The 144179-nt window shown below is 36.5% G+C and overlaps 2 protein-coding genes and 1 pseudogene across 14 annotated transcripts; all 3 read left to right on the top strand.

Moving 5' to 3' along the window:
* Positions 1-12089: 12089 nt before the first annotated feature.
* On the top strand, positions 12090-71168 carry USP15 (ubiquitin specific peptidase 15). Of its 11 annotated transcripts, XM_063309280.1 has the most exons (22): positions 12105-12447; positions 17719-17846; positions 18536-18666; positions 20971-21097; positions 23260-23405; positions 24820-24881; positions 40151-40234; positions 45013-45157; positions 47531-47704; positions 48016-48174; positions 51521-51745; positions 53855-53938; positions 54027-54121; positions 54269-54460; positions 55657-55772; positions 56767-57039; positions 62727-62797; positions 63514-63629; positions 65548-65697; positions 67590-67693; positions 67781-67869; positions 69320-71168. In XM_063309280.1, exons 1-22 carry the CDS (start codon positions 12167-12169, stop codon positions 69503-69505), a joined length of 3138 nt encoding a protein of 1045 aa, XP_063165350.1. In that variant the 5' UTR covers positions 12105-12166; the 3' UTR covers positions 69506-71168. The 11 variants fall into 11 exon arrangements, 9 of the variants coding, with proteins under 9 accessions (XP_063165349.1, XP_063165348.1, XP_063165343.1 ...); XM_063309273.1 differs by having other exon boundaries at positions 12102-12447; positions 67781-71168; XM_063309281.1 differs by lacking the exon at positions 40151-40234 and having other exon boundaries at positions 12108-12447.
* A 10815-nt stretch (positions 71169-81983) lies between these two features.
* Positions 81984-142895, top strand: MON2 (MON2 homolog, regulator of endosome-to-Golgi trafficking). Of its 3 annotated transcripts, XM_063309268.1 has the most exons (35): positions 81998-82249; positions 88388-88451; positions 91508-91635; positions 92905-93036; positions 94377-94506; positions 94918-95015; positions 97031-97156; positions 97601-97795; positions 98221-98345; positions 98647-98786; positions 99220-99373; positions 101591-101826; positions 103070-103151; positions 104021-104202; positions 104681-104793; positions 107756-107860; positions 108270-108350; positions 108456-108529; positions 108735-108825; positions 109370-109471; positions 111266-111376; positions 112329-112504; positions 113141-113303; positions 114447-114740; positions 120036-120234; positions 121394-122022; positions 130180-130323; positions 130800-130817; positions 131104-131232; positions 132343-132533; positions 134913-134973; positions 135283-135406; positions 136720-136927; positions 138743-138825; positions 141601-142895. In XM_063309268.1, exons 1-35 carry the CDS (start codon positions 82139-82141, stop codon positions 141762-141764), a joined length of 5163 nt encoding a protein of 1720 aa, XP_063165338.1. In that variant the 5' UTR covers positions 81998-82138; the 3' UTR covers positions 141765-142895. The 3 variants fall into 3 exon arrangements, with proteins under 3 accessions (XP_063165340.1, XP_063165338.1, XP_063165339.1); XM_063309269.1 differs by lacking the exon at positions 130800-130817; XM_063309270.1 differs by lacking the exons at positions 130180-130323; positions 130800-130817; positions 131104-131232; ... (4 more) ...; positions 138743-138825; positions 141601-142895 and adding an exon at positions 122625-122860 and having other exon boundaries at positions 81984-82249.
* LOC134501678 (U2 spliceosomal RNA) lies at positions 90561-90663 on the top strand (annotated as a pseudogene).
* Positions 142896-144179: the final 1284 nt, after the last annotated feature.

Here is a 144179-nt window from a genome sequence, read left to right as displayed (position 1 = left end):
GCTGTACAGAGCCTACCTTGCAGAAGGAGATAGCCTTCCTGAGCACCTGCATTATATTCAGCAGCTGTTTGTTGAGTTGCAGGAGAGAGGAATGGAATTTACACCTCTCACAAAATCCTATATCCTCCTGTCCTCACTAAATGCAACATGGGACACGCTGATTTGTACCCTGGAGGCTATGCCTGAAGCAGACCTCACCCCATCGTATGTTACACAGCGCTTACTCACTGAATGGGAGAAGAGAGAGGAAAGATTCCGCCCCATCTCTTCTGGAAAGCTGCAGTACCAGAAAATGAGGGAAAAGAAGGGAAAGGAAGCTGAGGCCACAGCACTAGCCAGCCAGCGATGCTTCACTTGTGGTTCAGCTGGACATTTGCAAAGAGACTGTGCCTTGAGACCCAAGAGTAGAAAGACAGAGAAGAAGAACACAAGGGCAACACAGAAGAAGGCTCTTCAGACAACCCAGATTGCACAGGTTGCTGAGAAGGGTAATTCTGATGTATGGGTGTTAGATTCTGGGGCCAGTTGTCATTTATGTAATTGTAAAAGCTCTCTTGTGTCACTGTCTAAAACTGAAAGACAAAGTGTATCTTTGGCTGATGGGTCTGTGACCAAAATTATGGGACAAGGTGACTTGGATTTATCCTGCTTAGGAGAAACTGTAAAAGGTGTGTTGTATGTGCCAAATTTACAATCAAACCTTTTATCTGTGGCACAATTGGCTGCAACAGGGTATATCATAACATTTAAGAAAAATGGTTGTGAGATATGAAAAAATGGGAAATTGTGTGCTACTGGTATGTTAAAAGACTCCTTGTACATTGTGCAAAATGCAAGGAAGCCAAGCTGCAAGGCTGCAGTTGGCAACACTCCATATCATGACCAATGTGTACACCTGATGCACAGGAGATTTGGTCATGCTAATTTCAAGTATATAGCACAAATGCCACAGCTGTGTGCTGACCTAAAGATAAAACCCTGTGATAAATACTTAGACTGTGTAGTTTGCAAAGAATGCAAAACACTAAAAGCTCCTGTGAGTAAGCACAGTGACAGAGTTACAACTAGACCTTTGGAAATTGTACACTCTGACATTATTGGTCCTTTTGCTCCAAGTCTTGGACAAGCAAGGTATGCAATGACCATCATTGATGATTTCTCAAGATACACATTTATCTACATCTTAAAACATAAAGATGAGGCATTTGAGAAATTTAAAAGTTTTGTGACATGGGCAAATGGAAAATTCCCTAGGCCTGTATCTGCACTCCAATGTGATAGAGGAGGAGAATACCTTTCTCACAAATTCAGAAGGTTCCTAGTGGAAAAGGGGATAGAACAAATTCTTTCTAACCCTTACACCCCTCAGCAAAATGGTGTTGCTGAAAGAAAGGGCAGAACCTTGCAAAATGTGATGGAATGCATGATTAAAGATTCACAATTATCTTTTAAGTACTGGGGAGAAGCTTTATCGACTGCTTGTTATGTACAGAACAGGTTGTATAACTCTGTGATTCAGGACACTCCATTCCATTTGTTTTATGGTGTGAAACCAAAGGTAAACCATCTTAGAGTGTTTGGTAGCACTGCATGGGTTCATATTCCAAAACAGCAGAGAAGGAAAGGAGGCCCCACAACAAAGAAAGCCATCTTTGTTGGCTATGAACAAAGCCAGAGGAGCTACAGGTTCATAATGGGAGAGAAATTAATAATTAGCAAAAGTGCTTCTTTTGCTGAACAAAACTGGGGGAGATTAAATTCTAGCTCTCCAGTTGAACTGACCACCACAAGAGAACAGCAAGGACTTGCTGATGGTGATCTTTTGCCTGATGAGGACATTAAACCAGAAAAGCAAACTGAAGATCTGTCTGATGAGACAGATGCTTCTCAGGAAAGTGATAGGAGTCAAAATTTAAGCCCTGTATTACCTTGCAGATCTCAGAGGAGTAATAAAGGGGTTCCTCCATCACGTTTTCAGGCTGAAACAGTAAAGGCTTTTCACATATTCACAGAACCTGAGTCTTTAGAACAAGTGAATGCTTTACCACCTGAGATTGCACAAAATTGGCATTCTGCCATGCAACAGGAATTAGCATCCTTGAAAGAAAATAAAACATGGAAACTGGTAAATCTACCTCCCAATGAACGCTGTCTGGGTTGTAGGTGGGTTTTCAAACTGAAAAGGGATGCTGATGGCAAAATCCAAAAATATAAAGCAAGGTTGGTTGCAAAAGGGTTCACTCAAAGGAAAGATTTAGACTTTGACAAGACTTTTGCACCAGTTACTAAAGGTGAATCAATTAGATTACTGTTAAAAGTTGCTGCACTCAAGGGAATGTCAGTTAACCACTATGACATTCAAACTGCATTTCTCTGTGGTGATTTAGACCACAGATTATACATGCAGCAACCCCCTGGCTATGAAAAAGGGGAGAATCTAGTCTGTGAACTGCAGAAGTCAATCTATGGGTTAAAACAAGCTGCTAGATCCTGGAACCAAAAATTAGATGAAAAACTGCAGAGTTTTGGTTTTGAAAAAGGAAAAGCAGATCCCTGTGTATATATGGAGGAGGACAAACAAGGCTGTATGTATCTCTGCATTTATGTTGATGATTTGCTGCTGTTCACATCAACAGAAAAACAAAGACTTGATTTTGAAGCCTGCATGAAAAGCCATTTCACATTAAAAAGCCTTGGAATTATAACAACCTAGGTTTGGAAAAACACAGGAAGAAGGATGGTAGCTTTCTGTTAAACCAAAGGGGAGATAATGGTAAAGTAATGTGAATGGAAAGACATATAAAGTTGTCAGAGAAGATTGGTTTGCATCTTAATCTATAGTGTAAAAAGGGGAGTGTTGAGGTTTCCCTACTAACGATTAAGACTGCTATTGTACCTAATCATTTTGGCCAGGTGAAGAGGTTGTATTTGATTGTCTCCTCGCACGTGCTTCATGCAAATTGCCTGGGGGGAGGAAACCTGCCCGGACTTGTTTCTTACTTGCTCTTTTTTCTCTCTGCCGATATGTAGCAAGCCAGGCTTGCTCTCAATGAGAGCTAAGTCCTTTAAATATGTTTTGCTTTTTGTAAATAAATTATTTTTATAGAAATGCCTGGTGTGTGACTTTTCTGATCTCTCCTGGGCTAAAGGCTTTCCCAGCATTCTGCCAACAGTCACATTATGAATCAATGTCTTAATGTATTTTAAATTGTGCATAGCCCTATTATACAGTTCTATTCAGGTCTTTGCACTGAATGCACAATAATCTAGCGATCAACTAATAGGAAGCACTAAAATGGGGGTTGTATGTGGTCACTAATGCAGTTTATTCTATCCTTAATGCTTCAATCAAGAAAGATATGAAGAAATAGACCAACTTGAGCAATTGCAAGTTTCATGCTAGATTTAAAAACTAGTGTTAGTGTGTGCATGTGCACACTTATTTATTTGTTTATTTAAATGGTTTAGTAAGTAATGTATGCTCTGTATCAAGATCATCAATTATTTTTCCTTCTACTCACGAATTTCTTTTCTGCCATTTTGCAGGAATTCGTATCTGTGAGTCAGTTCCAAAAGATCTAAAGTAAAGCTTCACTGGGGAATATCTTGAATAAGGTTGGCTATTCAAAGCTACAATATGTCTGAATAGTATTCACAATACTTTTAATTAAACATTTGAAATGAGAGAGTATCAGTCTTTCAGAAAAATGGTTTTATCAATCAAGGCTTATAAATGGTATGGGATCACTGTGACGTATCTGTATTCAGAATCTGATCCACATTGAAGCTGGATAAATTGGGATATATGCCAGATTAGCAGTTTTAACTGAATGTTCCAATACACTAAGATCTGTTAGTGCGTTACATTTCAAAAAGCTGTTGAACAAACATTCCTAGCACAGCACAATCATTAAAGAATTTAAACTACTCAATTTTTATTTCCATATCAACAGAGATAAATATTCAGTTCATAGTACTTGAACTGGGGGTGCCTCCAACTGGCTAAGCAATACTATTGTTTCATTAGATAGTGTATTACATAGTCGACTTCGTCTATATTGTCATGCTGCTACTAGTTTATCACCAGTCAGTGACTCTATGTATTTTTGTAAGTTTGCATTGTAAACATCTAGGGATGGATAATTATAATTTGGAAGCTGGGCTGAAACACTTTAGCCGTGATAATGCAAAACACTTGTTTTACATTATCACGGCGTAACTTATGATGACATTCCAGATTCATCCTGGCCGAAATCTAATGCAAAAGCCAGAATTTTCCTTCATTGTGGTCCAGGTCTGCCATCTAAACAAGCCTTGCTTTCTCCCTTTTTTTTTCCCTCCATTCCAGAGTTTTGGAGTCTGGGATCAGGACCAGTGTGTTAAAGACCTGAAATCTAGCAAATGCAGTGGGACTTCATATACTGTGTGTGTGTGTGTGCGCGTGCATGCGCGTGTGCGTGCATATCAAAAAAAATCCTCTCACCTCTATGGGTGGTAAGTGTCTTCCTCAACTTCAGGTCCTCTGCCAAAGGCCTGGGAGTTTGAGGGTTCTGCGCAGTATCTTCGCTGTTCCCAGCACTGCACTCTTCTGGACAGAGAGCTCTGATGTTGTTCCTGGGATCTGTTGGAGCCCCTCTCCCAGCTTGGGAGTCACAGCCCCTACCACCACTGGGACCACTTTGGCCTTCACTTTCATGTACCTGTATGTATATGTGTATGTATGTGTATGTATATGAGATTTTTAAAAGATAAAAACAATACAATTTTTAGAAAAGCAATAAAGAAAATAAATAAAAATAGTGAATAGGTAAGAGAAAATCTAGGAAATGCAGTGAGACTTTCTTCTGAATGGCTGTGGAACATTATCATGTTAGTGTCTTCTGTATATGTCTACTCAGATTTAAGCCTCATTACATTCAAGGAGAGTCATTCCCAATTGTGTATTGAACTGCAGCTTACCTGACTTGGATTTGTGTTTGCTTTTAATGAGATTGTTTGTTTGTTTTTAATTTATTGGTAAACTATCTGGGGCTTTGTTCTTGTCATTCTTTGCAAAATGCAATATAAATTGAATCAGTATAAAATGTAGAGAGAGGGAAATAGAAGAAATGGTGGAAAGAAAATGCATAAAATACTGTGACATGACAATACCAGAAGTGATTTTATTAGTTTCTCATGGTCACTGCTTTAACAAAAAGATCATTCGTGTAATAAGTTCAAAATTACTTTTTATTTATGATGTTATGGTTTGCATGTATACCTTCAAATGCTTCATATCTATTTAATAAGCTGGTCTTCTCAGATAATGTCAGATATCCTGGGTTATTCTAAAAAAAAAAACAGGAAATGCTGGGAAGCATTGCTGGTATAGCTATTAATTTAACAACAAAAAGAAAGAAAAACTGGAAATGGATCATTGGGACAAGTTTATGAATTTGCTCAAATGAAAAACACAGTGGCAGTACATGCTGCTTTGGAAATGTCAGGTTTCTGGATGCTTAGCTCTATTATTCTTAAATGCCAATTTTATTCATGGGAAAGGACTTTTTTGTGCCTCATCATAAAATTATTGGGCACATGCTCTGTTCTCTAAAGCTTTGTTCCCACATACACAGGCCAGGGAATAAGCCTACTTTTAGACCAGGTTTTCTCAAACTGGATTGCAACCCCTACAGACAGTAGACAATTTTGAGAGGGATTCACTCACTCTTACTCTGCTTGGATACAGGTGGACTTTGCTGACTACTGGTGCCAGTCCTGGCCATGTATGGTGTCCAGGTGCTAGGGTTCACTTTCAATAGCCCTTGGTTAGGTCCACAGCAACAGCTCCTGCAACAGCCTCAATCTTCTCCAAGTGCTATCCAAGGCACTTTGTGTTTTAGGAAGTTATTCCTGGGCTGCTCTGTGTGCGTATGCAGAGCTTGCAATCTTGCCCTGTGAAGCTACCTAGGGACTATCCAGGGCCTGTGGGATGGTCAATGGGGATTGTAGTGTGTGTGGTTGATCCTCTCCTCTGGGTGAGAACCGGGGGAAGTTGGTGAAGTGGCTCCCTGCCGGGTGGGTGAGAGTGACCAGGCAGTGAGGCGCTAGTGGTTGTTGGGGATATCAGTGGAGGTGGGTAATGACCTACTGGTGCTGAGAATTAGTGCTTTAGCACCTGTTGGGTTTTTACTTTGCCCCTTGGTTGTGTGTATTCTGTATGTATATTGTTTGGAGGGGGATTCCCTTTAGATTGAAAGGGGAGGTTTGAGGATGGGGGATGGAGAGACTTGTGGGGTGGATAGGATGGGGGAGCAGATCTTGGTGGTGTCAGGTATGGGGAAATATGGTGGGAGATGGGGGGATTATAACTGAGGATCTGTTGCATAGTCCTGCTGAGACCTTGGTCGCTGCCTGGAATAGGAGGCTGACTGAAGCTTTAGACAGGATTGTGCCCATGCAACCTCTCCTGGCCCCATGGACCTTGTCAGGCCCCATGGTATATGGAGGAACTGAGGAATGAAACAGATCAAGAGACATCTAGAGCATCGCTGAGGAAGACAAAGAATGAATCCTCCTTACCCAGAAGGAGACGGGTCACCTTAAAAAGAGCCTCTGGGCAATTATCTGCAGGTGCAATTCGTGCAGAAAAGTATTGCCTCTTCGTCACATGAATCGCCATGAGGTAGGCTTTAATAGCAGCTCTTACCCCTGTTTGGTTGGATTCGTTTACCTTCTTCCTCCGCGGCCATTTCTAGTCAGTGTTGATTGGGGGCAAGGATTCGGGGGTGTACCTTCAGGGGCACGCTGAAGAATTTGCAGATTTTCTGACAGATAAAATCACTCAGATTCATTCCCAGTTGGATGCCAGCAGGATTGGGGGCAAGAGGTCCTGCCTTCGGCCCCTGTTTTATGGGATGCCGCAGGGGTCGGTGCTCTCTCCGTTCCTGTTTAACATCTACATGAAGCCGCTGGGTGAGATCATCCGTCACCATGGGGTGAGGTATCATCTGTATGCTGATGATACTCAGTTGTACATCTCTGCCCATGGTGAGTTAAGTGATGCTGCAACTGCCCTCTTCCAGTGCCTGGAAGCTGTTGAGGTCTGGATGGGGAGCAACAGGTTGAAGTTGAACCCTGGCAAGACGGACTGCCTGTGGGTTTGGGGCTCTTTGGTTTCCAGATAATTACCATCTTTGGTCTTGGATGGGGTTGCACTGCCCCAGACAGACCCTGTGCGTAACCTGGGGATTCTCCTGGACTCATGACTCCTGCTCAGAGTGCAGATGGCAGTCACGGCCAGAAGAGCCTTTGCACAACTACATGCAGGAGCTGCATTGGTTGCCGATTTGCTTCTGGGTCCAATTCAAGGTGCTGGTTATCACCTTTAAAGTCCTACATGGCTTGGGACAGGTTTTGCAGGACTGCCTTTCCCCAGTCACATCTACCCGGCCCACCAGAGCAGACAGGCAGGGCATGTTGTGGGTCCCTTCAGTTAGGGAGGTACATCTAGTGGGACCAAGGAAACGGGCCTTCTCCATAGTGGCTCTCTCCCTTTGGAACATCATTCCCCCAGATATAAGATTGGCTCCCTCCTTGCTCCAGTTCCAGAAGGCCCTGAAGACATGGTTCTGTTGACAGGCCTGGGGACCCCAAGCCTCCTCAGAGCCAATCAAGTGGCTGATATGAATATGTTTGCTGCCACCAGGGAAGGTGTCTATTGTGTTTTTTATGGTTTTTAATTGTGTAAGCCACCTGGAGTCACCATGTGTGAGTTGGGCAGCCTTATAAATCTGTTACATACATACATACATACATACATACATACATACATATTACAGCAGCGATTTACCATTGACTTTTTCCAGGATTTTTATCCATTTCCCAGTCTAGCACACATGAATCCCAGGTGGTCCTCTTTAGGCTGAATCCTCTTTAGTTTCCAAGATCCACCAGATTCAGCTAGCTGTTGCCATCTACTGAGGCTCACCTCAGGTCTTTTATCTCCTGGGTATCAGCATCTGTAACACATGAAAAAGATATCTGAATGAAGATTTTTAAGAAAACTCAAGAGGCAGTTCGCAAAGAAAAAAAAAGGAACTGGTTCTTAAAATAAGAGACAGCCTCCCTGTGAACCAAATGAGGCAATGGCAGGAGATCATAAGAGGTGTGAGAAAAGTACCAAACTGGTACTGGCCAAACCAAACTGGAAATTATAAAAGTGGATGGAAACTATAGTACTTTGAAGTCATCATCACATACAAGGTCCTGTGTACTGTGTCCATTCAGTTCTTCTGGAACTCTAACCTAGCCTGACCAGTCTGACTTTGAGTTGGGTAGGTAGGTATATGAAGGAGTGTATTCATATAAGCTTTTAGTTCAGAAAAGGAACAAAGGAAGTTGTAAATTTACATTTGTTTCTACATGTTCCAGGTTTCTGAAAAAATAAGAACAAGTTCTTATAAAGATCAGATTGGAGCAGTCTGGTTTAGGGTTAAGTTCATTTGTTGCTCTAGTACAACTATGAGGATAACATCAAAAGTGTTGACTTTTTCATTTAGCCATCAAAGTGAATTACATCCAAACGCTGTGGTTTAGGGTAGGATTGGCTATTTATACCATCCTAAATGTTTCTGAACTAAAGCTTTCATCACTACCAATCAATAACTAATCTGAATAGAATCAGACATAATCACAGATTTCCACCCTTATTCTAAAACCACACATAAGATTATACATAATTTGTCCAAATTAGGAAATAGCTTTGCTTTTCTTATCCATGCATCATTATCTTGGGCCACAAGATTAGCCATCCTTCTTGGTTGAACAGCTACATATGATGGAAGGTAGTAAACAATTAAAGTGGGAAAATAGTCATAGACAATTGTTACTTAAGAGACTTACCTGGCACCTACTTTGTAGTCTTTCCAACTTCTGATTTTCTTTTTAATTTCCATAAATCTTCTAAACTTTCAAAACCTGTTTAATGTATTTCTTGGTGATGGATATATTTTCTTGTTACACTGGCTTTATTTATTTTGCTGATCTTTATTACTGTTTTCCTATAATTTACAATATAAGATGCTCAGAAAAAAATTATTGTGCCACATATAAATACTAGTTATAACAAATCAGTAGGTTTCGTGTGCCTTGAACACCTAATGTGCCTAGCAAAAATAATCGGGACAGTTTTCCCACAAGGATACAGTATACTAAAGGAACAAAAGCCTTCATTTTCTAAATAAAACAAAAAATAATTAGCAAACCTTTCAAGAAAATACATTCAAATATTTAGCAATTGTCCTAGTCACCTCCCAATTGGACTTCTGTTATGCGGTCTACATGGCACTGCCCTTGAAGAGTATCTGGAAGCTTCAGCTGGTGAAAAATGCAGCGGTGTGGGCAGTTATGCGTGCTCCTAGGACAGCATATGTGAAACCTTTGCTCCGTGAGCTGCATTGGTTGCCGGTTTGCTTCCCTGTCCAATTCAAGATGGTTTTAATCTTTAAAGCCCTTCCTGGCAGAGGCCAGGCTATCTGAGGCTCCGCCTCTCCGATTGTATCTGCCCATCCCATCATATCTGGCTGAGAAGGCATACTGTGGATCCCATCTATTAGGGAACTACACTTGGTGGGTCCCAGGAGGCAGGCCTTCTCTGCCATGGCACCCGCCTTATGGAAACTTCTCCCCCTGGAAATGAGGTTAGCTCCATCCCTCTTAATGTTCTGTAAGTCCCTCAAGACCTGGCTATGCCATCAGGCCTGGGGGTCCCAGGGGACCAGGAAGATCATGCAATGGTACCCTTACTGTGGCTAACATCTCTTCTCTTGTTCTTGTGCTTTTTATAGTTCTTAAAATTAATGTTTTATATATTTATTGGTTTTTTAATTAAGGGTTGTATGCCGCCCAGAGTCACTTTTTTGTGAAATTGGCAGCCATACAAATTTGATAATAAATAACCTATTACCTTACCTGTCAGATTAATACATTTTTCAAGTATTGTTAGAATAGAATCAAACAATCAATAGTAATTCTCATCCAGATAATTCAGTAATCTATATGGTTAATGTTAATTGCTGAGTGTAGATAGTGGCAGGGTATGTTGGGAGAAACTAAAAGATGAATGCAATGGCAATAGGTTCTTCAATAAGTTATTGGTAAAACAAGAACAAATAAGGTGAAGAATATATTGGTGCTGGAGGAATGGCTGGTGAAGATGATGGAACTTGCTGAGATGGCTAAATTAACTTCTTTGATTAGAGAAGAAACACTATCTACATTTATGGCTGACTGGAATCCCTTATAGACTTTTTTCATGAAATGGGGGAAAATGCACTTATGATTTATGGTTTTGATGATTAGAAAAAAACCTGGATTTTTTTTAAAAAAAGAATACATTAGTGCTGTATGACATGAATTGAGCAGAAAAGTGAGTGACCAGTTCAAAAGTATGTTGAGATGATTTAGTTCTATAGAGAAAATGGACAAATGAGGACTGAACTGCAAAACAAAAATGTGAGTAATCTAAATAACAAAAGGTAAGTTAGGAAGCAATGTATGGACGCGGCAGAACCATGGATGGTTTGCAGTGACTCTAGATTCACGGTGGTACCTCGGAGGGCCTTTACACAGCTTCATCTATTTGTTGTGCCTAGTCCTGGATTGGAAGAACTTGCTCATGATTACTCACACTTTTGTGACCTTGCATGTGGATTACTGCAATGCACTCCACAAGGGCTGCTCTTGGTGACCACACAGAAGCTTTGGCTGGTCCAAAATGCAGCTGTGCGGGTAGTTAAGGGTGTCCGTGTATTACCATGTAAATCCTCTATTGCACAGCTGCACTGGCTGCCAGTGCGCTTCCAGGTGCTGGTTTTTACCTATAAAGCCCTTCATGGCATAGGGCAAGGTTACTTGCGGGACTCTCTCCAATTACATTTGCCTGTCCAGTAAGATCTGACATCTGGTAGGACCAAAGACATGTACCTTCTCTGTCGCTGCCCCTGCTCTTTGGAACAGCATCTCTCAACCCTGCTTGCCTTCTGGAAGGTATAAAAGAGCTATTATTTTTGCACAGGCTTTGAGCTGGGAGTGGTACGCCCAAGATGGATGAGGGTTTTTTCCCCCTAGCACCTATGAGTTAGTATATTGTTTTAATATTTAGTTTTTATTGATTTATTACTGTTATTGATGATGTATACTACCCTGAGTCACATGCTGAGTAGGGCAGCTATATAAATAATTATATTAAAAAATAATTAGGGAGGCTACTTCTTGCTTGCTTTCCATGCTTTGCACAACATGGCTTACTATATCATGTATATATATCCACATTGATCCACCTGTTTTACATCTTAGATGCCTCAGAATTTCCATCTTTATTTCAGCTTACTAGCATAGAAAACAGCCTGTAACATCTATTGGGGTTCACTGTATTCTCTAGTGTGTGTGTTTTAAAATTGCTTTCTAAGGAAAATAAAGAGCATATCTGTCAAGTACTCATTAAATACAGATACAGCTATAGATCAAAAAATAATTTCCCACGCATTCAAAAAGAGCATTTAATTCTGTTACAGGTGTGCAAAAAGTACGTTTAGGAAAACAGTCTAACCCAAATATTCTACGAAGAGTTGTAAATAAAACTCGTATCTTGATGTCATATTCATCCACATGAACGGTCTCCCGCAACCCGAATTTCACTATCCGGCTCATTAACAGTAAGTTGCTCTGAAGATGCCTTCAGCCAAGGCGAATCCCGGGAGCCGTAGTTCCAACGAACTGCCAGGACACCAGATTGGGGAAAGCTGCTCCTTGCAAATTGAGTATAATATGGGTTATACCACCAAAAACAGATATAAGGAACCTGCCAAATTGCTATAACCTGCCTTGGTTTGAACAACCTCACTTTGCAGAAGTCCTGCAAGCCTCTGAACCCAAACACAGGAAAAGCGAACACGCACCAGTAACCGCAGGTGCCGCACAGTGCCCAACCCACCTCTTAACTTCTACCCATTTCCCCGCACCTGTGCCCTGCCCTTCATTAGCCCCATAGTCCCAACAGCGCATGCGTAGCCCTCATTGGGCTGCCTAGTCCTCCCAGCAGCCTGGGGGTGCTCTCAGCCTGAACCGCCCGTCCTCTCGTTTCGAATTCTTACGCGCGCTCTTCGTCGCTTTCCCGATTCCATCCATGGGGTTGCCGAAGTGGGAGGGGGTCGTGGAGGGCGTTTCCCCGGTCGCCGCGCGGCGTCACTCCCAGCATGCAGCGCGGTCCGCCCCTGCCACTGTCGCCGCTCCTGTTCCTGCAGCCGCTGCCGCCGCCGCTCCGCCTGCTGCCGTCACTTTCGCAGCTGTTGCCGCCGGCGCCCCGGGGCTGGAAGACATGGCGGAGGGAGGCGCGGCGGATCTGGAGACCCAGCGCTCGGATATCGCGGCGCTCCTCAAAACGGCTCTCCGCAAGGGCGACACCTGGTGAGGGAAAAGGAAGGGATGGCGAACGGGAGGAGGTTTGAGGGCCCCTCTCGGTGACAGGTGCGGGCGGTGCCTGCCTGGTGCCTTTCGGCGAGGGAGGCGATACCCCGCCTCTGTCCTTCTCGCCCCCCTTTCATTCACGGGAGGCTCCTTCCCATCCGGGAGCGGGTTTTCAGGCGCCCTTTTTCCCCTCCGGTGCCCATGACGAGCCCTGTCTCAGCGCCTTGTCGGCACGGCGCTACCTCCTCACCTGCGGGGAGGCAAAGGTGGGCGCTGCCGGCAGGTATTTTCTCCCATTGTTTCAAACGGCCGCTAGAAACTCGTTCTAGGTGGAGGACCGGCACGTGTGTGCGTATTTCAAGCAAGGTTTCTCATTCGCAGAGCAGCTTCCCGGCGAGCTTCCATGGCAGGGCCTGTCTCTCTGGTCTGATTGTCAGCCAGAGGGCTGCGGGCGCTGCTTGGGTTTATATCTCACCCCGTTCTTTGCACAGCACTCGGCTCTTCCTCCCCTGCCACTCCCTTCAGAATTCTTAAACTGCTAACTTCTTGGTTTTAACAGTGACTGCGGAAAGGAAGGGGGTAAAATAGCGATGGAGGGTCAGATGGAGGTTTATGAAATTATGGAGGATGCTGAGAAAGTGGATAGGGAGTAATTCTTCCCTCCCCCAATACTAGCACCTAAAGCCGTATCATAATCCAGAATGCTGGGAGATCTGGGGCAGTCCAGAGAAGATACTTTAATGTAATACTTGGTTAAAAGAAGAGTTCATTGCTACAGGGTTTGATCATGGCTATTAGTTTAGAGGACTCTAAAAAGAAATTACACACTTTTATGAAGGCTAGGCTGTCAGTGACTATTAGTAGACATAGCTGGCTCCAGAATCAGGCAAGATGTCTCTGAGTAAGAGCTGCTTAGGGGAAGAGCAGGAAAGGGCTATTCACCCTCATACCTTTATTTTGGATTTTATATAGGTGCCTGCTTGAGTACTGTTAGATGCAAGAATACAGAAATACCAATCTTTTATTAAATAGCTGGAATTTGGATTGTATAACCCTCTGTATAATATGCCAACTGATTAATATTTTAGTATTTATGGAATAAGGTACAGCATCAGAACTTCGTCAGAAATATTTCCCCCCTCAGGGCTGGAGGAAAAAGAGTAGAGTGGAAGATTAAATGTGCCTCTGTACCAGGTGTGGAAAAAGTGCAGCCTGGAGACCATCTGAAGCTCACCAGCATCCCTTTTGTAACCCCCCAAGTGCACCCTCTTCTGAAAGGCTAGGCCCAGAAATTTGTACACTTCAGGTTTGGGAGAAAGTTAAACTTGTAAAATGAGCACCTTGAGCCTTAGAGGTACATGTTTTACTTCTTAAGATTCCTGAAGCCCTCTGTCAGAATGGGCCATGCCCCTGGCCACTTTTCAAAGTACAGCCCTCAGTATCCACAGAAACCTTGCTGCAGCCCGTAAGCCAGCAGAAGTTGTATAGTCCTGCACCACACAATAATTGATTTTGCAGTATTCAGGGAGGCCAAGTTTGGAGTTTGGCTTGGAGTTTAGCTTAAGGAGTACACATATTGTGGCAATAGGAAGTACAGCCCCAGTGGGGAAGCAGCAGTAAGTAAACATGCCATTATGAATTCCATGTGGGTTGTAAATCCCATGCAGATGAACAGATCAGATCCATCAGGTATATGGATCAGCTCAAGCTTTTGAACATTGCTTTGGTGTTACAGTCTAATCATATACACTTGGAAATGTGTTCTATGAATTTCACTTTCAGTAAAATCAGTATCTGATTTTGAAATTAATGTAAAGTATTATTAAATAATTTACATTAAATTAATGTAAAGTAAATATTTTTACCAATGCAAGGATCAGACAATTTGGCTTTCTGTCCTTACATGTTAGATTCAAAAGCATGCTATATACAGTTCATATCTAAAGTTGCTGATGTGAAAGGGAACAAGCTATAGCTTAAATTATGCCCATATACTAAGACTGTAAATCACAATTTAATCCAACTTTTGTAAACCTGAATTTCAGGCAGGGTTAACTGCACAGATCTATATTTGAGGGAGAGAAATGTGGCATTCTTTCTTTCATAGAGAAAAAAGGACTGGCTGAATAATTATGTTTATTTTTTTTAATTACATACATTATTTCCTTCCAAAAGTTTAGAACAACATACACCAAAATTCAGTTTTATTCCCTAATAATCAGGCAAGATTTTAGCCTAGGAGATTATTTGATTTTTTTACTACATACAAACTCAGTATCCTGCAATATTTTTGCTGTTGTATGTTCTGTAGTCTAATCATATATATATGATACAGTATTGTTTCTATATAAAGTTGGACCATGTTGCAATTTGAGTAGACTATACAGTAGTTATAATACTTTCCAAATCCTTTGCAAATGAGACCCAGGACTAAAAATCATCTGCAGTCTTGAAGGGTTGGAATGCAGCATAATTCTCAAAGCCTGAATGACACCAAATATACTTTAGATCTCTTATGGCATATGCTGTTATTTTCTCACAATTATATTCTTATATTACAAACATGCTAAGTCTGTATCTTAAATGTGTAAATCTGTTCTCTGCTAGTCTTAAGAATTAGTCAAGTGGTTGTTAGCTTTGTGGCATCATTGAACTTTAGTATTAATTAAAGTTCAATGATGCCACATTGTGTATATACACTGTTATAACTAGGACAGAAAATTAGTGTATTCAGTGTTATTCATCTGTGCTTTGTGGCAGGGCATTTGTAACAATACTTTTAAGCAAATGTGTCATTCTAATATTGTTTAGAACATAGACTTTTTTAAAAGGTTGGATGGCAATTGACAAATCAGTTGTCTAATATGATAACATTTCAGGTTTAACATTCTGAATGTAGTACTATAAATTATTTTGTGAAACATTTTTGTTAACACGTACACTACAGGTAATTAACCAGACCAGATTTATGACAGAATATCCTTGTATCTCTGATCATATGTATCTGTCTGGAGGAAAATTTTTAAAACTGATCTTCAGCTACTGGACTTTTCATTTATATTTCCATCAGATTTGGAAACGGATGGTTTGGGGCTGAACCTTTAATTGGCAATATTTAGAATTACCAAATATTAACAACCTTGATCGTTAGGACAATAGTAAGAGATATAATATGTGTCCCATCCCAGGTATGAGATTATAATTTCATAAGAGTTAGATTCTATGATTGTGTCACATGCTAACAAGTTTAACATGTATCTCTCTTTCTTTGTAAATAAAAAGCTTGCTGCTTGTAATATCTCATAATCAATGTACCTGTAATACACTGCCATTCGTATTTTTAAACATATCTTTTAAATCTTTTATTTCTTAAAGCCATTTAACTATAACCCTGATCCTTAATTTAAAGATAATTTATTTCATTAATTTATATCCCACTCTTAAATTATAGCAGAATGGTTATTAAGCTTGAATTAAAATAGCAAAGGTTTTAAAAGCAGAATAAATCCAGCTGAGTGTTCTAGATAACCCTGCACTGAAATTGTGATACTCTAGATCAACCTTTCTCAACCTTTTGACTCTGGAGGAACCCTTGAAATATTTTTCAGGCCTCAAGGAACCTCTTTACATTCAGGCTCAAATGTAGGCCAGAAGTTACAAAATTATTATATTTGTTTCATGTGTAGGCCTGTGTATATGCATTAACAGTGTTCTTAAACTAAAAATAAAGAATAAAACTTACCTCTTTAATGTGAAGTTGCCCGAATTTGAAATAATTTTTTAAATAAATTGTGATCTCCCAGGAACCCCTAGTGACCTCTCACAGAACCCTAGGGTTCCACGGAACCCTGGTTGAGAAACCCTGATCTAGATACCAGGAGAGCCAAGAGTAATAATACTGGGGAAATCGGGATGTGTTGTGCTTCAGATTCAGAGTCAAAAGGTGCTTGAGAGTGGGTGTGGGTGTGCACAACACATCTGTTGGTACCTCCTTAAAGAAGTTGCATCTTTTTCTGAGCTCATGAAGTGGCTGTCTAATCCCAGAAAAATATTTGTTTGCATTAAGGGGGGGCTGACAGCATGCCCTTCCCCTTTCCAGATGATCTTTTTGCCTCCTGTTGGTGTTCCTTAAAATGCATATTTTCCTGGGATCAACAGCTACCATGTGAAAAAGAAAAAATGCAGATTCTTTAAGGAGTCACCAGCAAGAGTGGTATATGCACCCAGGCCAACTCCAGAGCACTTTTTCAGGTTTGGATCCTAAGCACAGCTCACTGCCATAAGGAAATACTCCCAGTGGTCGTGCCTTTACTGAATTTAATAAGTGGAGCAGGATATGTGCTGGCATTGTGAGAAGTACCCACTCTAAGGAGAGCACAACTATGCAAGATAACTGCTGTATTAATATACTATTTGAATTCCCTTAACTCACTATAGCTAATTGATGTTTCTTTCAGCAGTAAAATACTCAGTTGTCCCTGTAGGGCTCACTAGGCTTGTTAATATTTTCCTTTTCTGCTTGACTTGAAATTTTTGTTTGAGTGTCAAGGAACTCCAATAAATAGACATTTACACACACACACACACTCATCCATGGCATAGCATAATTCATAAAGGAACAGTATAGCTGGCAGATCCATCTTCTCACAAACACTTTCATAAACAGATTTAAGAACAGAGTGATACATTCCATATGGGAATTCAGCATAAGTGCCAGAAGAGGAATAATCATCCTGTAAAACAGCCTTTCTCAACTTTTTGACCCTGGAGGAACCCTTGAAATATTTTTCAGGCCTTGGGGAACCCCTGCACATTCAGGCTCAAATGCAGGCCAGAAGTTACAAAATTATTATATTAGTTTCATTTGTAGGCCTGTGTATATGCATTAACAGTGTTCTTAAACTAAAAATAAAGAATGAAGCTTACCTCTTTAATGTGAAGTTGCCCAAATTTGAAATAATTTTTTTAAATAAACCTCTCATGGAATCCTAGGGTTCCATGGCACCCTGGTTGAGAAAACATGCTCTAAAACCCTTGTTGCTTTTGAAAACCAGAAAGGATGGAACATTTCATCAGAAATGTCCAAGTAGATGTGTATAAATATAACATCTGAATTATTTACTATAAAACATGCACAACTTTTGATATTAGAATCAGATGTCCTGATGTGTAGTGGCATCTATGTTTGGGAAATAAACTATGTGAACGATCATGCAGGTACTCCTTGTGAAATTGTCTCATAATATATGTATCTATCTTGTTCTTTTCAAGGTATTTAGTGGATAGTCGTTGGTTCAAACAGTGGAAAAAATACGTTGGATTTGACAGCTGGGACAAGTATCAGATGGGAGATCAAAATGTTTATCCTGGTCCTATTGATAATTGTGGACTTCTCAAAGGTAATTTATTTGTGTTTGCTATTTTAAAAAACCCTGAGATATCTTAGTACTGTATTATAAAAATAGTTTATTGTTGCAGTTTTCTCACTCTGTCAGTCAGGGACTCCACAGCCTCTATCCTAATTGATAGGATTCAAATATTTGATGAAAGCCTGTAAGAAGAGAATGTTTAATTGCACTTACATAATATTTCTAGGATTTTCAAACTATTCCAGGATTTTTAAAAAGTGAGTTTCTGCTGTCAAAGGGAGAAAAATACAGATTATCAAGATAAACTTCCTGGCTTTTTTTTTTCTGTATTGGAATTGTTTTCCCCTGGTTTGGAAAAGCATGATAAACTTTAAATCTTCTGAAATTTGTTTAAAATAGAAGATGAAAGAATATTAAAAGTATATTAAAAGTTTAAGATGGATTAAGAATTACACCACTGATTATAACTGAGATATCAGCAACTTGAATAGGTAGTCTTCCTTTGTGTACCAAATATTATGGATTCATGGAATAGTATATTTCTAAGAACCTCTTGTTATAAAAATACCTTTTCAGGGAAAGTGCGTAATTTAGAAATTGACTTACCTCCATTGTAGACTATGTTATATTCATTTTTAAAAAATCTTCAGTTGTAATTCAGTGATCTAGCATGTGTTCCATATTAGCTATAAGTAAATATGAACACTTTTTCCTCACAGACGGGGACTGCCAGTCTCTTAAAGAGCATCTTATTGATGAGCTGGACTACATTCTTTTACCAACTGAAGGATGGAACAAACTAGTTAGCTGGTATACTCTGCTGGAAGGTCAAGAACCTATTGCACGCAAGGTACCTCCTATATTAAAGCACTGAAATGTTAAAACAAAGTATTTGGAAATTCTCTGTTTGTAACAACTCCCCGCTCTCCTAAAAGAGCAAGAATATTTCTTCCCCAAACTACACTGAGTTTTATACAAGTTAACTAGTTCTGGTACTAACATTTAAATTTGTTCACTGTTCATAAGTTGATCATTTTTGTTAGCGTCAGAACAAAGCATTATGGTGCAAGTACTTCTTATATTAAAGTCTCAGTTATCTCAACTCCCAGCCTCATTGTTGCTTATTTCTTCTTGGATAATCTTAAAATATTTCTATTACCTGTTCATTGACCGTCTTCTGCAGGTAGGGTTTAAATTAGTCCTTGCTGTTGAATAGCAAAGCAAGTTATAATCTAAGTGTATAGGTGATACATGCTAATTGCATCTAATTTGCACTTTATTGTTTACATTTCTTACCTGGTCCTTCAAGTCTGTACTTAATTTTTGCATACCAGACTCTACAGAGCATCCTGTGTTATTAACACTTAAATTCTGCTTGTTGTACTGAGGTATATAACTGATGCATTTTATTAAGATAATTATTTGACTGTAGCTTTAGCTGTAACTTCCCCCTCTTTGTATATCTCTTCAGTCTTCTTCCATGTAGACATTTATGCTATGTTTTTTTTCCGGGAAATGTTTCTTGAGGTAGCTTCTCTTTGTCAGGATCCATACAAATTCACCGAAAGAAGATTCCTAACTTAATCCTAAACCATCCATAGTTCCTTAAGGAATACATGCTTTGAAGAAAAGTAATAGATACGGTCAAAATCGTAATTTCTTTATAGTGAACATTTAAATGGATAACGTTAACATTACAAAGTCTACTTCTTTAACCTATGAAAATACTGGCCCTCTTAATTTTCTGTAAAATTTTTGTCTGTGAATATTTTTTCTGTTGAAATAAACGAAGAAGCGTGAGATCATGTGCATATTTGAGTTCTTGGTTAAAATATAATATAAAACTTTAATATAAAATGTGGAAACTTAATTCGGTGCTAAAACTACAGAAATTACTTGATGGTAATTGAAATAATTTAGCTTGTCTGAGGACAATAATCAGCATCTAATCCTAGTATCTTTTATAATTTGTTGAACTGTGGCAAAAGAAGTTATGTTTTATAATATGTGATGCATAGATTATGTTCCGTAATGTATTCTATAATGCTAAATTTTAAAAACTGCATAATTGAGGAGAATGTTATAGTTTACTGTATTTCTGCTAAAGTTAAAGAGCTCTGCAGGCCATTTAAGTATTTTTTTTTGTCTGTATAATACTAACCTTACCTGACTCCTGTGGCTTCTGAGAATTCATAGATATTTTCCACCATAATATCACAATTTACAGTGACTGATTTCATCTGCTTTTTTAAATGTAAATTACTTTTTCTATAAGTTATCATGGCAACTTGTTGGGAATGGGGTGTAAATCTCTAAATGTCTAACTTTATTATACTTATTTATTTCTTAAAGAAAAGGACAGCCAAAATCATTAAGAAAATGACATCTGAGGCTATAGTTTTTTATGTTTCTTTGAAACTCTGGCATGCCACAGCTCTGTAACTTTAGCAATAACTGTAAGAAAATTTTATAATAATACAACTTTCTTATAGACCAGTATCAGTACACATAAATACTATTTTGTGTTCAATTTTTATGTCTAAGGACATAAAATATTTATTAATATACCCTTCCCCCCAGTGAGAATTCATTGATTCTGTTGCTGTAACATATGATTTGTAGCAGTTATTTGGTACTTCCTTTTTTGCCATATTTGATGTATCACATACCAAGCTGATGGCTATTTTCAGGACAGTCTACATGGCTGATTTATGCAGTAACAGCATAGAAGATCAGATGGAAGTATACAAGAGGTGATTGTGAACATTCTGCTTACTTTAGTTTCCAAGTTTTATTGGCTATTAGTAATTTATATTGAAGAATAAAGTTAAGATTATTTTCCTAAATAAAAAATGAAATTAATATATTCATTATCAAAAAAATTGCTGGTATCTAGTGCTTATATATATATAATGTATTGCTACTGTGAATGGTGATTTTTTAAAAGTGGGGGTGTTTGTTTCATTATAAACATATTTTTAAAGCTGGAAATTGTATTTTGATCTAATCTTCATACTCCTTAAACTTAAAAGATTTTTTTCTAGAGACTTATAAAACATCTAATTCTAAAATAAAGGTTGAACATCTGAAAATTGTGTGTTATATATTTAGGAATGTATATACTCCATTCAGTTCTGATCTTCTTGTCTTCCAGGTAGTTGAACAGGGTATGTTTGTCAAGCACTGCAAGGTAGAAGTTTATTTGACAGAACTGAAATTATGTGAAAATGGAAATATGAACAATGTAGTGACACGAAGATTTAGTAAAGCCGATACGATAGGTATGACCGCTGAAGTTTCTTACACCTAAATAGCTAAACTACTTTTTAAAACAAGTTTTTTGTCATGCATTGTTTCCGTAAAATAAATGTTATGGTATATCACTGAATTAATTATTGAATTTGGCATTTTAACATTATCCCAAACATTAGAATTTTAATTTTAGAAAGTATACTGCACATGCTATTTTTTGCAATATGCATTATTCTTATTTGACCATAAGTGGAGAAACTTTCTGTAATGTAAATGAAAGCACCTTAGGCTACAAAAATTAACTTTTCTGTCTGAAATGCATGCATCATTTCTTTGAGACATTGGCTGCATTCCTACATAACAATAAACCATGTTTTAGTAGTTCATGCCCTAGCTTTTGCAAGCCTGAATAAAGTCTAGAGCTCAAATAGCTTATTTTCACTGAAACAAATTACCGACCTTGTTACTTACAAAATAATGGTGTAAAAAGTTGTGGTCAACAATCAGAATCATTTTCAAGCTTCTCTAAAGTGTCTTTTAAACTCAAATTCATTTTTTGTTTGAAATGACAATATTCGAATCAGCAAATTTACTCTAAATTGCATAGAAGAGCATACTTGACTCCAAGGCATTGGACAGTCACAGAGGTTTGTTTACATTATTTATCTATCACATTTGTACCCTGCCACATTTCCAGAGGACTCCCAGTGGATTCACAGTATACAATGTTCAAAATCCCACCCCACAAAAAAAACAGTCTAGCAGAACAATCCAGACGACAAGCATCATGCCCCAGATGCCTCTAGAAAAGCTTTATCTTCAGCTGTTTCCAGAGGCAACTAAAGTCAGGGCTAATCTGACTTCCAATGGAGGCCATTCAAGAAGATCAGCATTGCTAGAGAAAAGTAGCACTTCCATGGCTTGGCCCCTCTCACAACCCAAAAGTGGGGAACTTTCAGCTGTTTTTCCTGGCAAGATCGAATAGGTTGGGCTAATTCAAGCAGGCGAACATGGTTCGAAAGGTAGTTCCAAGCCATATAGGTTAACACTAACACTTTAAATTGCACTGGAAGCTTATAGGAATGCAGTATAGGTCACATGTATAATGTGTTCCATCTGACAAATGCTAGATAATATAGAGCCACTGCATTTTGGACCAGGAAAACCTTCTGAGTGGTCTTTAAAGGCAGCCCTACATAAAGTGCCTTGCAGTAATCTGAGTGTGAAATAGGCAGGAGTCACTATGGCAAGCACTTCATGTCCCAGGTAGGGCTTCAAGCTGAAGCTGGGTGAAGGCCTCTGGCCACTCCATCTGTCGTTCAAGCAGCTGGTAGTGCTTCCCCATTAAGAGTCACCACTGGGACACCTGAGTCCCCCAATGAACAAACAGCAATTCTGTCTCGCTAGGATTCAATTTTAACTTATTTTCTCCCATTCAGAACCTTACAGCTTCAGACACTGGCAAGTGTCTATCTTGGGTTTTATCTTTGACTGCAGATCTGTTTTTAGTGTTAATTTTGATCTAAGTTTTTATATTATATTATTTTTATTTTATCTATCTATCTATCTATCTATCTATCTATCTATCTATCTATGTATCTATCTATCTATCTATCTATCTATCTATCTATCTATCATATTTTTATCACTGCCAATCTCCCCCACAAGGAGGGACCCTGGGCGGTTCACAATAAAAACAATTTAAAATTCAATAAAAATCATAAATAATACCCATAATAAATATATAAATTATAGTCCAATCCAAGTAACAGCAGATCTACTTCAGGCCATAAGCTGGTAAGGCCAGTCCCGGGCAGTACTAGGGAACCAGCCAGCCCCAAGAATGGCTGTTCCTCTCCCTGCGCCAAGCATGGTGGCAAAACCAGGTCTTCAATTTTTTTTCTGAAGTCCAGGATAGGGGACTAACCTCACTTCTGGGGGAAGGATGTTCCAAAGGGCGGGAGCTGCTGCAGAGAAGGCCCACCTCCTGGACCCCACCGTAACATGCCCTGTCTGCATGACCAGGTGGGATGGGTTGATGTAACGGGGATGAGACAGTTAAATTATGTATTTTTATTATGTATTTCTTTATTTGCTTTTTTGTTGTATGCCGCCTAGAATCCTTTGGGACTGGGGCAGGTGATAACTTCTTTAAAATAAATACAATACCAATGTATTTCTGTACATGTAGACACAATTGAAAAAGAGATAAGGAAAACCTTCAGTATTCCAGATGAAAAAGAAACAAGGTTGTGGAACAAATATATGAGTAACACCTTTGAACCTTTGAATAAACCAGACAGTACCATACAGGATGCTGGCTTGTACCAGGGACAGGTATGATATAATATATTTCTGGCCCTACATTTTTAAAATATAAGTATTACTCATTTTGATTATGTTAGCTGACAATAGCTTGCATGCTGCCATCTAGAATCTTCTGTTTCTTGTTCTCTATATACCTTCGCTTAAACAGCCTCATGAAATGATTTAAAACAAGTTACTAAAGTGACAACTACAGATAAGATTGGAAGGCAGCATGTCTGCCAGTAAAATGAAGCAAGAACAAGTGCTTTTATCCATATACATTGTACATCATAACAGTTTTTGAAAAGACAGAACAAATTAAATTCCTTTGGTTATAATTTAACCTGAATAGTGCTTGGGCTTCATGTGTTTAGTGATTCCTATACCAGTGTCAAACAAAAGTACAGGTAGTCCTCATTTAGCGACCACAGTTGGGACTGACAACTCGATCACGAAATGATGCAGTCATTGAGTAAAAATCACGTGACTGCAACTGTGCTTACAATTTTACTTCAGCTTTCCTTTGCTTTACAGTCTCAGAAGTATACAACCACAACCAGCTGAGTGAGTCCAAACAGCAGGGAAGGCTTCCAGAACTTGACTCACAAGGAAGCCGGGTAAAGGGGCAAATCTTATAGCCCTTTTTCCCGATTTCCCGCTCTTTGGAATGCTTACTCTGGCTCTGGGATAATTAGCAAGAAGAAAATTAATGTTTGTATTTACATTCTTTGGAAAGGAAGGGATTACAAGGGAGTAAGCAGGCACATAATGGGGAATGCACATTGAAAGGAATATGCTAGCGCCAGCTGTTTGCCTAGCGTGCTCATAGCTCCCAGCCTTGAGTCACTTAGGAGACAAACACAAACTGATTAAAGTCTTGTCAGTTACAGGCAGCTGCTGTGAGCGGGCTAGTTAAGGTCACAGAGCTGAGCTTGTTAATTTGCAATTAGCACTTTTTAGGGACATGCTGCCCTGTGGAGAAAAGCAGGGAGAGGAAGAGGAAGAGAGAGCTTGCTTAGGCAATCTCTCCATTCTGTGGGGATGGGGGGGGGGAGAAAAAAACCAGTCAGGCACAGGACAGTGCATACTGACTGCAATGGCAAGCATGTGACTGAAAGAGATGCTGCGAAGTTTGTAAATGTGGGCTTTGATCACACAGTTTTTCATCACTATCATAACTTTGAACAGTCACTACCCAAGGCAGTTGCTAAGTGAGGTCTACCTGTATACCAAAAATGATACTTTACCAACATTCTAGAGAGATTTAAATAAAAATAGTTTTTGATCTGAATTAAATGGGTAAGACAAAAATGTTAAGATGCATAATATTGGCATAATTGAAAATCCATAGTTTGTACATGCTTCAATGTATAGCTGATTATAAATTATGCTCCATTGTTCTAAACTGAATGAAAATAGTGTTTGTCCCGTTTGTTCCATATAGGTATTAGTGATAGAACAAAAAAATGAAGATGGAACATGGCCAAGAGGTCCTTCAGCTCCAAAGTAAGTGATTTAAAGAAATTAATGCTTTCCACTGCATGTCTTAATGGAGTTACACTCCTCTATGCCAATCTCTCTCTATTTTGGAAGCAACATTTTTGTAATTCAAAGCAATTGACTGAGTATGTTTTGATAAAATTATTTGGCTGAAAACTGGTCCGACTGAAAAACAGGTATTCTTCAGGATGGAAATTTAGTTGTGATTATAACTTGTAAGAAATTTGGACTAAATTTTGAAATAGTGTATTTTGAGATGTGTTACCACTACTTACGTTACTAGTTATGTTTGTTGCATTTTGATTATTGGTTGTCTTCTGACATGTATTGTAACATTAGGACTGAATAATTTGTTACCTTCACATTAGCCAAGGCAATAAATTTGATTCTCCATATATCCTTATTTTTCAGGAACTTGCTTACAGTAGAAGCTTATAGACATGACTCAACTAGATTAGTTGCATTATTGCAGATAAGAATGTAGCCATATGCACAGAGAAGATTTGCATACTGCAAAATAAAAGCCTATGTAAATGTCTGTATTCCAGAGTTTTTTTTTTCCCTGCCTTTTCAGGCCAATCAAAATTTGGTTATTCTCTTCACAGTCTTGAGATAGGGAGGCATCTGCTCAATACTGACATGATGATTATACCACCTCTTTTCTTATTTCTTCCTTTTTCTCCTCTACATCTGGAGGTGTCTTGTCAGACTCCACAAGATGACTAGAATTAAGCTTTATTGAGAGGCTATATTAATGGGATTTTGCAAGTCTGATTGTGTTTTTCCTCCCATCCCTCCTTTACACCAGTGAGTCAGGGAGTTGCCACCCTGAGTCACTTCCTAATACTATCATCTTTTCCAGGGTTCAAGAAATGTTTCTGCTGTTTTTGTTTTTGTAACTATTGTACATTTCCCTCAAAGCCATCTCCAAGGCTCTTTACAGGTACCATCTATCCTTCTGGTTGTGGGTGGGCTGGAAGATATTGTGCCTCTACTTCCAGTTCCATTTCTTTATCAGATGGAGCTGACAAGATTACCCCTCCCCCCCTTCAAACATCTCCACTGCTCCATCCTCGTGACTCATTATAATGGGAAGAGAGGCATTTCTATTTTTCCTTCAGTTAAGGCTGATAAAATCTCCCTTTCTGGCCTCTGTACTTCTTCCTCTTGACCCTGGACACGAAGGGGAAGGGAGGTATTTCCATTGCATCCAGTCCTTCTCTCTCAGCCCAACTCACCTCACAGGGTAGTTGTTGTGGGGAAAATAGGAGGAGGAAGGAATATTAGGTATGTTCCCCACCTTGAGTTACTTATAAAAAATAATAAAGGTGGGATTAAAAAAAAACTAATCAGCCACCCCCATTGACCCCCATCTTTGAGTGTTATGTATCTTGTTGCTCCTGCAGTTGTTTTCCTTCCCTTCCTTAATATCTCTCTCTCCTTCAGAATCAGTAATAATTGCACAACCTAATTATATGACTATCCAGACAGATTAGGCTTGTAAAAGTTTGGTCAAGGGAGGTATGGGAAGAAAATGGGATATCTCTGAAATATGGGAGGGCTACAAAATATTTGATAGTAGGTGCGGGTAATAGCTGTAAGAGGTGGCCTGAAATGTTTCTGAGTAGAGGCATAAGTGAACTTAGTCATAGGAAAAGATCAGACCGATTTTTTTGCTGGTAGTTTACATAGCAGTGTATTACTTCAATGTGGCATTTGTCCTCTCTTGTTTCACCATCTGACTGTGGATGATGAACATAGGACTGGTGAAGCTTAACATCCTATATATGAAATAGAAATTTTCAAAAACTGGCTGTGCTTTGTGGGCCTCAGTTAGAAATCATCTGATTGTGTAAATGGTAGTTCTAGAAAACTTGAACAGATGAGGTGTTCCATGGTTGTAGAGGAGGTCACAACAAAGAGTGAAATGGGCTACCTTAGAGAAGACATCAACTATCACCAGAATGGCATTCAGGTCTTTATCATCTAATACATTACTTATAAAGTCCAATGAACCTATGTCTCAAGGTTCATGAAGGAAAGGAAGGGATACAACAGTCTATATGGTTTGTTTATTAAAGGCTTGACATAATGACAAGTGTAGTAAGAAGAAATGTATGCCTTGACATCAGCTCTAACAACATGCTGCAAAAGTCATGTCAAAGGAGATAGATCTTTCTGTATACTCTAAAATGTTCAGCTGTTAGGTTGTCAAGTACAACATTTTCTCCTCAAGAAAAAAGGGACACATACCTGGAAGTAGTGGGACAATTCTCTCTATTCTCAATAAAAGGGTGAGGGAGCAGGCAAAATTGTACCTTGGAGTAGTTATCCAAACCCACACATGGGTCCTGCTCTTGCAGAATGAGGATTTTATCAATAAGGGAAGGCATCTGCTATTTTAATTAAATCCTGATTTTTTTTTTTTATTACTATTTACTTAGATTTTTTTTTCAAAATGCTTAATTTGAAGCATTTGGAGGAACTCTTTTCTCCAAAGACCTAATTATTACTATATTACAGCTGTATTTGAGAATTTCCTTTTTGTTAGTGATTAAACAAATTTGAACCTGGCTCTCATTTCTAAACCATTCTGCCTGCAGAAATTGTATTTTAAAGTAGGTTATTGATACAGAACTTAATGCTATTAAGATGCTTTGCTATTGAACATGCTGTCTGGGGCTGCTGGCAGTAGAGGGCACAAGTAACCCCTGAAGTACATTTTCAGAGAGGAAAATACAAAAGGCAATTCTAATGAATGGTTCAAGTCTGTACGTGTCATGGTTACTGTTCCAATGTTCCTGAAAAACATTGTAACGGGTTCCCATGCCATGGGGCTGACACGAGTTGCTGCACGGGAGGGGGCTTCTCATGTTCCTTGTACCAGGCTGCGATGCGAGGAGTGAAGAATGAGGAATGCATGTTTGGGTTATCTCGCCCTGTCAAGGACGTTTCCCGCAGACCGGCAGGAACCGTTAGGGGCACCTGTGGGTATGGAATTGTACTGACTTTGGGGGGAGGGACTGGGAGTTGCTTGGGGATTTATTGGGAGACATCCCGCGCTTTTACTATTCTCAGCTTTGCTTGTGATCCTGCATACTATTCATTATTAAATCAGATATCCATGAAAGCCCTGTGTGAGTCTGATGGTGATTTTGAATAGGCAATCATTACAGTATGGTACAGTATTTGCATAGGACAAAAGGAAGAAAACTGAGGGAAAAGATTGACCAGAGTATTAGGATAGGTTAAAAAAACTAAATGTCACATGCTCAAACTATGTAATTCTGCATACTCTATTATATAATTTTACAGAATATGGAATAATAAACCCTAAAACTTAAGAAAAGTGTTCAAATTCATACAGAACAGAACACCCACACTCAAAATGGCAAGCAGTCAGATTTGGTTTTAATTTTAATGTTTAGTTTGTAATATTAGACTAAGTAAAAAATAACAATTTAGCCAGAATTGAACACTCTTTTGTCATGGCGTAGAATAGTTTAAACACTTGGTATATTCAACTTTTAAAAATTCTGTCTAGATAAAATCTTTACACCAAGGAGGCAATCCAGTGTTATTTAGGATAGGACCATTAAATATGCATATTTTCTTTCTCTTGGTTTGGATGTTGGGGTCCAGATTTGGAGGAATTAGAAACCAGCTTCCTCTCCTACTTCTTTGACGGTGTCTGAAATAGTTCTTTCCAAAATTGGAATACTTGAAGCGTAGAAAGTCCCCAAAGCACCTTAAGCTTTTTCAGACCCTTTCTAGACTTTCAGATTGATGAGATTTATAGGCTACCCAACTCCATTGTGACAGATGTCATAGTAAAATAGACTAGTTGAAGTGATTATTTATGCTTATTCAAGGGGTGCAAGTTCAGACATGTGGATGCTGGAAACATTTGGTGTGATCCCAGAGCTTCTCTGAAAGTTACTGGCAAATTATTGTTTGTAATGGGACAGAAGGGGGAATTGTTTAACACATGTAAAATAATCATACTAACCCTTTAAATTGAATTAAATTAAATTGTAATTAAATTGACATTTAAATTAATTCAAATTTAGTTTTATATTGCCACCATCTACTTTTTGAGTTTCAGCATTGACAAACATCTCAAAGACTAAGTGCGGCCTTCAGACTGAGAAAAATTGCTGGTGATTCCCTCCTATTTCTTGCATATGGTATTATCCCCAGATGGATAGAACAACCCTATCTGCTGTAGTTTGAAGGAGCTTTGGGATTATCAGAGCATTCCAATGTCAAAGCAAACTGCTTCAGCTTTAAGATTGCTCTTTTGGTATTACAATTCGTTTGAAAGTTGAAGCATCTTATCAAAGTACTGTGTATTAAATTAGTCGTTCACGCACTGAGGTTTGGCTCCATCTTCAAAATAGCATTCATCTGTAAGTTACTGTAGGTGTTACTTAATTGTTTAATATATGTATTGTGAACTATGAGAAACTAAAACAGAGAACATACAGATTTTTGCATGGCTGATTGCATGGAATGTACAGCAGTTACTGTGTATTACCTAATATCTTAACCAAAAATTTATTGACAGTCCAAGACCAAACACAGTAAAAGACCAGCATACAATACAGTAACTATAAAAATAAATTTTAAAATTGCAAGAAAATCCTAAAGCACTTAGTAGCTAACAATTAACAGCATGAGGGAGGAACCAGAGTTTCTAATAGCTATAGCTACTAATACAAATTTTGCAACCTTCTTAGAAGTTTCTGAAGAGTGATCACCCAGGAGAAGGATAACAGCCTCCTGGTTACAATGGCAATTAGAGTTATTAACAATTGGAAGTATTAAATTTGATTGCCATTGGGTGTACAATGAACGTTTTAATAGCACATATGAGACAGATTCTACCTCCAAGTCTGAACAGAAACAAGTTCAGCTTTCATATGGGAGGTTTATATGTCTACCAGTTGTTGCCCTAATAGGTAGCACCCCAATTCGGGCCAAAGTAAATAGTTTCCTACGTGGAGCATAGAGCATCTAGTGAGAGACTAGGGAGGTGGAGCAGTTGTGCTCTAAAAGGGATGGGCTAATATCTTAAATCTTGCTTTCTATTCAATTTACTATTGGCAAACTTTAGAGATAATTTAGCTATTATTTTTAAATAAGGTTTTAGTCCTTTCATAGGTTTGGCAATACAAAATACAGGTAGTCTTCGGTTAATCACTGCCCTGTTTAGTGACCATTCAAAGTTACAACAGCACTGAAAAAGTAACTTCACAACTGGTCCTCGAACTTATGACTGTTGCAGCGTCCCGCACAGTCACGATTGCAATATGGGACTTTCACAACTGGCATGAGTTTTCAACCATTGCGGTGTCACATGATTGCCTTTGCGAGCTTCACAACCAGCTTCCAACAAGCAAAGTCAGTGGACAAGCCAGCAATAAAATTGCAAGTTGTAGTCACATGACATCTCACTTAACGACTATGGGTGATTTGCTTAATGGCTGCAGCAGAACTGACGTAAGTCCAGCAGGGTCACATAATATTTTGCTTAATGACTGCATTGCTTAGCAACAGAGTTGCCAGTCCCATTTGTGGTTGTTAAGTGAGGACTACCTGTATGTTGTTTGAGCATAACCACCCATTTGAATGGGAGAACAACTAATAAGTCTGTATAAACCTCCTTCAGTTCCATATTGGAAGATAGAATATATATGTAGTAAATTACTTAAAATGTCATTACATAGGAACTATACATGATTTCAGATATACAGTAGTTCCAACAGTTTATAACAGGTTAGAACAGGTACAGAGGAGTGTGAAAGATGATACAGGGATTTGGGGACATGTCCTCTTCAGTTCCATAATTCTGTGATTCTGTGAACTTAATGCACACCAGGCAATGGGACAAATTTTTCCTTTCATGGTTACTTTTAACTGAGTATCCCATAGTTTAGGATTGTGTTTCTTTTACATTTTACAATTATTTCAGCCTAGTATAGAATCAGAATTGGAAACTTACCTTGGATTCCACTGATGTCCTTCATTGCTTTTGATTCAAACATTTTTTAAAATTTACACTTAGGACTCCAAAGAACACTCACTCTTTCAGATTATTTTTAAGCAAAATTTATCCAGAGCTAAAGAACATGGAAACTGATGTTGATTTTTTTAAAATCTTATTGTTACAACTTGTCTGTATTTTGTCACATAAAGGTATAAGATTTCATTAAATATTTGTTCAGTTGAGTTGTGATAAAACAAGAAATGGGCTCCCATAGGTAATCATATAAATGATTACATGTCAGAACAAAAGGAGTGGCAGTTACAGTTGTGATTTATAATTATTCGATAAAGAGAAATGTTACTGTTAATTGTTGTGTTAAAAAGTAAGACTCTTTCAGTACCATTGATATGGGATTTAAACAAAATTTAATACTCTTTAGATTATTTGGTAATTTTTAAACAAAATTTTATGATCTCTGGATTATTTGGTAATCATTTTTTCCTTCTGATACTAGAGAATTGTTTGTGAAAAATGAAACAATTGTACCCAAAGAGTCTATTATATCTAAATACAGAATGGTGTCTAAGAAAACTTTTGGGACTCTCAATGCTTGTTTGTTTGTTTGTTTGTTTTTGGTAACATCTTTTGATACTGGACCATTAAATTAACTTGATAACAAAAGTGAGACTATACCTCAGGTGGCAGAGTGCATGTTTGCATGACAAAAGTTGCAGGCTATAAATACTCATATTAACCCCACATAATCTTGTCGCTCACTGGACTTTTGAAATCAACTGTTTTTGACTGATTCTTGTTCTACAGTGTCCCACCTGGAAATATACTGAAAATTATCTTATGATGGGGTTTCATATTAGGGACACATATGGCCACCAGGAAAGAAACTGAGTATTTCACCACCCCTGTGCAATGTAACCAGAAGTTGCCAGCAAGGATAACACTAAAGAAATCAACCTGAAGCTAGGTCCTGGAACCTCAGGTCACAATGAACAGTGCTTAGCATCAGATGAGAACCCTATACTCAAGCAGCGTTTGCTTAGAGCTCATACCAGAATAGCAATTTTTGAAAGACTATTAATGATAGCAAAGAAAGTAGAAGATCTTAAGGACGAATGCTAGTGACCAAACCTTTCTTCAGAAATTAAGTCTTGTTCAGAAGAAAAAATATTAGAGGCCTCATTATTACCCAGAGTTGCCAAAGACCTGAGATTTAACTCTGTGTCAGTCAGCTGGCTGTCCATTTGGACTTGTGAAAATTAAATGGCTATCTCACTGGGAACTGTCCTGCCAAATATACCTTTTGAGGATGATCCACTGTTGACTATTGCTGGCTTCCTGCAATATAGCTCATTCACTGCTCAGTGTAGAAATGAAGCCATAGTTGAGAATCTATGAAGCCACAGTTGACAATTTGCCATGTAAAATACCATCAAATTGGTGGCAACAAAAATTTTGAGAGCTATTCTTGTCACCCCAAGATGTATAGCCAACATCACTCTCATATTTGAGGCAGGAATGCCTAAAATAGAGGTTATGGCCTGTAGGCTAATGAGCCAATTCTTCCGTGCTGGCCTAATACCCTTGTGTTGGCAGAGGATCATTCTCCTAGCTGGAGAAGTGTTATGGAGGCCAAACTAGCATCTTATGGTCTCTCAGGCGGGGTAATTCTTACCCTGGGATATAAAAAGGCTAGACAATGCTCTTTGGCAGGATGGATGATAACAGAATACCACCTTGAGGTCAATAGGAAACTGAAATTTTTTACACAATTTCTTACTTTCATAAATAGATGATAACTAATGAATCAACAGTTTGGGATAACCTCTTTCTGAATGCTTTGTATGACCCTACTAAATCTAAAATTTATATTGTTTAACATTGGAAAAATAATTTAAAGGGAAATTTCTGGTTAAACTAAAGATTTTTTGAAAATTGATTTCCATTACTCTGTAAAATCATTTTCATTGTGGCCTGATTTGCTTTTAAAAGTAGGATTTAAAAGTAGTTTTTTGTACTATAATATATAGGTATGTTTTATATACCTATTCACATTTGCTGACTTCTTATAAAATAGGTATTGACATCACTGATTCTGGTACACATAATCATGCACATTTAATGGGCTTATATAGCTTGCAAAATATGCATGAGTAATTCAGTAGTAATATTTTGTTGGTTTATAGTTTATCAAATGGCATTTCATGAACCATGTTTACATATAATTTTAAAGCAACTGTCTCAAAATTTCTTACTATTTTATAAAAGTTATTTCAGTTTTGTAGCTTATAGTTTTTTTACTGTTTACAGACATCTCTGGGGTTTCTTTCTCCTTGTGATTATGACTTTGTTGAGGACCATAGCATTAGAAAGAATGCCACATACAATAAAATGTTTGTAATGTATTCTTGCTCCTCAGAATACTGTTGGGAGTTCAGTCTAATTCCCCACTGTTTCCTTTCCTATTTTCCTTCCAATTAATACTCAATATTCTGATTCTTAGTGGCCACTGAACATGTTTTAATTTAGACTGTGCTATTTATGTGGGGTTTTCTCCAAATTTCATTGAAAACGTGCATATGTCTACAAAACAGGGAGACCCAGTTATGTCTGCAAATCTGAAGAACAATTTCTAAGATTACAGACATTTCATTGTGTGAGTTTGATACTAGAAGGAATAAATGGGATCTGTAAAAAAATGTATCAGATTCACATCTCCTAGGAAGGAACTGTTCCTATTTAAGATTTCATCAAGCTTGAAAGAGTAGTTCTGTTTAAACTTGCAGGGGCAGTTTTTCAAAAGAATTTTTTCTATCCTAATGTGATCAGATCTGGGCAACTACAAGATGGAATGTAGTGATACAAAACACATGGATATATAGTGCTAAAGAATTAGCACATGCTGGGAAAGTAGACGTTGCTTTGAATGAAACTAGCAGAAGTATTACCGGATGTTTGAAACCTACCTATCTAGATAAGATCTACCACTTAGCCGGCATTGCTCCACCTGTTGTCCGTAGAGAAGCAGCAGCGTATAGAGAGAGGCTTAAATTATCAATAGCCAAACAATACCCTCTTTGTGGCCTACAACCAGCTCCTCAGAGGTTAAAATTCAGGAAAAGTTCCCTTAGGTCAACAGAAGATTTCGATGAATTTAAAAGTAGAGTGGACCTATGGAAAACTACAAAGAACCAACACTGGATGGAACCAGCGGAGGAGTTGGCACCTGGGTTTGGCAAAGTTGGGAAGTATGGAAATCATTGAACAGACTGCACACGGGCATAATAAGATCCAGAGATACTCTGAACAAATGGGGCTATCTGGTGGCCACTGCCCTTTGTGAATGTGGAGACATGCAGACAACAACACATATACACACTTGTCCTCTGTGCCCTGATCAATGCACATTTGAGGACCTTATGACAGCATGACAGAATGCAATTAATGTTGCCAGTTTCTGGGCAAGATCTGTTTAACTTTTATTTATTTTAACTTTTATATCTTATATTTTAAATTCTGTGTTTTGCAGTGTGCCTTATTTTAACTGTAATGCTTCTGACACAAATAAAAAAAATATTGCCAGCCTCAAGCCTGAATGCTTAATGTCAACATTAGAAGAATAGAGATGTACTTCTGGAAACTGAGCCACAAAGGGAAAATATTTTCAGCTCATGGCATTAATTCCTGCCAATAATACTGTCCCTCTTTTAAAGATAATTACTGTAAGGGGATATTATATTCCCTTTTCAGTATAAAATTGACATCTAACGAGATTTCGGACTTATAGCAGGGACATGGCGGACTGAGCAGCTGTGCCTGCAGGCTTAGTGGGCGGAACTGACAATGTGGCAATTTTTTTCGGGCTCGGGCAGGTTTTTCTGAAGCCCAGGAGTGTTCTCCAGATAAAGGAAAACACCCGGAATCACTCCATCTGTCCTCTGGACAGCTGCTTGCAGCCAGAAGATCACAAACAGAATTTTGCATTTACTGGTAAGAGCTAGCAGGGAGGCGGGGACATCATCACTTTCCAAGCCACACAGTAGCCTTAAAGGGACATTAAGACCCGCCACCCCATTTCTACATCACCCAATTTATATATATATATTTAAGTATGCATACCCTAAGGGAGGCTTTCTGCAGCAAGGAGAAGCTGGCTCTCTTGGTACTTATTAGTTTGGGGATTACTTTTTTTAAAAAAATCTTTTTTACGTTTTGGAATTCATTTTCCTTCCAAATATAAAGGAAGATTAAGAGTAAACATTGTCTTCCTGTTAATATTTTTGTATTAAATTTGAAGATATTAGCATTTTCCTACACATTGAATCAGCTGATTTGAACCTTCAGTTTTCTGTTTCTAGTTTCCCTTGGGAACTGTCTGCTTATCTCACTTTCGCTTGTGTAAATACACTCTGGAATCTTTCCATATCTTCGACTTTCGCTGGTTAAGCTCCTGGGGCGCCATAATCTACTACGTGAGACATGGAGGATTTTAAGCAGATTTTCTCTAACATCTACCAATATTTAAAACAGATTCTTTCTGATTCCTATCAAGTTTTTATGCAAGATATTCAGGACATCATGGAAAATATGAGGTCTAAAATGTGCCATCAGGTTGGGGATGTGGTGGATGAAACTGAAGAATTCAACAGTGATAGAAATGTTCCTTCTAAGAATGAGATAGGGATTTCTATTGAGTTGCTGGATGAAGATTGGATAGTCAAGTTGGAGAAATTCAACAGAGAGAGGGATCTGCAAGCAATAAGTGAAATTGACTTTCTGGTAAAAATGCCATGAAAAAGAAGGGGTCATTAGGTATGGGAGGTTTTCTGAAGAGAAGTTGGAATTTTTGAGGAGGGCATTTGGGCCGTTTAATTTTTTTCAAGAGAAGAGCTCTGTGGTCATTGTGGGGATATGTAAATGCTCTGGTTTATTTTGAAGTGGGATAAGTGTTAAAGAATATTTACCTGGCCTGCTTTTAGGGTTTGACTGATGTTATTTGTTTTTAAGGATTTGGATTAAGATTATTAGTGTATTAAAAAAATGTTTATGTGAATGGTTTTAAGGGTTAAAACCGCCCGTAGTCCCTCCTTAGGGGGGAGATGGGCAGTGATAAAACTTTGACAAATAAATAAATTTGATTTAAGGGTACTGTTTCGAATTGTTTTTGTTTTTTGGGTTTATTAAAATTAAGATTATTAAAACTGTTGTACTATTAAGTATAATGGCAGACAATTTAAGTGCTTTTTAATTTGATTTTTATTATAGTAGACAGAAATGTATAAAATAGGAAGGGAATAATTAAATAAGTGTTATCTTTTTGGGGTAAGTTGTTTAGGAAGTTTATGTGATTTTTTTTTCTTTATTTTAATATAAAGGGAGGGAGTAACTATACTTTGTGATTTTTATAATGTGCTAAAGTGGAATGATTTATAGAAATAAGGTGGTTTTGATTTAATATAGAGTAAGGGATTGATTATGGAAAATTTTTGTATATCCTTGCTGTAAAATGTCGGAAGTCACATGTTTTTGTTACGTTGAAAAACTTTTTTCTCTTGTGTTTTCACACCTTTTAGTTCTTTTTTTTTTGTAGTTTTTTGTTTTTTCACAGCTTTTATCTTTGGCTTGAAACTTAATAAAATTCTTTAAAAATAAAAAAGAGAGATCTAATGAGATTTCAACTTCCTGAGTTTGGTCTTAGAGCATGTGATAGTCCAGGGCAGTGGGGGCAGGATGCCTGTTGTCATCCAGGAATCTCTGTTGGCCTTCAGGGGCACTGCTCCACAAGTGGCTAGTTGTGAGACCCTGTTCCTGAAGTTGGGCTCCCGAAAACAGTTGGGACTGTTACTGTTGTACCAGCCTCCCTGCTGCGTAGCAGCCTCCCTGCCTGAGCTGCTGGAGGCCATCTCGGGGTTGGCAGTTGAGTTCACCAGACTTATGGTTCTGGGAGACTTCAACCTGCTGTCCCTGGGTGTGTTTCGGAGGTGGCTTGGGAGTTCATGGCTGCCATGGTGGCCATGGGCCTCTTCCAGATTATTCAGGACCCATCTTGAGACAGTGGCCTCACTCTGGACCCGCTTTTCTTGTCAGAGCAGTGACAGTGTGATCTGAGGGGAGAGTTACAGCTGTCCCCGTTGTCATGATCAGATCATGCTCTGGTGACCTTGAGATTCTCCTATGCCACCCCCTTCCACAGGGAGGCAGGACCCATTTGATTGGTCCACCCCCGGCGACTGATGGACCCAATGGGGTTCCAAAGGGAGCTGGGGGCTATACCTGAGGATCTGCTGCATGGTCCAGCAGAGGCTCTGGCTGCCACCTGGAACAGAGAGGTGGCCAGGACCTTGGACAAGATCATACCCATGCAACCTCTCTTCTCCCATCGAACCTATAGTTTACGAGGAGCTGTGGGTTCTGAAGAGGATTAAGAAACATCTAGAGCACTGCTGGAGGAAGACAAGGACTGAACCTGACCAAACACAAACTAGAGCTGCTATTAAGGCCTACTTTGTGGCAGTAAGAACGGCAAAACATCAAGATTTCTGCACTGTTATTGCATCCACAGAATGCCACCCAGCAGCCCTGTTCAAGATCACCCAATCCCTATTGGGGAAGGTGGGCCCAATGACCCATCTATAGGGACATGCAGAGGAATTTTCTGGAGGATTAAATCACTCGGATCCATGCCAGGTTGGATGCCAAGCGTGTGGCATGGCCTGGGAGATGCCTGGGGAACGTACTTACCCAGTTATCTGGGAACAGTTTGATCCCAGTTTGATATTAAGATACTGTTTCACTCAAAAGAAGCATAGTTTGGCACAGAATTCTTCTATATGTGATTAGATATCACATAATCATCATTTTTCACATGCCAAGACATCTAGAACAGTTTTCCACTAATAAGGATTAAAGAAAACTTATGCTGCCATTATGATTATGGACATCTGTCTTTGTTTACATCAGGTCACAGTCTGTCCTTCCTGAAAATACATAAGTGTGGCTCTTTTTCTGTGAGAAGAAGGCTCCGTTTGAAAAAGCTACCGTAAAACTTGATCAGAAGTTGAGTTTCCACATCGTAAAAGACTTGTCTTTAAGTATCCTAAAAGTTGCTTATCAAGTTGCTAAGCAAAAGAAGCCACACATGTTTGGAGAGACCTTGGTGAAGCCATGTACCCTGAAAATGATTGAGGTGGTTTGTGGCTTAGAACAGAGAAAGAAAATGGAAGCAGAGCTCTCTCAAATGATGTCATCCTGTCAAGAATCACTAAGACTTCTTATATTTTCAAGTATGTTATGGAGGAATTGGCAGCATTTCCATCAATATACAACTGGAAAAAACTACTGATTTCTTTCACTGCAGGCACCTTGTGGTTTTCATCTATTGTGTGCATGCTGATCCCACCAAAGAATTCCAATTTTGTGAGTCCCTTTTAGGAACTATGAATGCTTTTGACATTTCAAAATGATAGTTTCTTTGCCAAGCTTCTTCTTTTGACTGAAAGAAAAATCTTGGTACTCCATGCCCAGATGGAGCATCTGTGATTTTTGGGAACATGTCTGGTTTTGCTGCTTTCATGAAAGAAGCTCCTCATGTCATCATGATTCATTGCTTTCTGCATCAATATGCACTGGTGTCAAGGAATCTGCCAACAATCCTGAACAAAATCTTATCTGATCCCACAAAAGTCATTAATTCAGAGCCAAGGATTTGAATCATTATCTTTTCAAGAAGCTTTGTGAAGAAATAGAATATGAAATTCTTTAATACACAGAAGTTTGTTGGGTTCCACAAGACAAGTCTTGAAGCACTTCATTGAACTTCAGGCAGAAGTTTCACTTTTTTATGAGACAGAAGGAAAGTCCAATCTCAACAGTTTGATAGAGAGGAATTTGTTCATGACTTGGCTTGCTTGGCAGATATTTTTGGCCATATGAATGAGACAAATCTTACCGTTCAAGGCCCTGCAGACACCATTATAGATGCGGCTGAAAAACTATGAGCTTTTTTGAAAGAGAACATTGGAAGTGGACAACTATATAAACTTTCCATTGCTGGAGGAAGCACTTCTACAGGCTGCAGACAAAGTCTAGTCAGATTCTCCACAGGCATCTTCAGACATGTGGAAATTCTGGAGAACTCTTTTGAAGGTTATTTCTGCTCAGGCACTTTAGAACTGAAGCACTGATTTATAATTCTTTCCTTACTGATGTAGACAACATCAGTGAAGCAGATCCTGCCAAAGATGACCTCAGTAACTTGAGAACAGATGAAATGATGCAGATGAATTTAACTTGAAGAGTTTTGAAGAATTCTGATGTTCCTTGTCACAAGTCTACCCTCGTTCTAATAAAGCAAACAGTGGGAGCTCTGGTTCCATTTGTTACCATCTACTTTTGTGAATCAGGGTTTTCAGCACTTGTTGCCATCAAAACAAAAAATCAAAATCATTTAGATACTAAAGATGACATGTGCATTGCTATGTCAAATGCCACACCTCAGTATCAGTGTCTGATTCAAGCCAAATATCTCATTAAATTATTAAATTCACTTTTGAGCAAAATTAAACTTTTTGTTTTATTTACACAATGTGGATTTATTTATTTATTTAATTTATTTAGGAACTGGCTATTGATTTTTGCATGAAAAACAAAAACTGGAGAGATATAAATCTTCTAAAGTTTGTTTTCATATTCTTTCCTTCGTTGAGAAAATCAATTTCCAATGCAATAAAATAAATTGTATGCAAAATGTCTGTGCATGTGCATTTTTCCATGGAGAGGGTCTATGCTTTTTATCAGATTCTCAAAGGGTACTATGACCTAAACAGGTTAAGAACCACTGTTTTAAGGTACAACTGAACAAGTGCTTTAAGCTGCTTTTAAACCTATTTTCAGAGTATTTTAACACTATTGATGCACCTTTATTAATAATCTCCATTTCATTATAAAATAAAAAGCCTAATTTTTAGAAGTGATGCCTTTCATCAGTGTCCAAACTATAATTTTTGGTAAAGGTCATTTTTTGCTAAACCTTAATTTGGGATGTGGCTGATCACTTATGCCTATGATTTGGTTGAAGGTTTTAAAATTGAGATATTTTTAAATGCTTTTTGAAGTTGGGCAAATTATGGTACTTGGGTATTTGTTACTTTGATCATAAGAATCTTTTTTATTATTATTCACATACATTGCTTCATCTGTTAGTTTTTCCTTTTTCATTATTAATTTTGCAATCAGCATTTTTATCTAATTTAACATTTTCATATTTTTAAAGGTCCCCAGGTGCATCCAATTTTCCAACTTTACCAAAGATCTCTCCATCTCTATCAAATAATTATAACAACTTCAACAACAGAAAGTAAGCACCCTATCTTAAAGAACTTTTAATTTTAATCATCCAAGTAAAGTTTCAAAAGGAGATTGTTTGTAAGTCTAGAAAAATAACTTGGATGTAATTTATTACTATGGAAATGTAGGGGGCACCAAGACTTAAAGAACCAAAGGACCCTAATGTGTTGAGAGAAGTATTTCTGCTCTGCTTTTCAGAACCTTAGAACTGTAACATGCTTTGTAGCAACGCTTTCTGATTTGAGACCATTACATTAAGATTAAGAAAATACTTAGCAAGAAAGGACCACATACAACAATTCTCATGTAACTTACTGATTAGGTTCTCCTAGTTTTGGGATTTGGATATCAAGATCAGAGATTTTTGTGATTTCAGGAAATATTTGGGTCATATGTAATGACAAATAAAAGTTTAGTATATGCTTCATATTGTTATTATTATTATGGCATACTTCCAATTGTTTCCCTAACAAAACTGTAATACAATAAAACAGTTTTAAAAACATTGTCCATCAAATAGTTCAGTTAATTTGAAGATGTATATGACAGATGCATTGCATTGCATTTTCTGCAGTTCCTTACAAATATGAAAATATTTGTATGCTTTTTGCTAGGCATACTGGGAAAAAAAATGGAAGTTATAAATGCAATGTTGCTTTCCAAAATTTGTGGCTATGAATCAAATGTTAAAATGTTTTACTATTTCATAGTAATATCTCTAAATATTTTATACAATATCTTCCAGTTAAATACTGCATTTATGAGAAGGGAGTTTTCGTATGGGGTGAAGTGGCATTTGTGCTTCTACTAATTGTGAGTAGCCCCAACTCTCTGTTAGACAAATACATGTATTTAACTGTAGTCTATTGTACTGTATGTGTGTGTGTGTATAATACGCTCAAAAAATTTATTTCTTTGGTGTGTATAAACCAGGCCTCTATTGATGTTATCCTTTTATTAGAATAGTGATAGCCAGTGCTATATGAAAAAGCATAATGTCTGAAGTTACGGGACAGTTGTCACCTACTTAAATCTCATTTTAAAATGGAATATAATATTTTAGAAACAACAAAATTGTCCTGGCTTTGTTTTAAAAAGGGCAGCTACACTTCCATTTGATGAAATTGTCTGAAAAAAAATGCATTTTTAAGGAAAAGATTTAAGAGTAGCTTCTTAATTCAGCTAATACAAGGTTGTAGTTCTAAAACACAGAGGCTTCCTTGGTTTATCTACCCGTAGATTATGTAATACATTTTTCTATCTAAAGTTTAGCGAAAATAATAACTTGGAAATCATAGTTTATTTTCTTAAGTTCTATGCTTCCTACTGGTAGAATCCAGATGCAATCCTAGTAGTTGATTTCATAGACAAAACACTGATTTTACTTCAGCTCCTGTTACCTTCTGACTTTTAGAAGCAAGTGTTTGGACTTTCTTGGAAGAATGGTAGGCATTTTAGCAAGTTACAGTTTCTGTGCACACAGTCCTGTTAAATGATGGCCATAGTACAGTGAACAAGTTTATATTTTTCCTCCCCCTTCCTGATTTCTTTATTTTAAAAAAAGTAGTCTATATTCATTTCAGTGGGAAAGAACTCTACCAAACTCATCTGGGCTTACTTTTGAGTAGATATATAAGGGATTCCATTGGGGGTACATTGGGGGTACTTTTGTTTTTAAGCTATGGTCTTGAACATAGTTGGAACTGAATTGTACTGAACACATAGGAATTTAAATTGTGCTTTCTCCAATCATAAATATTGATAAATACTTACAAATCTATTTTAAAACGTCCTTTTTAGCTAAAGTTGCCTCCCAAATGTTTTTAATAGAACATTTTAAAAGATACAGTCATTGTATTTTACTATTTATGAGCCTAGAAAAAAAAACCCACTGTTTTTTTTTAAACACTGTTATTCTCTGCTGGTACTCTATTTATATAACATGCTTCATAACACATGACTTTTCTTGCTTAGTTGTAATATTTGATTCCTGGAGTTGAAGAACATAGGTTTTTTAAAAATATATTTTCCCTCTTACACTGTTCATCCCTGTATGATATCATGGCTCCCCCCACTGACCCCAAGTCAGTCATCAGAACACTTTACACAATGAATAAAATAGGTTGAAAGTGTCTAAATGTACATATTTTTCTTGCGCTCAAAGTATCCTATCACTTTCCTATGAATATTCCTTTGTATAAACTCAGAGAAAATGGAAAGAAAATTATGAAGCATTCAATACTTATAGAGTGTTTTTATATGTCTTACCACCTTTATTTTCAAAATACCTTCTGAATTTGTTGTACTTCCGTTTTGTTTCAGCAATACAGGTAGTGCAACCCTCTATACTTTCAGGATGCTCAATTTACAGCATTAATAGACTAAAATAATATTTTATGTTTTGCTAATTTCACCATTCATGGATAAGATTCCTGCTATAACTGTTCTTTTAACAAGAATGGTATCAATTGTGTGGCTATTATAAATTATATAAAGTTTTAATTTAAAAGAAACACAAAAATTTTGAGCAGTGGTGAACTGCAAGGAAAAAGGAACCTATGCCAAAATTTATTTTACTGTTCCCCTTGTTTGTTTTCTTCATATTATATGTAAAGTACTGGGAAAAATCAGGGGAGATCGTTAACATAAATATTAAGCATTATTTCTGCTTTGCTACTAAAATTGTTTCTTCTTCACAAATCTACAGAAATTCTATTTTTACAGATATTATATTGTATGTTCAGTACAGTTTCCACACTGAAAATGTTCAGTATCCACCTTCATTAATGTTCTCCGTCACCCACCGGAATATATCCACAATGGTTTTTGTCATGTCTGTTTCAAGTTTAAACTGGTGCATCTTTTCAGTATTACAGTTTATATATCCCTGATGACTTATCAGTGTTCTCTCTTGAATAAAAATTTAAGTCCTGTATAGAGTGTGGATCAGTAAAAAACAAACTGTATACATGACCATTTGAATTTCAGGTCACATAATCTATATTTAACTGATAGCTGAATAGGAAAGAACCATGCTGAGAGACAGTTTGGTCTAGTGGTTAAGGCTCCAGGTTAGAAACCAGGAGACTGAGATTTCTAGTCCCACCTTAGGCATGAAAGCCGGCTGGATGACCTTGGGCCAGTCATTCTCTGTCAGCCCAACTCACCTCACAGGGTGGTTGTTGTGGGGAAAATAGGAGGAAGAAGGAGTATTAGGTATGTTCCCTGCCTTGAGTTATTTGTAAAAATAATAAAGATGGAATAAAAAATAAAATAAAAAATACCTATGGGAATTGATAATTTATGTGATCTTCATTTAATCCTATATCAACTTTCTTTGTAACCTTTTATGGTGATTAACATGCTTTCCCAGGAGAAAAAAACAAATGGAAGTTGTGAAGGTATTGTTCCATAGCAATAACCTCCAGTTTGCTGAGTCATAGTCATGGTTCTAATCTAGAACTAGAAGATGGCTTTTATTTTTGTATTGTTTAAACAATATTAATTTTAATATATTCAGATTTAAATGGGAAAAATTATGTAGATGAAATTTATGACATTTTAGCACTGAATAGTTAAACTTGTATATTAGCACTAGTTTTTTCCTTTTAAAACTATTAAGCATTACATTTTAATAACTTCTCTGTGCACTCAAGTACACACATGCAGCTTCTACCTATGTAACCTACTGATTTCAGTTTCACAAGTTGTATCTCTATCTCCTTGGCTGGAATGTTGATACCAATTAATGTGCATATGTTACATAAACATCACTGGCACTTGCATATGTTAATATATCTATAAGTATGTATGCAAGCAAAAAAAAAGTTCAATTCTGAAAAATCTGGTGCTTTTTGATATTTTGTACTTCCGTTTTTCTTAAGTATTTTTATCTTTTAATATATTTATAACATACAGTAGACTCTAGTTAACCAGAACTCAAGCAACCGGCACTCTCAGGCAACTGGGGGAAAAAAAAACGGCACTCTCAAGCAACGGGAAAAAAATCTGTATCTCTCTGCTGCCATTTAGTGGGTATTAGGGTTTAATAGTAACTCTCAAGAAACCAGAAACTACATTTATCCGGCATCTACCAATCCCCATGGGTCCCGGTTAACTGAGAGTCTACTGTATTACCCTTTAATTCTTAAAGATATTTCCTATTATAAGTGTGTCATATTTGTATATCTTGATATATGAAATTATAAAACAAAATTTATTAATTAATTTATTTATATTTCAAATTTCCATCACCACCCATCTCCCCCGAAAAGGGGACTCTGGGCGGTTTACAATCAAAACACATAAAATACTATGCTTAAAGGCACTGTATGGAGCCTTTACTATTCCATGCTGCTTTCTTTGGTTTGCTGGCTTGTGCTGGCATAGTGGTTAATCTAAAAGCAGAATTATCATGTATTTAGCAAGTTATATCCTTGGAAATCTTTATCTCTCACCTGTTGCTAAAGTATAATTGTTGGTTCCAGCTTTTAGCATTTTCTTTAACAGTAGCAACATTTAACTAAAATATACTATATTGCTGGTGGTGCCTAAATTTTTGTTACATTATTTTGACTGAAAAAAATAGAAACTTTTTCTGGAAAGTTTCAACTTTTCAGCTGAAATGTTGAAAAAAATGTACTTTTTAAATGAAAAGTTGAAAAAAAGTTTGAAGAATTTTTATTGTTACTGGGTTTAAATTCAGAATCTAAATATTTCAGCTACATATGCATTTAAGCTAGACAACCGTAGCTCATGCAATTACAAGATAAACGTGTTTTCTTCCAGCATGAAAAATTCAAACTACTGCCTTCCCTCATACACTGCTTATAAAAATTATGACTACTCAGAGCCAGGAAGACACAATGAACAGCCCGGTCTTTGTGGTCTAAGTAATTTGGGAAATACATGTTTCATGAATTCAGCAATTCAAGTAAGTGTTTCATGTGAAATAAGATTTTATTGCATTGTATAAAGCATTTTTAACATGGGGACTGTTAGTAGAATGGGGAGTTTTGCATGTGCAGTGTTATCAGAATTTCAGATTTACATTGATTTCTGTGGTTTTTAAATGCTTTTATAGGGACTATTATTAGGAGACAAATATTTCTAGATTTTTACTCAGAAGTGACTTGGTTCTTTGATGTTTATTTATTGTTTTTCTATAATCTGTATCATGCCCACTAATCAAAAACTATTTAGAAACAGAGCCAAAGACCATGAGCATAAGAACATAGTAAACATAGAGGAGAACCTTTAAAAATAACGTAAAACTGACAGCTATATAGCATCTATTTGCTATATCTCATTTGGTGGCTGTAGTTGAGTCTCAGTTCAAAAGTGCTCACACCCATCCTTTGCCTCACTTAGATTTGACATGAAGAGACAGAACTGTATTAGTTGTATCTGTTTCCATAACTCCAATTAACCGAATCCGTCAGTTTCATACGTAACATGAGAAATACAATAGAGCTCTTTAAGACATTGTAACATAACAACAAAGGGCAGAGCAATAATCCACCAGTGTAGCCTTCTGAAACTGGGCATCTGTCTAGGGATAGATTGTCTTTAATATGAAATTTCCAAAAGTAATAGAGGTAGTCTGCCCAGAAGAACTATGGAAGAATTTCCAATCTGATGGAAAACTTCTGAAATTTCCAGAAAACCAACCAAGTGATATCCCCACGGTTTAGTGTCTGAAGCCCAACCAAGAGCTGAACTGACAAGCAAACACTTGCTCCAGCACCTTCCCTGGAATCAGATGTTGACAACCGATCTCTGGTTGCCTTCTGGGTCCATCTTTAATGGTGGTGGTTGTTCTTATTAGTTTCTCTAAAGAGACTGATAGAGCCTTGTGTGGCACAGAGTGGTATGCAGCAGTATTGCAACCAAAAGTCTCCCCATGACCCAAGTTCGATCCCAGCGGAAGCTGGATTCTCGGATAGCCGGCTCAGGTCAGCTCAGCCTTCCATCCTTCCGAGGTTGGTAAAATGAGCACCCAGCTTGCTGGGGAAGGCGACGACTGGGGAAGGCAATGGCAAACCACCCCGCTATAGTCTGCCAAGAAAACGTTGCGAAAGCAGCGTCCCCCAGAGGGTCAGACGTGACTCGATGCTTGCACAGGGGACCTTTCACCTTTCACAAAGAGGCTGATATCACCTTTTCTCTGAAAAAAAGAATTTAAACTTTCACATGCAATCAGATATCCCCTTAGATATTATAAGGCATCTTGATAAAGGTCAAATACTCAGGTTGCTGACCAGGAACAGTCCTTTTTACAGTCTTCATCAACTATTAGTTATCTAATAAGACTAGTCTGGGTGCTTTTTCTTTTAATGAGACTGCATAGTTGTGGGATCCAAGTTGCAAGTATTGTGAACAGCTTTATAATTTACCAAAGTAATTATCTTGTCACATCAAGGACATGTAGTTTTCTGTCATTTTTGCTCTAGTCTAATTTCAGTAGCCTTAAAAATACTTAGATTAATATTTCTATCCTGAGAAGATGCAATAGTAGGAAAAAGCACTACTTGTCCCCAGTATTTGAGTAAAATACTGTAGGTTTAATAACCAGCTCTAATTTGAGTTCAGTTGAACAGCACAAGTTATTCCTCCAGCTGCATGCCAGTGATGAGCACAAACAAAGCAGCAGCCATACCATAGAAAAATACCCCAGAGCCTCTGTTTTCTGTTATATTAATTATCCTAGCATGAGGAACTTGATGAGAGATGGTATTGTTTTGATTGTCATTGGAGCCTAACAGTAAACCACAAATTACCCATCTCTGAATTAATTTAAAATAAACTCAAAATAGTCTGATCTAATAGGCTTTCCATCCTGACTGAGTCAGTCGTGACACAGGTTAGAATTATATTCATTTGTCATTGCTATATCACCATTCTTCTGTCCAATCAAGAAAACTAAATGAAGCATGTGTTTGGGACCACTAATGTATTCAGAAAAATTATCATGCCAGACATGAAATCCTAAGCCATTCTAAAGGCAACAACCTTAATATGGAAGTTTAAATCTCCTAGAACCACCCTCTTGGGAGTCTTCAACTCTAACTGTGATTTAGCCTTGTTGGCTCAGGCATAAAGACTAATTGGTAAAGATATTGTAGACTTGGGAAAACTAGTCTACTGAATCTTACTAAAATAATTTTGTAGCACTAAATGGATATAGGGACTAGGAAAGGAAAAAGGAGACTTTGTTGAGGAAGTATGAAAACTGAAGATGGCATTGAGAAGCTGGATTACCGTGCCTTATACCAAAGTATTTAATTTTTTTCACATTTATTTTTAGTGTCTCAGCAATACACCTCCACTCACAGAATATTTCCTTAATGATAAATATCAAGAGGAGCTAAACTATGACAATCCATTAGGAATGAGAGGTGAAATTGCAAAATCTTATGCAGAGCTCATCAAGCAGATGTGGTCAGGAAAATATAGCTATGTCACTCCAAGAGCGTTTAAGGTGAGTGTAACATAGTTGGATCCTAGAATGTTTAATTTGTTTTCAGTTATATGATTCTTCAAAACAATACAAATATTAAAAATGAAAAGTGTAGATATATTAATAAAATAGGCCTTTGAAAACAGCACCTTTTTGGGGTGGGGGGTGGAAGATTCCTATAAACGGCAGCAGTGACCCCTCCCCTTTTCTCAATCCTATTTCATAGTTTTACTGTTATATATGTTAAAACCCATAAGATAAAAATACATTTTTTCCTTGATCCAACAAAATTCCTTTGCATTATGTCAAATGACTTCACTTCAATTCTCTAGACACAGGTAGGACGATTTGCACCCCAGTTTTCAGGATATCAGCAACAAGACTGCCAAGAATTGTTGGCATTTCTTCTAGATGGTCTGCATGAGGATTTGAATCGTATTAGAAAAAAGCCTTATATTCAGTTAAAAGATGCTGATGGAAGACCAGATAAGGTAATGTGCTTTTTTATGTAGTGTGTCTACATGATTTGGACAAATTTTGTAAATACAAAAATGTGTCTACATAATTTGGACAAATTGCATAATCTGGACAATTCAGTCCACACTTAAGGCACTGTAAAGGTATGTAGGAATGATCTTGGGGGACAGAAGAGCCACAGCGAGGAGAACGATCAGATAAGAGGCAGCTTAGCCCACAGAAGGAATGTGGACATGGCAAACATCTCACCAGGGACCCTCACTAGTTTCTTGGGCTGTAAAGCCAACAAAGGAGAAATGTACTTTCAGATTTGCAAGGCTGATAACAGCCTTGTGAGGTAGTCCAGACAGGAAACATGTGCAGATGAATTAATTCTACTTTATTGTAAGGTTACATTAACAGAATCTTGCAAGTCTGAAAGTACATTTGGATACAGATCGTCCTAGAGAGGGTCTGTCTATGTGGTTGCTAGAAGTCAACACCGACTTGATTACACATAATGTTAATCAATTTACATAATTTATGTAATACCTTGCACATTCCTAGATATATTATCCATCTATTATCCAAGAGGGAATTCAAACCTCATATGTTGGATATTGTTTTGTTCTACAAGACACATGGGAGAAAAGTAGCAGAGCTAGATGATAAAAACCACAGCTGCCCACTAAATTGAGTGCAGGTGAAAAGCATAGTGTGATGATATGTCCCTCTTATGCCTGATGTGCAGGGACCTCAGCTTTCTGATCTGAAGAAAGCCCACTCATATTTTTGACCAAAAAGAAGTTCCTGCTCTGTGTGCTGAATTCCGACCTTGAAACTGTTAGAGGGAAGTTGCAAGAGTGGGACTGGCCCATGTTAATGCTAGATCTTTATTATTAAGGTACTTGCTAGTACTTTATTATTAATAAGGTACTTGCTATCACTTTGTTATTAATAAGGTTGCTATGAGAAAACTTGGCTTTGAAATAAGGCATAGATTATTTAAATATTTCATTTAAAAATAAATAAATAGTACCTGCCAGCCTGGAGAAAGACAGGAGCAGGACAGTTTATGTAATTAAAAGTAGCCTAATACCTATTTCACACAAAGAGTCCCACAATCCTTTGAACATGCTAGATTCTCTCTCATCACACATTCATTCCTGTCCTGTCATGTATTCATTCCTGTCATCATGTGAAATTCTCCCACTCTAGCTGCTTTTTTCTTTCACAAATCCAGCATAAAATACAGAGCTCCCTTCTCCACTTTTCCCCCTTCCCTTTTGGGATCACTCTATATACCTCCTTAGCTTTCACTGCTAGTTTTGCCCACCCGATTCCCCTCAAGTCTACTTCTCTTCCCAGTCCTGCTCTCCTCTCCCATCATTAAGCGATCCCAGTTTGCCGCACTACTACCCACAGACTACTTTATCATCATACAGTAGCAATAAGATCTGTCCTTTTTCTTCATAGGTTGCTAGAAGTGCTTCAGAACCAAGCATTTCTCTGTAGCTGCCCATTGTTTTTATGTTCTAAGAAATCCTCAGTGGAGTAATGATGACTGATAAATGGAAGCTAACAATTTTTTCCATTTAAAAATAAAATCACGCATCTGACGAAAATGCTTTATGGGGATTGGGGAGATGTCTATGGCTGCGTTCGGATCCTGTATTCAGGGAATCTTTAACCATCTAAGAATGGCATTTCACAGATGCTGTGGTGATAGTGAGGATCTTGCTTTTTATTCTATTTCCTGGCCTTGGTCAGTTGGTCCTTCTGTATATTAGAATAGCCACATAATAGTTGAGAGCCTTTTCTCACTTGGAATCAACTTTCACCAGAATTACATTTGAAATAATGTTTTTTTTGAAAGCACTAAACATGCTTTTTCACTCGGTGAAGCATTTTAAAAAATTCTAATTTGAATGTAAAGCTGTTGATTCTATTATATGACATGGGTCTTTTAGCCTAGAGGTTCCTTATTTTGTATTGTGATTTTACAAGTGCTTATTGCTATTTTTATCCTGTGTCTAAATAAGATTAATGTTGCTGCCATCAATGTTCAGAATAGGATCAAAGATATATATTTTAGGCATATTTGATCATATTTATTATGGTCTTCTGCAATTTGTATTATTGTCATCTTTGGCTCTTTAGTGTACAGAGAACTGATGTGCTGCTACAGTGGCTGAGGTCATCTGACAGCAATCATGGCAATCATCTGTTCATTAGATTTGGTGACTCAGGTTCTTAGAAGGATCACCTGCTAACCCTGAGTAATAGATCCATGCAGGTTAATTAGCTCTGGGGGATAGAGTTGCATTTTCAGTGAACCACCACTGCAGTGATAGCTGGAAGGTTAAAAGTCATCAAGGAATATTTTCCTGTGCCAGTACAGATACTACCGGTTCCCCCATACCTAGATCATTTTCTCTAATTAGGATACTTGATACCAATTATATGATGCCGTAAAATTCTGTTCCTGATGAGTTACCAGAGTCATGGTACCAATTCTGCTGGGTCAGTTGGAAAACTGTTATGCAACAGGATATTCTGTAAGCCGCCCAGAGTCACTGTGTGTGAGTTGGGCGGCCTTATAAATTTGTTTAATAAATAAGTACTAAATAAATAACAGATAAAACACAGTATAGTGGTGTTATTCTGTAACAATATATTTTGCATTAGGCTTCTTTTTATATAACCTTCTTTTACTGGAATATTCATATGAAAGCAATTTTTTCTTAAAACCTCTCATTCTTCAGAGGCTGGCTGCTAACCAACATTCTGTAAAACTGAGAAAGCCTTGCCAGCCTTCCCAGACAACATCTCTTAAGGCAAGGTGGACAACCTCTGGTCCCCAAACCTCATGCTGCTCCAACCCCAAAATGTCTGTGAGTTGCATTCTCAAAATTTGGTGAGGCATTTTTGGGGGGGAAGGTTGGTTTTCTATCATAAGGAGAAACAAAATAACACACATGTTTTAACTAAAAGCCCACAATCCCCCTAACACTCCCCTCAAAAAGAAAGGAAAGAAAGAAAGAAAGAAAATCAGTGTCACTCTCCCATGCCCAATGGAGTCAGAAAAAAAAATAAAGTCTTAAATTAAAATTCCCAGAAATGATCCTCAATTTTATTTGAGATAACCTGGCATTCATAATGGATATATTATAAAGAGAAGGAGAAAATATATAGGTACTAAATGTTTATCTTTCCCCAAAGTTACTCAGTCACTTTTTCCTATTGTAATCTGCTGGATAACACTATTATGTTCTATATGGCCTGGTACATATAGGTATGCACGTGATCTGTTAATATATTTGCATTTATGTATTTAATGCTTCATAAAACTTTTACTATTTTAACTTTGCTTTGATTTAGGTGGTTGCGGAAGAAGCTTGGGAGAACCATTTGAAAAGAAATGATTCCATCATTGTAGATATATTTCATGGACTTTTTAAATCAACCTTAGTTTGTCCAGAATGTGCCAAGATCTCTGTAACATTTGATCCCTTTTGTTACCTAACTCTCCCACTACCTATGAAAAAAGAACGCAGTTTGGAAGTTTATTTAGTTAGAATGGATCCCCTTGCCAAACCCATGCAGGTGAGAAATATATGCCAAGTATTACAGCAGTAGATGCTTTAATATGTTAACTGAAATGAAGTTTTGTTTATTTTACTAATTTTAAGGCCACAGTTAAAATTTGATGCTGTAGTCTTTTTTCTTAACTGTGTGTAACTTACACCTGTGTGTAACTTATAGTATCATTATAAAGATGGAAACTATTCTTCCCTTGAATCATAATAACCTTCTCTGTTAAGATTACTACAGAGATACAATGCAATAAGACAATAATTTGTTATGGATACTAGAGCTATTATAAGACAATAAAAATGTATAATATAAATCATTTTTTGATTCTTCATCATGATTGAAAAGATGAAATGATTGAGAAGATTAAATAATATGGTTTAGAAATATAATTTTCACTTCCATTTCCCCCATAATTTAATCATATTTGTATACAACAACCATGTTGCATAGTTCTGTGTTCTCTGTTAAGAAATCATCTCTCTCTCATCTCAGATTGCAGAAAATTGGCCTTGAAAACTTTCCCCCAGTATTTATCTTTGCTTTTGGGGCATAGTTCTATCCATAGTCTTAATCAGTTATTTGGTGGCAATTATAACCGAAAAACTGAGCAAAAAGCTGAGCAAAGAATCAGATATTTTACATATATGATGGGAAGAAAAAAGAACCAAGGTAGGGCTTCTGGGTTAGACAGAGTTATTAGTTAAAGGTCCTGATCTTTGCGTCTTTTGATCATAACTCTTAAGCAAGCGTATCTGTCTCAAACATTCTCATTTTATTTTTTCTGTTGAAAAATTCTGTTTGGCTGGACAGCTGTATTATTAGGACTGGTGCTTGAGGTTAAGGAACAGCACACTCAAGCTGCCATTTTCAAGGCTCTTTGTATTTTAAAATGAAGTTGTACTTCTAAGACAACTGGCAGAATATGTTTGCAAGGCCTCCTTTAACAATGAGTGAAGTGGAGAGACCAACCATTTTGTCCCAGTTTAGACATTACTACAAATCAAAAGCTTGCAGTCAAGTTTGTGCATTCTCCAAAATGAAATAAAATATATCATTATTATTCTCAATCTGTAGTGCATTGGAACTCACTCAGTGCTGTACAGAGATTCTGTGAGAGGCAAATTTTGAAGCCATTTGTTACAGGATAATGTTTATACCAAGGCAATAGTAATATTAATCTTTTTAATATTAACGATCAGCAGTTCTAGGGCAATAGAAAGATAGCATCAGCATGACAAGTTATGCCAAAGAAGGGTAGAGTCTTGCACTCCTGTTGTCATCCTATAATTGAAAAAGTAGCCTTCCTGCAAAATGCAGTTTACAGTATAGGCCAGAAAATCCTGTTGTATATTAAGTAGGCAATCAGAATAGTGAAAATTCAATGCAATGTTTTTCTTCATTTATTCAGATCTGTTTATTTCATTAAATTGATTTGTTTGGAAAATAATTTCCTAAGGTGCAGCAAACATTAACAGATAAAACTGAATGCACAAATACAGTTTAAAATACAGTATTGGTGAGATTTGCTAGGTTAGCTAATAGATGATAGGGATTAATTATAAATCAGAATCATAATGAAGAAATATGATAATGCTTTAATACAGCCTGAAAAACAGCAGTGCGATTTAGAAGATGATGGCTTTGAGACTCAGATACAAAGTGGGACGTTAGTTTGATTGCTCCAAGGGCAAGAGGCTATACATTTTCCATGGTAGGAAATTGGGTTTTATCACCTTTTGTTAATTAACAGATTCCCTTTCCACCACCAAAATATTCCAATTATACTACTTCCACAATTAAAACTTCCTTCTCTTTAATGATGGACTAGGGAGTTTGATCCATATACTGTACATTAACCGCTCCACTCGGAAATCAACCCACTAAACTATATTTAGTGTTACCACCCATCTCCCCTCAAAGAGTCCCCCTCTTTGGGGGGAGATGGATGGTAATAGAAATTTGAATAATAAATAAATAAATAAATATTTCTTTTCAAAAGCTCTCTTCTTTCACATAGAATATTTTTATGTCACTTCAATATTAAAACTTGGAAATTACAGTATATCCAGTTATCTTGTTTGTTTCTTAAGAATGACCATGTTGTATTTTATTTTCTAGTACAAAGTAGTAGTACCAAAAATTGGGAATATACAGGATCTGTGCATCGCATTATCAACTTTGTCAGGTGTTGCTGCAGATAAGGTATGATATTTCATAGGTAATTGTACATCAAACTAAATATTATCTGTACATCTAAACAAACATGAAATAAATTGTGTTTCTGTTTTAGATGATCGTTACTGATATATATAATCATAGGTTTCATAGAATATTTGCAATGGATGAAAATCTAACCAGTATTATGGAACGTGATGACATTTATGTGTAAGTACAAAATAAGCATAGTCAACAGAATATTATTTTGTCATAAATTGTATGTGAATTAATAGAATTATATAAAGATATGGCCTGGTTTAACATGAGTATTTTGTGGGTTTTTTGTTTTGTTTTGTTTTGTTTTTGCTGCTTTAGATTTGAAATTGCCATCAATAGAACTGAAGATACAGAGCAAGTTGTAATTCCAGTTTGTTTAAGGGAAAAGTTTCGTCATAGTGGTTACAGCCATCATAGTGGTTCAACACATTTTGGACAACCTTTCCTTATAGCAGTGCCTAGAAATAACACTGAAGATAAACTGTATAACCTTCTGCTATTGAGAATGTGGTAAGTGTACAAGAGAAATGCTACAGTACATCTTAAGTTGTATTGGGAATATTTGGACATCACAAATGTAGATCTTCAAGCAGAGGGTAAAAGGGTTTTTTATTATTTATTATTTTTATTATTCATTAAATTTTGCCACCGCCCATCTCCCCCCGAAGAAGGGACTCTGGGCGGTTTACAAAAACAATAAAAACATTAAATACCATAAACATAAATACATATCTAATACAATATAACAATATAGTATAAGACATAAATATAATATAAAATCCAGATGACAATAGTAGATATAAATATAGATAGTAGATATACTGCTCGTGTATATCTAAAGGACCATTTTAGGGCACCAGCCATCTCCAGGAGTGATTACCTCCCTCCCCCCCAGGCAAGATGGCAGAACCAGGTCTTTAGTTGTTTTCAGAAAGCCACCAGGGATGGAATCTGCACTATCTCTGGGGGAAGGATGTTCCAGAGGGCAGGAGCCACTGCAGAGAAGGCCCGTTTCCTGGACCCCGCAGATGGAATTCTCTTACAGATGGGGTCTGCAACATGCCCTCTCTGCATGATTGGGTGGGACAGGTTGATGTAATGGGGAAGAGGCAGTCCCTCAGATAACCTGGCCTCATGCCATGTAGGGCTTTAAAGGTGAAAACCAACACCTTGAATTGGACCCAGAAGCAGGCTGGTAACCAATGGAGCTTGCATAGTAGCGGTGTTACATGCATCCTTCTAGGGTCACCAAAAATAGCCTCACGCAGCTGCATTCTGCATTCTGTAACATGCCCTCTCTGATTCCATAGTTAATCATAAAAAGAAGCATCAGCAATGTCTGCATGATGTTGCAGACTAATGCTATACTCCTCAGTAATCCTGTTCCTTAAGGATATTGAATTATTCAATTAGTAATCTTCAAGGATAGTTTGAAGATCATACAAGGACTTCTTCTAGATATTTAAAATAAATTTTATATCTTTCTCAGCTACCTGTAAAGATCGTGATATTTCCAAGATGACTTATAGCAGTTTATGATCAAGTAATCTTTCCTTATGTAGCACAACTGCAAAGTAAAAATTTAGCACTACTCTATTTCCATACATTTGTATGGTTAACTTCATTGTATTATATAAATATATGAAATAGTAGAAAAAAGTATCATAACAAGAAGGTTGGTATAATGATCGATTGGTGCATTTCAGTCGATATGTGAAAACCTCTGCTGAAACAGAAGACACTGAAGCATCTCTCCAGTGCTGCAAGGACAATAGTATCAATGGTAATGGCCCAAACGGAATTCATGAGGAAGGATCTCCAAGTAAGGCTTGAATTAAACACAGCTGTTTAAATGTTAAACTGTCTTGTCTTCTTTTAAAACTTGCTTTGCTTTGTCCATTGCCTTTCAGTATATAGGTTATCTTTAACATCATAAATGTAGCAAAACATGGTTCTCTAATACTTGTGAAGCTGAAAAGTACAATTGCAAACATAAGGGACTTTTTTCTTGTTATACATCCAGATCTTATTTCATATATATTATAATTCACAGTTCACAGTGTGTACTGAGAGTGCTTTGTTCTCTTTTAAAATAAATGTATTCTATATAGAGAAATTGTGAAAGAAAGTGGCATTGTAATAGCTGTGCTCTTTCACCTGAGGAAATGAAGTGTTAGGTTCGTGTGTATTTTTTCATTCCATGAACATACTGTACAACTCTAGTCACCATTATTGGGCTTGAAATAATATGGGCAATACTTAATGAAATCTATGTACAGTCCTAGCAGAAAAATTAAATAGAATTTTAAAGAATCAAGAGCTACACTTTCTTTTTATAGTCCTTCGTAGTTTGCCTAAATAGTAGTATAAACTGGAAATTGCTGAAAGTTGTTTAGTGTGGAATCTTTCCCTTCTTTATTGTTCAGAAAGATTTGAGAGTTCTTAGACCCTATATTTCTTCCCAACAGCCAGCGGTTCTCATATCCTCAGTCCTATAATATTTAAAGAAATGTCTTAGTTGGTTAGAATCCCCATTATTGCTTGTTGTCTATTGTTGCTAATAACATTCATTTAGCTCAATAAATCATCCAAACCTAAGGTAATCCAGGCAAACTTTACCTGCCTTGGTTTCTCAGTGCGAATAGTTTATGTCCATTTCTGGTAATCTAGTGCTGTGCATGTTTCAGTTTCTAACAAAAGCAATTTTTAAATTTCTGTTTCAAAAGAGAGTCATACTATAACTCTTTATGCCTTGATTTTAGAGTCCACATATCCTAAAGTCAAGATATTCGCTATCATTATGTCTTCCATCACAGGTGAGATGGAAACTGATGAACAAGACGATGAATCCAGCCAAGATCAGGAACTGCCTTCTGAAAATGAAAACAGTCAGTCAGAAGATTCTGTTGGAGGTGATAATGATTCTGAAAATGGATTATGCACAGAGGATTCCTGCAAGGATCAACTTATAGGGCACAAAAAACGATTGTTCACATTCCAGTTCAACAGCTTAGGCAATGCAGACATCAATTATGTCAAAGATGATACCAGGCATATACGATTTGATGACAGGCAACTTAGACTAGATGGTAAGTTTTATACTGGAACAAATCGGATTTTACTGGATTTTATAAATGTTACAATTATTATGAAGTCAGTGAATAAATGATGTTTATTTTTTAGGGCAAATCCTCACAAGGAGGTATACAATGAAAATAATAAATAGAACATATATTTTTTAAAACTATCAGACAGAATCCTACATTTCACACTGTCCTACTATATACCCCCAACATAAAACCACAATGTACTTCCCAAAGTTTACTCATTGTCACCTCTTGTACCCTTTCAATCAGAATTTCCCCCTACACCTTGCCAGACACATTTAACGAACAAATCCCTGTAGTTTTTGTATTCATTCGTGCTATCGTTCACTTTTATAGAGGAACAATAATGGCATTCTTCCAAATGGCAGAGCATTCAAATGCGCATTAAACAAGTTGATCAACCACTCCTTAAACAAACCACATCCATGTTTTAATATTTTTCCACATACACCATATATACCTGTAGCCTTACCATTTTTAAATGTTCTCACAGCTTTTATGACTTCCTTACCAATTTTTTCTTGGACTCTAACACTTGTAGATAAGTTACAATTCCACACTTCATCATATCACTATCATTCCCATTCAGATCTCTAAAATACTCCTTCCAGCCTGCTCTCATTTCAGATTCATCCCAAATCATTTCATATTTTTTAAACATTATTTATTCTACTATTGGCTTCTTATTTAAGTCTTTTCAACTATATCCAAAACAATTTTTTATTTCCACCAAAATTCTTCTGCATTTTTTTCTGCCTCTTTTAATCGTAAACTTTCCTTGCTCTCTCTGATTACGTTCTTCACATCTATTTTTTTCTGTATACACATTGTACAATATCTTTCATCCTTGTTTTTTGCAGTAATTGTTCCCTTGTATGCATGTTATCCTCATCGACAGATGTATATCCATTCCTTTGCCAGTTGTAGGTATGAAATAGACTTTTGCTTAAACCATGTGATCAGAACAAATCATTCTCTATTCACCAATCATTGTTCTTATTCATTTATTTTTTTATAAAGCTTTATTAATTTTTCAGAATATATAATTAAAACACAAAGTACAGAATATAGAACAGATAGAACACAAGTCTAAAAAAAAAACAAGAAAAACTAAAACAGTGCAAGAATAGACAGAAAAACATAAAAGACAGGTGACTTCCGACCTTCTCCAACACAGATATAAAAGCATATAAAAGTTAATACCTTGCTATTAATTAAACATTTAGTAACATTATTTCTCTAAAAACAAACCATTTAATCATCAAAACCCAAAATCAGAACTTCATTTTTTTCCATTACAAGCAAATAGTCCAAAAGCAGCTTCCAAACAAAAACAAATCCAGTTACAGTTTTTCTCTTATCAATGCTGTCAGTTTAGCCATTTGCACCAGTTTCATTAACTTAATCATCCGATCCTCCATTGAGGGAATTTGTGGCTTTTTCCATCTTTGAGCATATAAGATTCTTGCTGCTGTTATCATATATAAGCACAGAGTTCCATGTTGCTTCTCAAGCTGTTGGTCCATCAAACCCAAGAGAAACAGCTCCGGTTTCAATTGTAAGTCCACTTTAAGAATCTTTTGAATAATAATACATACTTGATTCCAGAATTTCTTAGCTTTTCAATATTTAATCTTGATTCAAAGTGCATTTGCAAAACCTGGTCTCTTATTTTCCTTCTAGTAAAATGGATCAAACCATCTCTTGGTTTATTATTTACCGCTGCATATCTTGAGTTGATGCAAAAAACTTTATCTAATTCCTTCTCCATTCTATCTTCTTCCCAATCCAATAATTTTGCCAAAGCCTCTAGGATTTTTTTAACAATATTTTCCCCTTTCACCTCAGGAACTCCTCTCAGTCTCATACCAAAATCCATGTCCCTAAGTTCTAATAGAGCCATTTTATCAAGTTCTTTTTCTCTCTCTTGCTCAGTATTATACATCTTGGTTTCTAATACCTCCACTCGATCCATTACTTGTTTCACCTCTCCAGCAGTTTTTTCCATTGGATGTTCAATCTTTTTCTCAAAGTCAGAATATTTACTTTCCATCGTTTTCTCCAAGTCTCCATATTTGATTTCCATCTTTTTCTCAAAGTCAGAGTATCTATTTTCCATTTTCTTCTCAAAGGCATCAAAATATTCTTTAAAGGTATTAGTATTTTCATCAATCATATTTCTCATCATCTCCACATTATCAGAACCACAACAAGGTGGTCTCCTAGAAGCCATTAGCTAATACAACCAAATCTTAAAGTCAGTGTAAGAATACTAGAAACTAAGATCGTTCAAAAACAAAAGTCTTGCCACTAGAGGTGTTTACGGAAAGTATCCATTTAACTTGTTAAGAAAAAAATCAACAACACTCACTTTCTCATGATAGCCATGAAAGTTCCGATTCCAACAGGACAGATTTGTTAAATCCCAAAAGGAAACAATAAAAATACTGCCAATTAAATCAAAAAAATGTATAGTCCTTTGCTTCTATAAAATAAATCCACAGTTCAACTTTCGGTTCTTTTTGCCCAAAACGTAAAGTACAAAACCAAGTTCAAATACTCAACAGTTAAGTTTCAAAAATAATGTAAAAGTTACCAAGAGAAATCTCATCTCTGTGTTGGAAAAAGCTCTTTTAAATGAAGAAAAGGCAAACAAATTGGTGCATTAAGAAATGGGGTGGTCAGTTTTAAAGTCCGTTTAAACAGCTGCAGCACGGCTTGGGAAAGGATGACAATCCCACCTCCTAGCTGATCACTCACCGCTCAATTTATAAACTCCATTTACGATCTTCTGGCTATGACCAGCTGCCCGGAGGACACAGGGTAATTCCTAAGGTTCTCCTTTATCCAGGGAACACTTCTGGGCTCCAGGAAATCTTGCCCGAGTCCTAAAAACGCTGTGCTGCCTGGTCTACTTGCGAAGCTAAATCGCAAAGAGTCTCTGTTCAAACCACCATTCCCACTGGAAGCCCCGCCATTCTTATTCATTTGAGGGTGTCTGAATAGTTGTCACATTTTCTGTATTGCTCATTTATTTATGTTTTTTATTTTTATTTTTATTTTACTCAGTGAAATTTACAAACCACCTCAGTGGCCCTGAAAGACTTCAAGCATCGTACAAAGACAAATGGCAACAAAGATACCGCAAACTATAAAATACATACAAAGTACAAGAAAACATAAAGTTACATTATATTTTATTGATAGATCCACTGCTGGAGTCAGCAAATCTTCACAATTAGGCCTTCCAGGACAGTCAAGTTTTTATAACATTTCTAGAAGGCCCTGGGAGTCAGAGACACTGTCCCCTCAAGGGGCAAGCTGTTCCTGAAAAGGGGAGTCCCCACAGAAAAAGCTTGCTTTCAGGTCCTTTCCCTCTAAAGGTGGAACCTTTAGCACACCTTCTCTTTTCACTCAGATTGGGCATGAATTAAACTCAGAAGTAGCCTTTGCAGCACAAAGTAGCCCCACAACAGAGGTTTTGCATGGTGGTAGCAAAAATGACTTGTAAGGAGAGAAGCTGCTGCATTTTGCACCAGCTAAAGTTTCTGGGTAGTATTCAAGGTAAGCTCTGTGCAAAACAAATCATAGTAACCCCAGTGGAAGATGACAAAGGCATGAATGACTATTTTACCCTGTTCTTGGTAAGATTACAGCTGCAACTTGGCAAAGACCCTGGTGGCCACAGCCATTTCTGTAAATCCAGGAAAATCCCAAATTAAATTCGTCCACAGAGTAACATACTCTGTTAAGAGCCAAATATGGTATTATCCCAGATTCAGAAGATTTCTTAATATCCATTCCATCTAGGTTGGGCTGAGTGTGAGCCTATTTCCCCACATCTAATCCCTTGCAGCATCCAGACATTGGATCAGTATTTGTACCTTATCCTCCATTTGTCCCAGGGTGGAGAAATGCAAATAACTATCATATGCATATTGATGATACCTCACCCTGAGCCACTGGATGACTTTTCCCAGTGGCTTCATATAGGTGTCAAACAGGATGGGGTACACCATAATGGAGCATCTGTGGGCCAGACTTCTTCCCTGCACTAGCCACCAATTGAACCCACCCACTCAGGGAGGAGGAAAATCAGTGGCTTCTCAAAGACAGCCTGAAAGAATACTGTGGTTGATGATATTAAAAGTTGCTGAGTGGTTCAGAAGGAAATGGGTGGTTGCAGTCCCACTATCCAAGTCCCACCACAAGTTAACCACGGTGTGACCAGTGCTGCTTCAGTCGTGTGCTCGAGCCTGCTGCTTCTAGTTTTCTCTGTAGTTGTTACCAACCACTTCCTTTACAACCTTCCTCACAATAGGGAAATTGTGGATCTAAGGCAGGCCTCTTGAGGAGCTGATGGAACAGCATCTCTTTTAAAGCTGCTGGCAGTGACTGTTCCTAAAGAAAAGCATTATCTATTGCCAGAATCTACCTCCCTGCCTTCTTAGCCACTTTAACCAATCAGGAGGGGCATGGGTCAGAGATGTGGCAAAGGTGAAATCATAGAAAACCCAGTCTACTTCGTCTGGTTCCACATGCTCAAAACTTCCTAGTAACATTGCAGTTACCTGCATTTTTTCTTGTTTCTTAACATTTTTATTTATAACTGCATTTTTTACCTGATTCTGTAATTATATCAATATAATCTCTGTGGACAGCATTCCACAATTACGATGGTACTACTGAGAAGGCACATTTTCCACTAATTACTCTTTTCTGTTCAAATAACAGAACAGAGGGAAAGATTTTTTTACCCCATGCTGTGAAGTGCTTTAAAAATCAAAACAGTCAGTTGAGTGTAATCCAGAACTCAAAAATGTAGTTCATAAAGAAGGGTGAAATGTCTGCACAAGGTCCAGGTTTCAGCACTGTAGTAGCCATGTTTTTAAATTATTTGCTGCTTCCAAGCTGTTTTGAAAGACAGTCATACCTTAAGTAGAGTAGCATCTGAAAATTACTTGAGCATCCATTGTTAAAGAAAGGTTATTCTGTTTGATATACTAAAGTAAGATGCACAATTTCTACATGGATGTGGTAAGCAATCGGTCTATTGGATACTTCCCTGGAAAGATGGCTATTATTTTGGCTAGGGATATGAAAACATTCTGTGCATAGAACAGACAGGTGGTCCATGTCTGGGCTGAAACACATAAATACATATTCCAAGAAGATCATTTGAGGTGGGGGTGAGGTAAGTGGGAAAAACCCAAAGACACTGGTAGGGAAAATAGGGAAAGGAAGGTGTTGGAAAAATCAACACACAGGTTAGAGAGTAGAGAAAGAGGGATAAGGCACACCAGTCTTGCCTTAGTCACTCTATAAGACCCCTCTGTATTTTGTTTCAACCAAAACGAGATGCTAAAATGTGTTTTATGTGTGTGTGTACGAAAAAAAAAAATCTTCTCATGTACCCCTCTTTTTGGCATATTTACACACTATTCAGAGGTTGAATATAAAATTCTAGTAGTTGATCTCCATGGCACTGAAAAGTAAAATTCATATCTATTTTATTTAAAGTTGAAATTAAATAGATACTGATCATGGTTTTCTTTCCAAAGTTCAAAGTTGCACTTTAATATGATATGATTAGTAATTGGAAGTGTAATCTTTCCTTAACTGAAATTAATTCATAAATTTTAGAGTCTTGCACTATCTTTTTCTTTTAGAAAGATCTTTCTTAGCTTTGGATTGGGACCCTGAATTCAAGAAGAGATACTTTGATGAAAATGCTGCTGAGGTATGTTATATTTAGTAAAGGGGAAAAAAAGTTGTTACACTACTTGAATATTTACGCTACTTGAATATTTGCCACTTTATTTTAAAGTGGTAAATTAGGGTTAACCATTTCATCCTTGCAAATTATGTGTAGTGGGCTTATCATGGAAGAAAACTGCTTCTTTGTATTGTAAAAATTGACTGGATACATTCAGGAAGAAAGGACAGTATCTCCTGCCACCTTTTAAAAAATGAAATGTTTTATCAAAGGGTCCACAAGTAAAATAGTTGCTGTTGTCAGATCAGATTCATGTTCCCTCTCGCTTGGGCCAAGGTAGAGGGGATCACCTGAGGCACAAATGAAAGTCTGCTTGATCATTGTTGGATTTAACATAAAAGAATTAACACACCTGCATGCTTTGGTATCATGGTAAACTCCCTTCCTGAAGAAATGGTGTAAAGTGACTATTCCTTTCCAACCCTTTTCATAGCTTGCCCAAATTGCCCTACACCAAATCAGATGAAACTGGAACATGGCAAAATAACACTTTCACTTGTGGGTAATGCCTTTTTCAAAGAATTCCACACATGTTAAAAGTAGCAGGGGTCTTATTTCTCAATTTGGCATAGTTTTCCATATTAGAAAACATATAGCCCTTTTTTTTACAGTAAGACAAAAATCACTAAAATGAATTTTGTTTCATTTGTTCTTTTAACTCAAGAAATACTTCTCTTTAGGATTTTGAAAAACATGAAAGTGTGGAATATAGACCTCCAAAAAAGCCATTTGTGAAATTAAAAGATTGCATTGAGTTATTTACAACTAAGGAAAAGTTGGGTGCTGAAGATCCATGGTAAGAGTAAAAACCTACTTCTACACTGAAGTGATTTCTCACATTATGGAATTTATTTTCCACTTTTCTGTGGAATTTCTGACAGTTTGCCAATGTTTTCTAAGCTTAGTATACAATGTAGAATAGAGATGTGTGGTGTTTTGATCCAAAGAGCAAAGATGTTTCAGATACGTTGTGGGTGTACTAATTGCACACGTCAGCAACATCTTAAAAAAAATCACCTTTTTTCTAGGCTGCAAGAGCTATACTTATTTAACCAGAGCTATATTTACTGAAGAGTGATTACTACACAGTATTGTATATAATTCATTCCCTTTTTCTTACTTTTCTTAACTGGTGTAGAAAAAATAGTAAGGAAATCCCAGACTTATGATTCTACCAAACTAGAAATCATCATACTGGCAGTAACAAACTAGGTCAAAGAAAGGGCTGTTTATTGCAGTAACTTGTAGAGAGGAGATTGCAAAACATTTCAACATATGCTTATCCTGTGGAGCCCTTGCCAGTATACCTGTACACTGGTATGGGAGAATTTATCTGTTATTCATTGCAAACAGCTGAAAGTCTGTACATTTTGACAATCAACCTGATTTGCAATGGGGGTTGAATAATTTCGATTACAGCTGTAATTAAAAATGCAAATAATCATACTTTTTCAGTTTTGAGAACAGATTTATTTGTTTGTTTGTTTGTTTATTGAATTTCTGTGGACTCCCAACCTATACATTATAATCATAGACAGCTAAAACAACATATAGAAATAAACAAGAACCCCACACAATTAAAACCACCACACAACCAAGGGGCCATAGCATTCCCATACCAAGTATACCCCGCTGTGCCTGGGGGAAGAGCCAGGTCTTCACAGCCTACCAGAAGGCCAAGACGGTAGCTGCCTCTGGATCCCAGGGGTCCAACTGTTCCATAGGGCAGGTGCCATTACAGGAAAGTCCCACCTCCTATGTTCCACCAGACAACATTGCTTAAAAGGATACATCTCTTGAAAGGGAAACCCCTTTCTCCTTCTGCACAACCAGGTTTTAGTAATGCACACCAGGTTGGTTCTCTCATCCACAATCAAGTCATGGATGAGATTACCTTTATTGCAGGCTGACCTAGCATTCAGTAGCAACAGTTGCAGTCTGGGCACTCCGAAGCTATGGAGACCAGGCCTTGAGGCTTAGTACAGGGCTGGAATGTGACATTGGTATTAAACACTGAGGCTGCTTTCCCTGAGAGCAGCCTACCTCGTCTCCTGCCATATTTCCCCAAACCCATCACCACCTTGATACTCCTACCTATCTTCTCCCTCAACATCCTCCAGCCCCCCCACCCTCCAACCTCCAAGCCAAAGGCACCCATTCCACCCTTTCCAACATACCCCACCCAAGCTATTGAGATAAACACAACCCAAGACCTGGCACTTCTGGCTAGCATTCAGCACCTATGCCTTGGGCAGTTCCTTCATTTCTCATCACATAATCAACCTAGCCTCTCTCCACCCTATCCTCCCAACCACCCCTCTCTCACCTGGGTTGCAGGTGGAAAGCACCTCACATTCAATAGGCTAGGCAGACAGATCCCTCCCTGCCTCCTCTCTTATCCAAGAGCAGTAGCCAAGTCCATTGTCACCCATTTTATGGATAAGCTTAAAGACTAGAAATATGCAGAAAAAAGAGCATTCTGTATTTGAAGAACAATGATAGTTTGTTTACTATTTACATAATAGGAATGACAATATATTTCCATAAGTTTCAAGAAAAACAGAAAAGTTACGTCTCTCTAATTTAGGCTTTTCATTTGTAACAGGCATTTAATAAATTGAGAATGGTATCAGAAGTTTATCTTCATATTTTTCTTGCCATATACTTCACTTAATTGTAAAATAAGGCATTAACAAGATTTTTTCTCTCTCTAGGTATTGCCCAAACTGTAAAGAACACCAGCAAGCTACCAAAAAACTAGATTTGTGGTCACTACCACCCGTATTGGTGGTACATCTAAAACGCTTTTCTTACAGCAGATACATGAGAGATAAATTGGATACATTGGTTGACTTCCCAATAAAGTGAGAACCGTATCAGTAATGGATAGCTTTTGTGTTTACTTTTGATACCTTTGGTATACTTTTACAAATATTTATTCTCCATGTTTGCATGAATATATATTAATTATTTATAATATTATATAATGAAGCAGTGATGAGTTTTCAGGCTGAATGGCCATGGTCTAGTTTTCTTTTGTCCTGACCACGGCCATTCAGCCTGAAAGCTTCATTGCTTCATTGATGCCAGCCGTGAAAACCTACACCAGTATATTATACTGTATAATATTTAATATTCTTATGCGTATACATGCTAATATAACTAATTTCAGGATAATGTTACCTGAAAATGAACCTGTGTATCTGATAAGAGGAAATTTCTAAAGTAAGAGGAAGAAGATAAGGTATAGGCCTTTGGGTACAGTTGTGTTATATTGAAATGCAATAGATTTTTTTGGCTGTTCTGAAATATAATTCACTTACAACAAGTTCATTTATTGTATAGACAAGATTAGTGCAGCTCAATTTTTTTCTTAGATTATTTTATCCCATCTTTATTATTTTATAAATAACTCAAGGCAGGGAACATACCTAATACTCCTTCCTCCTCCTATTTTCCCCACAACAACCACCCTGTGAGGTGAGTGCGGCTGAGAGAGTGACTGGCCCAAGGTCACCCAGCCAGCTTTCATGCCTAAAGTGGGGACTAGAACTCTGTCTCCTGAATTAAATGTGAATCTTCTATTTCTTTACTTCCCTACATTAAGTAATCACTCTCCATGTAATTCCCCCAGACAAAAATTTGATCCTACATACAACTATACAGAATTATATTTCATTTATTTTCAGTTACATGTCAGCTTTATGGGATAGATCAGACTAAGAAGCCAATGCCATTAGGTCTAAAACTGCTTATATTAGTATAGCTGTTCTTACAGAACCTTGCAAATCTGAATATGCTCTCCCGTTCCCCCTTGTGAATTAGGGAGGGCCCTTTCTGGGGTGTTTTCTCAAGTTAGTTTCTTGGAATGGTCTTAAGCCATGCTTGTCTGATCATTGTGTTGGTAACAGATCTTCCCACTGTCCTTCAAAGCTATTCTTTATGCTCTCTTCATTGACAACTAAGACTACACATGCTTCAAAAACAATTAGGAAAAATGTTGAGTTTTATACAAGTGGAGCATCTCTCTGATGTCCATGAAAGCAGTCCAACTTTTTTTTCAGGTTTCCATGTGAGCATAAAAAAATACTACTTCTTTAAAAGTCACATTTATTTTAATGAGTAGATTCTTTAAAACAGCAGTATCCTTTTTTCAGTTCATTTAATGAATAGCAGAAAGGTTGGTGCAAGATCTTCCAAATCATTTTGAAGCATGCATTCCAACTACAGCAGCTTACTTGGGATAGAACTGTAGTAATTTTACCTGAAAGAAAAATGCTTCTGAACAAAATCTGGAAATGCTTGTGAATTAGGTTTGATTAAAGCAGCATAGAAACAGCTGAGTGAATAAAGAAATAAATACATTTTAGAAGCCAAATAAATAAAGTATCGTTTTATTTAGTACATTTATATTGTTTTCTTCAAGAAGTACAAAGAAAATGTACTTGTTCTTTTCTCATCCAAGTATTATGTTTACACATGGTGTGAGACTGGTTGTCACTGAGTGAGCTTCAGCAGATTTTAACTTGACCCTTTAAGACAAGTGTGACAGCCTAAATTATTTTACAAACCATGTCTGTTGATAAATTATTACAGTTTTTTAAAAAAATCTTCACTCTCCCAGGTTTTTAGTGTATTTATTGCTTTGCATTAGAATTTAAAGGGATGGCTTCACTGACTTTTGATTGAAGAAAAGCGTAAAGATTAATATCCAGTTTTTGAAAACAAATCCAGTTTGATCTTTTCTTTAAAACAGTGATTTGGATATGTCTGAATTCCTTATTAATCCAAATGCTGGGCCTTGTCGCTATAATTTGATTGCAGTGTCAAATCACTATGGAGGCATGGGAGGAGGGCATTGTAAGTAATTTATTTTATATGTATGACTTTATCTTTATTATGGCCTAATTATTAGCATTTTCAGTAAAACGCTTTTTCTTGTTCTAGATACCGCTTTTGCAAAAAATAAAGATGATGGGAAATGGTACTACTTTGATGACAGTAGTGTGTCGACTGCATCTGAGGAACAAATTGTGGCAAGTATCTTGGTTTTCAGAAACCAGATAGCCTTATTGCACAGGAGCAAGATCCAACACTGACTTGCATACATAATCTATTAAAAGTAATATTTACTGTGCTATATAACACATAGTAATAATGTAAAACATTATGCATTGTATTGTGGTTCACACAGCAAACCTGGAAATCTAAACCCAAAGCACCCTTAATAAATGCTGTAAGTGAATCTTGACGATTTCAGCCAGAAAACCAGAATATTCTTGCTTTTATCCTGTGCACATCACTGAAAGTACTCTGGGGCCTTAATTGATAATTTTTTTCCATCCAATATCATTGTGTGGACTTAGGAGGTATTCCAGAAAGCAATGCAGCATACAGATTCCAACTCTTAGGCTAGTGGATAGACGGTTTTAGATAGGTGAAATGTTAGCAATAAATTTGTAAACTGACCTTGAATGGTTCAGTTCATTCCTGGAAGTGAGGTCCCAGAATAACAGTAGATATGAGAATAATTATTTTTCTGTTATTGATGGGAAGGAGCGATAACACTGCAGGTAAGGTATTCCAAAATGTTCTGCCTTTTAGGTGCTTCTCTGGCAGGTCCACCATACCTAGCCTTTTGTTAAAACAAATCTGTAAAAATCATCCTTTGCTATAACTTGATGTTCCCCAAGTATTATTTTGAAAATTTATTGGCAATGGTAGGAGAAAAGAAGATAGTTTTTCCATTGCTTTTAGCTTGTGCCCAAATAAGATTCTTTTGTCTCCTCCTTCCTTCAGTGAACAATATACTGTATAGTGCTAGTGTATTTAAGATTATTGTTGAAGAGGATCTCATCTAGATTCATTGCTTCAAGTTAGTTTAATAATTTCATCTCCCTGCCCTGCTTAAGTGTTGAAGTTCTGTGGGATCAAATTGTGATTGATTTGGTAGAATATTTATTTAAGATAAAGAAAATAAGAGTGGAACAGAATTGCTTTGTACACTGATTAAATTCACTGGCAGTCATATAAAAATTGCCCAAATATTGGTATGAGCAGAAATAAGTGCAATCTTTATAAGGACTGCTGTTTGTTTTAACAGAAAATGTTAAACTCAGGTAGCTGAACAGACAAGTAAACCTCATCTTAATCCTTTCTTCCTGATGTACTTCCCCATAAATGTCTTTATTCCTCTCTCCCATGGTCAGTTTTCATTTATCCCTTGTGAAGGGGTACCTCTGCATGTAAATCTGCATGCAAACATCTGACCATTACTAAAGCCCAATAAATTAATTGCAGTATCATTATAATAACTATTTGTGTCAAAGGCAGTATCTAGTTATTTCTGTATGAAAATAATAGAATGAATTGTGTTTTGCCCTTTATTTGAATAAAGTATTTTACTACAATAAAATTGAAGCTTTGAAGTAATTAAAATGGAGAGTTTGACTTTGGTAATTAATATTTTTTATTTTTATTTTGCAGTCCAAAGCAGCCTACGTGCTCTTCTATCAGAGACAGGACACAATCAGTGGAACTGGTTTTTTCCCTCTTGATCGGGAAACCAAACAAGGTGCTTCTGCTGCTACAGGCATTCCATTAGAGAGTGATGAAGACAGTAATGAAAATGACAATGATATAGAGAATGAAAATTGTATGCACACTAATTAATCGAAGAACTAGAAGCCATACAGAGAAGAACTTCCTGATGGGAGCTCTCTATTAAAAAGTTGAAATTATCCACCAAATTAAAATAAAATCTGAGATGGGAAATTTCAGATGACAGAATGTAAATCCTTGTTACATTTTAACTTGTGCAGTACCTGAAGTGAAACACAATGAAAACATTATCAGAATTTGTCTCTAATATCTTTGCAATCTTGTATTCACAAGCTATATAGGAAATCACAAATAAACCCCTTTACAATTTCTGCTGCAATCTGGATGAATTACAGTTTCTTTGTTTTGGATGCAAGTTAATATTGACAATTTGTGGATTTATTTTTTGTCTCGATGAATACCCCAAGAATATTACTGCAGAGCCCCTATTTTTCAATGGGTATGTCCTTAGACCCGTAACAAAAAAATTGACTAGTATGTTCAACTCAATGCAGCAGTATTCTTGGAATGTCAGATTTTCAAGTGTCTCCCTCAGATGTTGATTAAAAAGAAACTTAATCATGATAAAATGACTTGGAAAAGGTGTTTTAACCTTTTGTGGTAAAAGTAATCTTCCAGAATATTATGTTCATCTTACTGCTGCTGTGGAACAGGTTCTGGATTTCATGCTGCATTAAGGAATTGAATTTTTCAATTAAATGTAAGTATCCCTCATTGCTTGTTGGATCTACTTTGTAAACATAACTCCTGTTACCTTGTTTATAAGATGTGCGTAACTTTAATCTGGTGTCAGTCCAAAAATTTTAATTGTGCTGTAAGTCCCTCTCCTCCTCCCCATTTTTAGTAGTTTGACAGTTTACAAACTACATACAGTGTAATAGGTTCCGATTTTTAATAGTATACCGTATTCATAGTAATGACTGTGCATCAAGCTTAGATGACTTTTCCATATAACTTGCCTTCAAATTTGTTAATGGGCAACTGGTTCAAAGGTAGGTCTGCTACTTTTTCATGTGCGTTCTTGGTGGATTCACCATAGCCTTACATCTTATCTCAAAAGGTAACTTTACTTAATATAGAAGAATTGGCATTTGCATGTTCAAGAGTCAGAACCTGTACAGTAAGTAGATAAAGTATACATACCTTGAATTGGGTTTTAATTAATTGTGTTGAAGGAGTATGGGATGCCAAAAATAAGTGTGACCGTTTGAAACATTTTTGTTTGCCGCTTTCCCTTTGATAGTTGAAGAAAAGTATTGTTGATTCATATACAATACTGCCTTTGATAGGAACTCTCTAAGTGTGGAGGCACACTTCACATATCTACTACCTAAGGTCCCACCATTGTTAAAGCAAAAAGTATGATCTTCACTTGAACTAAGCAAATACAATAGGTTATAAATTGTGTATTGTAAATAAAGTTCACTCTGTGAGTGCACATTTTGGTAAATTATTTATTTATGTTAGCATTTAAAGTTCAAAATTGCATTTGACCAGGATAAAATTAGGTTTGTGGACATGGCTTTGCTTTATACTTTGATATTAAAAGCTGGTGTTTCATCCTGGTATTTTAAAGCTGCTTTTTTTTTCAATGTAAGCTATCCTCCTGCATGACAGAGGTCGAAAATTGTCTGCACTTGAGTTCACTTGGGTTTACATTTGAAATGCGCATGTTTTATTTATAAAAATTTCAATAAAGCTATTCAACGCCTTACTTAGTCTTTTTGGTTTTTTCCAAATCTTTGATAATTGCTTCGTGGTGTAAGTATGCTACATGGGTTGTAGAAATGACACATTTCATACAATAGTAGATACACCACATTGAATCAAATATAAATATTGGACACAGCCAAATTTTCAGCTGTCTTGAAGATCTGAAAATGAATGTTGTGAAAAACACTTTTTTGAACTGTAGAATAGCATGAATGAGTGAAACCTGAGACAATTCTACACATATTGACCCAGAACTAAATCCCTCTGAACTAATATTTATTTCTATCAGCAGATATGTATAGGATTGTCTACATTTGGATTGCCCCCATGCCTCACCACTATTTCATTAGACAACTTTCAAAGAATGCATTGCTTTATAAAATGGAATTGACAGTTATGGAATTCACATTTGTATTGAAGCTGTTTTAGAGAATTATACATAACACATGTTCAGGTGTAATAACTAGGTTCACACATCCTGCTTAACCATGGTTTGTTAACTATAATTGGGTTTGCATATAATTGGGCTTGGCATAAAGCCAAAACCAAACCGTATCATGTATTAGTGTAATATATAAATCAAGTCAGTGTTTGCAAAAATGTACACAATCCAGCTATGCTAAATTAGACCCCAATTAATTTAGGGCACTATTGCTTTTGGTGAATGCATGAAAACTAACAAATTATGGTACAGACTAAACTTTAGTCATCTGGTTTTTCAAATGTTTAACCAGTATACATGATGGACTCTTGTAACTCTTAAGAAAGTAGACAGGGTTCCCAGGACTGTAAGCCCAACCACTTTACTCAATCCATGTCCCTCCTAGCTGGTGAAGACCTGGGAAATGACATGCAGTTGGGTCCAAAAGGTAATGTCTGCCTGCCTCGAAGGAAGTGGTGGTGTATCCCTCCTCAAGAAGTCATTGCCGAAGTCTTGGATTATTTTCATCCAGTCTCCAACCTTTCTTTTTTTAGGGAAAGTTGAGAAGGTGATCAGGCTGTGACTTTAGAGGATCCTGGAGAAAACAGATTATCCTGATCCTTTTCAGGCAGGTTTCAGACTGGGGCAGAGTACTAGGACATTGGTCACAGTTTCTGATGACTTCCAGCAGAGCCAGGAGAGGGGTGCTGCAACTGTCCTGTTTCTCCTGGATCTCTCAACAGCTTTCGATACCATTGATTTGTGGTATCCTTCTGGATTGCCTAGAAGGATTAGGAGTGGGGGTGCTGTGTTGTGATGGTTCTTTTGTGGTCAGTTCCAGTTGATGCTGGCAGGAAGTTTGTGGCCAAAGCCATTGAATTGTAGAGTGCCACAGCACTTGGTGTTCTCACACACACACACCATTTAACATCTATGTGAGGCTGCTGAGTGAGGTCATTCATCAGTTCAGAGTCAGGCATCATCGGTATCTCAACCTTGGGCTGACCAAGTGATGCTATCAAGGTCTTGTCCCAATGTCTGGAGGCTATGAGAATCAGGATGGGGAAGAATCAAGTCAGGTTCAACCCTAGCAAGCTGACTGGCTAAATTTATCTTTAATCCTGCCTGGGGTTGCACTTCCCTATTCAGGATTGGTGCACGATTTGTGATTTTTCCTGGACTTGCATCTCCTGCTCCAAAGAGCAAGTGGAAGCTGAGATCAGGAAAATCTTTGCAGATTCATCTTATGCACCAGTTGCACCCATTCTTCGACCAGGAGGTCCTACAGAGAAGTCATGCATACCTTGATCACTGCACATGTGGACAATTGCAATGCACTCTATATGGGGCTGCTCTGAAAGATCAGTTCGAAGGTACAGCTGATCCAGAATGGAGAAGCATCAGCAGTACTGGGTATGCCATACTACACTCATATAATGCCTCTGTCTCATGAGCTGCACTGGCTGCCAGTTAGCTTCCGGTTGCAATTCAAGGGCTGGTTACCATTTATAAAATCATTCATGGCAGAGGGTCTGGCTGAGGGACTAATAGTTTCTGCCCACTCTTTACGATTGGACAGAATTGGCACACGCCAGATCCGATCGATCAAGCAGTGCCATCTGATGGGATCCAGGGAATTGGCCTTCTCTGTTGCAGCCCCTGCTATCTGGAACAGCACCTCCACCCCCCACCCCAGATATTTGTATGGCTCCTACTCTGCCTTTGTTCAAACAGTCCTTAAAAACCATGTTTTTTTCCCCCCGGCCTTGGGCTATGGTGGAGGGCAGGGCTCTTACGGGAATACGTATGCTCAATCATGCTTTATTGCTTTGTTCACTTCATTGTTCTGTCATGCTCCCTGATCAAATGTTCCCAGAACATCTTATTGTGCTCGCATCCATTTTGGCGCAGTGTGTCAACCTGTGAGTCGGCCAGCAGGGAGGGGGAGCATGGCTGGAGTGTAAATCATTTTGTTTGTACTATCTTCCAGCCACAAGGTCATCCGCAGAAAACCATTACAGACATCTGCTGGCACGAGGAGGAGGGGTGCATACCTAAGGGGGCAGTGGGAGGGTGGAATTTGGCTTTACTGGTCTTTTGAATTGTAGAAATGCACAGGAATTTTCATTCGCAACTTTTTCTTTGTACTGAATGCTTCGCCCCATTAAAATAGATTTCTAAGCAAAAGCTTATGAGTCCCAATTCAATGGGAAGTCGAGTGTTCCAGTCATCACATGTTCTTTATTTTTTACTGTTTTTATTGCTGTACAACACAGAATAACTATGGTCTTATTAACTAGACAGACAGACACATGTAGTTATGTTCAGGTAAACTTGCCTACAAGCTTATCTACAGTTGACAGCCAAGTTTTATATTTATAGGAGTAACTGCATTTTCCAACAACCTAATTTTAGTTGGCTCATTTCCTTCCCCTGAGAAAGGCTTTCCAGCTTGAGGACCAGTAATCTTCTCTGTCTGGGCAGTGTCAAATCCAGGCTAGGCAATACAGAAGCGTGGGGGTTTGTACAGACCTGGTACAAGGTAATCCAGCAGGTGCTTTCCCTGCAGGCTTCTCTTTGTTGTCCTCTGGCATCTCCCTCAACCTTCTACTCCAACCACAACCCTTACTTTCTCCAGAGCAGCCTTTAAGCTCAGCAGGCACTGAGTCTGTGAAAACTCATACTCTGTTCTATATTACTCAAAAAGAGATATGTCTTCCTTTCACCACACTTTTTTTTCCAAATTTATAAATGCCACTGGTCCTTTCTGTGGCAGCATTATAGACTAACGGACATATAGAAATGGAACTCTAAGAAACCAAAGAGGTTCCTCAGGACATATTTTGAGGTGCAGTTTACATTCCAACTTTTTTTTTACTTGTAGGTAAGTCAATTTGTCTTCAGTCCAATACTGTCTCTGCACAAACCTGACCAGGTAGTAAAGGTTTCCCTTGAAATTAAGTCCAGTCGTGTCCGACTCTAGGGGACGGTACTCATCTCCGTTTCAAAGCCGAAGAGCCGGCATTTGTCCGTAGACATAACTCCGTGGTCATGTGGCCGGCATGACTAAATGGAATGCCGTTACCTGCCCGCTGAAGCGGTACCTATTAATCTACTCACATTTGCATGTTTTTGAACTGCTAGGTTGGCAGGAGCTGGGACTAGCAACAGGAGGTCACCCCGTCACACGCATTTGAACCACCGACCTTCCGATCAGCAAGCTCAGCAGCTCAGCAGTTTAACCCGCAGCACCACTGTGTCCCTTCCAAACCTGACCAATAAATAAATAATTATTACAGGAAATTTTAATGCATGACAAAGACTCCCTTGGCATATCAAATGAATTAATAACTTTATTGATTAGTCAAATGACCATATCAGAAAGTTGGGCATCAGCCACTATAAGATACAAAATATAATACCATAAAACAGCTAAAATACAGTAAAATTAGCTAAAATACACTATGGTGAGATAAAATATGATAAAATACAGTAGGGTAAAATAGAGATAGAATTGTAAGATAAAAATGCAAGATGTAACAAAACAAGTAATAAAATACAGAAACGTGAGTTTAAATGAATTCATCATCTTTACATGCCACCCAATGCGTTCTATAAATTGCGTTCTCAGGTGGACAGCCCTAACTATAAACTTAACAGTTCTATTCACCACATACGTATTTGTGCCCTGGCAGAAGTAACATAGTCTTTTGTTATAGTCCCAGTATGTGGTTCTGTCAATGTCTGAAAGTACTGAGCCCTTGCTGGGACATATCGTTGGCAGTTAAATAGGACATGTGCAATGTCTTCTATTTCAGGTGCTCCACAAGCACATGTCCTCTCAAGGTAAGGCACTTGGTGGAATCGTCTGTATTTGACCATAGAATCTAGTTGCTCAAATCTTGCTCTAGTAAGAGCTATCCTATGGTATTGAGTCAGACCCATTGTCAGGTAGCATAACAAATATTATGGAATAGTGGATTATTTCCATGCACATATATGGCAGATAAGTAATAATTGAATATGTTTTAATTAGTGACCTCATAGTAATTTATATATTTATTTGTTTGTTTTTCAAATTTATATCACCACCCATCTCTCCTGAAAAGGGGACTCTGGGCAGTTTGAATTAAGATAGCATTATCTTCAGTATATAATGTAAAAAAATAATAGTTCCAATCCATTTCAGTAAAATAAAGCCTTACAATACAGACCAATACAATACAGAGTGATTATGTGCTATCAAGTTGTTTTTGACTCCTAGTGACCACATAGATATATATTACAATATAGAAGCTATAATTAAAAAGTTGTTATTGACATTTGGTAAACTAGAAATGGAAAAAATGAAATACCAGTCCTAAGATCTCATTAGTCCTAAATGCTGTAGTTATTAAACAAAATACACTGAAGTTATCTGTAATATTAAGCTAAATATTATGTAACAGTAATTTAAATATTAATGTAACTATGCATGAATTACAAGTAACACATCTGGAACTGTGATCTAGCTTTCGTCATATTTCAAGGAAGCATGCATTCGGTCTGGAAATGTACAAAGATGAATCACTGGGATGCTTACAAGAACTTAATGATCTTATATGCAAATGATAGTGCTTATTTTAAACAGTAATGAAAATATGAATAAGAAAAATGGCTGCACTTCATACCAGTTAGATGTTGTTTTAATTTTATTTTCAGTGCATTGCTTGCCTCTTTGAAGTAAAAGTCTCCTTGAAATCAAGCTTGACTTTGAATGATACATCTATAAATATGAAGGATCCCTGTAGCTTTATCTGAGTTAAGGTCTGATTTGGGAAAACGCAGCTGATGAATACATACTGGGAAGCGCTGGGTATATTTAATGATGAATGAAAGGGCTAAATTGTTAAGCTCCAATGAATGGTGGATAATGAAAGAAGCAGAGATGAGTATTGTAAAACGAACCATGTAAAATCTTGAAGGAATGTCATCCAAGGGGGAAAAAAATGCTAGGTGACACGAATACACAGGAATAAAATGAGAGAATACCGAAAAAGTCATTGGGCCATTCAGAGATTCAAGAATAAATAAGAGTAATAACTGTTTTGTTAGTATCTTAGAAAAAAATCTGTTTGAATAAATGATTTAATCACATGTCTATTTATGCATTCACATGGCAAAGGAATGTAAAATCTAAATCTAAAAGATTTGACTGTTTATGATGAAAAATTGAAGAACTGGTAAAAGATACAAGACGATGGGAGGCTCTGAATGAGACAGACCATTTTTTGATACTGTCAAGAGTAGATCTTAGAAACAATATAGAAGGAAAGGAAAGAAGTGAAAGAAGCAAGGGTGAAAGTTAAATGACAGGAAGAGAAATTATGAGTCCTGTATTTAAAAAAAAAAGTAAATGTCTGAATAGAATGAATTAAAGTGGACTTAAGAAAAGAGGGTGTGGAAGCTGCTTGGAACAGAATAAAATGTTACAAAGAGCCAGAAGTGTGTGGAATTATGATAATGGAAAGTATAAAAAAGGATGCTTAACATAAAATGAAAGAGAGAGTGGGTGAGAAAAAAATGCATGCAAAAGAATTACTGCTACAAAATAAGGATGAGAAAAAGCTAATCTATAATGTGGATAGAGAAAAAAAAAGGTAGTGCAAAGAATGCTTAAATTAAAAGTTAGAGAAATGCAGTACCTTGATGGAAATCTTGTTTAATATGGCGCAAACTACACTGAGCTTCACAGCTGGAGAAAAGCCATTATTGTTCCCCCACACAAATGGAAAGAAAGCAAAAAGTATGGAGGGATTATTTTGTAGCTCAGGGTTGAACTGTGGAGTCCTTGGTGCTCTCTGAGCCTTGTTTTCTTGCAGATGTTTCATTTCCAGACTAGGCAACATCTTCAGTGCAAAAAGGGAGTGGGCCTTGCTCTCAGTTTATATACTGTGTCTTGCCCTGCTTGTGTTGGTAGGGGTGTTGTTCTCTCCTTGGGAGTTCTTTGATTGGGCTGTTGTTTGCTGCTTGGTTGACTGACTCAGTTAATAGTTCCTTGATTAGGGTGTATTGTGCTGTTTGATGGTTCATCTGGTGTTAATCCGCATGGCATCACCGTAGCACATAAACCAACTAAAATTCCTCAAAAGGTATTAAGTAACCCAAAAGACCCAATAGCCCAAGAAGAAAAAACAGGAGTTATTTACAACATACAGTGCAAAGACTATAACAGCCACTATGTAGGACAGACAGGCAGAAGATTAGCAGAGCTCATCCACGAACACCAACTAGCAGTCAGAAGACACGATGAGAACTCCTTAATCTCACAACACATGGACAGACTCAACCATAGTTTCACCTGGGAAACTGTGAGCATCCTAAACCAAGCCAAATCCAAAAACGCCAGAGAATTCCTGGAAGCCTGGCACTCAGACAAAGCAGCCATCAACAGACACACAGAGGTAAACAACATTTACATACCATTCAAAAGAGACAATAGAAAAGCCAAAAGACCAGTACACTCCCTTGCCAGCAATCAACACCCAGATAGGCAAAAATCAACACTAGGATTGACACCAGATGAACCATCAAACAGCACAATACACCCTAACCAAGGAGCTATTAACTCAGGCAATCAACCAAGCAGCAAACAACAGCCCAATCAAAGAACTCCCAAGGAGAGAACAACACCCCCACCAACACAAGCTGGACAAGCCACGGTATATAAACTGAGAGCAAGGCCCACTCCCTCTTCGCACAAGATGTTGCCTAGTCTGCAATGAAACGTCTGCAAGAAAACAACAAGGCTCAGAGAGCACCAAGGACTCCACAGGGATTATTTTGTTAAAAGTACCTGGGAAGGTGTCTGGCAGAATTCTAATTGAAAGGGCAAGAGGTGACAATGAGCAAAATTCAGGAAATACAATGCAGCTTTCTCCCATATAGAGGGTGTAGAGACCAAACTTTTGCTCTTCAGCAGCTCATTGAGAAATACACAAATGTGAGAAAGTATGTTTATTGTACTCTTTCTGATTTAGAGAAATTGTATGATAACGTGAATAGATTTCAATTATGGAATTTTTGCTCAAAGTTTATTACTGTATGTGGTAAGAGCAATATATAATAAACACAGGAGAATAAATGGAATGTTAAGCAAATGATTCAATATTGAGCAGATGGCAAAATAAGGATGTGCTCTTGGATGCTTTAACTTAAAAAGTATGTAGAAACATAAAACAAAGAAGCAGCAAGAATGAATGTGCTGAATTAGTGTGGACTGAACACAAAAGTGAGTGATCAGAACAAAATAAATATTTTCAGTTCACTAGAGAGAATGAATCAGGACTTCCACACTCACCCACCCTTTGGAATGCTCAGCCTGGTATAGATGGGATAGCGAACTCAAAACTGACAAAACTAATCAGTTTTACAGTTCTGCTTTTGTTTGCCTCCTAACCATTCCCCTGCTCTCTGGAACGCTCATACCGGTGTTGGGATACTTAATAAGAAGGGAATTAATGTTTGTATTTACATTCATTGGAGAATGGATTACACAAGAGAGTAAGCAGGCACACAGTGGGGAATACGAGCGGGGAAACAGGTGAGGCACAGAAGAAATTGCCTACAGAAATCTTTTTTCTCCCCCCCCCCCCCCCTCAGACCAGAGAGATTGGAGAGGAAGGGATTACAAGAGAGTAAGCAGGCACACAATGGGGAATATACCAGACTATTTGCATAGCACATTGCTTTCAATGTGTATTCCCCATTGGATGCCTGCTTGAAAGGTGAAAGGTCCCCTGTGCAAGCACTGAGTCATGTCTGACCCTTTGGGGGGATGCTGCTTTTGCGACGTTTTCTTGGCAGACTATAGTGGGGTGGTTTGCCATTGCCTTCCCCAGTTGTCACTTTCCCCAGCAAGCTGAGTACTCATTTTACTGACCTCAGAAGGATGGAAGGCTGAGTAGACCTGAGCCAGCTACCCAAGAATCCAGCTTCTGCTGGGATCGCACTCAGGTCATGGGGAGTTTCAGTTGCAATACTGCCACCTACCACACTGCGCCACATGAGGCTCTCTTGTAATCCCTTCCTCTCTAATCTCTCCACTCTGCAAGTGGGGGGGAAAAGGAAAACAAGGTCAGGCACAGGACAATGCATACTGACCGTAATGGTGATCAGTGATCATGTGACCAAGAGACACTGCAAAAGTTGTAAATGCAGGCATTGGTTGTAAACTTATTTTTCCAGCACCATCGTAACTTTGAACAGTTGCTGAACAAGGCAGTCGGTAAGTGAGGACTACCTGTATACAAAAAGTGTTAAGAGGAAGGGAAAGCCCAAGAAAGTTGTAGAGAGGTATAGTAAATAGTGTTCATGTAAACTAGTTCATGTAAACTAGGGACGTGGTGGCGCTGCAGGTTAAACCGCTGAGCTGCTGAGCTTGCTGATCGGAAGGTCGGCAGTTCAAATCTGCGTGACGGGGTGAGCTCCCGTTGCTAGTCCCAGCTCCTGCCAGCCTAGCAGTTTGAAAACATGCAAATGTGAGTAGATTAATAGGTACCGCTTCGGCGGGCAGGTAACGGTGTTCCGTGTAGTCATGCTGGCCACATGACCACGGAAATGTCTACGGACAAACGCCGGCTCTTCGGCCTTGAAATGGAGATGAGCACCACCCCCTAGAGTCGGACACGACTGGACTTAATGTCAAGGGAAACCAAACTAGTTTTAGCTATGTTTTGTTTTCATTACTTATGCATTTCTTTAACTTACTATTTCTTATTTTTCTTGCACTTTACAAAACACCCCTTACCCCAAAAGGGAATAGCATGATGTACATATGCATATCTTCAATAACTAAAGCAATTATCATGAAGTTTCACAATTTATTTAACAAAGCAGCACTCATATACGGAATAAAATCAAGAACTATTACTCAATCTATATAATATGTTCCCACCAGCATCAGTATTGCCTTTAATCTCTTGAATAGCTGTATGCATTCCTTCCTCAACATAACGCAAGATACAATTACAGGCTACATGACAGGATATAATTAAAATATTTCAGAGGCTAATACTTTTAAGCATGTGAACAGCTGCGCTAAACACACTTTAATCATGTGCATAAACATAAGCTTAATCATATGCCTCTTTTACTGTACTGCTGTATTAAGATAGTTCATCTCTGTCATTTTACTAAAGTCATCTATATCACATGGCATCATTGACAGTCCTCTAATTTTTAATGGGAGCAATGCTTTGAGTTGAATATGAACGGTCGACTGCCTATTTCTCCACTCTGTGACATACCTTAACAAGTTAAGACTCAAGGCTCTAGTCCAATCACAGCTCCTAGCAACCCTGACCACTGGAAACTATGGACTTTAGGAATCCACATTTGGAGAGCCAGTTTTCCCACATCTGCTGTAAAGTAAAAAAGCAGTAGTCTGGCAAAAGCCTTTAAGCTTTGTACTGAGCTCCAGTTTGCATAGAGGAGTTGGCAGAACAAGATGATTTTTAAGTGCATTTCTGTGACTGACCATTTAGGAAGAAAGGGGATTTTAACACATACTGTGTTAAATATAGGTTGCAGGATAGCGTACAGCATATGCATTTTCAAACAGTGACAGTTATTAACCTCCTGGGGCAGTTTCCATTTTAAACAAGGAAAATATCAATAGACCACTAGACTTCTACAAGTGGCTAATGCAAAAAAATTACTTAAGGTTAAAGCTATGATGAAATATTATCATACTGCATGAAATAAGTGAAATAAACGTATGAGAAAGATCAAAGACTGCAATAGCAGGAACCAATCTTATAAAAAGAAAGTTGAAAAACAGGCAAGGAAATCTATTTTGAAAGTTTAATAAAGAGCATTTGTTTGCTGACCCTATTCGTGGGCTGGCAATCCTTATGTACTGTACCTACCCAGGAGCAAAGCCTACTGAAGTATAAATAAAAGACAGACGTAGCCACCCACTTGAGTCTCCTTATCTTTGATAGAGCAACCCTCCCCCAAGAATGTTTAAAACGCCCCGCTAAATCCAAAGCCGGTGCAAAAGATGGGGCTGCAACTGAGGCTTCCCTCAGAAGCACCCCTTTATTCTGTTCAGAAAATACCGGATATTTCGTTTGAGTCGGGATTGAGTCTTGCCTCCAATTAAGCCCCAACACTGGAACACCTCCTGCCGCGGAATCAAAAGTCGTGGTACGCCCAGAGCTCAGAGCCTGCCCGACTCCGAGAGCCGCTTTGGAGTCCGCTTCCCGAGTCGCCCTGCTGCCGCCGAGCGCTCCCACCCCGCCTCTTCCCCCGAGGCCTTGCGCGCAGAAGCGGGGCTGACGTGAGCAACGCTTGGCATTGTGGGAGCAGAAGCGGACGTGGACGCGGCCGGTCCGGCCCCTGCGGGGGGAGGAGGAGGAGTGGTACATTCCTGAGCCAAGTGTAGTTTCCTCCGGATTTATTGGCTTCGGGGCGCCCCTCTGAAGACGGGTGACGCTGGCTTGGCCGGCTGATCACCTGTGGGCCTCCTCTTGTTGCCCCCGCTGCTGTGTTCATCCCACGGCGTAACCATGGCCGGCACTAGCAGTCCTGAGGCGGTGAAAAAACTGCTGGAAAATATGCAGGGCGACCTACGGGCCTTGAGCCTGGAGTGCCGCAAAAAATTCCCTCCCGTCAAAGAGGTGAGAGGGACTTGGAGAGGAACGGCGGGGGAACAGGGAGGGGATGTCTGTACTGTACTAGGCTCCCTTTCGACGCGTGTGTGAATTTGTGTTGGCTTCTCTTTCTCTTGTCCTGGAGGGATTCTCTCCACGCCGTTGGGTATGGTAGTGCCGTCGCTTTTCTGCTTTATAAACTGAAAACAGTTCGATTGAGACGTGTGGATTTCTTCGCCGCAGTTGTCCGACCTCAGCGCGTCCCTTTGCATTGCCCGCGCTCTGGGTTGCGTGCCTTAATTCAGATTAATCTAATTTAACTCCTGTCTCTCATGTACTGAACTTAGGGTACTGTTCTGTCTCCTGCACGACGTCTTTTCGGCACCTAATGCTGCTCAAAATACTCTCAACATACAATGCATTCTACCTAGCTTGGCTGTCTTTTACCTCCGTATTGGGTAACCTTCGGTTCAAATTCTTGTTTGAAGACATGACGCGATAGTAAGAGTGTTGTCACAATCAAAGGAGACCTCAGTTTTATATATACTCATGTTATTACTATTTTTTACATCAGTAGGTAGATATGTGTCTGATGTATTTATATATACCATAATATTAACTCTCCCACCTGGCTGGCATCAAGAGTGGATATTTTCAAACTCTGATAAGATTTCAGATTTGTAAGATATATCTACAATACATACTAGTGAGTTTGTATGTGACACCTACATACTATCCTCTTGCATACCTGACATGTTAGGCTATAATAAGTTACTGGTCAGTTACATATGTCAAGTGGTAATATCAGCATGTAAATAACAAGTCTTCTAATATTGCCAACTATACACTGTGAGAGTTTTAGTTTATTCATTTTAGGATGCAGTCCTGTGGTCTTGTTGCAGCACCCCAGCAGCCATATGATTCAAGATTCCCTTTTCTAGCTTCAGAGAGAAAGAGAGCTTATATTTAGAGAGGGAATATGAATGGTAGATGTAATGTTTTTACAGTTTTTACAGTTGGGAAATTTTACTTTAGAAAGCTGTAAAACAGAACAGGCCTGAGGCTGGAACAGTAAAGTTACAAAATGCAAAGGATCCTAAGATCTCCTAACCTTTTCCCAATCAGACCCTTAGGAAATCAGGTTGCTGTTTGACTGGTATAAGCAATAGGACCAAGGAAAGTTTTGGTCAGTTTTCATTATTTCATTGCCAGGCTGCTGTCAGCAGGGCCTTGAATTATATCTTCAGACTCCTGCCAATGCTTAGTACTGTTTTACTGTAAAGAGTTTTGATAACTCTGTATAACACATAGCTGCTATTTGCAAATATTTCTTTAAGTAAAACACAGAATAGACATTTTAAAGTGTGAAGGTATAATTTTATGGGGATTGCCCATTTGTTAAGCAGATAATGTTTGAGAAGCATTGTGTAAGAAGTAAGCTAAATATCTTTAAAACTTTATTTTATTAGTTGGCTCTTTAAAATATTAACACTTCTCTGCCTATCATTTTTTATTCTTATTTTTTTCATCTTCAATATAGAATTTGGTTTTATGTAAAATTGAACTAGGAAGTCTAGCACTTTAGTTTGTATGTAACAAGGGCATGATTTATGTGAAATCATACTTACAGAGTACAATAAATTAAAAAGGTTTGTTAGCTGAATAGCAACTATGTCTGAATCAGCCTAATCTGGCAATTATTATTTATACCTTGACTGCATCATGCCTAAACTATTACAATATCGTCTATTCAGGGCTACCCTCTAAGAATATCTAAAAGTTTCAGTTGCCAGTGGGCAGGAGCTATGTTGTCAAATTGTATAGTATTGTGATTATAGCTCTACCAGTATTAAAAGATCCTAAATACTGACATTAAAACTTTACAGCTTAAGGTTTAGGTAATTAAAGAACTTCCTTTCTCATTGTGTTCCCATCAAGAAAGACCCACCCTTTGGCATGTACTAACTCCCAAATGCAGCAGTTCATGTATAAAAAGGCTTTTTTTCTATTGCTCCAAAACTGTGGAATGCTCTTCCTTCAGAGGGGTATATTGGAGCTCAGTGTTCAGACTTTTCTGAAAGCAGTTTAAGATGCATATTTTTAATTTGGACTTTTAAATTGCAAGAAAGTATTTTAATATTTCAAGGTATATTAATATAGTATGACAGGTATGTTTGTATGTGTTAGTTGCCTTTGTGATGTCAGCAGAAATATGCTATATAAATATTATTCATAACATTAATCAGACACATAAATGGGATTACAGAAACTTTTTTCTGCCTTGACTTTACTAATGTATGAATTCCAGATTCTGATTTGCATTAGAGTTAAGATTTAATGCAAATCAGAATCTGGAATTCATACATTAGTAAAGTCAAGGCAGAAAAAAGTTTCTGTAATCCCATTTATGTGTCTGATTAATGTTATGAAGTTCAAAGCCATACATAAACAGTTCCCAAATCTGTTTGAAATTCACAGTTAGATTATATATGGTTTGAGATTGGCTAGACAGGTAGCAATGGATGTCCTGAACTGCCTTGAAAACAGCTAAGGATCAGTCGAACAAAAATGTGACAGCAGAAAAGTTTATAATCAGAATTAATACCTAAATTTTCCTGTTTCCTGTTTCCTGATCTTTTTTATTGATTTCTATGCTACGCTGAAATTTACAGATTTAATTTAAAGATTGATTGATTGATTGATTGACTGATTATCCTTAGTGGAGATTTCCAGAGCTGTAAAAAGAAAGCTTGGGAAACCTTGCTCTAGTTTCTTCAAAATACTATAGATCAGAATTTCAAGAGGGCTTCTACGCTAGATTGTTACTGTTCTATTTATCTATCTATTTATTAAATTTCTACACCGCCCATCTCACTATGGAGGTGACTCTGGACAGTTTACAAATAAAAGATCATAAAAATCATTATAGAAATACAAAGTTAAAAGAGAAAAACTAAAGAGGCAGAGACAGCGTCTTCAAACCAGCCACCCGCAGGGCTGCCTATCACTATTGGATCCACAAGCTAGTTGGCAGAACCAGGTGTTAATGCTCTTCCAGAAGGCCAGAAGAGTGGAGGCTAATCTCACCTCACGCAGCAAGATGTTCCATAGGGCAGGGGCAACAGTAAAAAAGGCTTTCATCCTAGACCCCACCAGCCAAAATTTTTTAGCTGATGGGAACATACCCTTCCTGCTGGACTGGGTGGAACAGGTCAATATAATTGGGATGAGACGGTTCCTCAGGTAACCTGGGTCCATGCCATGAAGAGCTTTAAAGGTCATAACCAACAACTTGAGTTGGACCAGGAAGCAAACTGGAACCCGGTGCAGCTCGTGCAGCAGAGGTATTACATGCACAGCCCTAGAGGCACCATAACTGCCCATTAATTCTACAACATTATTTGAAAGGACTGAAGATTAACATTGCTAGAAGCAAAAGAAAGGAATATAAAGTCAGTTTATTTGATCAAAGATAAAATAGATATGTTGTTATCTCCGGTAACCCTTAATGGACTTTTGCTAACATCAGGAGTGAAATGACAGGGCTTTATGGATTTGTTTAGAGATAAGAGATGGGATATGGGAAAAAGAGATCACTTGTTGTATTTTAAGAGAAGGCGATAAGTTACTAAAATTGTTTATACTTATTGTGAGGAAGGTGGGAAGTCACTTCTTTATATATTTCTTTTCTTTTTCTTTACTATATTCTTACTTTTCTTTCTCTTTCTCTTTTTTCCTTTTTTCTTTTCTGCATATTCTACCCTTTTATTCTATCTTTTTTCAGTTTGTATTAATTTTTACTGTTATAATAATAACCTTTAATAAAATTACTATTAAAAAAACATGGACAGCTCCATTAAGGGTTTGTTTCACAAATCATCTTAAATGAAGCCTTCTTAAATTTTTCAGGTACTTGTTCTCTGAAAAAAAAAGGCTACATCTGTTTTCTTTGTCTTTCTTTTCCTGGATAAATATTCTATTCTTGGAAACTGTATGCATCTAGAAATTGCTCCAATCTGATCTGTCATTGCCTTTGGAGGATGAATGTTCAGGGGAGTGGAAGAAACATGGGTCTCAAAGGAATGCTTGTTGCCTCTCCATTCCATGCTCAAAATATGTGTCAGCACATAAAACAATTACGTCTATTAAATCTGGCTGCTTTGGCTAGAATGAGGAATATTCGGAGCCTTTTCCTATTGGCCAGTGTTGAAACATGGATTCATACAATAATCACGTGTCTTTTCCTATGACCCCTTCCAGCAATGCCAGGGCCATTTGAATTTATCTCTCTATCTATCAATCAATCAATCAATCACATTATATGTTATATGTTATCTTAAGGGCTCGGGGCTTATAACTTAATTAGTAGTATATAGACTATTTATGTTAGACCACTAATTAGTTATTAATAATTACAGTGAAGCACTTGTATTTGAATATTTAGTTGCTCTTACAAATGATGGAAAACTAACATCTTTGATGTTCAAATCAAGACAGTATATTTAATTTATGGCATATTTTTGAAAAATGAGGGTGTGTTACATTATATGGCAATTTATAACGCTTCTTGAGATGTTTCAACAAAATTAACATACAATTTTTATAGATTTGTTAAGAGGCCACATAAGGAAGTAAATGATATTTGACACACAGATACATGAAACTGATGTATATAGGATATTATGAAGATCTGTATTTTTTGTAGAAATAGTAGTTCTTTTAATTTCCATATGCAAAGAGAAAGATTAATCTACAGAATATGTTTATTAAGTAGACCTACAACAGTCCTTTAGCAACGTAAGTAGTACAGTGCCTCAGGAGATAGCAGCACTTAGCAAACTATGTATTTTAGACACTAAGCAAGGTCAACATGATTAATATATGAATGGGGGATCACATGGGAATTCCAAGGTTACTGGCTTGACTGGAAAGTTAAAAAAAAAATCGCAAAAGCCATCACCAGCAAAACAGTTCCATAACTTTGCCAAGAGAATTTTGTGAATGAAATAATCAGAGTGGAAATTAATTTAAGGGCAACTTTGCCTTTTACATAACTGTAATAGTAAATAGTGTATCTCCATAGTTAGGTGATTTGATTTGATTTGATTTCTGTGCCACCCAACTCCAGACCAGCTCTGAGTGGCTCACAATATAAATTTTATAGTTTTCTTTTACATGCAAAGAATCTCTGAGGAAAATACTAAAAAAATTATTTGTTTTGCCATTGTCTGATTATTCTTAATGTATTGGGATTGTTAAAAATCCAAAATATCCTTCAGAGTTGCAAATAAAGCAGATTTATTCTGGCTCCGCTCTATTGATTCAAGTTTTTAGCTATTTAGTAATGCAAATTATTTTTAAACTTAATTTTAGGTAGAAAGATTTTTCTCAAACCATTTTTTAAAAGTTTTTCAATCCTCCTCACCATTACCAGAAATAATTCCACTAAATACATTGGGAACTACTTTATATATATATGTATACATAGGATTCTACTACTGTATTAATTTTGTAATTCATTTTATATAATTCCACTTTTTTAACAGAGTGAGTGAATACAGAAATTAGAACATAGTGTTATTTTAGTTAGTATATTAGCTGACATGGGAATACTTGAGCATCTTTTTAGCTATTTACTGGTTTTGTTTCATTTTATTTTCTACTAGGTTAGCAAAAATGTTGCATATTAGATTTACTTGACATGTAATGTGTGAGGTTTTTGACTTGGCAGTTGAGACTCTTAACCTAAGTTGTGCGTGCATGTATACTCCCCCACTGCTAACCTTTATGAACTGAACTTCCAAACTTCATGTTAAACCTCTATTAATTTTAAAAGGTTTGGTTGATACGGAATTTCATAACCATAAACAAGTGTTTTTCTCGGAGTGTTTTGTCTTCAAACAACTTGCAGAGTTTTCAAAAAAGAAAAATCAGGTGAGATATATTTCCTTGATTAATGAGAAACTGCAAATAATATGTATAGGTAGGCTCATGATACAGCTTACTTAAATAAAATCTAACTAGGCTAGGAGCGTACGCTTTAATGGATGCAATTTATGTCACAATAAAAAGAACAAGACATTATTTTAAGGTGCACTTCAATTAAACAAATAATTGCTTTTATACAGTGCAAAATAAACAGTGATTTCTTTTTTTTTTAAACAGGCTGCTGAGTCAGGAATAATAAAAGTAAAAACAATAGCAGCACGAAACACTGAAATCCTAGCAGGTAATTATTTGCAAACAGAACAAATGAGAAAATTTATTTTATTAAAAAGTTATTTGAATCAAATCTTTTATACTTGATCTGATATAAAGTGTCATTATTTTTAGAATTTGGGAGTAATAGGTTTTAACTTTTTAACTCAGTTGAAGTTAAAACACAGTTTGCTAGAGTGATTTCTAATCAAAGCAAGTGAAAATATATGAATTGATCCCCCTTATACTAATTACAAAAGAAACTTTTATCTTTAGTGCTACATAATTTAGTCATTTTTTAATAGGATGAGTGTTTTATGTAAATAGATAAAGTGATTTTAATAGGATGAGTTGTTGAGAGTTGGGTGGCATACAAGTTTAATATATTATTATCATTATTATTATGTGTGTCTATGATAGACTGTTACTATATCTTGAGCTGATAATAAAGCATAAAATGTTGGGACAGTACTGCAGAATCTTGGCATTACAGCTCATTAAAAGTGATGTGTAACATAAGTTTCAAAAAACAATTTGCTTTTTTAATATGGAAAAATGTTTTATGTACGAAGCGTGAATTCACGTGGAATGACAATAATTACTTACTGTATGAGAGCTTAGTCTAAGTGTTCTGCGTGGTTCCCTATTCACATGAAAAGTGATTAGCTGTAATTTAGTAATAATGTGATTATTTTAATGTACTGAATCAATCAAAAATTGGCACTAGTTGATCGGTTGTTATAATCTTTACTTGACATTGAAGATACGTTGTTACAGACTGATTGAAATAGCAGGTGTAAACTGTCTCTTTGAATAGATATATATGGAATTGCACTGTCACATAGACAAGTTTTTAGAAAGATTACCTGAGAACAAATTAATTAGATTTTTCATACAAGATTTGATAGGATTGTATCCTTATATTCCCCAATTTTTCTGATTTTGAATTCAGTCATCATATTAGTATTAATGTCATATCCCAATGGATTTCTAGAAATGCTGTATTTTCAGCAAAGATAATTCTATTTTCATCATAAATTGACCATTGCCACAGTTATCTGTGATCCACATCTATTATCTGAAATAAATCATCCACTTATTGTTAGAGAACTACAGCTATGAACTTTTTTATAGATATTTTTTCAATATTTTAAAGTTAATATTAGTAGCAATAAAATTATTTATTATACTTTGTACTGTGGGTTAATGTCAGAATGTTCTGTTGTAGCAAAAACAATACTGGATGTAAGATAGATTATAAAATCGTATAGGAATATATTTCAGTTGTAATTATTTTCTACTTTCATAATTTTTAACATTTGATTCTGGTTTTTTATTTTATTTTTGTGTTCATTATGGCCATTAAGCTAACATAGGTGAGGAAGTTGTAGTAGGAATGACGGCTGTGTAACACTAAAATATTTCTCATCTGTTTGACGAACAAGAAGGTATCTTAAAATAATTTGATATTTGGGTTATATTTATAGCTTCATCATAGGGGTCAAGACATTACTGCTTTTTCTACTACAATTTAATTTAATTTAATTTAATTTTTCAACTGGTGGGTGCTTAATAAGTTAATTAAGGTACTGGTCTAAATATGTCAGCATCTTAATAAAGAGCATAGCACAATTCATCCTTCAGTGTTTAAAAATCCAATATTGTAGTATGAGTGGTATAAAGGTAGATTTTCCAGAGCAATATACAAATTTAGATTATTTGGAAAGCCATGGAAGTACTGATTTTTAATTATAGCACTACGTTTACATACTGAAGTAACCTCTTAAAGTCAGCCTTCATAAGGTCATACACACTTTATGATTAAGGAGAAACTTAATGAGCTTCAGAATAATGTGGGATATCTTATATCTAAGTACTTTTGCTACTTATATTTTCTTGGAAATTCAAATAAAAAAATGCTTATTGATTCTTTCATCTTTTTTTCTTTTTTCTTTCTTTCAATAAGCCTTTCATTCTTCTCTCTTACTAGATACAATTTAATCTCTGTTACTAATACTTGTTAATCTTCATTGGTGACACTTTAATTACTGGACTTGGTTTAGAAATGGCTAAGGGAGTAATATGTTTACTTAAAGTTCTTTCATTAAATTAGTATCTCAGACTAAGGTAGTTAAACTAAATCACTTCTTGGCCTTTTGGCTAAGATCAAGTATAGTATCTAAGTTAAAAAGGATATATTTTGTTTCTCATAGGCTGTCAGGAGATGAAATATATGAATCCATAAAGATGCTTGCCTCCCAAATGAATAATATAAATGAATTTTGCATAAAAAGCATGACATTAGTTTCTTCAATTGGATTTGTTACTAAGTCTGTTAAATGTAAGGCAATATTACTGCATGTCATGCTTAGTATAAATGAGAGAACAAGGCTTTGGTTTAAAATCTTGTTTGGAATCAGATTTTATTTCTGTAATAGTTGTACATCTGAAAGTTACTTTTTTTATATTCCTGATAGCATTAAAATCTAGCATATGTTTTAAACTTGTTACCATAAAACCACTATTAAGAATATACTCTTATGGAACAAATTTCTGTTGGAAAAAAGTTACATAGTGGAATGGGATTTATATTATAACCCTCAGAATCTTTTATCCTGATGATGTAAATGTACAGTATGAATATCTTCTGTTGTGTCAAATCATTGTCTACCCTGCTGAGGATTGTTTTTAATTAGTAGCAATATGGCTGAAAAAAACTTCAGACAAAGTCTGTCTTAGCCATTTACTCAAGCATGTGAGTAAATGGGCACATAGGAACATCAAAATGGATGATATATGACAATTGAACAAGAAAATATAATGAATGTACAAGAAACCTGGCTGGCTGATGAAAGCAAATTCAAGCAGCTCCCTTTTCCCCATACTTTCTTCAAAGAGTTCTCATCTTATATCAATTTAAGATAAAAATTTCAAGATGGAAAGCATGTCTTGTTTTAAATGTTTTACACAAAATACCCATGTAATGGTTTGTATTAACATTCATGAGATTTTATAATTAAAGACATCCAAGAGTTCCTGATTTGTTGTTTGTTTGCTTGCTTGTGTTTTTTGTCCTGAAATTCAAAGCTTTGAAAGAGAATAGCTCAGAAGTGGTTCAGCCTTTTCTAATGGGTTGTGGAACAAAAGAACCAAAGATCACTCAGCTATGCCTAGCTGCTATCCAGAGGCTCATGTCTCATGAAGTTGTTTCAGAGGTAAGGTTGAGGTAACCAAACTGATTTTATACAGTAGGAACATTTCCTGGTATTGTACATCATTAAGGGACTTAACTATGAAAATTTGAGATTAGCATAATAGATAACTGAGGTACCAGTGTTATTACAGAACATTGGGAGTAACTTCTCACTTGGCACTTGGCCGTTGAGTTTCAGAACTAAATATAGCATTATGAGAATCAGTGTATAATAATATAATTAATGCTTAGTTTAGGCGGATAAGCTCTTCTAAAACACATTTATTATTTAGTTGTGAGCCAACTTGCTTTTCTTATCAGATAGATAAATTTGTTTGTTCTGAAGTTAAAAATTGGCATGGACAACTGTATCTGCTGGTGTAAACTTCCTGACAGTATAAAAATGGTACTAGGCTGCATTTTTCTATCTATATACAGATTGAAGCTATTATTGATAGTAATGTAACAAAAGCCATAATTGATGAAGCACTAAGAAGTAGGAAGAGATATGCAAGGCCACTGGGAATTTTCTGTTAACACCAAGATTTAGGATTATGTTTTTAAAAAGTACCACTAATGTTGATAGCTCTAAGATTTTATTCAATTCTATTTATAAGATCTTTGATAAGTATTGTATAAATATGATGAAAATACATTTTCTTCAATTTATGAATGATTTAAATTTAAGAAATTTACATTTATAAGTATACCCTTTGGGGAGGGAATCTATTATGATATGTATTCAAGATTAAACATACCATATTGTATTCCCCAATACAGGTAGCCTTTGCTTGATGATGCTAATTGGGTCTGGAAACTCTGTCATTAAGTGATGTGGTCATAAGTCGAAAAACCACATGACTGCGCTGCTTAGCGTCAGCAGTTCCAGAGGTCCCAGTTGCCATTGTTAAGCAAGGACCATGCATGACCGTGATCTCCTTCCGGCTTTCCCATTGACTTTGCTTGTCGAAAGCCGGCAGGGAAGGTCACAAATCCCAATCATGTGACTGCATGGATGCTGTGATGGCTGTAAGTACGAGGACCTTTTGTAACTACCACTCGTACAGTGCTGTCCTAAGTTTGAACGGTCGCTGAATGAGTGGTTGTTAAACGAGGACCACCTGTAGTAACCTCACCGAACATTATCTTTAAGTACATGTAAAAATATCAAAAATAAAAATAGGAAAATATTTTCAGTATCTATTGTCTACTGGATTTGAAAACCAATACCAATTTAAAGACTGACCCTCTGTGTCTAGGCATCTAATTGTATGTCTCAATTTCTTCCAAGGTTGCTGCTGGAAATGTTATTAATATGCTTTGGCAACTTATGGAAAATAGCCTTGAGGAACTTAAGCTGCTTCAAACTGTTCTTGTATTATTAACAACCAATACAGTTGTCCATGATGAAGCACTTTCTAAGGTAATGATTTTGTACACTTCAGAATTAATGACAAAGTGACATCAGCTAATAGTACCTGTTTCACAATGACTCATCAACTGAGTTTCTCTAGCCATGTTTTAGTATACATACACAACAAGGGAATCAACAGGAAAATTGTAAACCATTGTAGCTTTTTACGCTATTGCTGCAATCTTGTTTTAAAAGTTTCGCATCTTTCTTTTTCTGTTCTCCAAAGCATTTATAATGATGTATGACAGAGGAGATAGTGGTCTTTGCTATATCTTGCAACAGTGTATGGGAAAATACACTTCTATCAAGTGCCCTGAACCTATTGCTAATCAACTGTCTAAATATTTTTATTATGAGAAAAAAGCAATCCACATTATGACATGCATAACTCTGTAAATCTTTATCACACTCTGCCTTAGCTGCTTTCTCTCCTAAAGTAAAAGAATGTGGTTTCTGGTTTGTTGTTGGAACTGTAGCAAAGTTAAAAAATCTGAAATCCCATTTCTAGTTACTCTGACTGAATTCTGAGTCCCTTTCAGATGTAATTTAGAAATTACTATTTAGGCTTCAACAATCCAAATAGCCACTAAAACGCACAGAGAGAAAGAGAGGGAAAGAGAGAGAGAGGGAGAAACCTAGATCTGCAGAGGAAAGGGGTAGATAAGCCAGCCAGCAAATGATAATTAATCAGAGTGCATTTGGATTTTATTTTATTTTGGATATGCTCAAAGCCTTATTCAGGTTTTTTTTCTGTTTTCCATAAGATTAGGCTCTATTGTGGATAAGCCTAGTTATTGTCTCTTTGAAAGCTAAGCTTTTTTCCCATAAGCCTAGCACCTACCCATGTTTCCTTTCCTATTGTGTATTTTCTAATAAAATAAATATGACAGTGTTTCATACCAACTTGTGTCTTGGCAGTTATAGTTTGGTAACATGCCTCAGAGAATCTAGGCCCCATCTCAGGCAGTCTATGCCTTTGCACATTGACTATCAGTTGCCGGGTTTAAACTGTCCTTATGTTTTTATTTTCTTTTTCATTTTTTTTACAACTAAAAAGGGGAAGACATTTTCCTTTATTTAGTCTTGCTCCGATCTCCCTGATAATGGGAGAAGAACAGAATAAAGTTATGGGTATCACTGAATACAATGCATGTTGCATTCACACTGGGCTGTTCTTACTGGGTAAGCCAGGCTCAGCAGGATGAGGAAGACCCTTATATTCATAATACTGTGTGTCTCCTTAGCAGTAAAAATCACCATTTCGAGATAAACATATTATTTATTTATAAATTGCAAGAATTATGTCATTTCTCTTGAATAATGAGAATGTTTTAAATTTTACTGTTTAGGCAATTGTTCTTTGTTTTCGATTACACTTCACAAAAGATAATATCACCAATAATACTGCAGCAGCCACAGTCCGGCAGGTAGTTACTGTTGTTTTTGAAAGAGTGGTTGCTGAGGATGAACGCTATAAAGGTGAGTATGTCTTGTAGTGGACATTTAATTTTTCTTGTCTTGTGCATATGGTACACTTTTCTTTGAAAACAGCTTATTACAGCTCTAGTAGAGGTTGTGATAGAGGAGATCATCTAGGGCAATTAGCAGTCTCTCTAGACCAGACTGAAGTGCATTCAGTCTGCTATCCTAGTTTGTGATTAGTTGGAGAATTCATTTATTGATTACTAATTTTTTGCTAGATATATGTACTCTTTCCTACCTAATATTAGCAGGAGGACATAGCAATTATAAAAAGATAATATGGACCACAAAGCCTCTTGCAAAACATTGAATCCACTGTAGAGAGAAAGAAAGGATGCAGTTTTGTTCAGTTTTGACAATCCAACTATTCAGTTTAGATTTTCTAAATTGGATCTGTATTTAATGCAGGTATTATTGAAGAACCAGTAGGAATTCAAGGAAATAGTAACAGAAGATCTGTAAGCACCTTAAAACCATGTGCTAAAGATGCATATATGCTTTTTCAGGTATTGATATTTCAATTTTTTTAATTACATGCTTTTCATTAACTGTTGCTATTCATGTAAATTGGTCTCCACATAAATTATATAGCTACTTGGAGATGAATTGATTGTGGTAGGATATAAATACAATAAATAAATCCAAAAACTATATCATTTACCTGCAAACTAATTTATGTGAAAAGTCTCTCTCAGCCCTAGGAATAAGGCAGTGGCAAACCACTTCTGAAAATATTGCCAATAAAACTGCAAGGACTAGTCCAGGCAGTCATCAAGAGTCAACCCTGACTCGAAGGCACACAAACAGAAAAATTCCGTACTTAAGTCTGGTAATGCTGAACTTGCTTCACAATTCAATGAAAATGCTGGGAGCAGTTATAGATAGCAATCCTATCTATACTTTTGGAGAGCTTGAATATCAGCAGGACAAAAAAATAAATGTGTGTTTATATTGCCCCTTCCTTACTTCCTTAGTAATGGAAAGAAATTCATTATGCCTACCAGGTTCTGGTATAAACTTTTCTTGTGTTAGGGATCATGGAGGATCCAAGAACATCCACTGTCAAATTCCCTTTCTCTCTATCCAATATTCATATCCCAATATAATAAAGAGATATTGTTTATGGAAGTACCTGCAGAGAATGGAACAATAAACATTCATTCATTCATTCAATTTATATAGCTGCCCAGAGTCATTGGTCTGAGATGGGCAGCTATCTAAATCGAATAAATAATTTTTTTTTCCTCCTCTGATAGAAAGGTACTAGATGGGAAAATCAAATATTTTAGCCTTGAAACATTTTCCCTGGATTGTAGGATTGCAGCATTAGTTAAGATACACAGACTTGCTATTTGTTCAATATAAGGAAGTGATACATCTGAGGACATATTCAGAACTCATTATACTCAGGAAATGTGCCATATTTAAAGATACCTGTCAAATTGAAAAGGTTTTATAGAAGCAATTTGACATGCTAAAAAAACTGGATATATTAAAAACCCTTAATGAACAGACAGAATGTTCATGTCTAAATGCAGAAGAAATAAATCAACAGTTTATATCACTAGACCTAAATAAATAAATAAATTTGAATAAAGACAATAAAATCTGCTTAATATCTTGCTTAATAGCTTGTTGGAAGTCAGAAAGGGCCTGATTGAGATCCTCCATGTCTCACGCAGTAAATTATGGCACCCCCTAGGTACTTAACTGGCAGAAATAAACGGTAATGGAAAGTTTCCGGACTGAGTTTACAAAGTAAAGGCAAGATAACAGACAGTTCCCAGAAAAAGTAGTGGCAGAAAAGTAAAAGTTCAGAAGGGCGGATTCAACGTGTAGGAAAATGCTGAAATCTTCAAAATTAGCACAAAAATAGTGACAGGGAGATGATAATATAGAAATTGAATGAATGAATGAATGAATAAATAAAATAATATACTCTCAACTTTCCTTAGTATTGGATGGAAAGCAAAATCCAAAGTTTAAAAAGAATTTTTTTTTAAAATAGCCACAAAAGTAATGATGAGCACCAAGAGAGTTTGTTTCTCCTTAATGTAGAAAGCCTCTCTTAGGGTACAAATACTTTTAAAAAATATAAAAAATGGGTGCTTTAGAAATGGGGTGGCTGGACTTAATGTCCCTTTAAGGCTGCAGCATGGCTTGGAAATGGTGACATCCCAGCCTCCCGATGAACTCTTACCTGTTGATCACGAACGCTGTTTACAATCTCCTGGCTGCAATTCACCATCTGGCAGATAAATGAGTCGATTCCAAGTGTTTTCCTCGATCTGGACGAATGCTCCTGGATTGCAGGAGAAACCAGCCTGAGCCTGAAAAAACTGCCACAATGCCAGTTCTGCCCGCAGAGCCCGCGGGCACAGCTGTTCAGTCCGCCATGTCCCCACTGGAAGTCTGAAATAATCACTAAGTAAATTTGTTTAGTCATTCTTTTCTCTTTAACTTTATAGTTTTTCCAGGCTGATTGCAATAACAAAAATACAGGATAATTATTTGTTTTTAGGATCTTTGTCAACTGGTTAATGCTGACGCCCCTTACTGGCTTGTAGGAATGACAGAAATGACTCGAACATTTGGTTTGGAGCTACTTGAATCAGTCCTCAATGATTTCCCACAAGTATTTTTACAGGTGACTTTTCTATTTATTAATCGTAGAAAGAATCTGGTAGGATTTCTGACATGTAAGTTTAACAACCTATATTTCTGCTTAGAAATAGGAGTGGGCTAGGGAATTTTATTAAGCTGTGTGAAAGTATCTGTTAAAATTCAAATGTTGGCAGTCTTAATCATGTCTAGATAACCTATTAGGATCAAACAAAATTAAGCACTCATAACTTAATACCATTTGATTTTGGTTTTTTTCCATTTACCCCATAACATTTTTATCAATTCAGAGTTTTTTAGATAACAACACATGTGTTTTAGCTATACCTACTCCACTGAAGGTTGAAAAAATATTGGAGCATATGTGTGTGTGGATATTTCAGAATATTAATATAAACATAATGTTCCTAAAGGTTACTGTTTTCTTTTTCCTGTTAATGTAGCTTTTTAATGCTCTTTTTATTTTCAGCATCAAGAATTTAGTTTTCTCCTTAAAGAAAGGGTTTGCCCATTGGTGATTAAGCTCTTCTCACCAAATATCAAATTCAGACAAGGTTCCAGTACTTCATCTTCACCTGCACCAGTGGAAAAGCCTTATTTTCCTATTTGCATGCGCCTTTTGAGAGTTGTTTCTGTATTAATCAAACAGTTCTATACTTTGTTGGTAAGAATGCAGTTTTAATATCATTATTTTTCAAATGATATACCTTAAATATCTTGTGCACTAAAATGTGATATTTGTGCTAATTACGTTCTGTATACTGGCAGTCACTCTGGGTCATTTTCAGTACAATTCTATGCAAATCTGTTCAGAAGTAAATTCCAGAGGGTTTTGTTGTAGGCTGTTGTTTGTGCAAAATAGAATAAAACTGTATGGCCTTAAAAAATTGTACTCAATTATTCTCTGTTTGGAAACGAGACTTCTTAATCATTCTCATTAAAACTGAGGTTGTAGCTAAATCTAATCACATGTAAATAACAATGACCTATTGCTTTAATTATTTGTGTGTATGTGTTTCTGTGTGTGTACACACATTAGTGTAAATTATAAATATTTGTCTCTTATTTAAGACAGTGTTTTTTGTCTAGGTAACTGAATGTGAGATCTTTCTGTCATTACTCGTAAAGTTTCTGGATGCAGATAAACCTCAGTGGTTAAGAGCTGTTGCAGTAGAATCCATACACAGACTTTGTGTGCAACCACAACTCCTAAGGTAGTGGCTATTCCAGAATTGATGTACCATATTAAGTGAAAATTTTAATAAGATACTTAAATATTTGGAGATGTTCTAGAATTCTTGTTAAGTGATCCATGAAGTATTATGATGCCCTGATTTTAAAATCGGTTCTGAATTCTTGAAATTAAAAGCTGTACGATAAAACATGAGATCTTTTCCTAATTTCAATCAACTTAAGGACAATTATTTTAAAATATAGGGTCACAAAATATTTGTTTATGCAGTAAATGTTTGAAAATAAAAGTAATAATGGTTTTATTCATGGTACTTTTACCAGGTCCTTTTGCCAATCTTATGATATGAAGCAGCATTCTACCAAAGTATTCCGTGACATTGTGAATGCTCTGGGATCATTTATTCAATCACTGTTTCTTGTACCAAACACAGGAAGTGCCTCAGCTACAATAAACCAAACAGGTAAATTGTATGTTTATTATTGTTTTGAATTGTTTGCAAATAATTCTTCCTTGAGAACCAGTCCTATTTCAATACATATTTATTTATATTAATATTTTAGAACACCTCTGTTATAACAACTTTTTATTTATATGAGTATTTGCTTTTTTTGCACTGAGAAATTCATATTTGATAAGAGGGAAGTCTATGATCTTTAGAATATGCTCTATCCTTTTATAACTATGAAAGAACTCTGAAAGCTTATGTCAAGAAATTAAACTTTTCACTGTTAAAACATATTGTTAGGTAATTCAGTTCTGGGTCATTTCAGAATTATTTACATACTGCAAGACTATGGAAAGTGAAGATTATATTGTTAGTACTTAAAATTTCTCAGTCTTTTGTTTTGCTGCACAGAGCAATGTATGACATTTATTCTTAATTGTTTGCATAGGAGGCAGTGTTCCTGGTGGTACAACCTCAGCACAGTCCAATCCTGGAATGTTAGGTATTGGTGGAGGTGTGACTGTATTACCTGCTTTTGAATATAGAGGTACTTGGATACCAATCCTCAATATATCAGCACAGGGTAGTGCTAAAGCTACCTAGTAAGTGAAGTAATTTATTCCTCTGTTTTTATAAACTTTTGTTCTATTCATCCTCTCAAAACTGCAGATAGCGAAATATCCTCCATTCCCTCAACACATACATATTCTGCTATTCAGGGTAATAGAAAATTAGTAGTGATGTTGTTCTAACTCCATTTATTTTTTTGAAAAGTCTTAATTTTTTAAAAAAATCTTATATTAAGGTGGTACATTGTAAGGAGACACCAGCTGGAATGATTTGGAAAATTTCTAAAGCAGTAGAAAATGCTGTAGCCCCCGCTTTCTGGAACATCATTCCCCCTGAGGTGAGGTTAGCCCCATCCCTGTTAGCCTTCCAGAAAGCCTTGAAAACGTTCTCCCATCAACCCTGGGGACTCCATGGCAAGCCTGAATGGTTGCATGAGGCTGAATGATGGTTGTCCTCCCTCTATCTTGGGGTTCTTTTATGTTTTATTCCTTTATGTTTTTATGTTTTATTTTTGTAGTTATTTATGTCTGATTTTTTTTATATTGTGATGTGGTTTTAATTGCTATTTTGCTTGTAAGCTGCCCAGAGTCCCCTTTTGTCAGATGGACAGCTATATAAATTTGCCAAATAAATGAATGAATAAATAAATTATGGCAATGTACAATATGGCTGACTACTTGAAAGCTTTTTTGCTTTGCCACTGGATCTTGGAGCTGATTCTTTTCCTGATGGATTGGAAAGAGTTCTTATTAGGTTTGACTGCTCATCTGTTCCATCCCAAGTTTTGTAATGAAAGTATTGTAGTTCTTCATCAGAGAGTTTTTCTTGCAGGGTTGGCTTGTTTTTGTATTGTGGCCTCCTAGTTCTTACAGTGAAGCTACCAGTACATGACATGATGACAGCTTGGGCTTCTCAACTAGCTTGTTGCTGATTAGGACTGAGAGCAACTTACTGGCCCAAAGTAAGCCAACTGGCTTCTGTCTCTAAAAGAGGACTAGAACCCGGGTCTCCCTGCTCCTAGTCCAGCACCTTAACTACTACACCAGACTGGTTCTCTTTGTAATGAAAATGTAATTTTCTAAATATGGCGATTAGCAATAAAAACAAACTGGGTATATTTCAGACTCTAATTATCTCAAGGAACTTTTGATGCAAATGCATGTTGCAGTGCTAAATATATTGTATTTTTAGAATAGAAAATCAAATGTTTGAATTAATTAGTGGAACTTCTTATTTGCCTTGGTTCAGATGATTAATAAAAATATTACTGAATGAAATAAAGTTAACTTCTAAATAAACATACATAAGGTTTAGATTGATTGAAATGCTGTCAATATCCAGAAAGGAGAAATATCCTGGTTGTTTAATACTGAGCACCCTTTTCCACTTTTGGGCAAACTAATAAGCTCCCTGGTTTTAGATGGCATTTGGGTTGATAAATATAAGGAGTAGAATAGTAGTGAAAGGGAATGCAGAAGAACTGTAACTGAATTTGTTCTAAAGACTATTTTGGGATCTGTTCCACCACAGTGATGGCAGCAGATAAATATTTCTTTTCCATCACTGTTACGTCTTCATAAAATCACATAGATGGGATGTTTTCAGATAGTTAGCATCATATTACAGCAGGGCCAACAAAATAAAATTCAGAAAGGATGTTTTCCATGCCTGAGCAAAACCATGGAACTCTTTGATAGCTTTACGCATCCACGTAAAAAAAAATTTGGCCTATAGACTTGATTTGTTGTTGCTTGGTATTTTAATTAGTTACATTTTTGTTATTTCTTTGTCTTTATTTGCCCTTTATTTTTAGGTTATCTCATTTTGTTATATCTTGAAATTGTAGATTTTATTCTATGTGCCCTATGAGCACATCTTTTGAAAGACCAGAACAAAAATGCAATAAATAACACAAGCTATTCTTATGGCATCAGGCCTTTGCGTCAGAGTAGTAGTTGAAAGCTTCAGGGGCTAACTATTTTGAGACAGAGATGTTCAGAGCATTAAATATTGATCTTGGCTTACTTGGTATAATCAGTCCAGAGAATTTCCATTTCCCTAAATCATCCAATTTGAAAAATAACATTTTAACCAGTTTTATTTTCAGCTCTCTTATTTACCCAGGTTAAATGTTTTAGTTCTGTTTTGAGTATTGACTTGTATTCTGGTCTTTTGCAGTAAAGTAATTCTTTTCATAAATCAGCCATTCCATATAATTGATTTTGGGTGGGTTTTTCTTCATATCGTAGTCTGGAAATGTTGGATAAAGTTGAGCCACCTACAATTCCTGAAGGCTATGCCATGTCAGTAGCATTTCATTGTTTGCTGGATCTTGTCCGTGGCATAACTAATATGATTGAAGAAGAATTAGGACACATTGAAATAGACAGTCAAGTACCAACAATTGATGCACAGTCTTCACCGACACAGTCTTTGGACCACCAGTATTTTCATTCAGCATCTGATCAGACTGCCAAAGATACAGGTATATGATGATATCTGAAACTGGGTTAATAACAGGAAGAAGGCATTAAGGAGCTGATAGGAGGGGTTGCTTCTGGATAAGCTCTGCTTTTTATTCATCCCAGTTTTTATTGTCTCCCTACAGCTAGAAAATTAATTTTGGCTGGCTGCCTTCATTCCTTGAGGTTGCTTGCTTTCTTATCAGTTTATCTGATAAAATATTTGATCCTTTATGTGTGCATGTGTGTGTATAAACTTGAAAGATTTTCTAAAAAGTTTGGTCCATCATCTGGTTTGTATTATTTTACTGGAAAAATCCCCTTCTGTATCAAACTTCTGGTAGCCATATTTAAAGACAACATTTTAGACTATTTATTGCAAGTTCAAATTATAGATGTAATGGAATGTGGGACTGACCTTGGGAGACAGGAGGAAGAGACGCAGACTAGACAACGGTCAGATAAGAGGCAGCTTTACCTGCAGAAGCAATGGGGGCATGGCAAACATCTCTGAAGGGACTCTCCCTAGTTTCTTGAACTGTAAAGGCGAGGGGAGGGAGATGTACTTTCAGACTTGCAAGATTCTGTTACTGTAACCCTACAACAAAGTTAGAGTAGTATTTCTGGGTGTGTTTCTTGCCCAGACTACCTCACAAGGCTGACAATAGGTGAAGTGTATTACCATAAAGCAGTTGACTGCAGATTGAAAATACAAAAACTGAAAATTTATTGTGGAATTGCCTGTGAATATTTTTATTTCAACAAATTCTCTTATGCTGTACTATATGAATAAAATACAGATAGTCCTTTGTTTACGATGGCAATTGGGACCAGAGTTGCCATTGGAAAGCAACATAGTTGTAAAGTGTGATGTCATGTGACCGCGTCGCTTAGTGACAGCAGTTCCAGCAGTCCCAGTTGCCATCATTAAGCGAGGCCCATGTGGGTCGTTAAGCGAGGACCTTATGAGACATGTGACTTCCTGCCAGCTTCCCCATTTGACTTTGCTTGTGGGAAGCTGGCAGGGAACGTCAGAAATTGCAATCACATGACTGCAGGGATGCTGCGACAGCTGGAACTCCAAGGACCAGTCAAAACTACCACTCATTCAGTGCCATCGTACGTTTGAGCCGTCACTGAACGAGTGGTTATTAAACAAGGATCACCTGTATATCAAATGAAAACAAAAATCACCAAGACATGTTCAGTTCTATAACTGAATTGCTAAATATTATTCAATAGTGTTGTAAATTTGTTTTCTTTAAGATCACAGAGTTGTTTGGGAAGAAATGGTGAATGCATGCTGGTGCGGTCTTCTTGCTGCACTGTCTTTACTTCTGGATGCTAGGTATTGAATCTTTTTAAAATAGTTTCATTTTTGAAAACTGTTTTCATTTCATACAGGCAAGCTAAGGGTCTGTATAACAAATTGCATGTCAGCTACGTAGCTCATTTCTCAAGGGCTAAAAAGATAAAGTTATGGAGAAAGTATGTTTGTTTATGGCCAAAAAGCTGTAAACGATTGGATATTGCTGCAGTTTAACTGATTAATAGCAAGACTAATACAAGCTTCTCTATTCTTGTAGAGAAAACTCTTGCTGTGTCTATTGAACATTAAAATACTGTGTCCATAAATATGGTCACATGAGATTTGTCATTTCTGATACCAAATGGATGATTCTGTAACAATTGTTTGAAATACATAAATTGTAGCATAAGGCAGAGACCTCCAGATGCACTGAGTTCCCTCAACTCCCAGATTTCCCTAGCTAGAATTGCTACTTCTGAGAATTCTGGGAGGTTGATCTTCCCATCTGGAGAGCACCAAGATTGGAAAAGGCTAATGTAAGGATTGTGTTACTTTAGTGTAACATAATACTTTATTGTATTTTATTTATTGTAACACAATATGCAAAATGATTTTCCAGAATGATTCCACAAAATGTACATCTTCAAAGTATGTTCGTTTGAAGGATATTAATAACCTCATATTATTAAAAGGCATTTTTTAAATTGTTTTGTGTCTTATGAATTATCCTAGTAATTATCTGCCATGTCTTATGACACCTTGGTTAATTTTAATATAAATATTTTCCTCCTATGGATTTTATTTCCAGTGGAATAATACGGATATTTATGCTTTCTTAAGTACTTTTTAATAAAAAAATACTTTTAATATATATGGATTATGCTAATTATATCTTTGTACTATTTCAGCACTGATGAAGCTGCCACAGAAAATATTCTAAAAGCAGAGTTGACTATGGCTGCATTGTGTGGAAAATTAAATCTTGTAACATCAAGAGATGCCTTTATTACTGCTATTTGCAAAGGTTCTTTGCCTCCTCACTATGCCCTGACAGTACTGAATACTACTACTGCTGCTCTTTTCAGTAAATGTAAGGATGTTGTTTAGTCTTATTTTACATCCTCTGAATGCAAATATACTCACTGCAACTTTGGAAGAACATGCTTTTCTTAATATATATTAGACCACAAGTGCTTACCAGAATAGCATACGGATCTGTGGAAGTGTAAGAAGTGAATGATAGTCTAATATAAAAAGTCATATATGGCTAGATTCAGAAAGACCACCAGTCTTTTCTTCATTGGTTGAAAATTATTAATAGTCCACAGAAATTACAAACTTGCATGTGCCTGTGAAGGCTTGCATTGCTAGTTTGGTTGCAGAACATAATTTTAAATGTGAAGGATATATTAAAATGTTCATATCAGCAACAAACTGATACTTTAAAAATTCTTTTATTTTAAGTATTAGTTATAGGTTTAATAAATATTTGTATGTATGTATATGGGTATATTTGAATTAAAAATATAATATGAAAGTTCATATCTAAAGACTATTTTGCTTTGTAGCATATTCCATCCAGGGTCAAAATGTTCAGATGATCAGTCCATCTAGTGAATCTCATCAGCAAGTTGTAGCAGTGGGACAACCACTGGCTCTTCAGCCACAGGGAACAGTAATGGTAAAATATAATTTGTAAATATCCCTTTTCTGTTTCATTTCCTATATCTTTTTTCTCATTTTTCCCCTCATAATCAAGCCATGCCAAACTCAGTAAACCCATGTATGTTTTCATTAACTAGAAAGCTTCCTTATTTCTTGTTAAAGCTAGTTGCTAGTGGTTTATTTAGTCTTTTTTTTGGCGGGGGGGTACAAAATGTAATTATATCCAGAAGTGTGTAGATAGGTTGGTAGATAGACAGACAGACAGATATGCAGAGTGGCATAATACTTGAAAAATCTGTACTCTGGATTGTTAAATTTGCTTTTTTTTTTCATTAGCCTGATATCATAGTTTGTCAGAACAAATATTACCCCTTTAAAAAGTATGGGACATCTACTATAGCATGATGAAAAGAATAGAATAGAAAAGCACAAATTAAATTACATGAAAAGCCCATGAGATCAAGGGAAGGAGGTGATATTAATTACCATTATTTTCTAAGTGATTTGCTCACTGAGAAACAGCACAGATTGATCACATTTTAATTGCTAATGTAGATCACATTTTAACACCTAACACCTCTCCTGTCTAAAGTTACATAGCATATTTTATCTAGATTCATTCATGATACTAACCCATAAAATTGTTTAATTGCAACTATGGTAAATGAAGTGAGACAATTATGGTTTATTCAATAATTGTGGTTAATAAAAGTGTGGTTTAATACATTATGTGAACCCAATTTTCATATGATCTTCTAGTTATAAAAAAAAGGTGTGTTCACTGCCAAAGTAAGCTGCAGTCATTTTCAGATGCATCATTTACAGCTTTTCCTTGAACAATGCCTACTTACCTGTGTAGGAGAAAGTAAAGGAGAGCAGCTTTGGAGCTGCGGGTTAAGCTCTCCCTGAGCTTTCTTCTGTCTTCATGGCACCATCCTAGCTTCAGTTGCATGGCTATTGTAGAATGTAATCTAATTTTGGAATGATTTAAAACTAGATTATAAGCATGGCTTGTGAATTTAGGCTTCCTTTGTGTCTGTCAGCTGCTCTTCCTCTGTACCATTTTTCTGCAAGCTTCCTCATCCATATTTCCCCCTCAGTTTTCATTTTTCGCCAATCTGCTAAGAGGAACAGCCACCCAACAGAAGCAAAATTTGCACCAGCTCTTCTCCCTTCCTTTCCTTCCTGTTTCCTGCATGCAGAGAAGGGGGAACCCACCTACTCACCTGCATACTCAGGTATCCTGCCAGCCCCCATTTTGGATGAGGACTAGGGAGCCACTGTGCGGGTCTTTGTGCTTCATTAACACAGTAGGTTATTGATTTGGCTCATCCCTGCCTGGAGACTAAAAGCAGGAAGTCCTTTAAACAGATAACTATTCTTATTTGTCTAATATTTGGTCAGCAGCCTTGTAGGTAATTGAAATTAAGTGCATAGTATTTCTCATTCTTTTCTATGAAAAAAATTACGCTGTTTCTTAATATACTTTTAAGAAATCCTTGAGGATACATAACTGCCTTTTTACTTTTTGCTTTTTCTTGTTTTTGGGCAGAATCTTATCTTGGCAGAGGGATTCTTTATAAAAGCTTTATAATAGCTTTAAGGTGCCCATTCCTTGTGGCCTAGATTGCTATTTCTGCTCCCTTTATATTGGTATCCTATCAGCTGCTCCAGATCTTGAGCTTCCTTTTTCTTTTATTTTTCTATTATAGTACTTTTAACTGATGAAGTAGTTTATTATTCTATCTTGATGGCTTCCACTTTGGGTAACATGCTTTGTTTCTGTGTTGCATGAGCTATATCTTTTCATGTTTCACTTTCTGTCATCTCATTCTCAATGGCAGTTGCGACTTTATGGTCTGAATTTCTGACCTAGTGAGACCCTCAAAACATAAAAATTTATATCATTTCACCTTGCAGTAAATTGAGAAAGGGTTTGATTATTTATTTCTAAATCTTTGATTTTTAAAAAACTATTAAAGGGATAATATTAATGAACCTTTTTAATCAATGCACAATGAGTTTTGCTGCTAGTTTTCAATTGTATGGCTACTGATTTATCAGTTATAAATATAAATTGGAAGGACTGATGCCACTGAAATTAAAATATTTTTATTTAAGGTTCTATATAATATGTTTCAAATACTAATTGCAGGAGAACACTAGTGGGAAATGTTTCAAACTCACGTTCTGTCAGTAGGCTTCTCAGAGCATGTGGTCAGCCACTGTATCACATAGAATAAGGAAGGGATTTGTTTCTGATTTGATTCAGAAAGAACACTCAAGTATTCTTACAAATATATTAATCAGTTGAAAAGCTCTTTCAAAGATAAAGTGTTTCCAAAGATAAGTCTTATGCTGCAATTATATCTGACCCTAAAGAGAAGTGCAGTGTAGATTATACTTTTTCTGTGTAAATTCAGTGACTCAATATTTGTTCAGAACCAGATGCTTACCATCTTTTATGTCAATAAAGCTATGTTAATACATTGCTTTGCTTATATTTCAAAGTAGAGGTGCTATTTTTTTTAACAAAAAAGGGTAACAGATTTTAAATTTTATGTATTTTGTGCCTTATCAATAAATTTTGAGGGTATAGGAAATCTACTGTTCATTAAAGGTAGGTAGGTAGGTAGGTAGGTAGGTAGGTAGATAGATAGATAGATAGATAGATAGATTTTTTCATGCTTCTCTTCAACAGACTTCCCTCTGCCATACTCCGCCCAGAGTCCCCTTTTCGGGAGAGCTGGGCGGTGATAGAAATTTGAAAAATAAATAAAAATAAATAAATATTGATTTAAGGATTATGTCAGATGTTGTCACTGAAATCCAGTATAAAATATCACTTACTATACACACAAGCTTAACTTAAAGAAAAATGTAAGAATAAATTGCTGATTTTTTTGAGTGATTACATTAATATTATTGAAACAGTTTATAACTATAAAAATGCTAACTGTTTAAAAATGTTCTTTTAGCTTACATCTAAGAATATACAGTGCATGAGGACATTACTTAGCTTGGCGCATTGTCATGGAGCTGTCCTTGGTACATCATGGCAACTTGTCTTAGCTACACTCCAGGTGAATTTTAAGTGATTTTTGCTTTGACTTATACTTTCTTTAAACTTCTCATAAAAATAGATGTATCGCTTTCAGTGATTGAGCAACAAAATTTTTCCTATGATAAAAATCAACTCTACTCAATTTGTCAGACTTTTATTGTTAGAAGTATGGCAGTTACCCTAGCTTTGGATACCCATACTTGGTCACCCCACCATGCATGTAGCCAAATGTTCTAATCACCTTTCTACAACTTTCTATAACCCTGAATGGTTATACAGGGCTAGAATGATCTTTTGCTATTTTTACCTAAGCTTTTAAACTGAGATATGAATTTCTGGCACTTTGTCACAGAAGAACATATTTACATTTTTAAAGTAAATATTTTAGAAAGATATTTCAAATTTTAAAATGTTTCTTTGCATTTTAGCATCTTGTATGGATTCTTGGTTTGAAACCAGGCATTGGAGGTGCTTTAAAGCCTGGAAGAGCTGTAGAAGGACCTAGCACAGTAAGATAGATATATACATATATACATATATTTATTGAATAGTACAGTGATCATACCATATATTTTTGTTATACATTTACTAAACTTTGCAATTATTTCTTTTAGGTTCTAACTACAGCTGTTATGACTGATCTGCCAGTTATCTCCAACATTCTTTCCAGACTGTTTGAAAGTTCACAGTAAGAAAATTACTTTGCAAACCTGATTTTTAAATATATATCTCTATAGCTCTTTCTCTCTATCTGCCTATCGTATCTCTTTTCTATTATAATTTTAGCCACTTTTCATTGTTGCAAGCAGTCCGACTTTGGGATTTTTTTTTTCTTATTCATCGTTGAAATAGTTTTAATGGTTGATTTCTCTCTCCCCCCACCTTCCTCACAGGTATCTGGATGATGTTTCATTACATCATTTAATAAACGCACTTTGTTCGTTGTCTCTGGAAGCCATGGATATGGCCTATGGAAATAATAAGGTATGATATATTTAATTCTATTATATAAATCAACCAGATTAATTCAGTTAAGTTTATATATAAATTATATAAATAAATTATAAGCATTAAATTGTATACTTTATAATTTTATATAAATATATCAGTAATTTATATAATAACTCTTGTAAACCTCCCATATGGTTCTTATATACTGCCTTCAAATTATATGAGTATTAGTCATTTAATAAGAATACCTCAATCTCATCATGAGTGGAGTTTATCAGACTAAAGAGGAAGCATATTAGCTCTGATCACCAGTGTATGTGCAGTGGGCATTTTAAAAGTATGTGTGAAACAGACCCAACCTCTGTATTCTACCAAATACATACTCAATCTTCATATGGAAAATTGACATATGAATTTTATCATATTGTGTAAAGGATTGTAATCCACAAGTAAAGATTAAGCTGCTATGACAACAATCCTCAAACTGAACATTTTACGTCACTATTCTAAAGTAAGGTATCTTAATGCATGAGTTGGTGAGTGAAATCACTTCATTTTAAATACCATTTGTGTTTAGGAACCATCATTGTTTGCTGTTGCTAAATTGTTAGAAACAGGACTGGTTAACATGCATAGGATTGAAATTCTGTGGAGACCACTGACTGGTCATCTTTTAGAGGTAACAAATCATTTTATAAATCTTCTATCAATGTTTATGTTTGAAAAATCTTGCTATTTTTCTCTCTCTAACCCTTGAAGGCATAAGAATATCTAGAAAGCAAGTTACATTATGTTGTTTAATATTAGTTGCTTTTCTGCTTGTATACTGTTTTGTTCCTTACTAACCATAGAGTCACAAAATTAGAAGGACCATTTAGGCTATTAACACCCTGCTTAATGTGTACTGTGTGAATTCTGTACCTGTGTGTATTGGAAAGTATCAACATAAGAAAAAGATCAAACCTGATTATCCCTGTCCCTGTCATTTAAAAACTTCTTGGCTTCTACTTCCTAAAATGGAAGGAGTTATTCTATAAAATGTGTTAGTTGAGTTCACAAAGGAAAAGTGGTATGTGAAAATTCACAAAGCTTCAAGTCCTGATTGTAAATAAAGTATTTCTGGAGATTTCAATTCTAAATTTAGTAGAAATCTCTTGCTGACTTGTTTATTCATAACATTTCCTTTGTTATTCCAAAAGTTCTATAGCTGGAGATATTACCACAATTTGGGGTGCTGAACGTAGGATGTTAGATATTAGATACTAATGCTTGAAAATCTACAAATTCACGTTGATCAGAAACATGGTGATTCTGTTTAGCAGAGGTGGGAACCCAGGTAGCCCTCCAATGTTGCTCAATTTCATTCTAGCCAACATTGTCAATTATGAAAAATAATAGCAGTAATAGATTTGTAACATTAGAATATGCAGAGGTTCCCCACCCCATTGTAGCATGTTTTCATTTCTACTATGCATTTTTCTCTTCACAGAAAATTAATAAAAGAATTACATTTTTTTTTCCAATTGATATATCATCAAAATGATTTACTTCCAGGCTGGCAAGCTCAGGAAGTGGGGAGTGGTAGTATTTAGTAGGAAAAATAGGTCAGTTCAATATCTTAAACTACAAAGTTACACTAATATTATTTATTGTTATTTAGTATTTATATGCTGTCTATTTTATTATCTTCTTCAATTTCATTTTTAGAACAAACCTGGGAAATAGGTTAGCCTTGGCAGCTATGACAGTTCATTGCGTCATGGCTGAGCTAATATTTCAATGCAGGTCTTTCCAGCCTAGGCTGATAACTTCAGTCATTACATTACAGTCATTTATGGAAACATTATGCATCATATCTAGAATGATATAAAGCTCAGTTTTGTTACGTTAATATTTATTGATGAATTGCCTTAGTTTTCACATCTTTCATTTATTTCCCTTTTACTGCTTCCTTTTTTTTTTTAATTCAGAAGGTAAGCATGCCTTGCAAGTATGTTTTACTTATTTACTATCTGATCTTTTTGTAATGTAGAATTATACATTTTGATGTTGGAAAATAATAGATAAAACCAAACTGAAATTTCAAAGAGATGAATTTTAATATATGCAGAATGAGCATTTTATAAGGTAGGGTAAACTTACACAATAAATAAATCTGCAGCCATGTGAGTCATCAGAATTGGGTAGAGAATATACTAAAATATGAAATACATGAAAGTATTATTACCTTTATAAATAAATGATAAAAATGCTGATAAAAATGCCCTTTACTTGATGTTCTTATTTAATTTAGTTTTTGAAAATCTATAATGCAAAGCATTTTGCTTGCTAGTAATGCAACAACTGCTGTGCTTACATATAGGTAACAGATTGGCTTATAATTAATCAGTATAGTTATTAGTATTCTTTCTATGATTTTATAGACCAAATGCCCATTTACAATGCTGAATATTTATGTGCATTCTGACTGTAGGTCTGCCAACATCCAAACTCACGGATGAGGGAATGGGGAGCGGAAGCTTTAACTTCTCTCATCAAAGCGGGGCTGACATTTAATCACGACCCTTCACTCTCTCAGAACCAGGTAAATCAGCATGCTAGAAAGTAATCAGTAGCATAATTGATAATGATGTTGAGTAAGAAGCAGAAGTTATTTTTATTTTTCAAAATTGTGTTCATATTTAGTTATACAGTAAGTAGCAGTAGAGCTAAAATTTCAATGCCATATTATTTGATAATATTGTTCTGCTAATCAATGGGTTTCCTAGGAAACCATCTGCTTATTGGACTGAATAATGGTGCACTGAGAAATAGGCCCTATAAATGTCTTTTCTATTTAGTTGACATAGGATTGCAGCCCAAATTGGATAAAAGTGCATTGTAAGCAAGTTATGGCATATACAATATATTATCATGGCCCCAAATTCAATGTTTGTGTTTGCTGGATTATTATAATGCTACCAGATAGGTTAAAAGATGTGGCCTACTTGTTCATATTATATGGGGGGGGGGGTTAAAATTTCTTAGCAATAAATTGTAAGTTATAGTCTCCATAATTTAGTGGCATGAAGTCAACCCATTGCTATTCATATATGATCAAGTCTTCCTTGAATATAAATTGACAGTTACAGGATAGTCAATAAGATTGGGCGTAGATCAGTCTAGTCATTATCTATGGTAAGTAGCTTTTCCCCACTTATCTGTTTATTCCATTTTCAATTCCAGAGGCCTATGAAACCCAAATAGCATCTTGCCTGTACACTTAGAAATAAAAGTGGTGTGTTTGCATTTGTATATTTATGCGAATGTTTCCAAGTGTGGCACTACTGGCAGGAGGCTTAATCACAAAATTATGATGGTGGAGAATTAGGTGTTGATCACTCATGAGACAGGAACTCAAGCATTTTATGTTGTTTCTAATGTTATGTTAGTAAGTAACAGAAGATGTATGCAATTGATTATAGTAACTATCTTTTTATAATTTCCAGTTACTTCCTTTATTTCTAAGAATAATATTTGCATTTCTTTTCTTCCAGAGGCTTCAGCTGCTGTTACTAAACCCACTGAAAGAGCTGTCAAATATCAGTCACCCTGATATTAGGCTCAAGCAGTTGGAATGTGTTTTACAGATTTTGCAAAGTCAAGGGGACAGTCTAGGGCCTGGATGGCCTTTGGTACTTGGAGTAATGGGAGCAATTAGAAGTGATCAAGGGTAAGTTCATTTTATTTATTTATGCATTTATGTATTTATTTAAAATACTTATATGGCTGCCTATCTTATCTGCCACACTTCTGGGTGGCTATCCACAATAATAAAAACCAACCTGGTGCCCCAACCAACACTCTCCAATACACTCACAAATACAATTCCCAGGCTCCAACCTCACCCCTATTCTGGTAATTAGGAAGAGGCAGTCCCACAAATAACCTTGCCCATGCCATTCAGGGCTTCAGTTTTCTTAAGATTCTTACATCATAATGTCATAGATGTCTCCCTTTTCCATGTTTTGATAACTTTGAAATAAACATGTTTGTGCTAGTTTTTAAAAAATGTGCTGAATTATTAAATAAAATTTGAGATAGTTCATAGTTCAAAGTGTAAAATGAATTATATGCCTGATCTGTAAAAGGAGCTGCATCATGGGCATTTCACATTCAAAGAACATGAAAATATTTTCATGTAAGAGCCATTCATTTGCAGCCCCAAATTATATGTATCTGCTAGTTTTTCCATATAACTTTTTTATAAATATGCAAGTTGCCAGACATATAGCTATGTAGACACATAAAGCTGTGTTTTATATTATCATAATTCCTATTTAGAAATAATTATTGATTTTGTTAATAGAGAGTCTCTAATACGGACTGCATTCCAGTGTCTCCAGTTGGTTGTGACTGACTTTTTGCCAACAATGCCATGTACTTGCCTACAGATTGTGGTAGATGTCGCTGGAAGTTTTGGGCTTCACAACCAAGAACTAAACATCAGCTTAACATCAATTGGTCTTTTGGTGAGTCTTTAATTTATTCTGTTATTTTTACTCCCTAAAGATGAAGGTTTGCATGTGAAGGTTTAAATTGACATTCTGTGCTCACTTTCTCCTAAATAAGCCCCATTAAAGTATGTTAGAGATTGCTTCTTAAAAAATATGGGATTATGAAAAGCATTCTGTAAATAAATGTTATTGCTATGGTCAGCAGTCAGCCAATCTAAAAGTTACAACATTGCACAGCACAAGGTTAAAAGAATATAATAGTACAGCTACCATTCTTTAAACAATTACTGGCATATTAATATGGTGAGAGTACAGAACCTAGCAACAGAGATAGAGACCACATTTTTAGATCAAATAATAGAGAGATAATTTGAAATTCAATAACATATCCATTGTTAGTGCTACAATGATATAATATACTCTCATAGTAGCCATGAGCTTAATATTAGGGATTATTGTTTTAAGCAAGATTTACTTTCTCCAGGTTATACCACTTAATATAATAGGGCACCCAAGTAGGCATACCTATATCTATTGAAATAAAACTCATTAACCAAAAGATAAGGTTAAAGGTATTATGTTTACTATTATCATGTGTAAAATATGATGTTTTGTACAAAACAGCAGCCACAATTGCCACTACGTATTTTAAGCATTTTTATTATACAAAGTATGACTTATTGTGTAACATCAGCAACTTGATTGAAATTGTAGCTAGTCCATTTAAAGTATGTATGTAAGTGCCTTAATTATTGCTTTTTAAAGAAAATAGTTCACTTCTAAATCTGAATGTGCTCCATTTCTATGGGAAATATGGCTAAAAGACTTACTTTTTCATCTTAGTGGTTTTTATTAAAAAAGGAAATACCAAAGTGTTCTACAATGTTTTTAAGTATTCAAACTAACAATCAAGTATTAATGAGGGAAGTTATCTAACAACAGTTCCTCAGAATGCCTACATGCATCAGTCTATCATAACAAGTGCCTAAAAGTAATACCAAGCTAAAGCAAAGCTAAATTTTCAGAACAATTAGTTTATAACTTATAAAATATATATTGTGCATTTTCATTGTTTTTTTTTTTACATTTCCAATGCAGGATTGCCACACTTCTTTGTGTTCAGAAATCATTTACAAAGAAGCATTTTTTGTTTTGTAGTGGAATATTTCAGACTATTTCTTCCAAAGAGGTGAAATTATTGAAAAGGAGTTAAACAAGGAAGAATCAGTGTTACAGAAGCAAGCAGAAGAAAAGGGGGTAACATTGAACCGTCCATTCCATCCGGCACCCCCATTCGATTGCCTCTGGCTGTGTCTGTATGCCAAGCTCGGTGAACTCTGTGTAGATCCACGCCCTGCAGTTAGAAAGAGTGCTGGGCAGACTTTATTCTCTACAATTGGTGCTCATGGAACTTTACTTCAACATTCAACATGGCATACAGTTATATGGAAGGTACTGAAGCTTATATATAATAACATTATTGTTACAATATGTTTGATCCCAGTTCTGAATTAAATATAACTTAATACATGACAAAATTACCCTTTTTATTAGATTTTCAAGGGGCAATTTCCGTCTTGCACTTTTTTCTGTCACCAGTCTTTCCAGGCCTGTAAATCACTTTTGTCTGCATTTACAACATGAGTTTTTTAGTGATTTGTCTTACAGATTACATATTTAGAAGTAAAGATACTGAGTGTGTGACTTTGCTTTTCTTTCAGCAGTATTTATTATGTACTGGTCTTTTTGCATTCCAGTTAAGATGGAAACTGTAATTTTTGAGAGGAGTGCTTTTAACATTCCAGAAGGTCCCTCTTCTATATATGAAAAATGGCTTGGGTATAAGTTGCAAAAAAGTGAGATCAGTTATTTCTATCAACAGTTAAAAGACCAAAAATACAGTTTCTAGAATTAGAAGACTGAGCCATGCAGTTGAAAAGGCAACCTGCTTTAAAAATGGTAGCAACTTTCTTCTTGAAAATTGAAGCTTTTGCTTGGAAATGTCAAAGCTCCAAGTATGTGGACTGCTTCTTGCTTATCATAAAATTAGTATATTGGATTGCAATTAAATACTGTCTGTGGAAACCAACCAACAGTATATAGGTAGTCCTCATTTAGTGACTGCAATTGGTTCCAGCAAAATGGTTGCTAAGAGACATGTCACTAAGTGAACCACAAGACACAGAGAGAGAGACCAAAGATCTCTGGTTGCTGCCATCTTATTCAGATAAAGTTCTTTCATACAGTGTCCTGTGTCTGACCCTTTTTTTTTTTTGCCCCTTGCAAGGTGGAGATTAAGTTAACAAGCAAGATAACAAGCTCAGCTCTAGAGGGTTCTAATCAACTAATTAAGGTCACAGAGCTGAGCTTGTTAACTTGCGGCTAGCACTTTTTAGGGATGTGCTGTGCTGTGGAGAAAAGCGGCTCAGGAAGGGATAGCTTGTTCAAGCAATCTCTCCACCTTGCAAGGGGCAAAAAAAAACAACTGACCAGACCTTAATCGCACCGAAGGCTTTTGTTGTCCTAAATGCATGCATTGGTTGTAAAATGAATTTTTTATTACCGTTTATTACTGTCATATTTGTGAACAGTCACTATCTGAGGCAATCGGTAAACAAGAACTACCTGTATTTCCGTTCATGAAAAGAAACTTGGTTTATACTTTGTGCTAAAGCAGCATAATCTGTTGCCCTCAAAGATTAAAACTTCCCTTAAACCAAACAACCAGAGTGTTTTGAAATTTTACTGAACTTTAGCTACACTGTATTCTTAACAGAAGACAAAATTTACATGCAAACAAGCACTTTTAATAAACTGATTACTTATGTCATCTTCCTGCTTACCTTATTATGAACAAATAACTGTTGATTTAAGAAAAGAACAGCCTTGTCTTTGACTATACATATTTCTGATTTTCTTCTTTCTCTAGGAATTTGACGAAGTGAGCAAATTGAACAAACAGAGCTTGTTTCTAATTTATGTATAACCTGTTCACCTTATCATTTATTTCCTTCACTGTCAGTACACTCAGAACAGTGCTCCTAGGTGGCAAGTAGAAATTTTGAACCAATTAGAACTAAGAACAACAACATTACACAATTAATTAATAAAATAACAACTAGAAACAATAGAACACATGCAAGAAGTCGAGAAATTGTTCCATTTTACAATCAATAAGAAAACAGTGACCAAATAAACCAACCAAGAGAGTTCACCTAATGTCCCAGCCCAAATACCTAAGGGAACAACCAGGTCTTTAATGCCTTACAGTATACCAAAAGGGTTGGGGCCATCCAGATCTGGGGAGGGGGGGTTGTTCCACAGGGCAGGCATGGCGACAGGGAAGGCACAGCTCCTGGTTCCCACAAGATGACATTGCTTAATAGAAAGGACCCACAGCATGCCCATCTTTTCAGTTCTAATGGGGTGTTCTGGCAGATAACATGGCTCTGTGCCATATAGGGCTTTGCAGATGATAATAGGGCTTTGAATTATACCTGGAAGCTTACTAGAAGCCACAGCAGCTCCTAAAGCAGTGGTATTATATTAGCTTATCATGAAATGCCCCAGACTGCCCATGCTGCTGCATTCTGGACAAGTTACAGCTTCCAAATGCTCTTCAAGGGCAGACCCATGTAAAGGACATTACAGTAATCAAGATGGGAGGTGACAAAGGTATGAGTTACTAGGAGTAAGCCTCCCATGCTAGAAATGGGAACAATTGGTACAGAAGGGGAACTTGTAGAAAGACCTTCCAAGCCACAGCTCCCATCTGCTCTTTGTCCAAGAAAACCACAAAATTGCACACCAACCCTGTTTGTGGGGATACAGCTCCATTCAGAGCTAAAGATGGAGTGACTTTATCCAGAAAGCCTCAGAACCCACAGCCACTTGGTTCTGTTGCGCACCTTAAATATTTTTATTTATTTATCTATCTATCTATCAATCAAAATTGTCACCGCCCATCTCCTCCGACCAGAGGGACTCTGGGCGGTTTACAACAAATATGGCTTTGATTATGTATGCGAATGATTTCACAGTCTCACAGAAAGAACAGCCTATTTTACTTGCACTCTTCTAATATCTAAATCAATTTTGGTCTTTGAATCCCCAGTTTACTTTAATTAATAGAATCAATATTCTGATTGAACATGTTTTTAGAATTCAGTGAAGTCAGAAAGTAGCATAATATGATTCTAATTCTTTATTACTATATAAGCATCTACTGTTTTTATTATAATTAATGTTTAAAAATTCTACTCCATTTCAGAAGCAGCTTGGCTCTGTTGTAACACTTAAATCTGTATGACAGGTAGTAATTAACTTAAAATTTATTGTGGTAAAATTAAAATGAGAGCCAGTTTGGTGTAGTGGTTAAGGCATTAGGCTAGAAACCAGGAGATCATGAGTTCTACTTGCACCTTAGGCACAAAGCCAGCTGGGTGACCTTGGACCAGTCACTCTCTCTCAGCCCTAGGAAGAAAGCAATGGCAAATACCTTCTGCAAATCTTGCCAAGAAAACTTCAGGGACTAGTCCAGGCAGTTGCCAGGAGTCAACACTGACTTGAAGTAAAGTAAAATAAAATACTGATTACTAGGGTGAGGATTTCTATGAGATGTCATATTTTTTCTGGAACCTTTATTTGAATTTATAAGTATGTTAAAACATGTTTTAGAATAATCTGCTGAGAATTAAATGCTTTTCATTTTGCCTGAAAAGTCATATTTAGACTTTTTAAAGGTGTTATGTCATATTTCTGCTTAATTTTGTAACAAACGTCATATTTTGGTCATTGGCAACCCTCCTGATAAGCCAGCACGTCTGAGCAAGCAAAGAAAGTGAGAATCTGCCTGTTTTGGTTTTTTTTTCTTATTCACTCCCCAACTCAGGGAGGTGTGTATGTGTGTGTGAGAGAGAGAGAGAGAGAGAGAGAGGTGGGAACAAAGTCTTCTCCCCTGACCAGGCCTGAAAAAAAAGGTGAGAATTGTTTTTTCTTTTTCTTATTTGCTCCCCAACTCAGGACTGTGTGTGTGTTTGTGTGTAAGAGAGGGAGAGCAACCTTTTTTAAAATGACTTCAGGCAGAGGCTTCTCCCCTGACCAAGCCTGAAAAAAAGAGAATTTGCCTTTTTTTTTTTTTTTCTCATTTGCTCACCAACTCAGGTGTGTGTGTGTTCGAGGTGGTGGAGTCACGTGAGAGCTGCAATCTGATTTCAATATGCCTAAATGTAGATGTTCAGTGAGTGTGAAATTATGGCATCTTATTCAAGAATTTGGGGAGCAGATTTTCAGTAGCAATGGTGATATTTTCTTATGTAAATTGTGTGAAGCTAAGGTATCAGCCCAAAAACATTTTAATATTCAACACTGTTGTGACACCACGAAACACAAGAGTTGTTTAGCAAGATTTACCTTCACTGAGAACAGGCAGCATCTCCTTTTCGAGAGAGCTGCTTGTTCAACTACAGGTTTATCAAATACCCAGTCAGTATTTTGTAAGGATCTCTGTACAATGTTGGTTACTTCAGATATTCCCTTAAGGAAATTAGGTAGTGGTAGCCTCAGGCATTTTTTGGAGAAGTACACCAGTCACCCAATTCCAAATGAATCAACTGTAAGGAAAAATCACATCTCTGCCTGCTATGAAGATGTGTTAGAAAAGATAAGATCTACCATTGACAACAATAAGATATGTTAGACGAAAGAAGTGATGTAAACAGAAGATATGTAGCCAGTGTTATTATTGGCACTCTAAAATGTGACACGCCTGGTGAAGTATTTCTTCTCACATGTGAAACTCTACAAAAAGTAAACGATTCCACTATTGCTATGCTCTTTGATGATTCTATGAAACTACTCTGGCCAGATGGTGTAAAAAGGGTATCCTTCTCTTTGTAACAATGCTGCTCTATACATGACTAAAGTAGTCAAGGGACTTAAACTTCTTTATCCGAAAATTATCCATATCACATTCCTTGCACATGGTTTACACAGAGTGGCCGAAGAAATTTGAAGCAACTATCCTGATGTAGATAAGATAATTTTGAATGGGGAAAAAATGTTCATTAAAGCTCCACTTCGAGTACAAAAGTTCAAAGAAATTGCTCCTACTTTGGCTCTCCCTCCCCAACCAGTCATGACATGTTGGGGGACTTGGCTGGATTTTCTCCATATGAGTTTGCTTTTTTCAAATTTGTTCCTATAACCTCTTGTGATGTTGAACGGAGTTTTTCCAGATACAAGAACATACTGGTAGACAACAGAAGGAGTTTTGAGTTTGATAACCTCAAGATGCATGTGGTCATCCAATGCAATTCTGCTGTTAATGAAAATTAATCTAGGGATGACCAATTTACTCTCAAAATGTTCATTTGATTCCTTCAATGCTAGCACTTCTGCACTGGAAGTGAAGAAGAATAAACCTTTTAATTTGTGTGTGTGTATGTGTAAGCACAGATTTTTAAAAATTGGGTGCTAATTTCAGAAAAATTGTCATATTTTTGCTTTAAAAGTCATATTTTTTATTTATTTATTTATTAGATTTACATTACTGCCCCTCTCCCCCAATTGCTTTAATTGGTCATATTTAAACAGTTTTAAGGTCATAAATGCTTGCATATTTCTAACATTTTTAGGTCATAGAAATCCTTGCCGTACTGATTACAGATGCTTAATCACAGAAAAGAATTTGCCAATGTTTTTATGTGATAATTATATATTAGCTTAAAGTTCTTAAATGTTTTATAGGTTCTCTTTCATTTGCTGGATAGAGTGCGAGAATCTTCTACAACTGCTGATAAAGAGAAGATTGAGTCTGGTGGTGGTAACATTCTCATTCACCATTCACGAGATACAGCAGAGAAACAGTGGGCTGAGACGTGGGTACTAACATTGGCTGGAGTAGCTAGAATATTCAACACAAGGCGATACTTGTTGCAGTCCTTAGGTACAATGGATTCTTATTTATGTTTAAGAAGACAGGGTTTTTATATACACATTTTGATTCTGTAGATGTACATAAGAATTTTAAATAATTTTCATATTGACTGTACTTATAATTCTTATTTTTAATGCACATTTGGTTAATTTCTTTACTCCAGTGTCTCATAAGATTTTCTTGCTGATTCTGTGTTGAATTGAGAAGTATTCTCCTGCTTGTATGGCAAACAAACAGTTAAACCCTCAGTTTACTGTTAATGGTTCTCAGTTTAATGGTTTTCAGATGCAACAGAAAAACTTGCTATCAAGATAGCATCCCAAAATACCAGAGTCCACTGTTTCTGAAGTAGTTGAAATGATTCCTGTTTTGTCATTTTTGTAATTATATAGCTATGGAAATGGCATGAAGTATGTCATTTGTGTACAGGTAATCCTCACTTAACAACAGTAATTGGGACTGGAATTTCCATTGCTCAGGGACTTGGTCATTAAGTGTGATGTCACATGACCATGCCACTTAGTGACAGCAGTTCTGGCACTTCCATTTGCCATCGTTAAGTGAAACACACGCTCTTGTTAAGCGACCTCCTGCCAGCTTCTCCATTGACTTTGCTTGTTGGAAGCTAGCAGTGAAGATAGCATATGGCAATCAAATGACTGCAGGATACTGCGATGCCATCATTGCGAACTGGTTGCCAAGTGCCCAAATCACAATTGTAAGTACAAGGACTGGTCATAAGTACCACTCATTCTGTCGTAAGTTCAAATGGTCACTGAACAAGTGGTTATTAAAATATAAATACCTGTATATTTATATCACATACATGATTATGTAATGATACAAATGATGTGAGTTGACACAAATGATGTAAATTCAGCTTTAATTGACATTCTGCTTTAACAGAGAACTTGTTCTCCTGAAATGGTCTCTTAAATCGAATTTGCACAGTATTGTTTGACAGTGGGTTGGGCAGTAGATTTCAGATGGTGCCTAGGGAGGTAGAGGGGCTGGTGAAATCTCACATCCTTGGATAGTAGCATAATGTATCTTAGTTTGTGTACTATATAACATACCAATCCTTTCATTTCTCTTACCAGTGAGCTATTTTTTTAGTATATATCATAGTAATGAAGCATATCTTATTGATCTTTCTTTTTCCCCATAGGAGATTTTTCTGAAGCTTGGGATGTTCTTCTTGATCACATTCAGTCAGCTGCACTCAGCAAAAACAATGAGGTTTCTTTGGCTGCTTTGAAAAGCTTTCAGGAAATCTTACAAATTGTGTCTCCTGTTAGAGAAACTGAAAAACCTGATACACCCCCTGCTATTAATGTTCCTGTGCCTGTCCTCATAGGATCAGTGACTGCCACTGGCCTTGGAAGATCTTTTATGAGAACTGATTCTATAGGAGAAAGGATTGGAAAATACAGTGCAACTGAACCTCCTGTAGTAACAGATGAAATCGAAGACTTGGATCTTTGGTGGGCTGCATGGAACAGTTGGTTTAGAATTGGTTCAGAAAGTACAAAGCCTCCACTTTCTTTTGATAAAATGACTTTTATTCCCAGCCAGCCTTTTCTTACAGCTTTAATACAGATATTTCCAGCCCTTTATCAACACATCAAAACAGGTTTTAGTATGGATGATCTGCAAAAACTAGGTGTCATTCTACATGGTGCAATCTCTGTTCCAATCAGTTCGGATGCATCTCCTTTCATCTTACCATCATATACTGAGGCAGTTCTAACAAGTTTGCAAGAAGCAGTTCTTACGGCTTTAGATGTCTTACAAAAGGTAATGCAGTTTTTAAATACTTTGAGAAAAGCACTCAACTTCTTTTGTGCTGTCGTCCATGGCCTGAAATATTAGTAAGCATAATTAGCTTTTATTGTATAGGATAATTTTCCTACATCTTGAAAGAAAGGCTGTTTCAAATGTCTGCTGAGTATTCTTTGTTCAAAAGATCTGTCTCAGCATATGACACTGCAATTAGGTGGTAGATTAACATTATTACATTATATCAGATAAATATTTTCTGAACCAAGAAAACTTTTTTTAAAAATACGAAGTCTGAAATTGATCTGCAGGTGGTGAAATGTATTTAAAATGTAAGGTACACATAAAATGTAACTTAAATTGATATATCCTCATCAGTGTAATTCTAATCCAAAGAAGTTTCAGTGAAATTAATGAAACCTACTGCTACAGTTAACTGAAATCTTACATGAAATTAATGAAACCTAACTGCTACAGTTAACTGAAATCTTACTGCTTTCATTGGGATTCATATTCATTGTCCCTTTTTAAAGAAAAAATAATATTTTAATATTTACACTACCAGATACTGTTGCCACTTGTTTATATAACTCCTTCATGGTTTTTTGTTTGTTTTCTAGCATATGTTTATATATAAAAACAGTAACTTTGAGAATGGGTGCTCATTAGCTTGTATCTATATTAAAAAAAGAAGTATTCTGTTAAACTCAGTGATGTTGATAGAGAAAGATTCGTCTGTTGGATAAGGTAATATTCATATTCAGAGACTTCTGATCTCTGCATTTTGAGAAAATGCATTTTAGTCATGGCTCTGCTACATTTGACCTGAAACCAATTATTTTTTTCAAGGAAGAAGGAGCTCTGAATAATTTGCCCAATAATGCTAATGAGTGTAGCTGCTAATGAGTGATGGATGGATGGATGGATGGATGGATGGATGACAGAATGTGGGTGATGATGATATTATATGAAGTGCCTTGTATTCATTAAGGATAGGAGCTCTGCTTCCCCTAACTTTCTCTAAGGACATTGAAAGCTTACCTAGTTTAGGAGTATTTAGGAGATATAATGGCTTACAGGCCCTAAACAGGATATACTTATGGTGTCTGGAAAATACTCTATAGCTGTGTACTGTATAAAGCTGAGAGATTTCATTCATATGCCAAGGACATCAGAATTCTTAAGTGTTTTGCTACTTCTCCTGTGTGCAGGCATTAATAACATTTATAGATATCTCTGTCCAGGGTATGTTTGTGCTGTCCTCTCAAAACAACCAGAAAACGAAGTGAGAGTCCGTAGTTCAGATGACGCAGTAGAAATGGGAGCAAGTCTGGTTAATCCCTGCTACAGAACCCAGTAGGGCTCATAATCATCTCTAATAAATGATCTCTAATAAATTTCGTCTTAGATTCAGAGTTCTTCCAAATTCTAAGTATCCTGAGTGTCTCTCAGTATACATGTGGTATACTGTATTCATAATTAGTGAGCTGTAAACAACAGTATGCTAGTTGCAAGGTAGTCTCTGAATTAGAGATACTAGAATTAGTCGGTCAAGAGAAGCATAAAAATAACTTGAATACAATGGGAATGTGTTACAATATGAGTGGTAAAACATGAGACAGGGTCAACAACAAATTGGTGAGGAATTAAAGTGGACTAAATATAAAAATGACTGACCACTATGTAAGAAGTACACTTAGGTAGTTTAGGTATATGGAAAGAATGAATTAACATAGAGTCACAAAACAAATATATAAAGAATGACTGGGTTAAAAGGAAAGGCAAACATGAGTAAGTTGGAATTGCTGAAATCTTCAAAAAGAGAAAGGTGAAAAATTTAAAAACAAAAGGTAGTGTATGAACATGATTGAAATAAGGATGGTTTGCAAGGATAGAAAGGTTTGAAGAGATATAATAAATGGCCTTAATGTAAACTAGTTTGAGCTATGCTTATCTCTTTAATTTCTGTAGCTTACTTCCTTACTCTTTTTCTCACAATGTACATAACAGTGCTTAACCCAAAAAGGAATAGCATGATGGGTACATATGTATGTAATACAGATATAAATACTGTATGTAATCCCTACATTTAATCTGATAATATTATACATATACATATACATATACAGAGCGTATGATGAGTACATAACAAGAGAAAGGCAAATATATACACACAGTCCACACAATTATATACAAAACTTCTGGAGGGATCTGTTAACTAAACTTAAGCATCTACCAGGTATATTTTGTTGTTTATTCGTTTAGTCGCTTCCGACTCTTCGTGACTTCATGGACCAGCCCACGCCAGAGCTTCCTGTCGGTCGTCAACACCCCCAGCTCCCCCAGGGATGAGTCCGTCACCTCTAGAATATCATCCATCCACCTTGCCCTTGGTCAGCCCCTCTTCCTTTTGCCCTCCACTCTCCCTAGCATCAGCATCTTCTCCAGGGTGTCCTGTCTTCTCATTATGTGGCCAGAGTATTTCAGTTTTGCCTTTAATATCATTCCCTCAAGTGAGCAGTCTGGCTTTATTTCCTGGAGGATGGACTGGTTTGATCTTCTTGCAGTCCAAGGCACTCTCAGAATTTTCCTCCAACACCACAGTTCAAAAGCATCGATCTTCCTTCTCTCAGCCTTCCTTATGGTCCAGCTCTCACAGCCATATGTTACTACGAGGAACACCATTGCTTTAACTATGTGGACCTTTGTTGTCAGTGTGATGTCTCTGCTCTTAACTATTTTATCGAGATTTGTCATTGCTCTTCTCCCAAGGATGAAGCGTCTTCTGATTTCCTGACTGCAGTCAGCATCTGCAGTAATCTTTGCACCTAGAAATACAAAGTCTTTCACTGCTTCTACATTTTCTCCCTCTATTTGCCAGTTATCAATCAAGCTGGTTGCCATAATCTTGGTTTTTTTGAGGTTTAGCTGCAAGCCAGCTTTTGCACTTCCTTCTTTCACCTTCATCATAAGGCTCCTCAGTTCCTCTTCGCTTTCAGCCATCAAAGTGGTATCATCTGCATATCTGAGATTGTTAATGTTTCTTCCAGAGATTTTAACTCCAGCCTTGGATTCCTCAAGCCCAGCATGTCGCATGATGTGTTCTGCGTACAAGTTGAATAGGTAGGGTGAGAGTATACAGCCCTGCCGTACTCCTTTCCCAATCTTAAACCAGTCCGTTGTTCTGTGGTCTGTTCTTACTGTTGCTACTTGGTCGTTATACAGATTCTTCAGGAGGCAGACAAGATGACTCGGTATCCCCATACCACTAAGAACTTGCCACAATTTGTTATGGTCCACACAGTCAAAGGCTTTAGAATAGTCAATCAAACAGAAATAGATGTTTTTCTGAAACTCTCTGGCTTTTTCCATTATCCAGCGGATATTGGCAATTTGGTCTCTAGTTCCTCTGCCTTTTCTAAACCCAGCTTGTACATCTGGCAATTCTCGCTCCATGAATTACTGAAGTCTACCTTGCAGGATCTTGAGCATTACGTTACTGGCATGCGAAATGAGTGCCACTGTTCGATAGTTTGAACATTCTTTAGTGTTTCCCTTTTGTGGTATGGGGATATAAGTTGATGTTTTCCAATCTGATGCCCATTCTTGTGTTTTCCAAATTTGCTGGCATATAGCATGCATTACCTTGACAGCATCATCTCGCAAGATTTTGAACAGTTCAGCTGGGATGCCATCGTCTCCTGCTGCCTTGTTGTTAGCAATGCTTCTTAAGGCCCGCTCAACCTCACTCTTCAGGATTTCTGGCTCTAGCTCACTGACCACACCGTCAAAGCTATTCCCGATATTGTTATCCTTCCTATACAGGTCTTCTGTATATTCTTGCCACCTTTTCTTGATCTCTTCTTCTTCTGTTAGGTCCTTGCCATCTTTGTTTTTGATCATATCCATTTTTGCCTGGAATTTACCTCCGATGTTTCTCATTTTCTGGAAGAAGTCTCTTGTCCTTCCTATTCTATTGTCTTCTTCCACTTCCACGCATTGCTTGTTTAAAAATAATTCCTTATCTCTTCTGGCTAACCTCTGGAATTTTGCATTTAATTGGGCATATTTCCCCCTATCACTGTTGCCTTTTGCTTTCCTTCTTTTTTGGGCTACTTCTAGTGTCTCAGCAGACAGCCATTTTGCCTTCTTGGTTTTCTCTTTCTTTGGGATGTATTTTGTTGCCGCCTCCTGAACAGTGTTGCGAACTTCTGTCCAGAGTTCTTCCGGGATCCTATCTACTAAATCCAGTCCCTTAAATCTATTCTTCACCTCCACTGCATATTCCTTAGGAATATTAGTGAGCTCATATCTAGCTGATCTGTGGGTCTTCCCTAATCTCTTTAGTCTGATCCTAAATTGTGCAATAAGAAGTTCGTGATCTGAACTACAGTCAGCTCCAGGTGTTGTTTTTACAGACTGTATAGATGTCCGCCACCTTTGGCTGCAAAGGATGTAGTCAATGTGATTTCAGTGTTGTCCATCTGGTGAAGTCCATGTATAAAGCCATCTCTTAGGTTGTTGGAAGAGAGTGTTTGTTATGCAGAGTGAGTTGTCTTGGCAAAATTCTATCAGCCTATGTCCTGCTTTGTTTTGTTCTCCCAGGCCATGCTTACCTGTAATTCCAGGTGTCATTTGACTGCCCACCTTAGCATTCCAGTCTCCCGTGATGAAAATAACATCTCTTTTAGGCGTGTTGTCCAGTAGGTGCTGCAGATCCTCACAGAACCGCTCTACTTCAGCTTCTTCAGCATCTGTGGTTGGGGCGTATATTTGGATCACTGTGATGTTAGATGGCTTGCCCTGAATTCTAATTGAGATCATTCTATCGTTTTTTGGATTGTATCCAAGCTCTGCTTTAGCCACTTTACTATTAATTATGGAGGCTCCTCCATTTCTTCTGTGGTCCTCTTGTCCACAGTAGTAGATCTGGTGGTCATTTGATGTGAAGTGGCCCATTCCAGTCCATTTCAGTTCACTGACGCCCAGAATGTCTATCTTTAATCTTGACATCTCACCAATAACCACATCCAATTTGCCCTGGCTCATAGATCTTACATACCAGGTTCCAATGGTGTGTTGATCCTTAGAACATCGGATTCGCCGTTCACCACCAGCACCGTCGGCCGCTAGCCGTCCTTTCGGCTTTGAGCTAGCTGCGTCATCACGTCTGGGGCTAGTTGAACTCATCCTCTGTTCCTCCCCAGTAGCATTTTGACCATCCTCCGACCTGGGGGTCTCATCTTCCGATGGTATACCAACATATCTCTGGTTGTACTGATCCATTTAGTTTTCACGGCAAGAATACTGGGGTGGGTTGCCATTACCTTCCCCAGGGATTGCATTTAGTCTGACCTCTCTGTCATGACCTTCCCATCTTGGGTGGCCCTTCACGGTTTAGCTCATGGCATCATTGAGGTGCTCAAGCTCCAGCACCACAACAAGGTAACGATCCTTTGCTGAAGACCAGGTATATTATTTATTATAAAAAAAAATCATATTCCAGATCTGAATTATTTAACTAGGTATTTTATTTTCACTGATGAAGAGTAACTGCAGTAACCAGGCCAAGTAGCTGTTCAACTTTATATTTATTTATTTATTATTCACATTTCTATCACCGCCCATCTCCCCCTAAAAGGGGGACTCTATATATTAGTCTAGAGATTTTATTTTTCTTTGCTATGTTTTTCTGAGCATGGGGCTGCAGCAAAGCAAAAGGAAGCAACACTGGATAATGGTAGTACAGTGAAAAAAACCCATTAAAACATTTGTATTCCAATAATTTCAAAAACATCATGGATTCTGGCTTTTTAAAATACAGGAATACTTTTAAGACGTGTTCTCTACAAGTAAAAAACATGAACAATGGATATAGGGTACAAAGAAATGGAAGGTCTATTTGTAAAGAAAACAGTTGAAGAAGTATATTCTTTAGTAGTAAGATATTTAGCATCACTTAAGAAGTATATGAAGAAGTCTCAATAGAAAACTTGATTGAAATAAATGACCATCTTATCTATGCTGATTTAAATTATTTTGACTGAAAACAATCCAAGCTAAAACAGAAGAATCTGACTTAGGAATCAAAACTGCACATTATCTAGAATATAAAAACACAATTAGAAGAGCAAAATACAAAGATACATGTAACAAAGTTACATGAGGTTAATATCCAAATAAAAAACAGTTAAGGCCATCAAATAAAAATGCTGAATCTTTATAAATGTTTTGATTCTGGATTCAAGATATAAAATATTCAAAACAACCTCAGTTCTAATGCTTCAACTTTGGTTGTAAAGACAAACACAAATAAATAGGGAGCTCATGCCTCAAATTATAACTCCTAAATATCTTCCACATCTTCTCATAAAGCCCCTCATGTTGATGTGTACTGAAATGTAATAGCCATTGGCTCATAGAAAATTCCTTCTCCCTACAATTTGGGGAAACTATACTGTTCTAGTAAGTTATAGACTGCACAGATAACATATAATAGCAACATCCAAAATAAATGTTCTTTCTAAGCAGATACTCAACAAACAATCACCATTCTCATTCATTCTTGGGTTTCCGAATGGACCAATTTTTTTCTGTATTTCTTGTCCTATTTCCACCCGCGTATACATGTTTCTTAATAAGCACAATTTCCCCTAACTCAGCCTTGATTTTTCCATCATCATTTACAACAGTGAACATGAAATTATAACCAACTATGACTTCCTACTTTCATATGCACCACAATAATTTAGATGACACTAATTCCTACTTTCTGACATGTTTTATGCCCTTTCATTCATTATTGTTAACCTTTACTTCCATATATGTACCCATCGACCCCACAAGATCAAACCATATTCATTTATATATTATATAATTCCCTTTTCTCTTAATGGCACAAACAATATATCTATTTTCTCTTATTTCATTAATTCATGCTCTTTACCAGACTTCTCTTACAATTCAAGTCACAATTATTCATCAGCCACAGTCATCCTCAAATGGGTCTATAGACCTCTTGCCACTTATAATAGCTTCAGTTATCTGAGGTTTTCACATAAGCTTTTTTGTAAAATAGAAAAGGCAAAGCCTTAGTTGTGCCCATGCCACATGCTACTTTGTCTGCTAATCACAAGAGTACTGATCCAGCTTGGCCCATTTCGGCAGGAGGACAATCAACACTCAGTTTTCCCCTATAATTCACACTATGCTACACAAGCTAGGATCTTTAAATTAGAAATTACCTCACAAGCCACCATACTTTTCTTGCATACCACCACATAGGACTTAAATGTATTGACAAGCTCTCAATATAGACAGTTTATTTAATATTAACCTAGTTACTATTTAAGTGAAATCATTCTCTCCAAAAACATTTTATTTAATCATCCGTTTGTCTCTTTGGGTAGTTGCAGAAGATGAATTGATAGCTGTCTAAAGCATTCCATTATGTTAGTGGGAATATTCTTAATGTAAAGTAACTTTTTTGTTGACATAAAATTGCAATATTGCCTAAAATGGGATGGATCACTTGAGCAAGCGTACAATTCAGACTAGGTTTTGAACTTCACTCATCATCATCATCATCATCATCATCATCATCATCATCATCATCATGTCTTCCTTCCAAATGTGTTCTTCTTTAATAATTATTTTGGTATCATGCACCACCACCACTACTACAGAATTTTGGTTGTATCCTTTCCACAATCTGTAGGTAACTCAAGGACAAAATTGCCCTGAATTATCAACTGATTTTATTTCTTAATTTCATGCAATTTGATAAAAATAGTTACTGTATCCATCTTTGCATCTGATGTGCATTTTCCACTGTGCTGTTATATCTAAGTAAATCAGTGTTAGCTGAGAGTTTCTGTGATTTCTGAAATGTTGCCATTCTAATTAATGTATTAATTAATATATTTATTGTAGAGGTTAAGTAATTATCTATTGAGTGCTGTGTCATAGTTCTGCGGACTGGACTGCTTTATCAATTCAGCATATTTTGTAGGTATGGTAGTAGAGTTCATGGAACTTTCTCATGCTTGAGAAACCTAATGCCTACAACATTACACCTTCCCAAGATATAAATCACAAAACTATATGCATATGTCATACTTTGCAATTAATTAAATATTTTCTGGAAAATTAATATTTTTAATTTTGTTTTTATAGGCCATATGTGTTGGTTCAGAAAACATGCAAGTAATGTATCCTGCTATCTTTGATCAGTTGTTAGCTTTTGTTGAATTTTCCTGTAAACCACCACAATATGGACAGCTAGAAACAAAACACATTGCCAATGCAAAATACAATCAGGTGAGATATTTTAGTTGTTTTGCTGTTAAGAGCATAGATTGAAAATATGCTTAGCTTTGCATGAATTTATAAATATCATCATAGAACTGAGTTTGGGCAATATTTATGTTACCAGCTAATTCAATAAATATGTAAAGATACCTGTATTTCAGTTCTTTCCTTTTTTTCCCTGTCACTTTCCTACTGTGATAATTAAATTCTACTAAGTAAAGAAATTACGAAAACAAAAATTAAATATGTCCTACTTAACAAAGTTGGTTTAACTAACTTTGCATTCCCTTTTGCATATGTTTTCTTTTTAATACTTTATTTTATGAAACTAAACCATAATGCCAGTGCTTTGAATGCATTTGCACTACTAATAATAAAATTCAGCCAGGAGAATGAGACATCGGAATGTTGATAGGTAATATGTATATAAATATATTAATTTTTCCTTATTCTGTTTATTATGCAACACAATGGAATCACTGTAGATACAACTGTTTGCACCGGTGAGTTAAAATTCTTTAAAGATCATGCTCAGTATTCTTGCTTCATAAACTGCAATATTGCATGTGCTTAAAACTGTCTTTAATTCAAAATGTAATTGCCAGTTCAACGTTCTATATATGTGTGGGACTGGGAATGTCTTTTAAAACTTTTTCATGGATATTTTTCTTTTTGGACTCTTCAAACAATGTGCATGCAATCAAACTAGGTCCATTTTTCTTTTATACAGTCTGTTTCTTTGAACATATTGACATCCTAGTGCTTTATTTGTTTGTTTGTTTGTTTTAGGCAGAATGGGTAGCACTGAATTATGTACCATTTGCAGAGAGGTCTTTAGAAGTTGTGGTAGATCTGTACCAAAAGACAGCTTGTCACAAGGCTGTGGTAAATGAAAGAGTCCTTCAGAATATTATCAAGGTAAATATTTTATATAGATTTTAAGGTTACTTTTTAAAATGAGCTGCGTTGCTGTTTCCCAAGTCTGAAGTTGGGTTGTGAAACTTGTGTGAAGCCCTAAGAGTGATTTTGTTTATTTTTGCAGTTATAAGATTATTTCAAGAATTACTGCCCATATCTTTGTTCTTTGAGAAACCAGTTATTCTGGCAACCATCAGTGTGGATCACATTTAGTTATTTGTTTGTAACCCCTTACTGATGGCAAGTATTGTCATTTGGAGGATTTCAAGATAGAGTAATCAAAAACAACACATAGTCTTGTTTTGAAATTATTAATTTAATTACCTTTCATGGGGAATGAAATAAAATCTTCAGTCAGATGGCATATAAAGAATAATGAACCTTGCAATTCAGAATTCATTTGAGTATTTATTTTATCTGTGGTACAAACTGTATAGTAATAAGCAGAATAAACTGACCAAATTGTTAAGATGTCTTAAGTCTTTTTGCTGTTTTATAAAGTTGAGGTGAGGTGACATAAAAGCCCATTCACACGTACAACTGACAAGTTTAATATGAAGTATATTCTTTCTCTTAGCACTCTTTATGTCTAATAATACATGTATAATCTGTCAACATAGAGAATCACATGAAAGAAAAGCCATGGACACTGTAACAGTTAGTTAGTATGTGGCTGCTAGTTATTCACATCCCCCCTTCAAACTTTGCAGGTATTTCCCAGAGCTGCACAGTGGACAACCAACAGTTTGTCTACCATATTTAGGGAATACCTGAAAAGTAGTATTTGAAGTGTCCACCTGTGTAAATCAGTGAGACTGTATGCACTGAATGGCATGCCTATTCAATTGAGATGCCTTCGTATCAGTAGTTTCCAGGAGGAACATGAAATGCCTTTAAAGATTCCCCAGATTTCACTGATTTCCATGAATGCTGTATGTTGTGAGTTCTCATCCTCTATATCCATCCTATGCATTTAATTCAAGCTAAAGCTATTGGTGGCTTTCCTTTTTGCCTGTAAGTGGGATTTAAAATGAAAGTACTGCTGAGCTACGTATGTTTCATATACATTTGTCTTACTGAAACTGATGTAAATATAATTTATTTTGGCAGACACTGAGGATGCCTCTGAGTTTGAAGTATGCTTGCCCTTCAGAAAGCACATGGAAACTGGCAGTTTCTTCACTCCTTAAAGTTCTCTCAATTGGGTTACCAGTTGCAAGACAGCATGCTTCCTCTGGAAAATTTGACAATATGTGGCCAGAGTTAGCCAACACTTTTGAAAACTTTTTGTTTACTAAAAGGTAAAGTGTAACTGTATAGTTGTGGGGGAATGTAGGCAGAATTAAGTTCAACTAATTTGAAATAGAATACATTTATTATTTATAAACTGATATTATAATTTGAAAACTTTTCCACATTCTGCCTTTGTATTAAATAATGACAGCAATATTTGGAGCAATATTTGTTTTTGGCTTGTTTTTTTCATCCGTTGTAGCTGGGGTTTTTTTTTCATCCTATTACATTATATTAAAGTCACTAAGTAAGAGAGGAGTCATCACTCAAACCCATTATATCTGCCAACCTCTAACAAGCTTCTTACTAGAGTACTGTAATTAAAACTCGTCTTCCTACCTGAGGGCCTTTCCCCCCTTGATACTGTCAGAAAACTGTAAGTCTTACTAGATGAGTTCCCTTATATGCAAATTACAGACATACAGTCTTTCTCCACAAAAAGTACTAAAAGGGGGCTGTGTTGCTCAATAAACGTGTTATGGATGTGGAACTGTAACTGATTTAGGCAACGCTCCAAAACTGCCAGTGGACCAGTCCATAAGGTACATTCTAAAACTTGCCTCATACCTCACAGAATTGGTTTATTCAGAGCATAGAAGAGGCTTTACCCTGGCAAGGTGCGGTGCCCTTCCGTCAACAGTGCTAAAAAGGAGATACAAAAAAATCTCCTGTCCAAAATAATTGTGCCCCTGTGGGGATGGAGAGGTAGAAAAAAATGAGCATGTGCTACTTGCTTGATAATACTATAATAATGTACAAAGTATCTCTGTTACACCACAAGTACTGGACTTCCCAGGTTGTCCCACACCTTCCTATGAATCTCTTCTATTATCTGACAAGAGCTCCACCATAATGTATAAAGAAGCAAAATGTTGTATGGTGGCATGTAAGATCAGGAGGATGTTGGTTCCTTCAAAATGTCACCAATAATTGTTCTTTTTTCCTCTGACTGTTTTTTTCCCCCTTTCTCCTACGCTCCTGTGTAATATGCTTCTTTCATGCATGCTTTTTATCTCTGCTTAGAGATAAAAAGAGTTTTTTTATTCATTTTTTTATGAACTGATACTTCCTTGTTTTACATATTATCTAGTATATTTTATATAGGTTAATTTTGTAATGATTCTAGTTTTATCTTGATTTTATCTATTTTATCTGATTTAATTTGCAAATTATATATTATTATAGCTTTGACTTTTTTTTAGTTTTGGTTATTGGTACCATGGCAGTTTTAACTACACCTGATTAGTTTTGTATGTTTTCCCCTCTTCATCATATCATTTTTACAAAGCTTTTTATATTATTATTCTATGGTGATCTTTGGCGATAAGTTTTAACATGCTTCTTAAAATATTAGCAGATGTATTTATGATTGCAGGTGGCATTATTGACTAATGTGTTGAAACTTATCGCCAAAGATCACCATAGTAAATATGCATAAAATAGCTTTGTAAATTGTAAATTAATTTCACAGTGAGAATCTCATAGTGCGTTCCAACTTGCTGAATTTGTTAAAGTTGCAAGGTATTATTTAACCATGGTTTTTAGAGAGGTCAGGGTTTATAGAGCTTTTGTAAAGATTGGGAGAAGGTTTCCAAGATAAGATGTAGAATGCCCTCTTCCAGTTAGGTGGGCTGATGAAATATGTTGTACTGGGACAACAGCAGTGGTAGTTTTGGGGAGGTAGGAGAGAGTGGAAAGAGAAGGTACTGAAGAGATGTGTGGCCCAACCAGTGAAATATGCCATGCTGGGACATTGGCAGTAGCAGCTGAGAGGATCAGAAGCAGACAAGCCTATGGGATAGGCTGTGCTTGGGAGCTGCTGAGGAGAGGAAATGACATGCACCAACTTTATTCAACCCATAAGAATCGCTCTGGGATACCTGCAGGATTTATTTTCACTAAAACCCAGAACAATAAAGATACTTTAGGTTTTGTTCCTACTAAATTGTACCCGATCCATAAAGGTTTGGTTAACTTCCAGAATGCCATATGTTTGTTTCAGGTTTGAATCAAAACACATTTTTCTGTTTCATGCACATCCCTAATTATTAATTCAGCATTCAGAGGTATGAAAAGAATGTGACTACTTAAATTAGATTGTGTAGCATGGCTTTTTTTCTCATCTACTTACTGTTTCTCAGGCAGGAGCTGATCGTTGAAACAGCTTCACCACTGACTCACAAATGAGTCTCAGCCTCAGTTCTCCATTTGTAAAACAAGAATGTAATGGATTAGTTATGGGCTGTAAATCTTTCATATACTATAAGGCCTAATTAAAATCATCTTCACATAGAAATATTTACTATGGTGAAGGTACTGTGTCTTCAATAGTTTCTCAAACTGGTTTTTCAATCGCTTAATTAAGGCTATTTTTAATTCTTTTTCAGTTCACCTCCAGATAATCTTTCTATTCAAGAGTTTCAGAGAAATGAAAGTATTGATGTTGAAGTGAGTATATGTTTCTTAGCATCCAAAAATATAGGCCTCATATTTACATTAAAAAATCTTTCATATTGGTGCAAATATGTATTATTGTAATAATTGCTAAATTTGTGTAACAGTATAGATTTCGCTATATTGGTCATGTTAGTCTACTTGCAGAAGACTTGTATCTACATACTAAAGTGGCCAGTATACTCCAATTTGCTGACATCAGTCATTCAGTAATTTCATTTAATTTTGCAGTTTGTGCTTTAATCTTGTTAGGAGCATTTTGCTAAATTAATATGTTAAAACTTTGTCTTTCATTTGTTATAGGTGGTACAGCTCATCAGTACAGAGATATTGCCATATGCTAATTTTATTCCCAAGGAATTTGTTGGTCAGATTATGACTATGCTTAATAAAGGTTCAATACATTCTCAGTCCTCTTCATTTACAGGTATGTCAGTCAAAAGATAGAATATACGAACACACACATACATATATATATTCCATTCAATCATGTCTGATTCTCAGAGACTGCCTGGACAAGTCCCTCCAGTTTTCTTGGCAAGGTTTTTCAGAAGTGGTTTGCCATTGCCTCTTTTCTAGGGCTGAGAGAAATTGACTGGCCCAAGGTCACCCAGCTGGCTTTGTGCCTAGGGTGGGTCTAGAACACAGTCTCCCAGTTTCTAGCCTGATGCCTTAACCAGTACACCAAATTGGCTCTCATAAAGAGATATATACAGGCACAATAAAAATTGAGTGAAAGATATTTAATATGTGGAGTAATAGTGTGCAGCATTCAGATCTGAAGCAGGTAGGGGTGTGCTTTCAATTTGGCATGGGCTGAGTTGTAGCTCTAGGCTTAATTTTGTTACTTATTTTAAAGACATAACTTTAGCTATTCTTAGGCACTTGCTTTTTTTTAATGTTTGTATTATATTTTAAGTAGTTTGTGTCTTAGTAGATTATGACCTTGATTGCAACAACATGGACATCCACTTTCTAATTGTAGCTGTTTGGGCTCAGAAAAATATGTGCTTGAATTAAGGAGGCATTAAAAAGGTGGCTGACATGTGGCCACATAGCTCCTTAAAAATGTGCCTTTTCCTGTGCTCACACAGCAGTCATGTTTTAAAAAATTCTGTTTGCAATCCCAACAGTTTTAGTTGCTTTTCTTAAAAATTAAGTTTTAGAAGTATGTACTTCTACTTGTAGATAAAACTTAAGAAATGGAGAATTGAGTGGGCCCTTTGTCTGTAGAGTAGCAAGTCTGACAGTGCAGTTACTAAATACTCTTGTGTAATTTTTACTTAAGCATACAGTGATACAGGTTTGATTAAATAAGTGATTACTTCTGTGTTGAATTATCTTTATTTCCTAAAAGAAGGTAGGAAAGAAACTGATAGGATAAAGTCATGTTTAAGTCTCACCATTATCACAGGAATTAGTTATATCTCCTTTAAGCTATTGATTTCAAAAGAACTTGACACCCAGCTAAGTTTCTTTGGAACACTACCTGTTAGTTGAAAAGATAATTCTCTAGAATAGTTGAACAATTTAAACTGTTAAAAACATAGATGTGATCAAAATTGCCTAATCAAATTTACATTAATCCTTTCAGCTTATATATTTTATATACTATCCCTGATATACCTTGCTCTGATTTCACTATGGATATTTTGTCTTTCTTTAACTGCCCCACTATTCATTCCTCTAACTACTTTTCAAATAAATTCTTAAGACAAGGATGCTTTTTGATTTTGACAGAGGCAGAAATAGATATTCGTATGAGAGAGGAATTTTCGAAGATGTGTTTTGAAACACTGCTTCAGTTTTCATTCAGTAACAAAGTAACAACTCCTCAAGAAGGCTACATTTCACGAATGGCACTTTCTGTTCTCTTAAAACGATCTCAAGATGTGCTTTATCGTTACATAGAAGACGAAAGACTAAGTGGCAAGTGTCCACTTCCACGGTATGTTCAGTGGCTTTCTTTGTATTCCTTTTCTTACTAAGGCTATTTATTTACTAATGATCAGCTAGTTAATTTTAGACCCTAGTAATCTGGAGTCCCTTTGGGCAAACGTATTACCCAATAACAAAATGATTTGCCAACCCTGGTTTTAAAGAAAGAAATATTGTCAGAATATACCATCATGATTGTAAGAATAAAATAGACTTTGCTTCCCCTGCTAAATAAATTTACTTGACAATAATAAGCACACAAAGAATTTTCAAATTTTTAAAAGAAAGATAATAAAAAAAGAACACCTGTAACTTTGCACATACCTTCCCAGCCGCCCTCTGGCTATAAATGTTCTAAAAGAAAAAAAGGGAATGTTATAGCAAGCAGCACATTGTTCCAACTCTTTTTGCCAAGCTCTGAACTTGAAGCCCTGTCTTAATTGCACCATTGAGTTCTGTAAGCCTTTGTTGTTGCTGGGATTCCAAACAATGCCTACCAGCACTTAGATTTATATAAAAGCCCTGTAGATAAGATGGCTGTGAGTTGGGCAGTCAAAAGCATTTGCTATTACATATTTTAATTATCATATATAACATCCCAAACATAAAGTTAATTTTGGGTTAGATTACCTTGTTCTATTGATTAGTTCATCAATACTAAGAATTTCTGTTTTAATATAAAAAATTTAGAATTTCTGGCAAAAAATGGTGTTTTGTAGTAACAGTAATTTAGTTAGAACAATCCTTTTTTCTTGCTTTATCATTACATTGAAAAAGTATTACTCTAATAAGTAATGACTTAGTTCTATGTAATATTTGACTGAAGTTTTTAATGTTTTTTTAAGCTAAACAAAGTTTTGATTTACCTAAAATCAGAATTTAGAAGAAAAAAGAGATGCTTAAATCTGAATGATGCTAATGTCCTACGAGAAGTGTTGACAAGACATGCACAGTAATCCTTAGATTATACATTCTGAAATTAATGTAGGCAGCTATCCAAAGAGTATCCATTTGCATCCCCCCTCACTTTGGACAGTAGATTCCTAGGCTCTAACAGAAACTGTTTTTGAAATGTCTATACTGTAGTTTAGAAAATGAAGTATCACAGGGATTTCTGTCTTAAGGTATAGCAGCCTGAAAACTCTGTAAAGCAAAAAAGGCACAAACAAACAAACAACAACAACCCCTTGCTGCATCTCTCTTTACATAGCCAGAGTGCAACATTTCTAGAAACAAATATGACCGGCAATAAACTGTCACTCTTCTGTACCTCAGCCACCCCACCCCAGGTTTCTCTGTTTGTCCATCAAAACAGACACATGGCTGAGCATGCTAAGAATGCCTTGCACTTTGGGGAGACAAGGAAGGAGGGTTGCCCTTTAGGTTCTTTTCCCCCAAAATTACTTTAGTAGTTCTGCAAAGCTTGGGTTCCCCCTCCTCCCCAGCATACTTATGTCTCACCATTTCTTCTCAGCAAGCTTGTTTTGACTACATCCTGTGGATGCACACTTGCTCAAGTAGTTGTTAGTATGCACAATGAAAACAGAAACGTACTTGGCTAGTCTTATTTTCCACTGTTTTGTTGTTTTATACTTTACACTTTTTTACACTGTTTTATTTTATACTTTAACTGGATTCTCTGAAATGACCGATATTCTGAAAATAAATAATACATTGTGAAAAGTAGATAAAAGTTTTTGTTTTAATTAAAGTACAGTTAGGGATGTCAAGAAATGACAAAAATGTGTTTTACAAAATCAAAGTAATCAGATTTTGATTAAACTTTCTGAAATTTTAACTTCACATCTTTTCTTCCCTTCTCTAGGCAACAAGTTACAGAAATAATATTTGTTTTAAAAGCTGTCAGTACTCTCATAGACTCTCTTAAAAAAACTCAGCCAGAAAATGGTAAGTAGTATGTTCTTATGAGGCATGACCTATTATTGTGCTTTACCTTTTATTAATTATAGTCCTGTAACATAAAGGCAAAGACTGTTAAATTTGGCTTTGCTAGTGTAGATCTGACATTGTAAAGTGCTTCATGATTAGTCATAAGTTGCAGTTATTAAGAGGTAAATGCTTTAGAATAAATTCATATTTATTCAGGTTAGCAATTTTTTCCTGTTGCATTATCTACTGTAAGATTTTGGAAGATTAAACTATTTATTCTGAGTAATTCAAGAGAGTTGAGTATTATTTTAAATGTTTCTAAGATAGAATTTTAAAATATACCCTTAGTGAAGGATAATCAATCATACTCAAATTGGCACATGAATAGATTTTGTGGGACTAAATGCAGATATATTACTTAAAGTGCTTTTGAGTTGCTTCCCTTATTGAACATGCATGAAAGTTATAAATGTCAGTTTTAGGTGTCCTGAAATAAATTTAGCACAAAATGCTTTATATTTCAGTCTTAGTACCCTTTGAATCATTTTTCCATAAAGATAATGCACATTTTGAAATTGTCGCCCAATTTATTTTACCTTTAATCTCCAATTCTGTACAGTCTTGTTTTAACCAATGCCAAATCTTTTAAAAGCTTTTTTTTTTCAAATGACACCATGCTTTGACCTGAAATACTAGAAACAGATTATCAGATCTGTTTAACAACAGATTGTTTCATCAGTTCTTAAACTGTAAATATTCTATTTTATTTATTTTTTAAAACATGACAAAAACATTAACAGCCGTTCCTGATGAAAATTCTTTGGTAAATAGCAAGTCCTAAGGCAGTTCACTGGAGCTTGGTCTTGCACAGTTGAACTATGATCAAGGGAGAATGGGTACTCAAAACTGTTAGTAATGTACATGTGGGTCTTAGCAGAATTGTGTGCACAATTATTAGGCAAGTTGTATTTTTGAGGATGAATTTCATTATTGAACAACTACAGTGCTCTCGGTCAATCCAAAATGTTAATAAACCTCAAACCTGAATATTTAAGAAAGTAAAAGTGAGGTTTTGGCTTTCTTGGGAACGTATCTATGTGTGCACAATTATTGGGCAACTCTTAGTGTGCAGAATTATTATGCAACTACATGAAAAACGAAAATTCCCCCATCTCACTCGTTTATTTTCATCTGTTAAAGTGAGAATAATAAACAACTCAAAATTTACAAATAAACATTTCTGACATTTCAAACAAAAAATCAGTGACCAATATAGCCACCCTTTTTTGCCATAACAGTCATAAGCCTTCCATTCATGGAGTCTGTCAGTTTCTTGATCTGTTGACGATCAACTTTTTGTGCAGCAGCAACCACAGCCTCCCAGACACTGTTCAGAGAGGTGTACTGTTTTCCTTCACCGTAAATCTCCCGTTTGAGAAGGGCCCACAAGTTCTCAATAGGGTTTAGGTCAGGTGAGGAAGGGGGCCATGTCATTATTCTTTCAACTTTGAGGCCTTTACTGGCTAGCCACGCAGTGGAGTACTTCGATGCATGCCTCAAAGCATTGTCCTGCATAAACATCATGGTCTTTTTGAAAGATGCAGACTTTTTCCTGTACCACTGCTTGAAGAGAGTGTCTTCTAAAAACTGGCAGTAGGTTTGGGAGTTGATCTTCAACCTGAAAAGGTCCAACTAGCTCATCTTTAATAATACCAGCCCATACCAGTACCCCACCTCCATCTTGCTGGCGTCTGAGTCAAAGTGGAGCTCTGTGCCCGTTACTGATCCAGCCACGGGCCCATCCATCTGGTCCGTCAAGAGTCACTCTCATCTCATCAGTCCATAAAACCTTTGAAAAATCTGTCTTCAGATACTTCTTGGCCCAGTCTTGCCATTTCAACTTACGTGTCTTGTTCAGTGGTGGTCGAGTTTCAGCCTTCCTTACCTTGGCCATGTCTCTGAGCACTGAACACCTTGTACTTCTGGGCACTCCATGTAGGTTGCAGTTCTGGAATATGACAGCACTGGAGGATAATGGGTTCCTGGTAGCTTCACGTTTGATTCTTCTCAAATCTTTGGCAGTTAATTTGCGTCTTTTTTTCTCAACACGTTTCTTACGACCCTATTGACTATTTGCAACAAAATGTTTGATGGTTCTGTGGTCATGCCCCAATATCTTAGCAATTTTAAGAGTGCTGCATCCCTCTGAAAGACTTTTTACAATTTTTGACTTTCCAGAGTCAGTTAAATCTCCTTTTTTGGCCCATTTTGCCTGAGGAAAAGCTGCTGCCTAATAATTATGCACACCTTGATATAGGGTGTTGATCTCCTTAGGCCACACCCTCCCTCATTACACAAATACACATCACCTGATATGCTTATATCCAATAAGCATTCAGGTTTTTACAGCTTGGAGGTGGAAAATATGCATAAAAATGATGATATGGTCAAAATACTCACTTGCCTAATAATTGTGCACAGTGTATATACAGGCAAGACGCAAATGGCCAAATGTTCACAAGTTCCCATCAGACACCTAGGGAAACCAAGAGTACAGTATGTGGAAGAACAAGAGCTGATAGTTAATAGACCTTCCATCAAGATAATCTCCAGCAGTTCTTACTTATTTCATTATCTTGACCAATCTTCCAGTTAAGAATTACAAGAAATGTAAAGGACTAAGAAGACCTACAAACCAACCTTTATCCAAATTTAAACAATATTAGTAATACTTTTATTTTTGTGGTAGTGAAAAATGTTCTAAAAATCTCATAAATTTACTTTTTGTTACAGTTGATGATAACACGTGGGCACAGGTTATTGCTCTGTACCCAACGTTAGTAGAATGTATCACCTGTTCATCTTCAGAAGTCTGCTCTGCTCTCAAAGAGGCATTAGTGCCCTTTAAGGACTTCATGCATCCACCAGTATCCAAGGTACAGAATGGAGAGTCATGACCAAATTTTAACACTTTTTAAAGAAAAATGCATCTATTACAAAAAATGTTTATTATGACTTGACACATCTCTAATAAATCTCATATGACTTGTACTTGGTAAGCAGCGTTGACTGCCTCTAAACTGTACTAACCAGAACTCTGTGATTCATATCAAGCTCGCATCTGAATCTGGGGAGCGGGGGGTAAGAAGTACAAGCCTTTGACTGAGAAGAATCCATTTTAAAGTACAGTACTTGCTACAGTAACTTGAAGTGGTGATTGAAAAGTGGACTTATGTATAGCTTATGTATTGTGGATGACTTAATGATGTAATTAAGGAAAAAAAATTGATTTATTGAGTTTATTAGGCAGGTGCTTTACACCTTTTTTCAAGTACAAACTGTACTAAAATTTTATGCAAGATGGTACTGTAACATTCCATATTATCTGTAACCAGCCTTTGTAAACAAGGGGAAGACGTAATGTGTGTATAATAAATCGTACAGTTCTGTAAAAAATTTGCATTTATTATTTAAATTATTTTTAAATATTGATAATGTTTTAAGGCTTGAAAATATATTTATTATATTAAGTTGTATGCATTTTTACTTAATAAGCGCATTCATATTTGAGCATACAGGGTTTTTTTTCCTTTTTTGGCATATTTGAATGTATATTATCTGTGGCCAATGAATAATAATTTTACTAACAGGTCATGTGAATAAAGATAGTGGCAAACAGTCTGTGAGCTGCTATACTAAATTAATCTGCATAGGCAGAACATTGGTGTGTAGCACTCAAAACACTACCATACCTCATTTCATGAAGTAATTCTTTTACTGTTAGCCCTCTCATGCTACACTTTTTAAAAAACTTATATTTGAACTGTATATGTGTTTTCTTTTTGTTTTGATCCTAAACAGCTTTGAACACATTATTTAATTATAACTAAAGCAAGATAATTTCAAGTATCAGCAATATTTTACTGTATGTCATTGTCATTGTTTCAATTATCTTAAGTGCTTTGTTTTGTAATGTCTTTTCAAACTGAAGAAAAACTGTTCTCTTTGAGTATGCTGTGTGTGTGACACAAAGAAAGAAGTGTATTTTTGAAGATAGTTTAGAGATACAGTAAATTGTCAAAGTACAATTGTTGTTTCCCTTTACTTATAGTCCAGTACCATGGGGTTAGTTTTTATAAAACCATTTTGTCATAAAAATTGTCCTATTAATATTATATACATTTTAATAGACATGGTTTGATATCCTAATCATACTGCTACAATTATTTGGCCGGCTTGAAACAGTAACTATTTCAAGCCATGCAGATATTTCAAGTCACTTACTTTTGTAATACTCTGGATATTGTCACAAATACTGCATAAGTAGATACATTTATAAGTTCTGTTTTTTTTTTCCTCTTAAGAATTTCGGTGAAGAAGGCAAAGATGTATGAATAAAAGTCATTTTTATTGCAATATACCTTCAAAGATAATTTCAGTGAGAGTTTTAAGTTATCTTAAATAAAGAGGTGCCCTGAATTTAGAACAAGAGAATATGATATATGCTCCCGGCAGCATTGATAGCAAACATGTGGCTCCTAAGGCAACCTTGCAAGAAGCACTCTGATGTAGATTCCATACCCTGCTCCTAACTACTTTGCCTCATGACAGTCAGCATCCCCTAATAACCAACAGGATCAGTCTGTATTGTTTCCTCCCAGTTTGCTTAAAATGCCAGTCCTTGTGAGGGCCATCTTGGAGGTCTCTCTCAGCTGATCCTTTTACATCTGAGCCAGAAAGAAGAACAAAAGAGCAACTCCAGATTAATTGTCAGCGTATTTCTATTCAAAAATAGGGAATCTTTAGACACAACAACCCATAGCACATACTGTAGTGAGTGACGTAGCCAGTAAAAGCAGAACAGACTTGGGCTCTGCATATATTGATTGGTTCAGATTGTACTGGTTATTAAATCACAATGGAAAAGTTAGTATTTTCAAATAATTTCAGTTCTGAACATGGTGAAGCATAAACTTATGCAAGTTCCTTGATCAAATGTAAGAACTTCGGCATGTTTTCTTTCTTATGCAATAGAAAACTATATTCCATGAAAAAAAAAACAGGTCTCTATGTGAACAGGTGGGCTGAATTATTTCAGGGGGCATGGAAGAGTAAAGAGCTATCCTTCCCCTCAGACAGGTGCAGGTAAATTGAAAGCATCAATAAAACTGGTGCTTTGGGGAAAGGGACTTAGTTGAAACTCCAGGTTTGATTGCTTTAGCTACCATGCATGCATGCATTTATTTAAATTTATGTCATCACCCATCTCCCCACAACGGGGGACTCTGGGCGGTTTACAATAAAATAAAGGTAAAAACATATCCACCTAAGTTATAGTTAAAAATATAGATAGGAAATTAGCCTGCCAATCA

The sequence above is a fragment of the Candoia aspera genome, chromosome 7, assembly GCF_035149785.1.
Source record: "Candoia aspera isolate rCanAsp1 chromosome 7, rCanAsp1.hap2, whole genome shotgun sequence".
In the NCBI taxonomy this organism is placed as follows: Eukaryota; Metazoa; Chordata; class Lepidosauria; order Squamata; family Boidae; genus Candoia; species Candoia aspera.
This window is presented reverse-complemented; position numbering and strand designations above follow the sequence as displayed.

Coding starts and splice junctions, on each gene's coding strand:
- MON2 (XM_063309268.1), top strand. CDS start 82,139: ATGGCCGGCACTAGCAGTCCTGAGGCGGTGAAAAAACTGCTGGAAAAT. Junction 112,505..113,140: donor GCAATTAGAAGTGATCAAGG/GTAAGTTCATTT, acceptor TTTTGTTAATAG/AGAGTCTCTAATACGGACTG. Junction 122,023..130,179: donor CTTTAGATGTCTTACAAAAG/GTAATGCAGTTT, acceptor TTGTTTTTATAG/GCCATATGTGTTGGTTCAGA.
- USP15 (XM_063309280.1), top strand. CDS start 12,167: ATGGGGTTGCCGAAGTGGGAGGGGGTCGTGGAGGGCGTTTCCCCGGTC. Junction 12,448..17,718: donor CTCCGCAAGGGCGACACCTG/GTGAGGGAAAAG, acceptor GTTCTTTTCAAG/GTATTTAGTGGATAGTCGTT. Junction 51,746..53,854: donor CCCTTGCCAAACCCATGCAG/GTGAGAAATATA, acceptor TTTATTTTCTAG/TACAAAGTAGTAGTACCAAA.